Raw genomic sequence first — 143,453 nt, 5'->3', positions numbered from 1 at the left:
TATGGAGGGAATGCCTACGGGTGGCATGCCTACAGATTTTCCTCCTCTAAAAACTACGTGCGTATTATGGTCAGGTGCGTGTTATAGATCGAAAAATACGGTATTTCCAGATTACCTGTTTATTGAGCATCTATTCTGACTGTTTGAAGGAAATTCATAAGATGCCGCATTAAGCAATTGTTATCCCCACATTTTATAGTTCATGTCCTTACTGCAGAAAGCCTGCTGGTGGTGGTTGTGATTACTATGAAAACGGGGATCAAATCCACTTGAATTGGGCAACCTGATATGCCGATATGTTACTGAAACCTACTCACAAAACAGCAACAGTCTGGAAGTGGCCCAGGTGATGCAAAACATCTCTAAGTTCACACAAATCCTTTTAGATTTGTAAACAGCAGCCACAGCTACCCAAATCAGTGTTGAGAATGCGTCCGTGTGTGTGTGTGTGTGTGTGTGTGTGTGTACACATTCCCTCCTTCCATGGTCCTGCCAAAAGTCATTGCTGTTTCCCTTTGAAAATACAAATGACGGGTGTTGTTTATGTCTGCTTCCAGCATTAAGCAGAGGAGAACTTAATTCCTCTGAAGGCAAAGGGGATCCAAATACAATCTGGCTTTTATACGGTGAAAGCATGCACAGTCATAGCATTCCTTTGTCCTAGCAGCCATCACTGCAACCTGAAATCTATTTTGTACCCAGGACAATCTAACATAATTAAGGCTGCAATCCTTAATTAGCACTGTTGAATACAGTGGGACTTCTGAGTCAACCATGCATAGAAATTTGCTGCAAAACATATCCTGCCTTTTACCTTAAGACTGCCGGCTTTGGAGCTTTTCCATTATGCCCAGCTCCTTCCAACTCCCACCTCCCCATTTTGCATTTGTTTAACACTCGGCCTGAAGAATAGTTCCAAACAACTTAATAGCTTGTTTGCTACTGTGCTACATTTTATTTGCCTCTCTGTGCAGGAACTAAAGCTTCAGCCAGCCTTTCAAGGATTCTGTTACATACATGGGTGAAGATAAAGTGACTGTCTCAAAATTTCAGGGGCAACCTGTGGTCATCCTAAAATTCACCTTGCTCTCAGGATGTGGCTGCTTCAGGTACACAGATGCCTTCACCTCAAAAGAACAAAAACTTATAGGACAACATTTTGACAAACCCTTTCTACCATAAGTAACAATAATGGGAGGAGGAAATGCATGAAAAACAATCAGCATTTTTCCCAAGGAAGAAAGCAATACAGAAAATTCAAAGCATAAAAGATTTGCTACCTACTTGTCATACTCAGAGGTTTTCATCATTATGATATATTCAATCCCCTGCAGATGCTCAAACTCAGAAAAAATATTGCCTTTCAGCTCTGAATGTCTACATCAGTTAAAATGCTATTGTTTTAGCACCAAAAAGTCTAAATAATTCCCCCCTCCATTTTGCTTTTAATAGCCTGTGTTAATATAATGCATGTCTACAGAGGGTGAAATGTTTTTAATGCCTACTCAGGGAATCATTAAAAACGATGTGAAAGCATGTGTGTACAAAATTGTATTTATCTCAAAGTTGCATTATTAGTCTCTATTTTCATATGGTAGTTTAATAAATTTAGTACTCGACATAACATTGCGTAAAGTGACAGACAACTGCAAACATACTGCCCCAGCTATTATATCTTACATATAATAAAAACGTAAGAGTGTCGTCATGCATTCCCTATTGGGGGATTTGTGGTGCCGCATCACAATCCTGGATTTGCATGACATCAGTGAGCAGCCCCTATTGGAGGATCTGTAGCGCTGTGGCACAATCCTGCATTTGCACGAAGTCAGAGCAGGCTAGGAGAGCAAAACAGACAGCAGGTTACACAAGAGCAGTGGCCATGAAATGGGAGTGAGAAGGGAGGGACACAGAGAGAGAAGAAAGTGGTGGTTTAAAACAATGGGAGGCATCTCAATAGTTTGGGAAGGAAGGAACACTGAGAGGTTTTGTTTTTTAAAAACGGTTTTAACAAAGAGAAAGTGCAAAGATGGGTACAGCATAGAAATGTAACACAACAAAACCTTTCCCAACAACATTCTCACTGTACTCAAACTTGGTTTAAAACATCTACTCCCACCACAGCCTCACTCTACTCAAACTTCTGCCATTTTAAAAAATGACCTTTTTATCCTTTTCACTGTTTCAATATCCCTGCTTTACTCAAACTTCTGCTATTGTTTTAAATAGCCATCCCCCCCTTTCAGTGTCTCTTCCTTCTTCTTATACTCAAATGTCCCCCTCTTCCATTCCTCAGCTGCCTCGTGTGAGACGTGTAATAGACATGAAAGTCCAAAATTATTTTCCCCCCTCCAAGTTGTCAAACTGTCAAATGGAGATTAGACAATCATCCCATTGACCAGGTAAAATCTTTCAAATGCCTAGGGATATTTTACCAGTCAAATTTAAACTGGACAACACACAGACGTCGAATGCACCACATCAGCGATTCTCTATTTTTTCTTACTCAAAGGCAACCAGATAGTCCTGGCTGCAATAAAAAAAATTAATGCCAAGGTCCTTTCTCAGTTATTGTACAGTATTCTAATTTGGATACAAGCATTTAGTAGAGAATTTGAACAAATTCAAGCGCCCTTTCTTCATAAGATCCTTGGTGCCCCTAAATGCATAAGTTATTTGACCTTATGTGCTGAATCCGGTCAACATCTGACAGAAACCAAAGCATGGCTCTCCACAATCAAGGCCTGGCTGAAAGTCCATTTTAGAACAACATCTAACTCCTTATTAACCTCTATGCTTGAAGACCGTATTTTATCCAGATGGTACAGAGCAATTCAAGACAAAAACCGTAGTTTGGGCATTGCCCTCGAGAGCCTCAAAGTATGTGACAAAAACCACACATTCCAATTAAACAAGCAGCAGCTCTACGACCACGAAAGACAGCGCCTGTTACCTCATACTCCAAGATCTTGTTCCCCGGAGGTCTTAGGTATCACAGCATCCTACGGAACCTGTGCCAAATATCTAAAGGATCTACTACTCCCTTCCCATTAAAGAGTTTTTATGCTTGCAAGACTAAATGCTTCCCCCTCCGCAGTGACCAAAGGCAGATTCTCACACATTCCATTTCAAGCCCGTTTGTGTTCCTTCAATCAAGAAGTACCTGATTCAATGGACCACATTCTCTTAAATTGCCCTTTAAACAGCAGACCTCGCCAACTGATGCTGAGCTAAATCTTGGACATCTGGCCATAGCTGTCAACTTTTCCCTTTTCTCGCGAGGAATCCTATTCGGAATAAGGGAATTTCCCTTAAAAAAAGGTAAACATTGACAGCTATGTATCTGGCCCACAAGTCCAAGAAGAAACCAAGTAAGATTTCTCCTGGCAGAGCGGGACAAATATATTACTGCTTTAGTAGCTTCCTTTTTAGCCACAATTGTACCAGAAAGGGGTCCCAACAAACTATCCTTTCGGGAAATAGACAGAGTGTAGCAGAATATCCAAATGCACACAACCATAGGGTGACCTTATTGTTGTGCAGCGGTAAATTACCGTATTTTTCACTCTATAAGACACACTTTTCCCCTCCGAAAAAGTAAGGAGAAATGTGTGTGCATCTTATGGAGCGAATGCAAGTGGGAGGCTCTGCTCAGCGCTCCCTTTAAAGAGCCGTGTGGAGTGTGTGTGCGGCTCTTGGGGGCTTTTCCCCGAGGAAGGAGAAGGGCTGCCCCCAAGAGCCGCGCACACACTCCATGCGCTCTTTAAAGGGAGTGAGGCTGTCCATAAGCCAGGACAGCTAGCAGAATTGCTGCGCTGTGATCCCGCTGGCTGTCCTGGCTTCTGGCTTAGCCGCGCAGCCTCTCCAGGGCAGGGGATGAAGGCTATCTCTCGTTTGTATGCAAGGGAGGGTTGAAAAAAAGCAAAAAAGGGAGCAAAGTTGAGAATGTTATATTTATTCCATCAGGTGAAATGGAGTGGCAGCCATTTTGTTCCCCCCTCAAAGGTCTATTTTAGGTGTTTTTGAATAGGGGGAATTCAAAATGGCTGCCTCCTCTGCCACTCCCTGGGGCTGTCATCGTAATGGACAGCAGTAGAATATGTACAGAAAACAGCACTCTTTGACAGGGTGGGAAGATTGTATAGTATTCAGTGCTAGTCCTGCTCTAAGGAGACCCACTGATGTTAATAAGCATGGGTAGTGTAGATTCATTAATTTCAGTGGGACTTAGCTGAAGGATGCCCGTTGTTCTTTCAGGAGCTCATTTTATTTGAGAGGCACGGTGTTAAATATAACTACCCCTGCAAAGGAAATGCAGTGATTGAAACAGGCTTATTATAAATATAAAATCATTATGTGCAATTCCATCCAACCCTATTTTTAAACCAGAAGCAGTAGAACAAACATTTTTATATTTGGGTTTATTTCTTACCCAAACCTGAAGATGCTTTATTCTAGGGTTGCCATATGTCTGGAATTTCCTGGACATAACTGGAATATGGCAGTCGGAAGTAGTGTCCTGGCAGAAATCACTGGAATGTCCGGGGAAATCCGGACATACAGTAACTGTTACGGAAAAATCTAGGTGTGAGGCTGTTCAGTCACCCAGCTCGTCGGGCAGAGCCCACGGGTCCCTGTGGAATAAATTAAGGATTCCAGCCAACCAGAGCAAATAGCTGTAGACCAAAGTTTATTGCGCAATAGGTTCAAAGAGCAAATTTGAACCCTGATGATGGAGTGACAAGGACTTTTAAAACTTTCCTACCATATCCCAGAATACAGTTCGTACAGCATCATTGCTACATCATTGCTACATCACTGACATGTCACAAAAGAGGAGGGGTTAACTTTGGGAAACATGTCCAGACAAGTCCTTGATACAAGATTAGCATAAACAGACATGGCAGGGCAAGACTCAGCTATAAGATTAGCATAGACAAATATATCTTAAGTGCCCACCAACCAAAAGTACAATAGAACTTCCTTTGCATGTCTGGAGCCTGAGGCAAGTCAGGTGATGAGATTTGGCTTCCCTTGGCTAACAATGAGCCCAGCAATTGTCACCTCTGGGAACTTCCTGGAGTCCTTTTTCAAGGGGAAAATAGCTTTGGAATGGAGGAAATTGGCAAAGGAGTTGATTTTATTTTATTTTTAAAGCTAGGTAACTGCCCTGAGCTGTCAAGTTGAAAGGATACATTCAGGCACAATATTTGTATCATTTAACAGCTTTAAAGATGTGCCCCCGCCCCGGTTATTTCCGTAACAGTAACCCATGTCAGAAGTCCAGGAGAGGGGGAGCTCAACAACTTTGTGTCCAGATTTTCACCTTTAGAAATATGGCAACCCTACTTTATTCAAAAACAAACCTAAATATTTAAAAGGCATCCCACTGGGGTGTGGGATTGGCATTGCAGTCTTCCTGATGTCAAATCTTGGATGTGAGTTCTGGGGGTACCTGCTCCGTGCCTCGCAGGCCTTTTCCCACCTGGCCTGGGAGGGCGGGGCCTGGACTGACTCCAGCTCCAAAAGCTGAGGCTGCTGAAGAGGTCATCTTGGCCGTCTCTCAGTACAGACCCAGGTCATTGAGCCTGAGCTTCCATAGCCGCCAGCCACCATGATCCACCATAGACAGGATTTGCTGCAACAGCAGTAGATATGCTCTATGTGAGAAATGAGGATGTTCCTTTTTACCTAAACCACAAATGCAACAGTTAAACTAATGTCAGCAGTCCAGACCACTGGTGGAGGAAGGGGGTGCGGTTGTGACGTTAACATATGAGAGTGCTGGAGGTGAAATAGTTAAACAAGTCACCCAATCAGAACCCGGGGGGTGGAGTCAGAGGGACTATAAAACCAGCTCTGGGAGGGGCGAAGAGAGGAGTTTGTTGGAAGTTGGGTGGTTGGTTGGAGTGGGAGTGAATTGGGATAGAGTCTGTGGGTAGGTTGAGTTAGTGTAGTGAAATAAGCTGAGTCAGGAATAGTTAGGGGCTAGGAAGACAAGTGGGACGCAGGTGGCACTGTGGGTTAAACCACAGAGCCTAGGGCTTGCCGATCAGGTTGGCGGTTCAAATCCCCGCGACAGGGTGAGCTCCTGTTGCTCGGTCCCTGCTCCTGGCAACCTAGCAGTTCGAAAGCACGTCAAAGTGCAGGTAGATAAATAGGTACCGCTCCGGCGGGAAGGTAAACGGCGTTTCCATGTGCTGCTCTGGTTTGCCAGAAGTGGCTTAGTCATGCTGGCCACATGACCTAGAAGCTGTACGCCGCCTCCCTCGGCCAATAAAGTGAGATGAGCGCAGCAATCCCAGAGTTGGTCATGACTGGACCTAATAGTCAGGGGTCCCTTTACCTTTACTTTAGGAAGACAAGTAAATATCTGAGAGGTGGTTTATTGAGTGAGAGCAGGTAGCGGAAGTTATAGGTCTGGATAGGCACCCCATGTTTGTAATTGACCGATACCGTTTATGAAACCACACGCTTGTTAAACTGCAATAAATAAACAAAAGTTTATGTTCCAATTTAACCCTGACTGGACTTGTACCAGGTACTGGTATTGTACCAGGTAGGGCCTGGGTGGTGGCAGCGAGGAACAAAGCGGTGGCACAGGGATCAATAGACGGTGAAACGTACGGGGACCCTGTGTGATCGCCACAGCGGTCCACCCCAGGTGTCATCCCTGAGGGGGGGATGACATCGCCGCCCCCACCCCGGGACGCTCACCCCACCCCTGGGTACATAGTATGTGCACCGTTCCAGGTGCGGGAGCACCTAGCTCTGCCTCTGGTCCAGACAGCTGGAGATATTTAGAGCTTGTGGTCAGGATGTGGGGTTTTTTTGCTTGGCTTAGTAACTGCCTAGGAACATAGACCAAATAAGGGAGATAATAAATAAGGGTAAGGGGGGGCGACTGCAATAAGGGTAATGGGAGATGTAAACATAGGCGGGTAAGTTAGTAGGGAAATTAGGTGGTTGTGATAGGCTGCAAAGCTCATAGTGTCCAGCCAATGGGGAGGCAAGGGAAGGAACTGTGCTTTGAGTATAGGGAATATAAGCTCATGTTTTTCCAAAGCTGGGGTCTGCCTACTTTAGACACCTGCTCCTGCAATAACGTATTATGCTAAATAAACTTTGCTGCTTCACCAATTTTGTTCAGATTGTATTTTAAGGGCCTTAGGACCCACTTCTTGCACATATGCTTTTGATAATATTTTATTCTCTTGCTAGTTGTGCTGTTTTAAATGTGCATTTTATATTTGACTTCCATTAGTAATGTTTTCTTTTGAAATGTAAATATTTTCCCCCTTAACTTTGCTGTGGTAAATGTGCATCCTATAGCTGACCTCCTCTGTAATGTTTTATTTTGAAATCATTAAGATTTTAGTTTCCTGTTAATTAGTTACTTTGAATGCATACTTTATATTTGACTTTCTTCAGTAATGTTTTATCCTGGATAGTTTTATTTGATGTTTTAATGTGCTGTAAACCGCTTTGACCGGTAAAGAAATGAAATTTATTATTATGCGCCCTGCCCAGGCCTGCGGCCTGCCCAACATGAACTATGTATGCTCCTCCAGTTGTGGGTTTTGGCCCTGAAAGATCAAGAAGTCTGATCTGGGATCAAGAAAACCAGATATAAAAGACCAATTGAAGTAAATTTATTGAATATTTAAAGGAGAACTGTAAAAATTTAAAGACACTAGCTGAACTGGAATAATACCTTCAATGTAAAACAGTAGTGATACAAGAATAATGTACGCGATAAGATGTGATTAATATACCAATTGCAGGGAGGGAGGGAAGTCAAGACTCGGCAGAGTCAATGGGAACATATGGTAATAGTAAGGATTGTTAGAAAAAGAATATCTAAAGAAAATAATAAAAATTTACCTTAAAAAAAAGAGAAAGATCAAGAAGTCTGGGTGCGTGGAGGGCAGCTTGTGAGAACATCATTTGCGACATTTTCCAACATCCCTGTTTGCTGTGGGGTGTGTAAAGAAACCAGCTTTTCTTCCAGTTTCTTGGCTTTGTGAAGCTTGAGCCAAAATGAATGAATATGAATTGGTTAAAACAACAACAACAACAACAACTCACAGTTATGAGTTTGTGGGGCGCCTGGGTTCCCTTTATAATTCCTGGGTGCCAGGCACTTGATTTAGCATGTTAAAAGGGAAGCCAGGAACCACCATGTTAATATGCGGCTAAAGATGGGCCATTAGCAGAGATAAGCTATCAGCGGAGCAAAGATTCTGTGCCAACCAGCAAATGGGTGGAGCCCCACCCAGAACTCTTGAGTATTTAGCAGGAAAAGATGCCAGAGTTTTGAGGAGGGAGTTTCAGAATTGCAGTTGGGTGTGTGTGTGATGCAAGCTGGAGAAAATTAGTTTGTTAAACATGGCAAGAGAGGGTTCAGAGCGCAATGAGGGCTGACAGTTTGGATTCGATTGCTTGAGCAATGGAATACACAGAATCCGCTTGGAGTTTGATGCTTTGAACTCCTCCATCGTAGGCTCAGGTTGTATATATGTGTAAATAAAGACACCACCTTCTCTGCTGTGACTCATTTCCCAAGGAAACGTGAACCCTGGGTAAGTGCCTGGAACCCTGGTGTGATGGCCTGGGAATCGGATTCAGAGGCTGAACCTGAGGAATCCCAGCCTGCACAGGAGTCCCCGCCTCCAGAACCAGCTGAGCCGGGGCTGGGGCTTGAACCTGAAGGGCCCTCACCTGTGCCGGATCCTCAGGAGCAGACACCAGCTGAATCCGCTCTGACTCCTGAGGTGATGGAGGACCCATTGCCTGCAGGTGTGCCTCTCTCAGCCCTGTCAGGGGAAGCTGAGATTGCCTCTGGGTCCAGTAACCCTCCAGCCTCTCCGGAGCTGCAGAGGCTCAGGGCAGAGAGGTGGAGGGAACTAAGTTCTCGCAGGAGGAGTGCTCGCCTTCAGAGGAGATAAAGGCCAGCCAGCCCAATCCCAGGTTGCAGGAGCAACATCGTTGATAACCTGGTTCTGCCGGCACCCTGACCTGCTCTCCTGCCAGAGTTCCTGACCATGCCCAACTCCTCGCTTTGGACCTCGCTTCACCCCTGACGGACAGCTTCCATACCCTCGACCTAGGACCAGACTCAGACCACGCCGCACGGTAAACCCCCCCCCCCCCGCCCCCAGGACCAGCACACCTGGAATTTCACAAAACTCAGAGACTGGGGTGGCATGTAACAATACAAATTAGCATTTTTTTGCTTATTTGCACTTGTTAGATAATTCAAAAGAAAAGCAAGCCAGAGTGTTCTCCAGTCATGTGAACAACAAGGTTCTGACTCTTTCAAAACTACTGCATTTGACAATCTGTCCCTTATAGTTCCTTCCCCTACTCAAGCATGTATGTTCTGTTCTTTCTTGTTGAGTTCTGGCTACATAACTACATCAAGTCATACTGTTCAGAAGCGTACATGAGAATTAAGCAGGGGGTTGAACAATGCGAGCCGTAAGTGGCCTCAGTTGCCCAGCTACCTTCCCAGCAAGGGCTAAAAAAACATGCATTAACTGATCGCTGCAAGGAAACCACTTGGAAATCATTTTGTGACAGGGAAATGATTGTGTGAATCAGCCACTGCTAATCATCCTTTTTAACATATTCAGATGTTGTGAACCTCAAGGACCCCCTGCAGTGAGGGGAAAATCTCACACAGCTGAAGCAGTATTGTGCTGCGCTGTTTTCATTTTGATGTGCAAACTTTGATAGTCCTGATGCTTGACTCAGACAAAGCCATTTGCAAAATGAATATCAAAGGCCTCTCGCAAAACCCAGGGCCCCTCTCCTTGCCTTGGAGAAACTATCTTCCAGCCAGCGCTGTCCTGATAGCTCAACCTTTGTCTTCCATTAGTTAAAGCTCTCTCACCATGGCAGGTCAGAATTTCAGCACCATTTACAGTGGTACCCCAGGTTACATACGCTTCAGGTTACATACGCTTCAGGTTACAGACTCAGCTAACCCAGAAATAGTACCTTGGGTTAAGAACTTTGCTTCAGGATGAGAAGAGAAATCGTGTTCCGGCAGCGCGGCAGCAGCAGGAGGCCCCATTAGCTAAAGTGCTGCTTCAGGTTAAGAACAGACCTCCAGAACGAATTAAGTACTTAACCCAAGGTACCACTGTACTTTGACTTTGTGGCCAAGGCTTCCAGAGAAAAAAATCTCTTCCACTCCCCTGTCTCTCTCTCTCACACACACTTTTGTCTGTTGGAGAACCCTCCTCTGATACAGCGCAACCACAGCAAACTATCTTCTACCAAAGTAGATCACTGGCCATCTAGCTCAGTATTGTCTCCTTGCAGAAGGTCTCCAGATCCATGTGGCCTTGTGACTTCTCTATTTGTTCACCTTCCTGGCAATACTGAACACTGCTTAAGCCAGTCATCTTTTGTGTGCCAAGACCTGCAGTCCCCTTTGGAGTAAATGACCAATAGATGGAACATCTATTGTTATTTGGTCATACAAACGCCAATTAAGGGATTGGTGCCACTGGACAGAATCACTATGTGATCTGCAAGCGATCAAATAATGCTCTCCTTGGTTCCCCCTTCTAAAAATAATCCTTTTTGGAGCCAGTTCCCTGCCGAATTTCTGGCCAGCCTCAATAAGATTTGCTTTTACTGAGCTGCATTTCCAAGCTATGCCCTCTGCCGTCCTAGACGGATGATATAACAAGGTACCGTACGGAGACACTCTGTATATGTGGGCAACCACAGGTGGAAGACATCTTGCACTGTTTACTGTATTGCCCACTATACATTGGACCCAGGAGGCAACTTCTCACCTTACCATCCACACAGGAGAGGTGTCTCTCCCCGGCAGAGAAGGTCCTATGGCTTCTTAGTAAACACTTCAGTGACTCATAAAGTCGCCCTTTTTGCTTTGGTGGCCAAAAAGATCAGAAAGAAGTGTTAAGTTGTGGGTGAATATATCAGACGACACAGCGATTCTTCAAACAGCTCTTGTTTATTCACAGGCCAGAACAGAACTGAACTGAAGGGTTCAGCCAGCTTGCTTATATAAAGCTCCACTACAACGCAACAGTAACCACTTTCTGTAACTATCCAATCACTGAATGTCACTTTCAATCCCTTATTTGCATATGTGGACCTGAGTGAAAACTATCTACAGTATCCCCCTGCTGGCCCAGGGTGAGAACTTCAGTACATAACAAGAAGACTCTGGACAATATAGCAGTGAACTGTGAGGGAGACGCAGAGATCTAAATAGAGACTATTATTTGTGGCACGACACCCCTTTTGCTTGTATCTCTTTTTCAGTTTTGACATGGCCAATGGCTAGTACAATAAAGTTTTTTGGATTTGGTTTGGTCATAGTGGTATGGGAGCCAATGCAGGGCATCTACTTCCTTCACCACATCAACAATGCAGCAACCTTGCTACATTCTGCCTAAAGAAGTGGGCCTACTCCAAAGCAGCAGATGTGGCAGTTGAAAGGCTTTGTTCTTTCAGGAACTAGTTATATGCATTTATTTCATTTGTATTTAATTAATTAATTTCATTTTTTTTAAAAAAAATGCAACAATCTCACTAATAACAGTTTCACCCCCCACACACTGCTCCCAGTAAAAAAACAAAACAAAAACCTATCCTAAAAAAATGTCAGCACATGAGGGGGATGGGTGGTAGAAAGGGAGAGAACAAAAATTGTGAGAGAAATTGCAATGAGGGAGGAAGGAGCTTTTTCTGCTAGAGTCAAAAGAGAGTTTGCTTTTCCTGTAAAACAACTTTGCACATGAAGAGGATAATGATCTTTTCTTTGAAGGAAAAGTCAAATGCATTCGTTTTGGAAAGCGTAAAAATGCTTCTCACTCATATTTAATGTACACAGTGCTTTACAATTATTTAAAAATACGTATTGTATGGCTCTCTTATTTTTATGTACAGACTTGGTGCATGAACCTCCTGGAAGTTCTGAGCAGTTAAAAAGAGCAGTTGCAGCAGCAAGCAGGGCTGTTGGCTCCTCATAAGTTCTGGTCTGGCAGATTTATTATCTGACCACTTTCCTCCCCTTATTTGGTAGTCTGGGTATTTATTATCAGGGCTAAATTTGAGCCCGCTTATGACTCAAGTAGTAAATCTTGGATACAGATGTGAATGCAAAGGATGAGGCTTTGAGCACAGTTATACTTCATATTTGCATAACGCTTCCTGAGTGTCGAAAGAGATTTGCATAGGATATTTTAGGAATCTTTACAACATCCCTGCAAGGTAGGTCAGTCTGTTACTCTCATGTTGCAGACTGGAGGAAGCTGAGAGAAGATGGCTCATTTGAAATCACCCTCTTCAGTTCAGTTCACACTGAGAGCCAGTGTGGTGTAGTGGTTAAGAGCGGTAGACTCGTAATCTGGGGAACCGGGTTCGCTTCCCCGCTCCCCCACATGCAGCTGCTGGGGGACCTTGGGCCAGTCACACTTCTCTGAAGTCTCTCAGCCCCACTCACCTCACAGAGTGTTTGTTGTGGGAAAGGAGAATGTTAGCTGCTTTGAGACTCCTTCGGGTAGTGATAAAGCGGGTTATCAAATCCAAACTCTTCTTCTTCTTCTTGGCAGAGGAAATATTTTAACTTCCTGGCTCACAAGCTTCTCTTGGGTCCAGCACAATCCTTTTCACCTTTGCTTGGAAGTTTAAATGTGCCAGAGTTTTTTTGAACCAGAAGTTTGGGCCAATTTAGATGCTATATCACAGTTGTTTGCTAGTGAAACTTGAGTAGTCTCACATACTACATGGTTCCACTTTCTCAACCCTATTCCCCCCCCTCTAAAATTCCTTGAGGCTGTGTTGATTTCCCCCCCCCCCATTGAGTTTTATTGTATTTGTACCCATTACTTTAAATTGTACACCATCCCAGGACTTTTATATTGGAGGGAGGTTTATAAATTCACTAACCTTTGATGAAATTGAGCAGACTCTGACAGGCTATCAGATGCTAAAAACTTTTTGTTTTTGCTTTTACAGGCTTTCTCAGTAGGATGAGTTAACTCAGAAGCCGTATCTCATTTCTTTTATCTCTTTTTAACTGTGGTGTTTTGATTGTTTTATCATTGCATGTCACTATGGCATTTTGTCATGTCAAAGTCCCCCCCGCCCATTTTTCTCACTCTCTTTCCCCCCTCACTCTAGTTTTTTATAAATGAAATTCTCTTAATAAAATATCAACAACAACAACAACAACAACAACAACAACAACAACAACAACAATAATAATGTTTAACAATTTATAAATATTCCAAATAAACAAACAAACCATTCAATCCTATGCAGGCCTATTCTGAAGTAAGTCCCATTTAATTCAATGGAACCTACTCCCAACTGAGTGCATGGTTGGAGGGGGGCATTTTCTGCTTCAACTCAGGCAGCAAAACGCCCAAACAACATTTTATAATCATGTTTTTCCTATTAGCTCAGATCAGAGGAGGAGAATGTTCAGATAAATAGCTATGTTTACAAAACAAAATGCCCTTCAAGGAGCTATGTTTATGCTGCATAAATTTCCATTTTTACAAGTGATCTAGATTCAAGTTGCTGCAAATTACTGAATTGTGGCATTTTAAGGAAATAAACCTTGGAGACATTATTATTTTTCATTTTAAGCATTTCAATCTGTTCTCTATACAGTGGTACCTCTGGTTACGAACTTAATTCGTTCTGAGGTCCGTTCTTAACTTGAAACCATTCTTAACCTGAGGTACCACTTTAGCTAATGGGACCTCCCGTGGCCACGTGATTTCTGTTCTCAACCTGAGGTAAAGTTCTTAACCCGAGATACTACTTCTGGGTTAGCGGAATCTGTAACCCAAAGTGTTTGTAACCCGAGGTACCACTATATTGTTACATGCCACTCCAATCTCCATGAGCAGTGAGGGATTGCAGGAACTTTTACCAGGGTCTGTGTTCCCTGTGGGGTCAAGGAGACACAACAGACACTGCAGTGTCTTTATGATACATGGTTTTATTCCCACATATATACAACCTGCACCTAGAAGAAGGGATAGCAGAGCATTCACAACCTATGAGGGTCTGGATTCCCCCTTAAGGGCAGCAGTGGATTCACAGAACAGCAAAAAGCCGTCTCTTCGTTCCATTCTGTCACCCCCAGTTCATGGGGAGTTCTGTCTCTCCTTCTCACTGCTTCCCAACTACATGGACGTCCCCCCAGCCTATGCTATTCAAAGTTGAAAGCCTAAGCTAGAGGTTTTCAACCTTTTTGAGTCCATGGCTCCCTTGACCAGCTCCATTCTTTCTGCGGAACCCCCGTGGGGCTCAGGAGCCCAGTTATGTCACCCCTTGCTTGGAGAGCCTCTCACCCCTTTTCAAACACCCTCCCTTGGGGAGTGTTCCCTCAGCCTCTTCTCCCCGCACCTTGGAAGTCCTCTTGGCAGCCACTGCTGCTGCCCCCGATCTCTGAGCAGCCCCCCCACTGCACCAAAGAGAGGCGTCTCCTCACACTGCCCCACAAGGGGGCTGGGAAGCACCCCCTGGCCAGCCCCAGAGGCATCATTCGCCTAGTGAGTTTGTAGCCAGGGCTTCTGCAACAAACAGCTGCACAAGCCTTTGGGAGAGAGAGGGCATCAGAGGAGGGAGAGAAAGAAAGAGGGACAGAGGCCAGTGGCACCCTGTGACACCCTGAATACCATTCAAGGCACACCAGGGTGCCATGGCACACTGGTTGAAAATCACTGCCTTAAGCCTGTCCTTTGCCTCTGCCCATTGTTGTTGTTGTTTAGTCATTCAATCATGTCCAACTCTTCGTGACCCTATGGATCAGAGCACGCCAGGCCCTTCTGTCTTCCACTGCCTCCCACAGTTCGGTCAAACTCATGCTGGTAGCTTCGAGAACACTATCCAGCCATCTCGTCCTCTGTTGTCCCCTTCTCCTTGTGCCCTCCATCTTTCTCAACATCAGGGTTTTTTCCAGGGAGTCTTCTCTTCTCATGAGGTGGCCAAAGTATTGGAGCCTCAGCTTCAGGATCTGTCCTTCCAGTGAGCACTCAGGGCTGATTTTCTTCAGAATGGATAGGTTTGATCTTCTTGCAGTTCATGGGACTCTCAAGAGTCTCCTCCTTTTGGAGTTGTCTGCTTATTTTGGAGTTGTTTGCTGTAAAGAATATATATTATGTGAATAAAATAATAAAGGATTTGGAAGAGGGGGGGAAGGTTTCCTCCAGCACCATAATTCAAAAGCATCAATTCTTCGGTGATCAGACTTCTTTATAGTCTAGCTCTCCCTTCCATACATCACTACTGGGAAAACCATAGCTTTAACTATATGGACCTTTGTTGGCAAGGTGATGTCTTAAAAAAAGCAGAGACATCACCTCTGCCCATTAGCACCCAGCAAAGAAGGGGGCGCACTCCCACTTGCTTGTCAGTCTTGCCTTCTGACGGTTTCCTTGATTGACCATCGCTGGTCTTTGTCCCCTGCTAATGGCCCATCCATAAGGGAAGTGGGTGGCTCTGTGGTCTAAACCACTGAGCCTTTTGGGCTTGCCAATTGGAAGGTCAGCGGTTTGAATCCGCTTGACAGGGTGAGCTTCCATTGCTCTGTCCCAGCTCCTGCCAACCTAGAAGTTCGAAAGCATACCAATGCAAGTAGATAAATAGGTACTGCTGCAGCGGGAAAGTAAACAGCGTTTCAGACAGATTCTCTAGTACATCATGCAGTTTTACACTTTCCCAGATGTGGGAGTCTGGATCAGCAGGCTTGGTTGGTAGATGCTCAACTCCTCAAGGCCCCAAGTATACTCCAAAATAAGGAAATGGCTTATTCAGGTTTTATCCTTCTTGGCCTTGACAGACATCCAACATTACTTTCCTATGGGAAGAACACATTCTACCGCGCTTTGTGGAAAAAAAGGAATTTCCCAGGAAGGCTACAGCAGCTGAACAGATTCATGGAGTTTCCCAAAGGACAAAAACAAACAAACAAACAACCACTTGATAGACATTTATTAAATCCAGAATACATTGGTCATTTCCCCACCCCAACCAAAAAAGGATAATTCAAATTGCTGAGGAAACACAGAGGGCTAGAGAAAGGAACAAGACATGTCTTGTTTAGTCTTCATTACTTTTTTTGCAGGTTTGTGGTACATTGTTCTCCTGATACATAAAAGTACTTAAAAAGCCTGCTGTTGCTTCAATATATATAAGAGCTTATTGGACAGACATAATAAAACAAATTGAGACTGGGGCTCTACATTTAAAGCACATCTATATAGTTAAAGCACATGGCTTTCCCTCACAGAGCTACAGTTCCTAGAAATTGAAATAAACAAACATGACTAAGTCTATTAATTTTAATGGGTGGGTCTACTCGGAGTAAAACTTAGTTGAATATGACCTAGCACCTGTCCATAGAGTTTTTGCACTGTAGGTTCTGACAGGACAAGCATTCAGCATTAGAACTGCTATGCAATAAAGGCCCTGCTAGGGCCAAAGAAGTAACTGGAGAATTCTTTGAAATGGTAATGAAAGTTCTATCCTTAACTCTATCTACATATTCCTACAAAAGTATTGTTGGGTGCCACCCCAGTTTCTGAGTGGTGCCAGATTCCAGGCGCTTCACCCAGCGTTCATGTTTCCTTTTGGAAAGCAAGTTGCAGTAGAGGCTCTGAAGTCTTTATGATGTATGGTTTATTTACACATATAGGGTTGCGGGTGGCACTGTGGTCTAAGCCACTGAGCCTCTTGAATCCCCGCGACGGGGTGAGCTCCCATCGCTCTGTCCCAGCTCCTGCCAACCTAGCAGTTCGAAAGCCAGTGTGAGTAGATAAATCGGTACCACTGCGGCGGGAAGATAAACAGCGTTTCTGTGGACTCTGGTTTCCGTCAAGGTGTTCTATTGTGCCAGAAGTGGTTTAGGTCATGCTGGCCCCATTACCAGGGCTGGATTTAGGTTTGATGAGGCCCTAAGCTACTGAAGGTAATGCGGCCCTTTATATGTCCAGCTGTCCTGCTCCGGTGGCGCGGCGGCAGCAGGAGGCCCCATTAGCTAAAGTGGTGCTTCAGGTTAAGAACAGTTTCAGGTTAAGAACGGACCTCCGGAACGAATTAGATACTTAACCCAAGGTACCACTGTAGTGAAATACAATTAAGAAGAACATTGGGTGGGGCAAAAGAGCGGGACCCTAAGCTATAGCTTGTTTAGCAAAAACATCTGGCACTGCCCATGACCCGGAAAGCTGTCTTTGGACAGACACCGGTTCCCTTGGCCTGAAAGCGAGATGAGCATTGCACCCCATAGTCTCCTTTGACTGGACGTAACTGTCCAGGGGTCCTTTACCTTTTAAAATTTTTATTTACACATATATACACCCTGAGCCTACAATGGAGGGGTTCAGTGGCGTAGCGTGGGTTGTCAGCACCCGGGGCAAGGCAAGTAATTTGCGCCCCCTAACCCGTGGATTTGCGCCCCCTAACCCGTGGATTTGCGCCCCCTAACCCGTGGATTTGCCCTAACCCCAGATGTTGCGCCCGGTGCGGCCGGCCCCCCCCCTGCACCCCCCACACTACGCCACTGGAGGGGTTAGTAGCATCAGCACGCCAAGAGGGTCTTGCTTCCTCTGGAAATGCAGCCTACGATTCAGGCAGAGATCCAACATCTTGCTCTGCCTGCTGCTGCTTTGTGTCTCCCAACCATAGAGCTCCAATTCTAATCTCTCTGCTCTAACCTCTGGCTTGATCTTCTAGCTAACTCTGAGTTGAGGGAAGGCCCCAACCCTTTGCCACCTTACACCCTTTGATGCTTTATCCTCTTAACCGCTCATCCCCCAATCACCTCAAGAGGGAGTTAGCCTGACTCAAGCACACCAACTCCTAGGGGCAGAGGTGAAGACACACACATGACATAACATACATATGATGTGCACTGTTCCCCCCAATCTTGGGCGCAAGACAGTGCCTCTGGGCTTAATGAAATGATTAGAAGTGTCTAGCACACATCCTAGAGGGGACGCGGGTGGTGCTGTGGGTTAAACCACAGAGCCTAGGACTTGCCGAGCAGAAGGTCGGCGGTTCGAATCCCCGCGATGGGGTGAGCTCCTGTTGCTTGGTCCCAGCTCCTGCCAACCTAGCAGTTCGAAAGCACGTCCAAGTGCAAGTAGATAAATAGGTACCGCTACGGCGGGAAGGTAAATGGTGCTTCCCTGCACTGCTCTGGTTCGCCAGAAGTGGCTTAGTCATGCTGGCCACATGACCCGGAAGCTGTACGCCGGCTCCCTCGGCCAATAAAGCAAGATGAGTGCCGCAACCCCAGAGTCAGCCACGACTGGACCTAATGGTCCGAGATCCCCTTTACCTTTACCTTTAGCACACATCCTAAGACACACAGCTTAATTCACAGAGGCCTGATTATTCTCCAGTTTTAACACCCCGAGCCTTAATTAAATTCTAACACCTACCTGACGCAGGAATTTAGGGTGTTTGGCACCCACAAGCTCATTAACAGTATGAAACTAACAGAAGTGCCAAACGGCTTCTTTCCTCTTTTCTCCCCTGGGCAATTGGCCTACAAGTGATGTGCTATAAACCACAGCGGAAGCATATTTTGATCTTCCTAATAGTACTAACTAGAGGAAATGCAATTTGTCAGGAAAGCTGTGTTTTATTGGATTACATATTGGATTAAAGGAGTGAGGTCCCTTTCAACAATTCCCAGCACCTTTCCCAAAGCATACTGTGCTCTTTTTGCACTATAAACACTGTGTAGCAGCGGCTGCTTCAGAAATGCCCGATTTCTGCTAGCTGCTACTTCTAATGGTTTGTAGCTGCTTCTTGTGATCCCTGTGGCTGCCTTTGCATTTTGCCCCTGTGATGAAAGGGGAGCAGTAACTGAGCCCAGTACAAAGGCAGAGAGTCCTTCTAACAGCAAACCTTTGTTTCCTGTGAACTGGAAATGTAACGGAATAGAAAAATATATATAAGAACCCAGCGAGTGCCAGCTGTGGGTATATTGCTCTCAGCACTTCACAAGTGATCCAAGAGAATGCTAAGTCAAAGGCAATTCAGATAAATACATGCTCTGAAAAGACGGGAGCATCTTCATGGCATGCTGCATAATACGTTGCAAAATAGCTTTCCTTTAGAACTCTTCATGGAATTCAGCACTCCAACTAGTTGCACAAACACAGCCCCTAAATTATTCTCTGCTCCTGTTCAATTTGTACTGCCTTGTTTCACTCCTCAGCCTTTTCCATGGCCCTGAACCAGAATGTTGTTCAATGCAGGAGTCCTGGTCAACCTCTACAGGGATATTGTGCAATTCCAGAAGCCCAAAGCTGATAGGACCTAAAGCAACTGGCTATTAGATGGTGCAATTTACTTGGGGGTGATTACAGATACCCATTTTGGGGGGGGGTAGTTCTAAAGGTGGACCTAGGGGAACACAGACTCACCCACCACCTTTCGTAGATTGAAATGGCATGTAAGAATAACAATTCTCTCTCTCTCTCTCTCTCTCTCTCTCTCTCAATAATAATATTTTTATTAGTTTTCAATTATAATCTAATAACAGCCTCTTTATAACAATACCAATTTATAATACAATTATTAACACCAATAGTTCAAATACCGAATTATATAAAGAAGAAGAAGAAGGTGGTTATGTACTGAAGTTCCCACCCTGAGCCAGCAGGGGGATACTGTAGATAGTTTTCACTCAGGTCCACATATGCAAATAAGGGATTGAAGTGACGTTCAGTGATTGGATAGTTACAGAAAGTGGTTACAGTTACGTTGTAGTGGAGCTCTATATAAGCAGGCTGGCTGAACCCTTCAGTTCGGTTCTGTTCTGGCCTGTGAATAAACAAGAGCTGTTTGAAGAATCGCTGTGTCGTCTGATATGTTCACCCACAACTTAACAAAGAAGAAGAAGATTTTATTTATATCCCTCCCTCCCCAGCCAAAGCCGGGCTCAGAGCAGCTAACAACAATAAAAATAGCGCAGTTTACATTCTAAATACATTCTAAAATCAATTCAGAGTCAAATTAATGGCAACCATTGGGCTAGAGTTCTGTTGAGGATTACAGAAGGAGAGAGGGGGTCAGACTGTGCCTTGGCCAAAGGCCTGGTGGAACAGCTCTGTCTTGCAGGCCCTGCGGAAAGATGTCAAGTCCCGCAGGGCCCTGGTCTCTTGTGACAGAGCATTCCACCAGGTCGGGGCCATGGCCGAAAAAGCCCTGGCTCTGGTTGAGGCCAGTCTAACCTCCCTGTGGCCCGGGATCTCCAAGGTGTTTTTGTCTGAAGACCATAAGGTCCTCCGTAGGACATACCAGGAGAGGCAGTCCCGTAGGTACAAAGGTCCTAGACCGTATAGGGCTTTAAAGGTTAAAACCAGCACCTTAAACCTTGCAGAACCTTAAACTCCACCGGTGGCCCCCCCACGTGCTAGAATTGATGGCTTGATTATTTGCTCTATTTCTGCGTTCCAAAATCTTATTAATTTCTATTACATTCTGGTCATAATAATCCCTTATACAACAACTGCAATATTAATAACACCTATTCATGTTGCCACATTAAATGATTTATAAAACTACAAGTGAGGAACTCAAACTCTATCCTTGTTCTTCCTGTGTGTGGCAATTATTCTGTCCATGGTGTTTCTTCCTGTCCTTGTAAGATGTTATGTCTTTCTTTCCCCCAGTTGTTGCTGTTCTCCATCATGTCTTGGGTGGAGCTGATAGCCCATTGTTGTTTCAGAAATTTCTCCATCGCTCCGTCCTGTGCTTCATTGTTTTGCAACTTTAACAACAGCTGCAAAAACCACTCTGTCCCAATAAATAACCTGTTCTCACCATTTCTCTTCTCAGCCTGGGAAGAAGAGTGGTCTGTCGAACTGCAAATGTCTCAATAAAGGACCTTATCAGTTCCCTGGCAAGCCCATAGACTCCTTTCATCCTTCCATCCAACTGAAGATAAGTGAGGAATTATACTTCCAGTTAAACTAAAGAATTCTCAAAACAAACTCCTTCCATGACAGCCACAGAATTGTACCTCTTGATACAGTTTCTGATTCAGGCCCTACTTTAAGAAATATATGTACAATACTGTTGTTGTTGTTTTTTGAGAATGCAGAATCCTACTTGTGGCACATTCTATGTTAGCTTGAGAAGAAAAGCAAAATTGACATGAGTGGGTATAACTATATCAGATATGCAGAAGTGAGGGAGAAGGGAGGGCGAAGGTTTTGTTCTCCGGTCATCTGGTTTCGCAAACCACAGATTCAAATTTTAAAGCTGGAGCATTTTAACCTGCTCACATGTAACCCTCAGACATCAAAGGAGAAAAATACATTTTGCCATTGGTAGCTGGGCTGTCTTTTCAGCTTTGTGCTGAAATATGTGATTATTATTAACATTATTATTTTTTACAAAGTCTTTCTGTAGCCACTTCAGAGCCCCGGAGGCTGAAAATTCAATGGAACTCAACTTCTCGGAGCTGTGATACCGTCGCAGCCCTACCGTTTACCTTACAAAGGGGCTTTTCTTGTCGGAATTATATTTTTGAAGCCCAGAAGAAAAGGATAGTAAAGTGGATCAGTTCGTTTTGAATGGTGTGAAAAGAAATCAGGCGTTTTCAAATGCCAAGTTCTGAATGACATACACTGCTGGTACATTTGGTAATGCACCCTAATTTCTTTACAGCAATGTTATTTTGATTCCAGAGAATAAGCTACTGTTCTTTAGAGTCAGGTGCAGAGAACCTTGGGCCCTCCATGGGGTAGCTCAGTTGGTTTAGAGAGTGGTGCTAATAACACCAAGGTTGCAGGTTCGATCCCCATATAGGACAGGGACATATTCCTGTACAGAGGTACCTCGGGTTAAGAACTTAATTCGTTCTGGAGGTCCGTTCTTTTTATTATTATTATTAAAGATTTTCTTGTTTTACAGAAGTATGTGTAATGTCTCTTGTATTTTTTCCGTGTAACATTTTTACAAATCAGTTTCATTTGTTGAGACATGGGAGGGGGGAGAGATGGGGTCGGGTGGCGATGTTTCTATTTTGCTTAACGTATGTAGGGTTTGGTGTCAGCGTTGCTTGTGCAGGTTCTCTGCTTTGGGGTCTTTGGGGTTGGCCTAGGGTGTGGTTGTTTGTTTGTGATTGGCTGTGGTGGTCTTTGTTTTCATGTGTGAGTGAGGTGGGTGGGTGTTTTGGATCAGGTTAGCCATATTGATTTGTATGCTGTTGGTGGATTATTGTCATTGTCTTGTTGGGCTGTGTATGTGATAAAGGGGAGCCATACCGGGGTAAAGGCGTCTTCTTCTGTTTGTCCCCGTGTCAGTTTCAGTTTATTGGTTAATTTTTCTATTAGGGCTGTTTCCCATACTATTTGGTATCATTGGTCCGTGCTTACTCCTGTTGGAGGTCCGTTCTTAACCTGAAACTGTTCTTAACCTGAGGTACCACGTTAGCTAATGGGGCCTCCCGCTACCGCCGTGCCACCGCCGCACAATTTCTGTTCTCATCCTGAAGCAAAGTTCTTAACCTGAGGTGCTATTTCTGGGTTAGCGAAGTCTGCAACCTGAAACGTCTGTAACCTGAAGCGTCTGTAACCTGAGGTACCACTGTATTGCAAATGGCTGGACTATAGATGATCCTCATGGTCTCTTCCAACTTCACAATTCTATGATTCCAGAAGTTCCTGAACTACAACTCCCATCAGCTCCAGCAAGCATAGCTAATGAGCAGGGATGAGAGTTGTAGTTCAAGAACATGTGGGGGGCCAGAGGTTATCCACACCTGCTTTAGAGGATTTGAGCATGAATCACCTGTGCCGTAGGTGAGCTCTCAGAAACCCTCTTACAGATGGGTGCAGTTTCTTCCTGCATGTTAGCAGGAGACAAAATCCATCACTGGCATTAGAAGAGGAAGAGAACAAGCCTATATGACTTGTGTACCTGCCAGCATTTGAAAATCCAACCTGTCCCAACTGGTAATATTCCCCGCCACCATAGGGACACGGGTGGCACTGTGGTCTAAACCACTGAGCCTCTTGGGCTTGCTGATCAGAAGGTTGGCGGTTTGATCCCCACGACAGGGTGAGCTCCCGTTGCTCGGTCCCAGCTCCTGCCAACCTAGCAGTTCGAAAGCACACCAGTGCAAGTAGATAAATAGGTACCACTCCGGCAGGAAGGTAAACGGTGTTTCCATGCACTCTGGTTTCCATTATGGTGTTCCATTGTGCCAGAAGTGGTTTAGTCATGCTGGCCACATGTCTGTGGGCTAACACCGACTCCCTCGGCCTGAAAACGACCTCATGGTCGCCTTTGACTGGGCTTAATCTGTCCAGGGGTCCTTTACCTTCACCTTTACCTATTCTCCGCTGACGCCCCCCCATCCCAACAACAATAAGGTATCACCTTACATAAACCATAATCGCTGTCTTATCTGGGACATAATCTGCTTTGTGAAGAAAAGGCTTCAGGAACTTATTTTGTCTGCTGGTTGGCCCAGAGGATTATGCAGAAAATGCTATTGTACCTTACACAACTTTTGGAGCTGCGTCTTATTGAATGCCTCGTTCGAAAATACTATGTTCCAAGATTCTCAACAATGCAAAACACTTAAATGCACACAAGTTTAATCCAGTAAGTTTTCTACTATGGGTGGCAAAATAGTTGAGGAGTGATTTAATCAGAAAAAATGAATTGCTAGGAAATGAAATGATTAAACACCCTTCCCTTGCAGCCTGCCTTGTTATTAATGTTTTTACGAAATTAAGAGACACTTTATGTGCCTCGCATGTCACTGCTAGTTTAGCCTGTTGCAAATTATTGTTTCTCCCCCTCCCATCGCCCAACCAAAGGCATGGAAAATCTATTGCTTTAGCTTCTATTTATTGACTTCCCAACACACAAAGGCTATGTAATTAAATAGAGCAGAATTTTAGTTTTTATTTTTGTTCTTTAACATAATGAAGCCTCCATTATGTGGATGCAGAATTAAATGTTAGCTTCAGATGTATGGAATTAGCATCCTCATGCAATCATTGTTTTCTCTCCAGGCTGCCCATACAAATGATTCAGCACTGTGCATTGCTCTCTTATTCTCCAATGCCTGTGGAAAGTTAATTTTGTCTAATTTTAAAAGTTTATATAAAATCTATTTATTTCCCTCAAGGTATATATCCAATGCATGTGATGAAAGTGAGCAGATACAGTCGTGTAATAATAGAATACCTCAACATGAATTTCTTCTGTGGAAATTCCATAAGCTTGCTATATAGCTTCAAAATTGTGACAAGCTTCGACATTTGGTGGCTGTCGGTCCAATCCGATCCTGCAGATCTGCTGGGAGAGGGCAGAAATTATCTTTGGCTGGAGTAAGTGAGCTCTGCCATGTGTGCGTGTGTGTGCATCCACAATGGAAAATACAGGTATGGCTTCATATAGTACTGTGGCTGCAGATCAACAAACAGTGCTAGGGACTCAGCTGTTGTTGTTGTTGTTGTTGTTGTTGTTGTTGTTGTTGTTTAGTCATTTAGTCGTGTCCGACTCTTCATGACCCCCTGGACCAGAGCACGCCAGGCACTCCTGTCTTCCACTGCCTCCCGCAGTTTGGTCAAACTCATGTTAGTAGCTTCGAGAACACTGTCCAACCATCTCGTCCTCTGTCGTCCCCTTCTCCTTGTGCCCTCCATCTTCCCCAACATAAGGGTCTTTTCCAGGGAGTCTTCTCTTCTCATGAGGTGGCCAAAGTATTGGAGCCTCAGCTTCACAATCTATCCTTCCAGTGAGCACTCAGGGCTGATTAGCTTCAGAATGGATAGGTTTGATCTTCTTGCAGTTCATGGGACTCTTAAGAGTCTCCTCCTTTTGGAGTTGTCTGCTTATTTTGGAGTTGTTTGCTGTAAAGAATGTATATTATGTGAATAAAATAATAAAGGATTTGAGGGGGGGGGGAGTCTCCTCCAGCACCATAATTCAAAAGCATCAATTCGTCCGCCATCTGTTTTCTTTATGGTCCAGCTCTCACTTCCATAAATCACTACTGGGAAAACCATAGCTTTAACTATACGGACCTTTGTCGGCAGGGTGATGTCTCTGCTTTTTAAGATGCTGTCTAGGTTTGTCATTGCTTTCCTCCCAAGAAGCAGGCGTCTTTTAATTTCGTGACTGCTGTCACCATCTGCAGTGATCATGGAGCCCAAGAAAGTAAAATCTCTCACTGCCTCCATTTCTTCCCCTTTTATTTGCCGGGAGGTGATGGGAGCTGCAAATAAAACGTTTTAAATGTGTTGTAAAGTACAATATACAAATGTGATGCTAGATGGCGAAAGTGAGCTATGCCAAATGCAATGTGTTTTTCAAAACTTTTTTTTTAAAAAAAGCATTTTCACAGCGTTTTTTTTTTTTTTTGTATGTGTGCAGATTCCACCAAAGTCTTGAAGCAGAGCATTTTAGGGGCAGATCTGTGATGACTTTGGATCTACTGGGTACCCAATGTTTGACCCATAAAGTGTGCCATGTTGAAGTTGGTGATGATTTCCCCTCTACATGCTTTCAATTGGTGTGAGGGGAACAACGGGGGAGGTCTACTGTTTGTTTCCAGGAAAACAGACTCGCCTACACTTTCTGCCCTGCCGGTGCAAGACAACAGGACCTTGTCTGCTACTTCAGTTCAATCCCCACTGCCCTCATTCCTTTGCTCCTTCCCAGTGTTGTTAACAATCATTATTTTCAATTTTAATACATTTTTACACACAGATATAATTAGTTTTAATTATCTGGTTTTTATTTTTTCCAATTTTAATATATCATTATCAACAAATAAAATTAAATACCTGCTTTATATTTGTTCAGCATTAGCAAATAACATTAGTTTAAAGTACCTTATATCACAAGTATTTATTTTAATATTCTGTTGGGAGCTGCCCAGAGTGGCTGGGAAAACCCAGCCAGATGTGCAGAGTATAAATAAATTATTATTATTATTATTATTATTATTATTATTATTATTATTATTACTATTAGTGCCTTAACCTCTCTGAATTATCCTGGGCCCCTGCACTCGCAATGCCTAGGTTCATTTCACCTAGCCCATTTAAATTTTTCATTGATTGTATTATCCTCATCCCAGGGGGAGATTTGTTCCAAACTGGACCCTCAATCAGTTTAAAAGCTGCTCTGCCACCTTTTTGGTCTTAAGCGCCAACAGTCTGGTTCCATCCTGTTTTGTACAGGTCTACCTTGTCCCAGAATGTTCCCCTCCTCCCAAAACCATCATCTCATTAGGACTGCAGAGCGTCGCCCATCTAGATGGGCCTGGACCATGGAGATAACTGGAGCCCAACACATTTGTGCTGGCCCTAAGGAATTATGCTCGGGCAAGGATGGGAGGGCTTCCATCTGTAGCCATTTAAATGTTTGCAAAAAGCTGTTGCCATGGAAACTTTCAAAAGCTTAGAGGGTCACAGGGAATAAATTCCAGGCAATCGAGGGAAAACGCGTATATAGCCTTTGCAGCCTTTTTTTCTGGTGAAAGGACATAATTAAGTCTAATGCAAGTTGGCCACTTCAAGGAAATGTGACAATTAGTGTGCTCTAATTTGCATTTGCACTAATTTGTTTTTATGATCCTTATAAAATTTGAGGACTATTGGAACTTGACCACACTGCTGCTGCTGAATTTATTTGATATTAAAGATTTGAGAAAGATTCAAATCAACGGAGCCTCATAAACTGGGGGAACAATGAACGACGCTCCTGCAGATGATCTCAGTGATCAAGATGGGATATAAGGGTTCAGGAGATCCCTACGGTACCTTGGACCTAAATGGTTCAGGGCTTCGCAAATTAATACAGGGACCTCGAATCTGGCTCTCTAGCAGATGAGCAGCCAGTGCAGCTGTTTCAACAATGGTGCCACATGTTCCAGGCCAGATGCCCTCCTCAGCAGTCTGGCCGCTGCATCCTGCACCAGCTGCTGTTTCTGGACTAATCTGAAGGGCAGACACATAGAACTCATTGCAGCAATCCAGCCTGCAAGTTACCAGCCCATGGACTGCAGTGGTCAGGGCTAGTACTGTCCAGGAACAGCCATGGCTGTTGAACCCAATGAAGCTGGCAAAAGGCACTTTGGTCGCAGAGGGCATTTGGGCTTGACAAAGAATTATCATGTGATGCGTAACTTGTCATGATATTGTTGTAAACAAAAATTGCCCTTTTCCCTTATGGGGTATCCAAGAGCCCGTATAGAGTCCTTACGTAGGGTCCCTATTGGTAGGAGAAGATAACAGAGGCCAACCAGAGAATATTGAGAAGCAAAGCAGCTAGTAAGCTTGATCTTTATTGATCTGTTGCAACAGGGTGCTCCCCTCACCCGCAGGAGGAGGAACCCAGAAAAATGGCGCACAAGGCCTTATAAAGACTTTTGAAATTGCTACCCTGTAGATCAAGACCACCCCCAGAAACATCATACCTACATCACAGAAGGGGTGTAACCTAAGACCACCCCTCAGATACATCATACCTACATCACAGAAAAGGCGGTCTAAAACAGAAATTTGAATGTTGTTTTTCTCCTGTCATTGTTTATCTCCTGTCTGGCAGGTTACTTGATTGGATTTCCTGGGGAGCCTGGCTAGTCTTTTGTAATGATAAATACTTAGTTCCTGGGCCAGGTCACAGGCTCACACCCTATTCATATCTTAAATGTGCCCTTAAGGCTGGATTTGTGAGGAAAGAGACAATGGGAGGTTTCCCACTTTGACCTTGCAGAGAAAACATTTGCTCAGTTTAGGAATCAAAATGGTTCCAGGTCGGTCTTCCTGTGCTGATCTATGTACGTGCTTGGTTGGTACGCTTATGAACATTACCATATATCTAAGACCTCAAAATTCCTATCACAATATACAGAAGCCCCACGTGAAGCACTCAGGAGTGAAGTTGTATTTTAAGCAGGACTTCATTCCAGTGGCAGTCTTGCATCATCGTAAATCAGCCTTCTTCCATCCAGGAATCAGCTATAGACCTTTTAAGCAACTCCCCGTGTCTTGTGATGCTGACTCATCACATGCTACTGAATCAGCATTTCCACTTAGCACAGAGGGTTAACTCCTTGAGACTCACAACACTTCAACATAACTGGGTACCATAATCACAATTCCCAAGTTTCTAGCTTCTGCCTGCAAAGACTCAGAGATTGACCCAGAAACGGGCTCTTAGGAAATTTGTAATCCTTTACATGCTACCTTTCTGCTAGCTGGGAAATCCAAGCTGTGCAGGAATTATCCACAAGTGAGTTCCTTTTAAAAAAACCAAAAATCACCCCCCCCCCCGATTTATAGCAGGAGACAAATTTCTCAAAGTTGTAAAAAGGGAATTACAGGCTGGGAGCAAAGGTTATACTGACCCTACATATTACAGAATACAATCAAGCTGCAAAAACACTAATTAAGAGTTGGTAAATAGTAAGATTTATTGTTTAACAGAAAATAATACCATGAGCCATCTGTTTTAGCCATCTATTTTGGAATGGAGGGGAAAAGGGGCAAAAGGTGATCTGGTAATTAAGGTGCCTTGTCGAGGCAAATGTAAGATATATGGCTACTTGTTTGCCATTTATGGATAGAAGGAAATATAGCTCTTTGTCTCCCATAAAAGGTAATAGGAAATGGGTGTATCTTTTATGATTGGTTGTAGCAAACAGCCAATAGGAATTTCAACCAGGCTGATTGGACAGAGGCAGCCAAAGGAGGAGCAAGGGGGCTGGGTTGAGGAAATATAAGTGCTGGCCATCAGGGCTGGAGGGCAGGCAGAGCTTTGGTAACCATATACCACTGTGCCTATCATTTATTTGTCTGACAAATAAATTATTATTTTAATTTCTCTATTGCTGCATTGAATATTTCATTCCAGCTAAGCGTTAACCACAAGCAGGGTGCTACATTTTAATATACAGGACAGGAAATCCACATGATAACCCCTCCTAATACTAATGAAATATTTTTGCAGAAGACTCATTGAAAAATGAACAGGATCTGTTCAAAAGCATATTTCCCTTCAATGATTAATCACTCGCATTTTGACCAGGGCAACGGTCAAGAATGGAGACCTGCTTTAAAGGCAGTAGTACTGGTGTGATTGCCAGAAATCTGTGCCACTGGTGACGTCTGTCTCTGGCACCCACAAATTATATTACAGCTTTTGTGCTTTTATACCAATCCTACATCTAAAACTGGTAGTTGGTGGATTGTTACCAAATACCACTGCGTTAGAGCCACCTAGAGTTGTACAAAGTAAAGCAAAATAAAAATATTCTCTCTAAGTAAAATATTAAACATTTTAAATATATTTTTGTTAAATCCAAAATACAGCATATGAAAAACAAGAATGCTGATGACTAACTCCCAAATCAGACTATTACATAAGTATGAGGGTTGTTGGCAATAGTGAAATTCCAAACACATTTGGGTTGTGGGTGGGGCAAATCATACTATGAACTGGATCGTGCAATAGTAGATACAGCTCCGAAGCCTGCTTGCTAAGCCGTCGCCATCTTGGACCCGATCAAGTAGATACAGAAAGCTCTCAAACTGGCTGGGGGTCAGCCATCTTACCCAGCACTCTCCGGGCAAACCTAAGTCTCAGCACACCGTAAGAGATCCCAGCTGAGCTGCCATGCACACATCAAATTTCAAATGGGTCTCCAGCAAAGGATGTTGAGTCTGCCCTGCTGCTTACGCAAGACATGTGCCCCCATCACACACTATAGAATCATAGAGTTTGAAGGGGTCCTGAGGATCATCTAGTCCAGCCCCCTGCAATGCAGGAATACGCAGCTGTCCCATACGGGGATCAAACCTGCAACCTTGGCATTAACAACACCATGCTCTAACCAACTGAGCTATCCAGGCTGACTTGATGCCTAGTTAGCTTTGCTCCTAGTCACCTGGAAGGGATTTGACACTGCTATTGCTTCTTGTTGTTCTTCTGAGTTCCTACTGCCTTAATTATTTTATCAGGTTTTGTCCCGGCGCCCTTCGAGGAGTGGGTGGAGGTATGGGTGGGAAATACCCTTTAAAACTTTCCAGACCAGTCTGGAAAGTTAGCCTTGGTGAAGACTTGACATTTTCATCCCCTCCAAAAAGTTTTTGATTTGAGTTTCCATTGAAATGAGGCTGTATTTTAATGTTTTAATATTGTATTTTAATCTTGTTTTTAAGTTGTATTTCAGTCAATTTGTTTTTATATCGGGTGTTAGCTGCCCTGAGCCCAGTCTTGGCTGGGGAGGGTGCGGTATAAATAAAATTATTTATTGTTGTTGTTGTTATTATTATTAAAAACAAATTTTCATAACTGTGAGGTTGCATAAATGAGAGAGGTTGTCCCGAGAGCACCCAGTGACCTTGATGGCTGCTCAAGGATTTTAACGCAAGCGTCTCGGTTCCATGTGTCTGTCACCTGACACAGTCACCTGACACTTTTGCCTAGCCCTTGGCCAACTGAGTAGGTCTAAGTAAGTGAGTGGCAGTGACTAGAAGCCTTGGGCATTCTGTATAAGTCTTGCTCTGTGTGTAAAGAGGATGCGGTCAAAACAATGTTGGGTGCTTTCAGCTCCACTCCACTTTCAGACTCAGTGCTTCTGGGGTCTTGTCTACAGTCCCCTTCAGGCAGCGGCGGAGCAAGCCGATTGGGCGCCTGGGGTGATGCGTGTGCCCTGCGCCCAGGGGCGGGGCCAGCCGGGGCAGGACGCTCCACAGGGCCTCTGAGGCAGTGTTCCCCAACCTTGGGCCTCCAGCTGTTTTGGGACTACAACTCCCATCATCCCTCGCTAGCAAGACCAGTGGTCAAGGATGATGGGAATTGTAGTCCAAAAACAGCTGGAGGCCCAAGGTTGGGGAACACTGCTCTGAGGGATCTGCCTCGGTCCAGTATACCTGAAGGAGCGTCTCCACCTCTATCGTTCTGCCCGGACACTGAGGTCCAGCTCTGAGGGCCTTCTGGCGGTTCCCTCGCTGCGAGAAGCCAAGTTACAGGGAACCAGGCAGAGGGCCTTCTCGGTAGTGGCACCCACCCTGTGGAACCCCCTCCCACCAGATGTCAAAGAGAAAAATAACTACCAAACTTTTAGAAGACATCTGAAGGCAGCCCTGTTTAGGGAAGCTTTAAATGTTTAATAGGTTATTGTATTTTAGTGTTTTGTTGGAAGCCGCCCAGAGTGGCTGGGGAAACCCAGCCAGATGGGCGGGGTATAAATAATAAATAATAAATGATGATGATGATGATGATGATGCCTGCCTCCTCCCCCTCAGCTGCCCTACAGCTGAGGGGGAGGTGGCAGGCAGACCATTTGGGGCAACGCAGAGCCTGCAGGTGCCCAAGCCACCACGTTACTCCCAGGAAAGACGCGTGGCTCGGGCGCGTTGCAGGCCCATGTGGTGAGTGCCACCTGGCATTTTGTCACCCGGGGCGGTGGTGGCACCTGGGGCTACCTGCCCCCACCGCACCCCCCTTCCTCCGCCCCTGCCTTCAGGCTGTACCTGCTGCTAGTTAATGCCAGGTCACTATTATGCTCTCCAACATTTCTCCGATGAAAAAGTAAGGGTAAAGGGACCCTGACCATTAGGTCCAGTCATGACCGACTCTGGGGTTGCGGCGCTCATCTCGCTTTATTGGCCGAGGGAGCCGGTGTACAGCTTCCAGGTCATGTGACTAGCATGACTAAGCCGCTTCTGGCGAACCAGAGCAGCGCACGGAAACACCGTTTACCTTCCCACCAGAGTGGTACCTATTTATCTACTTGCACGTTGACGTGCTTTCAAGCTGCTAGGTTGGCAGGAGCTGGTACAGAGCAAGTCCTAGGCTCTGTGATTTAACCCACAGCGCCACCCACATCCCTGCAATGAAAATAGGGATGTCCTATTTCACAATGTTGGGCGTCTTCCAGCATATATAAAAACATAATAAAACATCATTTATCAAAAACCTTCCCTAAACAGGGCTACACTCAGACACCTTCTAATGGTTACATAGTTAACTTATCTCCTTGGATTGGGGGGGGGGTGTCACATAACTCCATACCCTCCAACATTTCTCCAATGAAAATAGGGACGTCCTAAGGACAAGCGGGACATTCTGAGATTAAATCAGAAACCAGAATGGCTTCTGTAACTCCAAGACTGTACCTGAAAAATAGGGACACTTGGAAGGTCTGCAGTAAGCAGAGAGAGATTTCTGCTCTTCCTACACCAGCTCTGTATTAATTAACACAGCTAATGTTAAGAGAGGCATCTCTCTGTGGTATGTGTTTGGTTTTTATTTTACCCAACATCAAGGACAATTCAAATTTCCCTCATGACGAAACCTGAAGGTTAGTGAGCGGAGCTTAAAAGGCAGAAATTCTGTATGTACTATGGAACTTTGACCTGTGAGTGCCCTCTGCTGCACATATTGGGTGAGATTCATCTAAGGGTCTTCTCAATGGAAGGACTTCTGCTTGTGCAACAGGGATGCTCTCCTCCTCCTCCTGTGCACCCCTCCATGCCATGAAATTGGTTTGGGGTGTCGGGAGAACCCCCAGAACACTGACAGAAAAAAAAACATTAAATTACTTTCATGATAGGAATGGCATTGCCCCCAAAAGATGTTAGACTAATTTTGTATGCCACTACAGTGGCAAGCAGCAAAGGTCCGTATAGTTAAAGCTATGGTTTTCCCAGTAGTGATGTATGGAAGTGAGAGCTGGACCATAAAGAAGCCTGATCGCAGAAGAATTGATGCTTTTGAATTATGGTGCTGGAGGAGACTCTTGAGAGTCCCATGGACTGCAAGAAGATCAAACCTATCCATTCTGAAGGAAATCAGCCCTGAGTGCTCACTGGAAGGACAGATCGTGAAGCTGAGGCTCCAATACTTTGGTCACCTCATGAGAAGAGAAGACTCCCTGGAAAAGACCCTGATGTTGGGAAAGATTGGGGGCACAAGGAGAAGGGGACGACAGAGGACGAGATGGTTGGACAGTGTTCTCAAAGCTACCAACATGAGTCTGACCAAACTGCAGGAGGCAGTGGAAGACAGGAGTGCCTGGCGTGCTCTGGTTCATGGGGTCACGAAGAGTCGGACACGACTAAACGACTAAACAACAACAACAGCGGCAAGACTGCTGTTAGCTAAAAATTGGAAATCACAAGAAATTGCAACGGTGGAAGAATGGCAGATGAAGATATTGGACTTTGTGGAGCTAGCCGACCTGACTGGAAGAATCCACAACCAGAAGGAAGAGGAATATCAAGAAGACTGGAAGAACTTTAAAGACTATTTAACTAAATATTGTAATATAAATAATTATAAGATACTTGAAAGCACCAAACAGGCCTAGGATTAAAATAAGACTTAATTGTAAGTAAGTTGGATTTAGAATATTAAGAAAAGAGAAGAAGATAGTTAATTGCTAGGAAAAATGTTAGTAGAAGAATGATATTGGAGAGCTGTTATATGCAGATATAATGAAATTCAGAAGGGAGGGATTTGAGGAAGTCAATTAGCAATGTAAGATAAATTGGGCTTTACAAGAGATATGTGTTAAATTTTTTGTTTTACTTTTAGTCTCTGTGTTATCTTGTTTGTTTTTTCTTTTCTCTATGTAGTATTTGTTATAATTGTGAAAATCTAATATTTTTTTTGGAATAAATAAATAAATAAATAAATTAATAAAAATTACTTTCACGGTATAGTAAGAATATCCCTGCATGGATGTTCAAAAGCGGGCAGGCTGTGAAAGGAATGAAGGAATTAGGCACATCAAATATATAGGTGATTCACCACACAAATGATTGATTCTCTTGCCACGTTGTGAATAATGGTAAGGACAAGCCTGTAACATACCATGTGTACACTATTTTAAATTTTGGTCCAAAATTATGAACACAGACCCTCCAAGGGTCCCTATTTTCCAGGGACGTCGCTGATTTAGAGAAGCCATCCTGGTTTCTGATTTGATCCTGGAATGTCCCACTTTTCCTTAGGATGTCCCTATTTGCATTGGAGAACTGTTGGAGGGTATGGAGTTATCCGAGACCTCTGAAGTTTTAAAAAATGTTTAATGTTTTTATATATGTTGGAAGCTGCCCAGAGTGGATGGGGCAACCCAGTCAGATGTGGGGGGGGGTATAAATAGTAAAATTATCATTACGGAATGGAACGTCCCTAATTTCATCTGAGAAATGTTGGAGGGTAGATGAAAACATCATCCCTGTGTTCAGCCAATTCTTCCATCTGAAGCTGAGGCTATCTCTAGTTACAATTGATTTTATCAGCAATTTCTTGAGACTTGACTGTGCCCTAAAAAGCCAGCCTCATTCCTCCGTGTACATTTGACTCTGAAATTGCTAACATTTTCTACCATACCTCTGAATTTAGAGGCTTTATAGGTATGGTTTTGATTCAGAGAGGAATTTAATGAGAGAGTATGACTGTACATATACCAGAAATATCTACTGATTTCTTAACATTACTTGCTGCAATCTAAAATAGGCCTTTCTTATCATGCTCCTGTGATCACAGAAATAAAATGTGCGATGCATCCTTTATTCATCTATTACTGGGTCTCTTAATACTGCAAAATAAGTAAGCAATTGAGAAAAAATTGCTAAAGGTTTTAAAAATAGTTTTTTAAAAAAATACACAAAAGCTGCATCATTTGGATTTTATATGACATCTAGCTTATATGGCATCTAGCTCCAATCTCTTTCCTACTAATTCTTTTAAAACCCTCTTGCTTCCTGTATGCTTACACTGCATCTTGTATGTCAGGATTTACTTAACTAATGAACAAATCAGATGTAGTTCTTGCCTATTAAGCCAAGACCAGAGAGCAAGGAAAACTGGTAGAAATCGTTAGAACAGATAAACATGTTAAATGTTAATAGTTCAAGAGCTCTTTGTAACAAAGAGAATACTGCTGAGGTGAAAGTTAAAAAAAAAATCACAAGAAATGCCTGAGTGAGGTAAAACTCTGGCGCAAAAGTCTCAACGCAGTTTTGTTTATAAGTCTAAGTAAGATTTCAATCTCCAACTCAAGTGAGAACGTACCCATGTTTGAATAAGCATGATATTGTAAATATATTCTTCTCTGTTATATGTTTATGAAAGTAAAGATATTTGGAAGATAAAGAGTCATCTTTACAAAGCAGCTATCAATCATCTAGAAGAGTTATTTAGCTTCCTAGCTGTAAGCTACTCGGTTACTTCACACATAATCAAAATTTATGTTATATATACTTAACAGGCAGCTAGTACAACATGTAAACGTTGAGAACAGACCAGCAAATACTGGCTGAAATTGGCTATCTGCAAGGGCAGCAGACTTACAAGGTGTACAAAAATATACAAAAGGCTTCAGGGTAAAGGAACTGAACTAGAGACAGTTGAAGTGGGTAACAGCACATCACAATTAGCTGACGTAAATAGACATTACTATGAATTACTAGCAAAAATTTGCACAGGGCATCTGTTGTGTAGGGGGAAGCAAGCAAGATTGGGGAACAGAGCTTTATATAGAAAAAAAACCCAGAGAAGGGGGCTAGGTGCGCCCGACCTCAATCACTTTGGGGAGGCTTGTCAGCTGCTGCCAATAATTGAAAATGGCCACAAAGCTTTGCCTTTTTGCTTACTTTCCTCTCTGTAGCTGCAGAATATTCACATTCATGTCATCTGATCCTGGATAGCTCAGTTGGTTAGAGCTTGGTGCTGATCATGCTGAGGTTGCAGGTTTGAGCCCCATGGGACAGCTGCATATTCCTGCATTGCAGGGGGTTGGACTAGATGATCCTCAGGGTCCCTTCCAACTCTGCAAAATCTGCAGTAATTATCTGGAGAAGGTTGTACAGACCCACAACCTTCCCCTCTCTGCCTGCCTGAGAATTTTAAGCTTTGGGAAGAAAATGTGATCATGAGAGCCAATCACTTGTTTGAAGGCGGGTAAGATAACTGAGGGGGATGTGGGTAGCACTGTGGGTTAAACCACAGAGCCTAGGACTTGCCGATCAGAAGGTTGGTGGTTCAAATCCCAGTGACGGGGTGAGCTCCCATTGCTCAGTCCCTGCTCCTGCCAACCTAGCAGTTCGAAAGCACGTCAAAGTGCAAGTAGATAAATAGGTACCGCTCCGGCGGGAAGGTAAACGGTGTTTCCATGCGCTGCTCTGGTTTGCCAGAAGCAGCTTAGTCATGCTGGCCACATGACCCGGAAGCTGTCTGTGGACAAACGCCGGCTACCTCGGTCTACAGAGCAAGATGAGCGCCTCAACCCCAGAGTTGGTCACGACTGGACCTAATGGTCAGGGCTTCCCTTTACCCTTTAAGGTAACTGAGGGGGACACAGGTGGCACTGTGGTCTAAACAACTGAGCCTCTTGGCTTGCCGATCAGAAGATCAGGGGTTCAAATCCCCGCGACGGGTTGAGCTCCCGTTGCTCTGCCCCAGCTCCTGCCAACCTAGCAGTTCGAAAGCATGACAGTGCAAGTAGATAAATAGGTACCGCTCCAGCGGGAAGGTAAACAGCATTTCTGTGTGCTGCTCTGGTTTTGCCAGAAGCGGCTTAATCATACTGGCCACATGACCCGGAAAAACTCTCTGCGGACAAACATCGGCTCCCTTGGCCAGTAAAGCGAGATGAGAGCAGCAATCCCAGAGTCATTCACAACTGGACTTAACTGTCAGGGGTCGTTTACCTTTACCTTTAAAGTAGCTAAGCACACATAGATCATTGATCCTTTTTGAGAATAAATATTTACAGCAGGCAGACTGCAGAAAAGGGCTGGTCTCAGCAATTTGTGATATGTTCACCGATGTCCTTTACTGGTCTAAATCCAGAATAGGAAGTAGATCTTGTGGCATCAGTTCAAATCTGTTGGCATTGTCCCTATGTGATCACCATTTGGGGTTTGTTTTTTTTCATTATATAGCAAAACTTGCTGAGCAGGAGGTTTCCAAAGCCCCTTTACTATTTTGTTGTTTATATTTTGTTATTAAAGGGCTTTCCCCAAAATAGCAGGGTTAGGGTAAAATGTTATTGGCACTACTCCCTGTACAGACTGGTCCCAAATGATCTTACCTGCTCTTCCAGCTGCTGCCGTGCTGTTAGTGGCTGCAGGTTGGAAAACTTCATTGGGCTTTACTCTTACCGTTTCATATAATTGTATTTGGCAAATTGCCCTTTCCAGAAAACTGATACATAAGGCAAGCTTTCAAAAGGGCAAACTAAAGTCAGAGAACTTTGAGGCCACTTGGTTTCCCTGCATATCTTTCATTAACTCTTCCATGGGAGATTTTAGTCTATCGGGGTCTCAAAACTCATGCTGGAATGACTCGGCTGTAATTTCCTTAAAATCATATTTATTGTTGTTGTTGTTTAGTTGTTTAGTCATGTCTGACTCTTCGTGACCCCCTGGACCAGAGCACGCCAGGCACTCTTGTTTTCCACTGCCTCCCAAAGTTTGGTCAAACTCATGCTGGTGGCTTCGAGAACACTGTCCAACCATCTCGTCCTCTGTCGTCCCCTTCTCCTTGTGCCCTCCATCTTTCCCAACATCAGGGTCTTTTCCAGGGAGTCTTCTCTTATGAGGTGGCCAAAGTCTTGGAGCCTCAGCTTCAGGATCTGTCCTTCCAGTGAGCACTCAGGGCTGATTTCCTTCAGAATGGATAGGTTTGATCTTCTTGCAGTTCATGGGACTCTCAAGAGTCTCCTCCAGCACCGTAATTCAAAAACATCAATTTTTCGGCGATCCACCTTCTTCATGGTCCAGCTCTCACTTCTATACATCACTACTGGGAAAACCATAGCTTTAACTATATGGACCGTTGTTGGCAAGGTGATGCCTCTGCTTTTTAAGATACTGTCTAGGTTTGTTTATTATTTATTATTAAAAATAAGAATCCCATACATGGCAGCATTTAACAAGAGAAGAACTAACAGGGGAGAAAACGGGGGCAGCTTTTTCTTAGCATCTCTCTCATATCAAGTTTATGCATCCATCGTAGGAGGGACACCTTGCTTCAAAGCAAAGTCTTATGTCGTTTGAGGAAAGGTTCTTTTGTCTTTGGATTACGTAATGCATTTAGTTAATTTTTCCATCAAAGTGCTGTTTCAAATTTGCTTGTACAAGTATTCCTGTAATTTGCCATCAACTGACTTTGGTGACATTTTTATGCGAGAGCAATAAATCTTTGTCAGAGAAGCTTTGTAATGTGTTCTGTTTCCTTGCATTCCCAACCATATGGATATTAAAGAAGTTACAGTATATCATTCACTCAGAATATTGACAGCTGACACCTGAATCTGTAGGGGACAAATTATTCTCCTCAGTATGAAGGTACAGTATACACAAACTCAGAAGCACTTTGCTCCAGGCCTTGCACCCAGAGCAGTTTTAAAACTGAGGTGCAATTCAGATTGAACCCAGATTAATCATAGGAATCAATGACAGTTGTAACTGAGAGTGACGGTTTTTCCGCTAAGATCTATTTTCCTAAGCAGCTCACCAAACAATATATAATCAGCGTTCGTTGCTATTATGCAACTTTAAATTTATTCTTCACATTTTGAATAGCAATAATGCAATCACACCAGGATGAAATTACTTAATTTGTAGTGATTGTGGTAAAATGTTATGGTAGGCCTGCATTGGCAGAGTAGGAGACTCAAAAACGGTCATGTCAATTTCAGTCCTATTATGCTATTAGTGGCAAAATCAGATGCATCTGTAGGCATAATCTGGATTCATACAAACTTCCTTACACCTTTGTATTTAAGATTTGCATCAGTGTATCCCTCTAATTGGCAAGCAATTCCAACAAAGCCAGTTTTGCCCCTGATGTTGCACTGGCAAAGTTACATAACATCCTAAGTACTACAAAAGGGGGGGGGAGGGAGGATACCCAAGGGTTAAAATTGCTGTACCTTTATTTTTATGGAAATTTTGACATTGAACTTTCCTATACTGCTCTATCAATGACACTTTACATAATTCCACAACCAAAAAGATTGCTATCTGCCTCAAGCGATATCTGTTGCAGGGGAACATTGAATAAAGAATATTTTTATTGCAAAGTTATTTTGCAACTTGGAAGTTACGGATTTCTCCTCTTCTAAATACCTTGTTGCTGTTTGATATAAGGTTACCAGATTTTTTTTTCAATGAATCCGGGGACACTTTTCAACTTCAATGGATTTTGTCAGGGGACTGATTTGTAAATCCCGGGACTGTCCCTGGGAAATGGGGATGTCTGGTAACCTTAGTTTGATAGCTAAGATGTCCAATTTTTACAAATCCTAGAAGTAGAACTTACCGTATTTTTTGCTCTATAAGACTCACTTTTCCCCTCCTAAAAAGTAAGGGGAAATGTGTGTGCTTCTTATGGAGTGAATGCAGGCTGTGCAGCTATCCCAGAAGCCAGAACAGCAAGAGGGGTTGCTGCTTTCATTGCGCAGCGATGCCTCTTGCTGTTCTGGCTTCTGAGATTCAGAATATTCTTTTTCTTGTTTTCCTCCTCCAAAAACTAGGTGCGTCTTGTGGTCTGGTGCATCTTATAGAGCGAAAAATACGGTACTTCAGCCCCTCTTGCTAACCATTGCCTGTAGGAATAACGGAGACTACAGGTTGAACGCAGGCAAGCTGTGCAGAAGCGCCCTGGCAAGTATGCTCCAAGCAAGCTGCCGGCTAGCTTTGCTGAGGCTCGTTTTATTAGCAGAAGTCAACAATTGGAAACAGTAGTGAAACCACCCTGAACTTAACGTATTTCCATCTAACCACATTTCCATCATTAGCAAATATACACGTCAGCAGGTGTTTCCCTCAAAGTTTTCCCCGATATTTGATTACGTCTGCATCCCCAGTCATGCTCCAGCCAAGCGTTATGTCTAGCAAACAATTTGTGAAAGGACAAAAGGTCAGGGGGGAAACCCTGTTTTCTAGCCAAGAAGGTCAGAGAAAGCAAGCGTAACGCTCCTGGACATACTGTTGCATGTCTGGTGCGAGGTTTGCCTTCGCAAAACGGAGCGTCACCTCCACAGTTGCCATAATACGTCCGGAATTTCCCAGACATACCCGGAATGCTGCAGTCGGAAGCAGTGTCCGGACGGAAACCTGGTGAGCCTTGAAAGTAGGAGAGCAAAGAGCTCAAAGATAGAGGGCACGTAGCAGCACCCGTAGAGGAGACGATGAGAATGACGAATGAGGAAGTGGGAGAGACGGGGGGTGGAGATTCACGCGGGACAATGCCATCATCCAAGAGGCTGGATTCTATAGCCTCTCTCTGTAAATACTGAATAAAAAATACAGTAAGAAGAAATTTAAAGAATATTTAGCTAAATATTGTGATATAAGATAATTAGAAAATTCTTGGAAGTGACAAATAGGCTTAGGGGTAGAATAAGAATATGTGTTAGTAAATATTAAGGATTAAAATATTAATAAAGGAGAAGAGGTTAGTAAATAAAAGGAGTTAATATTATTAGAAATATGAATTTGGAGAACTGTTATACAGGTGATATAATGAAATTCAGTTAGAGGGGATTTGAGGAAGTCAGCTAATAATGTAATGAGAACTAGATATCGAAAGAAACCATTTTTCTTTGTGTTTAGTGTATTGCAATGTGTTTTTCTTTGTTGTGTGTTTTGTTATGTTATTGTTGTGATAAATGTGAAAATCAATAACATTTTTGAAAGAAAAAAGAAGAAACCACCCCTTGTCTTTTTACTTTTCTGGGCAACCAGCCAGGAGCTGCTGGCAGCATCCTGACAAACGGAGAACCAAACAGTAGGAGAAAGTTAAGGCTATGCAGTGCGTCACCAAATGGCCCTTAACACAGCTGTCAACTTACAGAGTTGAAAATAAGGGACCAGCAGCCTCGAAAATAAGGGACCAGCAGCCAAAATAAGGGATTTTCCCAGCACAGGTATGTTCAACTTCTGAGCCCCTCCAAGCCAAAGGCAGAAAGCCCAGCCAGCAGCCAAATGAAGCCTCAAGCGGTGGTTCCCACAGCGCAGCAACCTGGCAAAGGGGATGCAGCAAGGAAAACCACTGTCACCTCTCTGCTGGGAAGCGCTGAGCAAAGGCGAGTCCCCAGGCAACGTGGCCGATTTGATCGGCACAAGTCATGCAAGCTCCACCCCCCAGTCATTCTTAGACTCCTTATTGGGTGAGCAACACAGCCAAGCAACCCAGTTGGAGCCTCCCTCCTCCCTGGCCGGCAGGGAGGGAGGGAGAGGAGCTGCTTCCTTTGAAACCCGGGAAATTTAAGGGACATCATCAATAAGGGACAGCAGCGGGACACGGCACTGGGATAAGGGAGTTTCCCACCAAATAAGGGACGGTTGACAGCTATGGCCCTTAACCAAATCAACTATGTAGTCACTGCACCCCATCACCAATCATGCGCTGGAATGGAATGAAGTCATCCTTATGAGTCGTACTTAGCGCAAACCATTGCATGGCTGATAGCAGGGCAAGATAATGATGCTGATCGCCGAAACCCATTGTTCGGCAGAGTCGGAAATGAAATTTAGTTGGAGAGTAGCTGCAATCTAATGATGCACTCAAAATATATCAGGGGAGGGAGAAGCAAGAGGAACGCGTGTGCTTTCCATATTTCTTCTCAAATGCAAGTACAGGGCACACCAACTGGTATGGAAACGTAGAGGGCCTACAATTGGGGAAAAAACTGATTTGGAAAATGTGGATTTTGAATGGTGGTGCAGAAGAGTCCTGCGTTTAGAACTTTGTTATTCTCAGACTATAGCAATATTGCCACCTTGTGGGGATTTCAGGACAATGCTAGTACGAAGGAATGGATTGAAATTTACGACCTATAAGACTTTTGTCCTGTCTATCGTATATTAAACTGAGAAGTGAGAAAGTGAACAGGTTCCGGATTAAAATATTTGAGATAACTAAACAAACAATCATCCCAGAATTGACTTTGCCACTCCTCTCCATTTTCTGCGAAGGAACAGCAATTCCCAGATGTTACAGGAGGCCAGCTCCAGTTTCCATCTAAGTTTGTATTAAAAAAACAGGGTCATGTAAATTGGCCTTTGGCTCCAACAGCTGATTTTCCTTTTTTGCTGTTGTGTCCTCCCCCATGCCTGCTTGTGCCTCCATTTCTCAGTAATCTGTAACTTCTGGTGTTCCTAATAGCGAATACTTGGTCAACCCTTTTTCATCCTTGAGTGTTAAGGTTATTGAAAATGGAATAAATATTTTTTAAAAAACAAAAACCTATTTAGAATGAAAAGAAGATGGAGGGAGAGACTCCCAAAGGCTTTTAACAGTATGAGCCGCCCCCTGCTTCCTTTGATTTTGCAGCGAGAAAAAGCTTTTTAAAAAGCTGGGTGAGAAGTCTCTTGCCTTCGCTTTGAAGTCCAATCCCTCTGTGATTTTTGTGTGTTTCTAATACATTTCAATGCAGGGAAACTATAAACAAATAAAACAAAAAGAAAAGTATCTCTGAAATAGTAAATAAAATGAAGGTTTAGAAAGAACAGAAAAACAGAAATCCAGCATTCCTTGACCAACTTCCCTTCCTCTCCTTACATGGTTCCTTTAATCTCCTATTTTTCTTGGTTCGCCCCTTCAATAATAATAATAATAACAATAATAATAATAATAATAATACCCCGTCCATCGGGCTGGCTTTCGCCTGCCACTCTGGGTGGCTTCCAACAAAATATAAAAATACAATACTCCTTCAGATATTAAAAGCTTCCCTAAACATCTATCACAACCCTTCATGTTAACTCTAGTTATTTCTTACACTCCTGAGAACATTACCATCCTAACAGGTTAATTATCTGCTTACAATACTTTTTCATATACACAATAAAAATATCCAATTCTCCTTATATCTTTTCTCATTTTGATTTCTTGTTCCCCATGATTTTAAAGTGGAAGGAGACTACCAAATTCAAAAAATTCCTTGGCGAGCTGATTTCTGTTTATCAGTTGATTAGCAGAGATTAAATCATGCTGCCCAGGCTGTGTGGTGCTGTTCTCTGCTGGGAACAGGGCTGTACAGCCAGTGCAGGATTAAACCTTGTCCTCCCGCCCATCAGCTGACACCACCAGTCATGTCAGCTGATCGGTATGTCATAAGAATTCTAAGGTGTCATAAATAAAACGCATGTTCGCAAGTGCACAAGTTAACACAGCTACATAAGTACATAAACCACATGTCTAAAATAGCACAGAGAGCAATTCAGCAGCTATGTTTAGCCCCTAGTCAACCTCAGAGACCCCCTCAGGTCACATAGCAGGAAATTCCTGATACCTGAACGGCTTTGACAAGTATCTGTTAAATGGCCAAGCTGACCTGTCAAAAGGGCAGATATCCATGTATGCATGAAACAATGGATTCAGGAATCCACAGTGGATTCTGAATCCACAATGGATTCAGGAGTCAAGCTATCCACCATTTCAAAAGGCAGTCTCAGACAGGCCAAGAGAGTTCACCACCTCTGAGGGAGTCCATTCCACTGTTGAACATCTCATATTGTCAGAAAGTCCTTCCTGATGTTTAGTCAGAATCTCCTTTTGTTTAACGTGGATCCACTAGTTCGGGTCTTAACCTCTAGAGCAGCAGTAAACAAGCTGGCTTCGTGTGACAGCCCTTTAAATATTTGAAGATGGCCATCATTTCTCCTCTGTCTCCTCTTTTCCAGGCTAAACATACCCAGCTACTTCAACCATTCTTCATAAGGCTTGGTTTCCAGACCCTTGATCATCTTGGTTGCCATCCTCTTCACACGTCCCAGCTTGTCAACATCCTTCTCAAACTGTGGCACCCAGAACTGGACAGTACTCCAGGTGTGTTCTGACCAAGGTGGAATAAAGCAGTACTATTAGTTCCCTTGATCTGGACCAGGGGTCAGCAAACATTTTCAGCAGGGGGTTGGTCCACTGTCCCTCAGACCTTGTCAGGGGCTGGACTATATTTTGAAAAAGAAAAAAAAGAATGAATTCCTATGCCTCACAAATAACCCAGAGATGCATTTTAAATAAAAGGACACATTCTACTCATGTAAAAACACGCTGATTCCCGGACCGTCCGTGGGCTGAATTTAGAAGGCAATTGGGCCGGATGCGGCCCCCAGGCCTTAGTTTGCCTACCCATGATCTGAACACTATACAGTGGTACCTCAGGTTAAGAACTTAATTTGTTCCAGAGGTCCGTTCTTAACCTGAAACTGTTCTTAACCTGAAGCACCAATTTAGCTAATGGGGCCTCCCGCAGCCGCCGCTGCGCGATTTCTGTTCTCATCCTAAAGCAAAGTTCTTAACCTGAGGTACTATTTCTGGGTTAGCAGAGTCTGTAACCTGAAGCGTCTGTAACCCGAGGTACCACTGTACTTCTGCTGATGCAATCTAGACTAGCGTTAGCTTTTTTCCTGCTGCATCATTCTGTTAACTCATGTTAAGCTTGAGGTCTACAAAGGCCCCTAGATTTTTTTCACATGCACTACTGGCAAGCCAGATGTCCTCCATCTTATATTTGTGCAGCTGGTTATTCCTGCCTAAGTTTACAGCCCTACATTGAACCCTATTGAAATTCATTTTGTAGTTTAGGCCCAGTTCTCCAATATATTAAGGTCATATTGAATCTCAATTCTGCCTTCTGTGTGTTATCTGCAAATTTGATGAGCATCCCCTCAATTTCTTCATCCAAGTCATTTATAAAGATGTTGAACAACAACGGGCCCAGGACAGAACCCTGTGGCATCCCTCAAGTCACTTTTCCCCAGGATGATGAGGAACAATTACGAGCACTCTTTGGAGCAGATATTCGTGAAGCCATCCCAGATCAGAATGCGGACTTAACCGGATCCTATACTATCTAGGATATGCACGACATATCGCATGGATTGCCAGAACTGACACTGCTGACATGGGTTGCCATACGTATGATTTTCCCAGACATTTTAGCGATTTCCATCCGGACACTGCTTCTGATTGCAGTATTCCAGATGTGTCCTGTAAATTCCAGACGTATGGCAACCGTACTTCTAATCAATGTATATTTATGTATACACTGATTAAAAGTACGGTTGCCATACATCCGGAATTTACAGGACACATCTGGAATACTGCAGTCGGAAGCAGTGTGTATGCATATGTATTTCAATTGAAGTGCAATGTCTGAGGACCGGGACATTCTCAGGGAAACCAAAATGCTTGTTTACAAAGCTATTGTACTATCAACCTTACTGTATGCTTGTGAAACATGGACCACTTATAAACGCCATCTCCAACTCCTCGAAAGATGCCATCAACAGTGTCTCCAAAAAATTGTACACATCACTTGGGAAGACAGGCAACCTAATACCAGTGTACTGGAAGAAGTAAAGATCACCAATGTTGAAGCAATGATTCTTCAACATCAGCTTCGTTGCGACTGGTCATGTTGTGGGAAAGCCTGATTATCATCTTTCAAAGCAACTACTCTATCCTGAACTTAAAAATGGAAAGCGTAATGCTGGTAGTCAACAAAAGAGGTTTAAAGACTCTCTCAAGGCAAACCTTAAAAAATGTAGTATAAACACCAACAATTGGGAAACAGTTGCCTGCGAGTGCTCCAATTGGAGAACAGTCTTTACCAAAGGTGTCATGGGCTTTGAAGACACTCAAACTCAGGATAAAAGGGAGAAACGTGCTAAGAGGAAGGCACGCTTAGCAAATCCACACCGTGATCAACTCCCGCCTGGAAACCTGTGTCCCCACTGTGGAAGGACGTGTGGGTCCAGAATTGTCCTCCAGAGTCACTTACGGACTCATTGTTAAAAACGTGTTTATGGAAGACAATCTTACTTGGCTATGAGTCATTGTCAAAGAAGAAGAAAATATATTTATTTCAAGTGTTTTTATTATCTCTGGTGTCCTGAGAATATACTATCGGTGAGAACGATGTGTTTTTGCATTAAAAACTGGCACTTTAGTAAAAATTGCCAAAGATTTCTAATGCTATCAGTTTACCTGTTGGTTTCCCAGTTCTTCTGAAAATGCCACTGTGGTGTAGAGGGTGGTCTTCATCCATGGAGACCTAAGTTCGAATCCTTACTTGGCCATGAAGCTCACTCTTTTGTGATCCTGAACATGCTGCATTCTCCCTTAGCCTAACCTACCTTCCAGGATTGCTGCAAGGATAAAATGAAGCAATACCACTGGCACGCCTTTGAAAGGATCAGATACAAATAAAAATGCAGTACTCCAGTATTTAAGAATGTATGACGAACCTTTTCCATCAGACCAGTGGCTCAACTAGTCAAGCATCCTGGTATCCAGTGGCCAAGCATATGCCTTTAGAACACCTGCAAGTGAGATCTGAGTGCAGAAGCACTCTCCTCTCCTGCTGCTTCCAGCAACTGATATCCAGAAGCACACTGCCTCAAAAACAAGGGTAGAATATCTGTTGCCCATATTCTCAGTGCTCCCAAATACAGTCATACCTCATGTTACGTTCGCTTCATGTGACGTTTTTTCTGGTTACGTCCCGCAGCGACCCAGAAGTACCGGAAATGGTTAATTCCGGGTTTCGCCACCCGCGCATGTGCAGATGCGCAAAAATACATCACACACATGCGCAGAAGCGGCGAATCGCCACTCGCGCAGACGGTTGCACTCTTTTCATGTTGCGAACGGGCCTCCGGAACAGATCCCGTTCGCAACCAGAGGTACCACTGTACAGCAGCCATAGATGAACACAAACATGAGCTGAAACTGGAATGATTCAAAGTTCTTTGGCAAGCTGTTAACACTTAAATAAGAGCTCCCGGCCTAAGTCAAATGCATAACAAAATTACCATTCCACTCTGGTTCTCAGATCTTTAAATGTGTGTTTATTGATTTGAGCCGATGTGACATGGATTTCATCTTACAGGAATCTGAAGCTGGTTGGAGTTAATGACAAAAGTATAATCAACACTGCGTTTTACATACTGGAGAAAAGCGAAAATGAAAAGTAAACGCCACAATCCGTTTTAAATAAAAAACCTTCAAACATAATCCTTCATATGTAAGAAATGGGTATGTTGAGAGCCCATGAACGTCGGTTAAAGACCAGCAGCAGCATTGGGGGAAGGGGGTAGATCATAGTCTCTTTCAACATCCATTATATTTCCCCAAGCAGAGATGAGGGAGGGAATACACTGGTGCACACAATCGCACACGCAGGCATGCCCTGACTCACACCAGACTTGCCTAACCTGTAAGAATTCGGAATGTGGCTCTTGAAGACATCCTGAAAGACAGGAAGGCTGAGGAAACGGAAGTGGAGTCAACTGAAATTTGTACTGGAAAGAACTTGGCATACTAAGCCGAACCAGTCTTGCCACAAGGAGTGCATCCAGACAAGACACACCGAAACTAACAGGTATCCCTCCAGCTATTTGTGTCACTTCCGCTCCCCAGCTGTGCAATTTCAATTTCAATTCTTCACCAACCCTTCAAATCCTTGGCCCCTGCCTAAGAGAGTTCTGGCCCACTAGGCCCATCTGGTGATACTCTTGTAGGAATGACGCTATAAAGGTATGAGCAGGGGGAGGAGTTAAACAGAGAAGCAGAGGCAGGCATGTCACCAGTTTCCATAAACTCAGACACTTCTCAAGAATAGGTGTCACCTAAAGAGTTCAGGATTCCAGAGGCAATCATTTTTCTTCTCCAGTCTGAGATTATGTAGCTGCCACCCTTCGTTCATCCTTCGCCTCTCTTCTAAATATGCTCACAACTACAAAATCTAACCATCAGGAGCAATGAAAAAGATAAGCCACAACACAAAACGTCCTACATTTCACCATGATTTCTCAACAGGGAGCAACCAGTGTAAAGAGAGAGAGAGAGACCAATACTACTGTCACAAAGAAACTGCTGTGGCCCCTGCAGCATAAATACCTACTTTGGGCGAACTCTTTTTCAATATTGATGGCTATTGTCAGGGACGTGGGAGAGTGGAGCTGCTCTCCTTAGCAAAAAAAAACACAACTGTTTTCACAAAAGGACTGCAGAATATATGCTTAGAGACAAGGCTGTGGGTGCAGGTTAATCCCAATATTTTTTTCCCTTTCCATATTGAATTGATAGCAGCAAAAGAAACACAAGACAGGTATAAGGATGGTGACCTAGCAGAGAACAGCCTTTCACTGGCAAGCAAGGACACGTAACATCACAAAACACGCGTGCAGAATGCAATATAGGATAGACGCCCAAGGTCCAATTCATTGGTAACACCGTGAAAGAAAGGGACGTGCTGTCATTGTTTTAAGTTAGCCAAACTGCTTAGGAAGCTGGTTTTCTCCATAATGCATGGCATCTGTATGGTTCTGCTTATAGGAGGCTGACATGCTGCTAGAGTGATGGATGAACTCAAATCAGAGATGTTACGCATGAGGAAGACGGGAGAGGGGTGAACACGTGCCACTGGGATCAGGGCCAAGGAAAGGAAGGCAAAGGGTGGGCAGAAAAGGCTCACAAATTAACAGAAATTAATATCTCCTTCATGCACAGGAGACAGGGCTGCCGTCTTTAAAAAATAGGCAAATTAAAGATTAGTTGCTACGGGGAGAGCCACAGTTCCCTTTGGCAGTTCCGACAAGATCACTAGGTAGCATCCTCTCCTCTCACTGGGCATTGATGGAAGAGCCAGGTAGTGTAATGGAAGGTGGGAACTTGGCAAACAGATCTCTCCATCCCAAAGCCCTGACTGCCGCAAAACACCAACGATTCTTTCCCCCAACGGATTAAATAAAACAACAGTAATAATTAATTTAAAATAAAGGTGCAAGGAATGATGGCATGAGATTATGTGGCTTGTTGTCCAGTTCTTCCTCCCTCTTCTTGCTTCTGTCTGACGCAGAAACGCCCTCCCAGAACAGTCATTTCAGGCCATCGCAACTGTGAGGACAGCGGCCGAGGGGTTCATTTGCCGTACACGCTTTCGTCACTGTAAGCCACATACAGAAAATAATCCTCCTCGTGATTATCCTGGGGAAATAAAAATGTGGGGTGGGAGGAAAGAGAGGAGCAGAAGTCAACATCATTGTAATCTTAATAATAATAATAATAATAATAATAATAATAATAATAATAATAATAATGTGGAACCTTGGGTTGCGGATGTAATCCATGACGGAGGCACATCTGCAACCTGCAGTGTTCGCATCCTTAAGTGCCACGTCTGCGCCGGTGTGATTTGGTGCTTCTGCGCATGCGCAAGCAGCGAAACCCAGAAGTAACCCATTCCGGTACTTCCAGGTTTCCCGCGGTACGCAATCCGAAAACACGTAACCTGAAGCGTCCGTAACACTGTATGACTATACAGTGGTACCTCGGGTTACATACACTTCAGGTTACATACGCTTCAGGTTACGGACTCCATTAACCCAGAAATAGGACCTCGGGTTAAGAACTTTGCTTCAGGGTGAGAACAGAAATTGTGCTCCGGCAGCATGGCAGCAGCAGGAGGCCCCATTAGCTAAAGTGGTGCATCAGGTTAAGAACAGTTTCAGTTTAAGAACGGACCTCCAGAACAATTAAGTACTTAACCCAAGGTACCACTGTAATGATAATTTATTTATACCCCGCCCAACGGAATATTAAAAACAAAACAAAAATCGAACATTAAAAACTTCCCTAAACAGGGATGCCTTCAGATGTCTTCTAAAGAAAAGTCAGATAGTTGATTATTTCCTTGACATCTGATGGTGTCAGATCATGTCTGATCAGCCCTCTGCCTGATTCCCTGTAACCTCATTTCTCGTAGCGAGGGAACCACCAGAATGCCCTCAGAGCTGGACGTCAGTGTCTGGGCTGAATGTTGGGGGTGGAGACACTCCTTCAGGTATACTGGGCCAAGGCTGTTTAGGGCTTTAAAGGTCAGCACCAACACTTTGAATTAGGCTCAAGCATGCTGGTCAAATGAGGCTGGTTATCCCACATTCTGAACCAAAGTAACATGCTTTTCCATTAAGCTAGGTGCAAACTATTTGTAAAACAGCAATGCTTAAATGTCTGAAATATCTTTGCAAGGGTGGATGATAGGGAGAAAACCCTAACCGGTCCATGCCCCTGTGAGCTCTCATTGGCCACATCCCTATGACTTCTTGGTAGCCCTATTGGGTCTAGTGGGCACCAGCTGCCACCAGTTCTCCCCCTGCTGTCAACACTTTGAATTGTGCTTGGAAACGTGCTGGGAGCCAATGTTATTCCTTGATGTGGAGGAGGAGATAGGCTGTATGTTGAGATCCTTCTAACCTTTGGATCCAGCAACTGTTTAAAGATAAGGCAGGCTAGCTTCCTCTGTTGGGGGAGATAGGCTCTGTGATGGGCCATTAATGGAAACCAAGGAAAGGGGCTCTGTATGAGCCACTAAATGGATGACACACACACACCCAAGCTCATGGTCAGTTAGAAGACAAAGCCAGAGTTTGGAGTGCAGTTTGGCAGCGATGTGACTCAGAAGTAAAGGAGCAAGCTGGAGAGAGAAAGAGTCAGAGCAACGCTTGAGAGCAATGTTTGATTTCTGTTTGAATCCAAGTCTGCGGCTCTGGGAGAAACAAGACCCTCATGGGGTGCTGACGCTGTAAGGTAAAGGTAAAGGGACCCCTGACCATTAGGTCCAGTCGTGGATGACTCTGGGGTTACGGCGCTCATCTCACTTTATTGGCCGAGGGAGCCGGCGTACAGCTTCTGGGTCATGTGGCCAGAATGACTATGCCGCTTCTGGTGAACCTGAGCAGCGCACAGAAACGCCGTTTACCTTCCCACCGGAGCAGTACCTATTTATCTACTTGCACTTTGACGTGCTTTTGAACTGCTAGGTTGGCAGGAGCAGGGACCGAGCAACGGGAGCTCACCCCGTTGAGGGGATTCGAACCGCCGACCTTCTGATCGGCAAGTCCTAGGCTCTGTGGTTTAACCCACAGCACCACCCACGTCCCACGGATACTGTAGATATGTGTAAATAAGCCATCTATCATAAAGACACCACAGTCTCTGCTGTGCTTCATTCCCCAAAGGAAAACACAAACCCTGGGTTTTTTTTAAAGGTAGGCCTTCAGGTAAGTTGAGTTGTGCACAAAGGCTCGCATGCTTTCCACACCTTTGCATATTTTTGGTGACCTCCCCAATCTCCAAGCGGTGTGAGATTCCAGAGGCTCCAGGCACTCTGACCCAGGGTTTGTGGTTTCCTTTGAGGAATGAAGCAGTTTGGAAAGCTTCATTCATACCAGGGTTTCCCAAACTTGGGTCTCCAGCTGTTATTAGGCTACAACTCCCATTATCCCTAGCTAGCAGGACCAGTGGTCAGGGGATGATGGGAACTGTAGTCCAAAAACAGCTGGAGACCCAAGTTTGGGAAACCCTGGTATAAATGAAGCTTTCCAAACTGCTTCATTCCCCAAAGGAAACCACAAACCCTGGGTCAGAGTGCCAAGTGTGGGAAACTGATTTATACTGAGCTGGTTCACATGCAATGCTAAACCATAGTTAAAAATAAACCATGGTTTAAAGCCAATTTTCAGTGTGTTGATGAATGCTACTCTAATATTGTGGCTGCTTTGCTCCTCACCCCGCTCATCCTTTTCAGCAGCCAGAAGAAAACAAGTCACAGCATTTGTCAAGAATGTATAACTTGCTGTTGAAATGGAATACACAGGATGAGACGGTTAAATCAGCTATGATTAAATGGGCACAAGACATTGGTCATGACATTATGTTTGCTGACTGGGAACAGTTATGGACTACCGGTATAAAGTTTACGGCATGTAATGCCTTAAGAGAGAACATTATGAAAATGATTTATAGGTGGTACATGACCCCAGTCAAGCTTGCAAAAATCTATCACACACCCAATAATAAATGCTGGAAATGTAAGGAAACTGAAGGTACTTTCTACCACCTTTGGTGGACGTGCCCAAGGATCAAGGCCTTCTGGGAAATGATCTATAATGAAATTAAGAAGGTACTTAAGTGTACTTTTCATAAGAAACCAGAGGCCTTCCTCCTGGGCATGGTAGGCCAATTGGTGTCAAGGAAAGATAGGACGTTCTTTATGTATGCTACAACAGCAGCAAGAGTTCTCTTAGCAAAGTATTGGAAGACACAAGAACTACCCACGCTGGAAGAGTGGCAGACGAAGGTGATTGACTATATGGGACTGGCTGAGATGACTGGCAGAATCCGTGACCAAGGGAAAGAGACGGTGGAAGAAGATTGGAAGAAATTTAAAGTTTATCTTAAGAACTGTTGTAAAATTAATGAGTGCTAAAATGTCATGGGTAATGTAAAACAGAATTGCAGTGATAAGTAATTGGATAAGAGGAAAAAGATCAGAAATTGTATTACAAGTATTGAAATTAGGGGTTGCTGGGAAAATTTAAAACAGGGATGCAGAAAAGGGAGGTATGGGGAAGTCGTTGAAACAGGGTTTAAGAAAGAGAGGTTAAGAAATTATATGTGTTTACATGTTTGTTTGTTAATGTGTTATGTTGTGAATTGTTAGTTGTCTTGTGTGTTAATATATGTTGTAAAACCAATAAAAATTTATTACAAATTGAAAACAAGTCACAGCACTGACCAGTGTCTGATTTGTTTCTTTCCAAACAAACCATGAAAGGAAGCCAAGATTTGTTCCTGGCTTACTGTTTGTGGTTTGCACATGACGCTAAACCAGAAAGCTTGTTTGTTTCCTCCCATGTACTTAAAAGGATAAGTGGTGGAACAGCACCATGGCATTTTAAGACAGCACGCACCAGCACATTGCCCATTTGCGGTAAACCATTATTTATTTTTAACTTTGGTTTCAGATTACATGAGAACCAGCATATCGTGCTTGAAACTTGAGGCAAAATGACAAAACTACAGCTATGCTGGTTCTTCCAAAAATGTTGGTCAGTTGTTTATAAAACCCAATAAAATGAATAAATAATGTTGATCAATTAAAGATCAATTAAATTGATTAGCTCCTGACCCAGGTAAGATGAAGTTGCAGCACTCCTGCTAGAACGGTTTCATTATCATTTAACAAGGATTGTAAGACGCCCACACAAAAGCAGTGTAGTGTATGCAGCTAGAGAAAAGGCCATACTGTACTGACAGAAGAGATGGCCGTCCAGAGCTGGGTTGTTTTTCTGAAGGAGGTGCTTAAATCTACAGCAGTAGGAAGGAATTCAAAATACTGCAATCCACAGTTAGTATTATTTCTTTTACCAGTGAGAGAGCTCAGGATATGGGCACTAGAAGAATGAGTTTTTAAAACAGATGATGCGCTCAAGGAGGAAAGTTGATAGCTGCCAAACTATATGATAGCTAAAAATACAGGTGAAACTCGGAAAATTAGAATATTGTGGAAAAGTTCATTTATTTCAGTAATTCAACTTAAAAGGTGAAACTAATATATGAGATAGACTCATGACATGCAAAGTGAGATATGTTATAATTGTGATGTTTATGGCATACAGCTGATGAAAACCCCAAATTAACAATCTCAGAAAATTAGAATATTAAATGAAATCAGCAAAAAAGGGGCCCAAACCAAGTACTGAGTACAAGTGCATGCTTCTACTTCTCAGAGGTCTAATATTGCTCTATTTGCAGTCCTTGTTTTGCTGATTTCCTTTAATATTCTAATTTTCTGAGATTCTTAATTTTCATCAGCTGTACGCCATAAACATCACAATTATAACAAATAAAGGCTTGACATATCTCGCTTTGCATGTCATGAGTTTCTCTCATATATTAGTTTCACCTCTTAAGTTGAATTACTGAAATAAATGAACTTTTCCACAATATTCTAATTTTCTGAGTTTCACCTGTATTTCCTCCATTTCCAGAGTATCTATCCTTATCCAACAGAGGAAGAAAACTACCAGGAACCATAAATCTCCCTATCTGTCTAGTATGAGAATTCTAATGACAGCACCTTCCCAGTGTGGTCTTCATCCAAATGCTCACATAAAACAACTGAACTGCACAAGAAAAATCTAAGATTCTTCTCAATAATTTGCAGGGCATGGAAGTGATATAAATCATTTTCCACAAAGGAGACTTGCACTTCTTTTCTGCTTGCTCCTTTGCTTATGAAACAATGCAATGTACAACAGAGAAATGGGCATGTGGATGTAGGACAACTCTCTCCCTCCCTGCCTCTTATTCTAGATTTACAAAATATGAGTTCTATTAAAGCAAAGTACGCCACCCAAACTTACTGTATCTATGCAGAGTTGTGCCCTTCTGCTCTAGAACATCGCTTCTCCATAAATGACCTATGTGGTAACTTGATTTCTAACTTGAAATACTTCCATACAGCTTCCACCAAACAGGTAACACGATAATATAGTACTCAGAGTTTGTTTTTTAAATTAAATGTTCATCTGGGAACACTAATGGGCACCAGACTGCCTGGGGCAACCCAGTCAGATGAGCAGGGTACAAATCATCATCATCATCATCTTTATTTCTCTGACACTGACAAAGTTTCTCCTCCTCTTGATGTTGAAATATCTTTTAATTACTTATAGACGGGCCAGCATCACTCTAGATATCAGATGGTACTGCGTTCCAAGGAAAGCTCTGAGCAACACAAGCTATTCAGCTGAATTTGGCTACTGATCAGCCCAGGAATTAATTCAGAAGTTTAGTCGAAGCATCTCCAGGATATGACCTTAATAGCTTGCCCTGGAGGATGAGACCTCCCTGTTTGGTTAATAATAGAAAATGTCCTCTAGGCAGGCAAGATAATTAATTAGTAACTAGGTTTCCTAATTCGCCTTCCTCAGAGGGAATATTTTCTTTCTCGTTTTTTTGGGTGGTTTTTTTTTGGGGGGGGAGTTTGCAGATTAATGGAGAGTTTGTTGCATTATTTAATTATTTTACTGCATTTTCTTACATTTGTTTCCTGCCACATCTCCTGTCCTGGAAGAAAGTGTGGTACGTGTGTTTTCCAGCCATGAACTGACCAGACCTGTTGAGTTTTACCCAGGTGGTGGCTTCATGTACCTTCATACCATATCCTTGGGACAATCTTCTGAACTAAGACAGTTCGGAGGAGTCTGCAGCCTCTTGCAAGTTTGCAAGTTCTCGGCCTTTCGTTCCATACTGACCACGGAACCAGAATATGTCATGCAACAAGCTATTATTAAGCTCCAGGAAGTCCACTATTAGGATGGAATGACAGCCTCTTACTTACTTCGTACAGCTGGCCCATCGTAGCGCTGGTGGGAGGAATGGTGTTGTTGACAAAGAAGAACAGGGCGTCCTCTGGCCTCAGGTGGATTCGCTTTCGGATCAAGAAGTAGAACTGGCCAACTACAGTTGGTGGGGAGAGGAAGAGTAAAAAAAAAGCCATATTGGCAATCACTCAAATTTCAAAACCCTGTACAGCATGGGTAGGCAAACTAAGGCCCAGGGGCTGGATCCGGCCCAATCGCCTTCTAAATCCGGCCTGAGGATGGTCCGGGAATCAGCGTAGTTTTTATGTGAGTAGAATGTGTCCTTTTATTTAAAATGCAACTCTGGGTTATTTGTGGGGTCTGCCTGGTGTTTTTACATGAGTAGAATGTGTGCTTTTACAGTGGGACTTCGGGTTACATACGCTTCAGGTTACAGGCTCCACTAACCCAGAAATAGTACCTCGGGTTAAGAACTTTGCTTCAGGATGAGAACAGTGGTGCGGCAGCAGTGGGAGGCCCCATTAGCTAAAATGCTGCTTTAGGTTAAGAACAGTTTCAGGTTAAGAACGGACCTCCGGAACGAATTATGTTCTTAACCCAAGGTACCACTGTATTTAAAACGCAACTCTGGGTTATTTGTGGGGCATAGGAATTTGTTCATTTCCCCCCCCCCCCTCAAAATATAGTCTGGTCCCCCCACAAGGTCTGAGGGACAGTGGACCGGCCCCCTGCTGAAAAAGTTTGCTGACCCCTGATGTACAGTTTCAGAGACAGATAGCTGAGGGACCACATTTTCCCACATATACGTGTCCACATGCTGAGATCTTTCTTGGAGGCCCTATTCTGGTTACCCCTGACTTCTCAAGTGAGGTGGAGGGTGACAAGAGGGGTCCTTCTCAGTTGTGGCCCCCCAGTTCTGGAACACTCTCCTCACGGAAGATTAATCTGGCATCTACTCCCATGCTTTGTGATAACAAGACTTGATTTGCCCAGTGCTTCTTAAACATTAATTCACTTTTTTTTAAAAAAACAACAACCATTGTTCTATCCTCCTGCTACATTGCTCTAGTTTTGTGTTACCCAACTCCTGTTTTATTATATATACTTTTAGTTTTTTACTGAAATTCTTATTGCTAGCTGCCCTGAGATCATCGCTGAGGGGAAAGATACAAAAGTACTAAATGAGACTCTTAATCTCAAGGTTCAAGACCCATGTTGGGCAAAAGATTCCACAACGTACACATAACTGGCTGTAAAGTAACATAACATTATATATAATAAAACTGTAATTTAATCGTCATATCAAAAAATTGCAAAGCATGGTTCCTGATGGCAATAACATATCACATTACTATTAACCTTCTATATGTTTTTGTTGTCGTAAAGTCCAAGGATAGCCAGGTCTCTGACTGGGAACTTCTGCGTTCCTGTGGAATATTTCGGCTGAAAAAACCTACTGAAAAATCTCCTGGAAACCTTGTTGCTGAAGAAGCCCAATGGGTGAAACAAGGGAATATATCCTGAGAACTGGTCTATCATCAGCTGCCTTATTGTTACTAAGTAGCTCTGTTTGTTACACTCTCAAGACATAGGATTATGCAGAAGGCAAGTTCGTTTGTTACACTTTTAAGACATAGGACGATGAAGAAGGAAGATACTGTATCAGTATGAAATGGCATTGCCAACAGGAACTATACATTGTAATCGTTGGACTTGGCAATCTTTGGACCTGACTATTCTTTGACTTTATGACAAGTCTTTATGACAAGTTCACGCGCTAGTGTGTCTCCTTTTAACTTCACCCACACAATGTAAATTGCTAGGTTTTTTTAAAAAAATATGTTTCCCATATAATACAACCTAGGGAAGTTATAAGTGCCATCATGGTGAAATTTAAATCCAGAACTGCAATTTCCCCACTGATCAATCTTATTTAGATTTGTTTTATAGAACCATAAAAGAATAAAGGTATGCAAGAGGATAAATGGCCAGGGTACAATTCTCTGCTTGGGGGGGGGGGGGCAAAGTAACCACAGGGTTAGCTTTGTTTTGTTATTTTGGTCCTAATTGGGGGATGACAACTAGCAGATGGATGGCCTGTAATCTCTATTCTGGATGCTTAGCAGCTGAGAAATCTGAACGCTGGCAACTGTTGTAAACAAAAATTGCCCTTTTCCCTTATGGGGTATCCAAGAGCCCATATAGAGTCCTTACATAGGTTCCCTATTGGTAGGAGAAAATAACAGAGGCCAACCAGAGAATACTGACAAGCAAAGCAGCTAGTAAGCCTGATCTTTATTGATCTGTTGCAGCAGGGTGCTCCCCTCACCCGCAGGAGAGAGAAGGGACCCAGAAAAATGGCGCACAAGGCCTTATAAAGACTTTTGAAATTGCCACCCTGTAGATCAAGACCACCCCAGATACATCATACCAACATCAGAGAAAAGGGGGTCTAAAACAGAAATTTGAATTTTTTTCCCTCCTATTGTTGTTTATCTCCTGTATGGCAGGTTACTTGATTGGATTGCCTGGGGAGCCTGGCCATTCTTTCGTAGTGATAAATACTTAGTTCCTGGGCCAGGTCACAGGTTCACACCCTATTCATATCTTAAATGTGCCCTTAAGACAGGATTTGTGAGGAAAGAGACAATGGGAGGTTTCCCGCTTTGACCTTGCAGAGAAAACATTTGGTCAGTTTAGGAATCAAAATGGTTCCAGCTTGGCCTTCCTGTGCTGATCTATGTATGTGCATAGTTGGTACACTTATGAACATTACCATATATCTAAGACCATAAAATTCCTATCACACAACCTGTTAAGGTTGTTTTCAAGAAAAACTGGATACGTTCACCCAAGGTGCCGAGAACCACTGAATTAAACTTCCATGAAACTGCATTCACCAGAGTTTCTCACGCTGTGCTATGAACAAAACGTTTTCCTGAAGGCAATGAGACCGAGGGAAAGAGGAGGCCACCAACTCAATCACTTGTTGAAAAACCTTCCTTAAATACCAATGCAAAAATAGATTACGAAATGTGACTTGTTTACCTGTGAGGTCAGATGGGACAAGGTACTTCCTCTTGTCCAGATCAGGTACTCTGGCTTTGGGTGCCTTCTCCACAATAACCTGGACAAAAAAAGGAGCAGGAAGAAAAATAAGAACAAAGAGAACAAGAAAAGCTATGCTACCTTTCCCTGTGCCTGCAAATTCTCCCTGTAGAGCTTAATAAGGAAAGGATGCATGTCAGAATTCAAGCCATGTAAAACACAGCAATGTGAGGGTCCTCAGTTGGATTAGAAAGAAAATATCCCATGAACTTTCCACTGTAGGAACACAAGTCGCATAACAAGAAAAATAGCAACAAGCGATGATTGTTTACATCCACAAACTTTTGACTCCTCTTCATAGTTTCTAAGGCTACCTGATACTTATACATATAAATAAATCTGAGTTATTCATACGCAACTTCATTCAGTCTGTTAAAGCTGCTGTTTTGAACGTGCATTATATATATATACACACACACGCACAGCACTGCTAGTGGGTCTAGACCTCAAAATCAGTTTTGAACTTTAATTATTATACATATATTTTTCTCAGAAATGTTTCTAGTTTTGTGTTAGTACAGAGTGACTCTGAATATATTGCAAAAGAAATTACTTAAACAACTTTCCATTTGCCTGTAAAACTTCAAAACAACTGCTTTCAGATACACTGGTGGCAAAATGTGTTGTCCTTCACCCAAAATGTGCTGTCCTTGACCCAATATATCTCTATCTAGACACCATTAAAAAAAAAAAAAACTTTCCTTGGGCTGCCTCTAAGGGAAAGCTTGTTGAAATTACTGTGTGGTGCAGACCCACTGCATCTTTCGCCTAGCAAATTTTCTCACTTGAACCTACTTTTATCCTTCACCTTTTATATCAAAACAAGTCTCAAATCTTTGTCTCAGTAACATGGCCATGGAATATTTATTTACCTCCACTGAACAAGTTTAAAATGCCCCCGACTCCATGAATTTAAAAACAACAACAACCCAACAACCGTTGAATTGTTAATTTCCTAATTTTCCACAGCAGGCATTCCATGGGGTCAGGTTGGTCACTGCATGAAAACCTGTCCATTTCATTAGTTTCCCCTAGTTCATATAACAAGACATATATATTGAAGTTTATAGACCTTACTGGTGCAGAGAGAGGGAGAGAGAAAGTGTGTGTGTGTGTGTGTATGCTACAGGGGGTAGGAAACCAATGAGTTAAGAGACAAAGGAATTGGGGGGGGGCAGGGGAGCAGGGCTGGATCCATTGGGAGCTAAGGCCCTGCACATGTATTTTTCACATTGCAAAGAGCACCAAAGAAGGTGCTTTGAGGCACAATGAGATAATCCTGTTCGTTTGTGTTATTTCTTCTGAAATTAAGGGGGACCATTGAAGGTATCTTGCACAGGGACCCTGCAAAATCCTGGAAGAACACCAGTCCAAGAGGACATGCACTATGGAGTACAAAAACAAACAAGGTGGTTAGCGATGCAGCCTTCTTGCGTTAGTAAAACATAAGAAGATCACAAAGACATTTGAGCTGAAAGGTATCATCTCAGCTATCGCCACCTCTTTCTCATCCCTTGTCTCTCTTATCCCTAATTTAAAATTCTGCAATGTTTTATTTTGTTTTTTAAAAAAATATAGCTGCAGAAAGCAAAGATCTCATAAACATAATAGCAAACTCAGTTCACTCTGGGGGGATCATTATGTAGCCATGCACAGGACGGAGACTTGGGGGAACCCCAAAAGACTCAGTGCAGTGAGAACTGAGCATGTGCAAAGGGCACAGAATGATGACCAAGGATGCAGAATAGGAAACAGGAGAGGAAGAGGAATGGAAAAGAATGTTTAGGAAGCATGGCTAGCTGGCTGGCTGGCTCCTCCTGAACAGGAACCTTCCACGAGACAATCATTTTGTTGCAGGCCCTACTTGTTTTGTAGAAAACAAAGATAACGCAGGCTCTTGGCAGATATGTCTGTCATTAGGTAGCATCTGCTGTGGCCACGGATCTGTTATAGAAAGGAAAAGGGTGCATGCTGGGTGCACTGCAGTGGAAAAGCCGGTGGAACTGAAACCAGCCTTCAGAAGAGAGGAAACGCAAGGATGCTCTGGCCCACCCTTGCCAGGCGTTTCAAAGGATCTTCCCACACAGACAATTGTAGCTTTTGGTACATGAAGCCTGTGCTTTGCCACTGTGGATTTTATTTCCGGTACAGGCCAGAGGGAGCCTCGCCAGACACCTCCTGCATGAAGCTGAAAAACGCCCTGCACAGTCTCACAACAACAAAAACAAAGGCCTCAGACGGATCAACAACCGTCTTCCATTCTTCCTGCAAATGAAGCGCCAGACTAGGCCAAAAGCTCTTGCCACAAACTCGGCTGCCATATGCTTTTCTCACACAGCCCTGTTCCAGCCTTGGCCTAATCCCGTACTTTTCCAACCCTCAGTTACACAGTCTGTTCTTCTAGTTCTGAGCTTGTTTACAGGTTTATCATCACCATCATCATGCCAGACATTCCTCCCCAGGAATTCCCCTTGGGCTGATGTACTGCAAGTGCCACCGAAATTGCTGCACTGATCTGATCCTGTGTCATCTCCCTTCAATGTGGGAACACCCCCACTCCCCAGGCTAAGTGGTTGCCAAGAACATCTGACAGGTTGGGAATATTTCGACACAAGTATCCAACCGCTCCTATAAGGCAACCTCAGTCTGCCCATCTGCCAACCGGGGGGGCGGGGGGGGGGACAACATTAATGAAATGAAACTATCTTGGCGGCAAGGGGCACATGACGAAGGAGGAAAATAATACAGTAATAGCTGCGCTTTGATATTCTGAATTGAAGCTCATTTCCTTCCGGCTTATACAAATATCCCGAGTCATGGCAAAATTGTGAAGCAAGGTGCGCACTACTGCAATCACGGATTGCTTTGAAGGGCCAGAAAAAGATGGGGCAAATATGAAGCGCTTGTGAGACCATGACTTTGCTTTTTCTGTGTCCTCCCTGCTCCAGTCGCCTGCTTATTACTCTGGCACTGAAGGACCAGGAGATGGAGAGGCTCCAAAAGCAGGCCAGAATCTAGGGGAGGGGGAGAGATGCATCTCAACATTTGGGATGGTGGAGGGGGGAGAGCTCCCGAATCTCCTTCTGAAGGTGACATCATTAACACATCCATTGTCCTTCTACCTCCATGTTGCTTGGCGGCGCGTGGGGGGGGGGTGACGAGGGAGGTGGCACAGGGGATTTAACTCCTTCCTCTCCACCAGACCTCAAGTCCAGGAAAGCGCAGGCGCCTTTGCATTCCGGCCCTCTAATATTGGGAACCTGGCAGGCCAAAGGCACCCGTCTCCTCCCTCCCTTAAATCTTTAAGCCTGCTTCCCCCGCCTCCAAATAAACCCCCAGCCAAGATCATGCACGCACACAAAAAGCACGATTATTGCACCACTCACAGGCACCCGATCTGGATATTTCTTCCGGATTTTCTCCCCTTCTTTTTTCCTGTACTCGAAAGGGTGGTCTTCCTTGTACTGGAACTTCATGGCTTGTCCCAAGACGCCAAGTTTCTTCTTTTCTTTCCCACTCCCTCTTTTCCTCCCTTTCTCTCCTCTTCCCTCCGAACCGGCAGCTCGAAATGCCTGCAAGGATCTGGCGGACGAAAAGCGATCCCGACGCTGCAGCCCCGCGCGCGATCCTCTAGCTCGCTTGTTTCTCCAAGCAGCTGATCAAAGGCGACTCAGTGCGCACGCGCGCGCCTTCCGAGCCCGGGCATTGTGACGTCGCCGGCGCCGAATCTGCATCGGCCTCCCGCCGGCCCGCCTCTTAGATTGCACCATCGCAAGGGCTGGGAGGGCCGTCCGCCTGCAAAAACGCACGCCGAGTCTCTCGGCTGAAGCCCCGGCTGCACCGTCCTCGAGAAGATCGCCGTCCTGGTGCCACAACCAAGTGCCTTGCAGTTCTGCTGGCTGTTAACGGAGAAGGGTGGCAAAAGCGTCACATTTCCTGGGCCAGCAACCCTCGGGGTGGTCAGTGGAGCGCTCCCACTGGTCCCATTAAGGGAGCTGCGAAGTCCCGTCTTAGCTGGTGGGGAAATTATACCATAGGATGTAAAACAGTAAATTGATGGTGATAAGTATACACACTCACAGGTGTTTTGCATGCTATAGTATAGATACAAATCTGGGCATGTGGATATAAATAGATATCAACCTTGTTTTTGAAAAAATTATTGACATGTTTATAATATAGGTAAAGGTAAAGGGACCCCTGACCATTAGGTCCAGTCGTGGCCGACTCTGGGGTTGCGGCGCTCATCTCGCTTTATTGGCCGAGGGAGCCGGCGTACAGCTTCCGGGTCATGTGGCCCGCAGGACTAAGCCGCTTCTGGCGAACCAGAGCAGCGCACGGAAACGCTGTTTACCTTCCCGCACTTTGACATGCTTTTGAACTGCTAGGTTGGCAGGAGCAGGGACCGAGCAACGGAAGCTCACTCCGTCGCGGGGATTTGAACCACAAACCTTGTGATCGGCAAGTCCTAGGCTCTGTGGTTTAACCCAGAGCTCCACCCGTGTCCCTTAATTATAGGGATAGAACTACCTAAATTGTATAGAAATTTATTCATGTATACGACTACAGCGGCAAGAACGCTACTTGCCCCCAAATGGATAGAAGCAGAAGTCCCAGCAAAGGAAGAATGGATACAAAGACATACGGAATATGCAGGAATGGTGAAACTTATCGAAAAAATAAGAAATTAAGATAACAAACTTTTTATAAAAGAATGGAAATGGTTTATTGAATATTTGCAGATAATTGTAAACAGATAGACAGTGGCAGGATTATTGTAATAACCTGCAGTTACATAAGTGTGTGTGTGTGTGTGTGTGTGATAAATAAAAGAATAAGTTACCGGTAAGTTAATTTGGATAGGCATGTATTCGACAAGTGCCAGAGTGCATGGAAATGCTGTTTACCTTCCCGCCACAGTGGTACCTATTTATCTGCTTGCACAGGGATGCTTTCAGACAGCTAGGTTGGCAGGAGCTTGGACAGAGCAACGGGAATTCCCTCCACCGCGGTGATCCGACCTGCCGACCTGCCGGCTGTTCTTTCCAAAAGGGAGAGGGCAGGTGGGCAAGCCGTGCAGGTAGCTGCTCCTAGTCGCTGTCATTTGTATACAAGCAAGCATGTACATACCCAGTTTAAAAATTGTGACCTATGAGAACAGCAGGATAGTTTTAAACTGGGGATATTTCCTTCCGTGTTTTTGTAGCCAGAAAGAGAAATCTAGCTACAGCCTCTGTTAATCATTTGCTCGGATTGGGCAAAAGGTAGGCCATGCAAGCCTAGCAGGTTTTCCAAATGCTTCTCATGCCTATGGGGGCAATCCTATGGCGAGATGGCCACCTGTCATGGATGCTTTAGTTGAGATTCCTACATTGCACGGGGTTGGACTAGATGACCCTCAGGTTCCCTTCCAACTCTACAATTCTATGATTCTGTGGTTCTGTTATTCTAAGTGGGCATGGCGGTCAGAAGTAGCCATCCTTGCTGCTCAGGGTAGCCCATCCATGAGGCAAACTGAGACAGCCACCTTAGGCAGAGGAATCCACGAGGTGCCTCCATTGGTGTGCCCTCCTCACCGCTGCCCTCTCCGCCAGAGAAGCAGCTACGGTGGCTTCCAGGTTCCAATGATACCTTGTTAACCCCTTATTCAAGGAAACAAGGGCGGCTCAAGGAGGCCAGGCCCAGTGAGCACAGGAACTTGCCCTGGTCAATCTTGCCCCATGAGACTAAAGGCCTTTCCACAGTTACCGAATTCTCCTCCTCTCCCAGATCTTTCCCAAGCAATCTGAGACCGTCGTCATGCCTGTCTTTGCTCCTCTCTCTTCATACCTCTTCTGGTTCTGGGAGAACAGTAGGCAAGGGAGCTGGTCGCTGCAGGAGGAGGAGGCACACTACCTTCTTCACCAGCCTGAGTCATCCCTGCCTTTTGAACACCCTCCACTCCAGCTTCCGCTTCTGCCTCTTCTCTCAGACTTCTCTCTGTCGCAGACTCTCTCTGCTCACTAAGCCCTGTTACCTCTTCAGCTTCAGACACTTCCTCCCAGTCTGCTCCCTCTTCTCCCTCTGACCACTCATTGTAGTCCCACCACCAATCCCCAGGCTCTGAGTCTTCTTCCATTGGGGGTTCCCCAGCTGGTGCCTCCTTCCATACCTCTGCACCCAACCAAGTCCATGACAGGGGCCTTGCTTAGAGTGTTGGACTAGTACACAGGAGGCCAGGGTTCACGCAGCCATCAAGCTCAGTGGGTGGCCTTGGGCCAGTCACAGTATCTCAGCCTAACCTACCTCTTGGCATTGTTTGGGGGGAGGAGAACCATAAACATCAGCCTTGGAGGAAAGGTGGGATAGAAATGGAACATTCACATAAACGATGCAAGGATTCTTAACCAGAGTTTCCTTGCCTTAAAGCATGGGTTCCCAGTTTTTGGTCCATGCACCAGCTTCATTCAGTTGGTCCACAGCACATATGCATTAAAAATTAACATTGATTTTTTAATTGTATTTTTGCTGCTATTCCTTATATTGTGTTTTCTTTTATTGCCATTTGAATTCTACGGAATGCAAATGATAATACAATCAAATATGGTATAAGAAATAAAACAGGCATTAAAAATACAGCTACAAAGAAAAAACTATCTAGCACAGGGCAACACAATTGCTACAGCAGGGAGGAAAAATGCTTAAGTGATCCACCAATACCATTAGCAATTTTCAGGTGATCCATGTGGGTGGTGTGGGGGGGGGAGAGAGTTTGGGAACCACCAGATTACAGAAGCACATGTGGTTTTCAGTTGGACACCATCACCTAACACCAGCTGAAATTGTCTAAGATCTTTGTTATTTCCTCTCCCCCCCCCAATAATTTTTATTAATTTTTTCAAAATATCTTAAACACAATACAGCTTAACAATATTATTCTCCTTTCAATCTACGTATATCTTATCCAAATTAACTTCCCTCCACCCCTCTTCTGGCTTCTCCACATTGATATTGCTTAAGCGTGATTACTATATATACAGTCTATAAATGTCTATAATTCCTTAATAAATTTTTGTATTATACTTTAGACATACCTTCCTTATTATATTACAGCATTACATCTTGTGGTCTAACCAAATGTTTACAATAAATGTTATGAGTTTAATTTCAGTCCTGTGAGCGTCTTTATTTATGTACAGTTTTCTCTAAGTATACCATAAATTTGGACCATTCTTTTTGGAATTTCTCATTGCCCTGCTATCGGATTCTTCCAGTTAGCCTTGCTATTTCCGCAAAAAAAATAATAAAAATAAAAAAATAAAAAGAAATCTTTGTTATTTCCATGCCACAGCACTGCAGATAAACACCTCCAGCTTTGCTTATAATTTGCAGCGCTGATCTAACTATCACATGCAGCACAGAACTGTCTCTTCCGTACCCAGCTGGGAATTAGCTACAGTCACACTGATGTGGCTGGTGGGGGTGAATCGGTGCAGTGTCCCTTTTGCAGGGCACATGGCGTTTTGCACAGCCCTGCTGCGACTCAGGAGCTTGTGGAATGAATGCTGCTGCGCTGTGTGAAGAGAAATCCTAGCAACTCTGCAAGAGGAAGGGAGGAGGAGGAGGAATAGACAACAGCAGCATGACTCAGGAAAGTGCCCTCTTCTCCTGCTGGATGTTCCTGTTTCGTAACTTTCTGCTGCTGCCGTCGCTGCCACCACCCCCTTCTCTCCTCCTGTCCTGGACATGAGCTGGCCCAGCTAATTCTTAGCATTTCCAGGTCTTGTGATCACCTGCCTGAGGCTGAGTCCCAGTGTAAACAACTGCGTCAGATGACCTCCAAAGCAAAGTCAGAATTGTGAGCAGAAGGTACAGCAGGGAGAGAACCAGTGGCAGCTGGTGCCCACTAGACCGGATGGGGTTACCAAGAAGTCATGGGGATGTGGCCAATGAGAGCCCACAGGGACATGGTTTTCTCCCCATCATCCAGCCATGCAAAGATATTGCAGACATTTAAGCATTGCTGTTTTGCAAATAGTTTGCACCTCACTAAATGGAAAAACATCTTACTTTGGTTCAGAAGGTGGGATAACCAGCCTCATTTGACCAGTATGTTTGAGCCTACAGTGGTACCTCAGGTTACAGACTCCGCTAACCCAGAAATAGTGCTTCAGGTTAAGAACTTTGCTTCAGGATGAGAACAGAAGTCGGGCTCCGGCGGCTCAGCGGCAGCAGGAGGCCCCATTAGCTAAAGTGGTGCTTCAGGTTAAGAACAGTTTCAGGTTAAGAACGGACCTCCAGAACGAATTAAGTACTTAACCTGAGGTACCACTGTAATTAACATTAACATTAAGAGTAAGCTGTTCTTTGTGGAATTATAGGGTCAGAACTACCTAAAATGTATAGAAACGTATTAATGTATGCTGCTACAGCGGCAAGAATGCTACTTGCCCCAAAATGGAAAGAAGCAGTGTGATAGGAATTTTGAGGTATTAGATATATGTTAAATGTTCATAAGTGTAGCAACCAAGCACCTACATAGATCAGCACAGGAAGACCGACCCGGAACCATTTTTGATTCCCAAACTGACCAAATGTTTTCTCTGCAAGGTCAAAGGAAAATGGAAAAGCCTCCCCGTTGTCTTTTCCTTCACAAATCCTGTCTTAAGGGTATGTCTGTGTTTGAATAGGGTGTGAGCCTGTGACATGGCCCAGGAACTAAGTATTTATCATTACAAAAGACTGGACAGGCTCCCCAGGGTATCCAATCAAGTAAGCAAGCAATCCAATCAAGTGACCATTAAACAGGTAACCTGTCAGACAAGATAAACAAGTCATTCAGATTTCTGTTTTAGACCACCTTTTCTATGATGTATGTATGATGTATGGAGGGGTGGTCTTGAGCTCCAGGGCAGTGAATTTAAAATGCCTATATAAGGTCTTGAGCACCATTGTTCTGGGTTCCTCCTCCTCTCCTGCGGGTGAGGGGAGCACCCTGTTGCAACAGATCAATAAAGATCAGGCTTACTAGCTGCTTTGCTTCTCAATATTCTCTGGTTGGCCTCTGTTATTTTCTCCTACCAATAGGGAACCTACGTAAGGACTCTATATGGGCTCTTGGATACCCCATAAGGGAAAAAGGGCAGATTTTGTTTACAACAGCAGAAGTCCCAGCAAAGGAAGAATGGATACGAAAACTTATGGGATATGCAGAAATGGCGAAACTTCCCGGAAGAATAAGAAATCAAGATAACAATTTTTAAAAATAAAAGAATGGAAATGGTTTATTGGAATATTTACAGATAAATTGTAAACAGATAAAAACATTGGCAGGATTATTGTAGTAACCTGCAGTTTCATAGGAGCATATATTTAAGTAGATGAATAAAATAATAAATTAAATTAATCTAAAATATGCAGGAAATGTACAAAAAATAATAATTAAGGAACCACAGAAAGAGGAGGAAGGAAGACGAGTTTTGAAATGTTAGAATGACGGTAAAACTATTGAAATATATATAACTAAAAATCATATATATATATATGAAAGCTTAGCGACAGTACTGTTCTTGTTGCTTTGCTAAAATTGTACTGTGATCTACTTTACAGGGTTGCTGTGAGGATAAAAGACTATGAAACGCTTTGGCAAATTTAAAATGCAGTTACGAAAAGTAAAAAGCTACAGGGGGTGATTCAGACAAGAATGCAGTTTGCACAGCCTGTAGGAGCATGGATTACACCCTGCATGCTTGCTCTTATACAAACATACAAATATGGGGATGCCTGTTCCAGCACACAACCACACATCAGATTTCCTGATGACCTACATACAATGTCCATTGTTCTTAGATCTGAATATCCTGGTTGTGTCCCAGATTCTTTTTCCTTGCTTTTTAGGTCAAGTCTTCATGAATCCAAATCTGCCTCCCGCAACCTTCCGCTGATTCAAAATCTGGGTCCACGCCTTTCCTCCAGTGGGCTCAAGGTGGTTTTTGTGGGTCTCCTTTTCTCTGTGTCTATGTTATCCTCACAGCAACCCTGTGATGTAGGATAGGCTGAGAGAAAGTGACTGGAAAAGACCACATGTTTGATAAGCTAAAAATTTGTTTATGTACTTACAAACTCTTCAAGGATCAGGTTCATGTGCTTTTCCATAAATCAGCCAGAACAGTTGCACAGGCAGTAAAACTTGGTTAAGTTATAGTGGTGAAAGTCCCTAAATTACTGGTATAGGAACTCAAGAATGGCTTTTAAGAACCATGAGGCTCTTCACATGCTGAGCTTCTCAAGTAAGCTGGGGGAACAAAGGTTTGATTACTTAGTCCCTCCCAAGGTGAGCTAAGCCCGGCAGGACAGCTTACTCTTTAAAAAAAAAAGTATTTATACTTTTCAAGTTATACATTTCACTAATTTTACAATCATTTTGACATTTCAAAACTCGTCTTCCTTCCCCTTTTTTCTACGGTTTCTTAAATTTAATTTTAATATTTTCTGCATATCCAAATTAACTTAATTTGCTCATTTATTCATCTTATGAAACTGCAGGTTATTACAATAATCTTGGTAATGTTTTAATCTGTTTACAATTTATCTGTAAATATTCAATAAACTTGATTTCTTATTCTTTCGGTAAGTTACGCCATTTCTGCATATTTCCTAAGTTTTTGTATCAATTCTTCTTTCGTCGGGATTTCTTCTTTCCATTTTGGGGAGAATAACATTCTTGCTGCTGCAGTCGCACATGAATAAATTTCTGTACTGTTTAGGTAGTTCTAGCCCTATCATTCCCAAAAGGAAAGCTTCTGGGTTGTTGTTTTTAAACAAATGTTATTTTAAACATATTTTTCAATTCATTATATATCATTGCCCAGTAAGCTTTAACCTTACTACAAGACCACCACATATGATAAAAAAACACCTTCTTTCTCTATGTATCAAACCTATCCATTCTGAAGGAAATCAGCCCTGAGTGCTCACTGGAAGGACAGATCCTGAAGCTGAGGCTCCAATACTTTGGCTACTCATGAGAAGAGAAGACTCCCTGGAAAAGACCCTGATGTTGGGAAAGATTGGGGGCACAAGGAGAAGGGGACGACAGAGGACAAGATGGTTGGACAGTGTTCTCGAAGCTACCAGCATGAGTTTGACCAAACTACGGGAGGCAGTGGAAGACAGGAGTGCCTGGCGTGCTCTGGTCCAGGGGGTCACGAAGAGTCGGACACGACTAAACAACAACAACAATACTGTTATAGATTTGGGAGTAGGACAAACCCCCACCCCTGCCAAATGGTAGTATTTTGATGAGTGGGATGTGAAGGGAGAATGCAAGCTATAGAGGAATTCTTGAGCTATCCAAAACGACCTGGCCAAGCTAGGACCATTAAGAAACAATAGAGAGCAACTGACAGCCATTGGCAATGCCTGTGAACATAGTCTGGGGGTTTGGAAGGTTGCCGGAGTAACTGTGTGTTTTGAGATGACAGGAAAAGAGAGTCTGGTAGCAAAGGGTTCCGTGAAGGAGAAGGAAGGAGGTTTGTCTGGGATTCATTTTTGGGCAGACTCGCAGCAGGCAGTCTGGGGGAGATGCCTGGGTTCCAGCAGTGTAGCGAGCCACTCGGGTGCCTGTTGTGGGGGCATGTCCTGCAGCCGGGGGCGGGGCGATCCACCCGTGGGGGCGGGGCGAGCCTCTCTGATGCTTAGAGCCTCTCTGCAGCCTCCCCCACAGCTGTAGGGAGGTTGAGGGAGAGGCAGTAGGCAGACACAAGTCCCACGCTGCTGCTTCAGGCAGCGCAGAACCTGCAGGTGCCTAAGTCACCATATCACTCCTAAAAAGTTTCGTGAGCTCAATTTTTAAAAAAACTCATTTTGCCACCCCCCCCCTCAGTGATGACACATGAGGCAGACTGTACCCCCGCACCCGCCTTACTCCGCCACTGCCTGGGACTCCTGGAATGTTCTGCTGTGGTGGACAAGCCCCTCTTGAAATTACCATGCTGTTAGATCTGGACTCCCTTCATGCAGAGTGAAGGTGTAAATAGGTGAATAAACTATGTTTCTTAAAGCTACAAGAGTCTCCTCCATGTCTCCATTCTTGCTTCTCCATAGGAGAAGGTGAAAAAGGAATAGGTAAAAGGTAAAGGACCACTGGACAGTTAAGTTCAGTCAAAGGCGACTACAGTGGTACCTCGGGTTACAGACGCTTCAGGTTACAGACTCCGTTAACCCAGAAATAGTACCTCAGGTTAAGAATTTGCTTCAGGATGAGAACAGAAATCGTGCGGCGGCAGCGGAAGGCCCCATTAGCTAAAGTGGTACCTCAGGTTAAGAACAGTTCCAGGTTAAGAACAGACCTCCAGGATGAATTAAGTTATTAACCCAAGGTACCACTGTATGGGTTGCGGCGCTCATCTCACTTTAAGGCCGAGGGATCAGGTGTTTGTCCACAGACAGCTTCCCAGGTCATGTGACCAGCATGACTAAACAGCTTCTGGTGCAACAGGACACTGTGACGGAAACCAGAGCACACAGAAATGCCGTTTGCCTTCCTGCCGCAGTGGTGCCTATTTATCTACTTGCACTGGCATGCTTTTGAACTGCTAGGTTGGCAGGAGCTGGGACAGAGCAATGAGAACTCACCCCGTCGCGCAGATTCACTCAAAAGGAATAAACCTATGGGGGAGGAGAACATTTCTGTACTTCCTGGTTACCAAATAGCAAAGAAGCAAGCCAGAGGAGCTGCTTCATCCCTGAGCAGATCACACCCTTTCTTCTGTTGCAATATGCACAAACTATCCACAGTGAACCATTTGTCCACCCAGTCATCCAACAGTACAGTATAGTCTGGCCAAGTTCCAAAAATAAATGCAGATATTTCAGGAAGTAGAAATAGAGAAATGCATAAACAAAACTATAGGAAGAGATTTGCAATGTCCACTGTTGCTCTCTCTCCTCTCTCTCTCTGTTAAAGATAAAGGTAAAGGACCCCTGACAGTTAAGTCCAGTTGCAGACGACTCTGGGGTTGCAGCGCTTATCTTGCTTTACAGGCTGAGGGAGACGGCATTTGCCCGCAGATAGTTTTTCCAGGTCATGTGGCCAGCATGACTAAACTGTTTCTGGTGCAACGGAACCCCGAAACCAGAGCAGCACACGGAAACACCTTTTACCTTCCCACCAGAGCGGTACCTATTTATCTACTTGCACTTTTTGGCATGCTTTCGAACTGCTAGGTTGGCAGGAGCAGGGAGCGAGCAACAGGAGCTCACCCTGTCGCAGGGATTCGAACCGCCGACTTTCTGATCGGCAAGCCCAAGAGGCTCAGTGGTTTAGACCACAGCGCCACCCAGGTCCCTCTCTCTCTCTCTGTTAGGAAATATTAATTAAATAACCAAGCTGCCAAACTAACAACCATTCCCTTCTTTACATCTGCCCTGTAGAGTGTGCTTCTGAGCATGCTCAGAACAGCTCCCACATCTACCCAAAAGCTAACCCAATTGACCTTACATTAGCTGGGTTGCAATAACAAAAGAGGAGGGTGTGGGGAATGGGAGGTTGGCTCACCTGAAAGGTGGATTTCCTGGGAGTCTGTCCATCAAGTGGGTTATACTGCCACCTATTGTCTGAAATCAGAAAATGCACTGGAAATTTAGCTTAACTATGGTGCTTGGAGTTCTGACCAGTTCATTTCATGATGAGACAAACCCACGATACCTGTGATCAGTACAAGTGCGGTACAGACAAACAGAGAGGGGGAGAAAGGCAGAGAAAAATCAGTGCAACCAAATAAGAAAACACACTGGTGCTTGATAATAAAAGAATACAGTGGTACCTCGGGATGCGAACGGGATCCGTTCCAGAGCCCAGTTCGCAACCTGAATAGAACGTAAGACGCAACAGTGCATTTGCACGTGTGTGGGTCGCATTTTGCTGCTTCCGCGCATGCATGTGACGTCATTTTGAGCATCTGCGCAGGTGCGAGCGGCAAAACCCAGAAGTAACGCGCTCCGTTACTTCCGGGTTGCCGCGGACCACAACCCGAAAGTGCTCAATCTGAAGCACATTCAACCCAAGGTATGACTGTAATAACTTTTATGATTGTTACAGCACCCTAAAGACACCCACTCAGAACACTCAGGATTAATGAATGGGTGCATTTTTGCCTAGATCAGCAGAATGTGGAGAAGGACTGCAAGCCTGTTCCTAGGAACATCAGAAGCATATCCTCCAACATTCCTCAGATGAAAAGAAAGACATTTTCTTGACCCTCCATGACCCTTCCATTTTGTGTGTGTGTGTGTGTGTGTGTGTGTGCCCCTGTGCAGAGCATTTGCTATCTGAAGACAGATGAGTGCCCCCACCACGACACCAAAGGGACACAGCACACATACCCTCCACTGTCATGAGATAAACCTTTAATCCCTATGTTATTTTATTTTATTCTTTGGTGCATTTGCAAAAAGAAAAACACACACCCAAAAATAAATTTTAGAAAGAGGCAGGATTAGACACAGATGCACAAAGCATTTTTTAAAAAAGCAATCAAGACTCCTTGCGCTCGGCTCCCCCTTTCTTCCAGCCCTGCCCTCTGCCTGCATCTCAGAGAAGGTGCATCACACGGGGCTGCGTCCAGTGGCAACAGCCTCTCCTCCTCCTTCCCTGCTCTCCAACAGCCACTATGAGCTGCCCAAGGGAGGATGCTAGCAGTGGTGGCCATGGAGAAGCCAGGGAGAGGCAACGGGATGTTTGCTTCCAGTTGCCACTGCTGCCACCACTCTGGACAAATGCAAACTCCTCCTCCTCCCTGAGCTCAGCGTTGGTGCTGGTGGGGGAAATAGGGCATCTCAGGATCAAATCAGAAGCCGGGGTGGCCTCCATAATTCTGGGACCCTGATGTTGGGGAAGATGGAGGGCACAAGGAGAAGGGGACAACAGAGGACGAGATGGTTGGACAGTGTTCTTGAAGCTACCAGCATGAGTTTGACCAAACTGCGGGAGGCAGTGGAAGACAGGAGTGCCTGGCGTACTCTGGTCCATGGGGTCACGAAGAGTCGGACACAACTAAATGACTAAACAACAACAACAAGCTGCAAGAAAGAAAAGCTGCCAGTACCACCGGCTCAGATGTATGCGGCTATTCAGCTCCCTTTTCTAATCTGCCATCAGGCCACACTGAATTTGATGGCTGAATCAAGGAATAGAAAGACCTCAGACTTGTTTACTTCTTGCAGCGTTAACAGTTTGCAATTCAGCCGTCACGCTTCACCCAGGTCCTCAGGCATGGAAAAAGAGACCCAAAGAATTAATCGCACACCACATCTTAACTCACAACATTTTTAAAAAGCAAAACAAAACAGTATTTCCTCGACTCAAATATTTTAATGGCCTCCTTCAATTAATCACCATTCTCATTAATCATGTAATGATAACTAGTGATAGTTTAAGGATTAAGGACTCAAAGGCAGGCAACCTATTATGTACATCATTAAGAAGAAAACACCACACAAAAACTCAAGGCAGCAACGGATGGTCAGTGATTAAACAGAGATCATGAACTGAAATTCACTGCAAACATTTGTGTTGTGCTTCCAGGTTATCTTTTACAAAGCTGGTGATCGATTTAAGAGTCCAAGAGAAATACAAACTTTGGAAACGCGTGTAAAATCTCTGCTCTTGCATACAATGTATTGCCACATTGCTACAGGTTGTATGCAATTTATTTAATGCATCGTGCCAATAATAATAATAATAATAATAATAATAATAATAATAATAATAATAATAAATTTATACCCTGCCCATCTGGCTGGGTTTCCCAAGCCTCTCTGGGGAATTTGAGAATTGTAGCATTAGAAAACACTACAGCTACCAAAGGAACATAATTTGAAGTAGTCTTGGCAGTCCTTGATGATGATCTGGTTCAGGAGCCTTGGCTTGATGGTTGATCTGCTTGTTGTCCTTTCTCGGCGTCCACTGACTGTTTCTCCTCCAGCTGTGACTCTGGGGCTGGTTCTCCACTTCTAGCCACTCTGAATCTACTCATGTGCACAGCCTCCTCATATATGGGGGGTGTCTCGATCCCAGCAGGGTAATGTATGGCTGGGAGAACGCTGTGGGAATGAGCTACTGCAAGCATTCTTCTAGCAGCTGGACCAAACACCGAATGGAAGGCTGAAAAGGAGAAGAACACACAACTCTTACTTCCAGGACCTTAAATATCAGGAATGAGGGAGGATAAGAATGACCCTAATGCTGTGACTGATCGATGGTCGAGGGGGTTTCTGCCAAAGGAATGCACACTGCAGAATGCACACAAAATTTATTGTCCAAGATAACACAGAAGAGACGTAGTGGGAGGGGGCAGGGGGGCCATGGCCCTGGGCGCTCATTTTTGAGGGGTTGCAATCAGGTGCCCCCACAGCGGGCAAGGAGTCCTGGCAGCTGAGGGTTGTTTTTTTATTTTTATTGACAATTTCAACATAACAAATTATCAAAACACATCATCTTCATTATTTCCCCCCATTCCCCCCCACCTCCCCAACCACTGTACTCCAAACCTTTTACCTCTTCCATTATGTCCAGAATCAACCTTCAACAACAAGTGATATTCCAATTCTACTAACGATTGGTCTTTAACATAAGTTGTAAATTCTCCCCATTCCTTATTAAAATTTCGGTCTTCCTGATTTCTGACCTTTCCGGTCATTTTAGCCAATTCAGCATACAGTGGTACCTTGGGTTAAGAACTTAATTTGTTGTGGAGGTCTGGTCTTAATCTGAAACTGTTCTTCACCTGAGGTACCACTTTAGCCAATGGGGCCTTCCGCTGCCGCCGGAGCACGATTTCTGTTCTCATCCTGAAGCAAAGTTCTTAACCTGAGGTACTATTTCTGGCTTAGCGGAGTCTGTAACCTGAAGTGTCTGTAACCCGAGGTACCACTGTAGTCCTTTAACTCGATCTGCCATTTTTCTCTAGTAGGAACCTTTTATAGATTTTAAGCAGCTATCATGGGACTAGTATGGTTGCTCAACTCACAAGTGATGGTGCTTTGAAGAGTGCTGTCATGATCAAATGCGATGACTGTGACTTCATAGGGCTGGGAGTTGTCGTCTTCCCCGGCTGGGTGGCAGTGAAGGCAGCAGTACCTCACACAGACAGAGACAAGGCCGCAGAGGAGGAGCAGCCCAACCATCACAACCACAAGCCCAGAAGTGGGGGGGGGGGGGAGAAGGGGAGAGTCAGAACCACTGCCATTTATTGCTCATACTAAGTAGGAACATGGGCATAGCCTATGGTTACCAGACATCCCTGTTTCCCGGGGACAGTCCCAGGATTGACAAGTCTGTCCCTGGACAAAATCCGTCCCCAGAATGTCCCCGGATTTCATTTAATGTCCCCAGATTTATATTTTAAGTGTTGTAGATTTAGTCGTAGGGGATGAATGTTGCATGATTGGTTCAACAGCACAAGGCACATCATATGGGGACTTCCAGCGACACAAAATGGCGGGCGCCACGGCAGCGAGCAGCTCCTGAAGCCAGCCAGAGCCAACTGCGCTACCAGGCTGGCTCCGGGCTGCTGAGACTGCCGCTGCCGCCACCGCTGCTCAGGGGGACCCCGGGAAGCCCGCGTGTCAACTGGGGGAACCGCTCACATACACACACACACACACGACCCAAATTGAGCCAGGTGCAAGAGCGCCTGGCCAACTGCCCAGCAGCACTCTGGGGAAAACCCTGGAGCCGACTCAGGGAGAAGGAGGAGAGGAGAAGGAGAAGGAAAAGAGAGAAAGAGGAAGGAGAAAAAAGAGGGGAGCCCTGACCTTGCCACACCACTGCTGCCACTCAGGAGAAGAGGTAGGAGAGCACCGGGAGGGCAAGGACACGTGGCTGAGCCCAGGCCCAACCCGAGCCTACTCCACGGTGGCTAGCGCTCCAAGAGAGCAGGCCGGGGCCCAGAGGAAGGCCACATGACAGGACCACAGAAGAGAAGATATTACTTCTTAATTTTTTAAAATAACTTAAAAATATCTTTTCCCCCTCTTTTTTTTATAAAAAAGAAGTGTCCCCAGATTCTTTGAAAAATATCTGGTAACCTTAGCATAGCCAGGCTTCATGCTAGGGGGGGGGCAGAACCTCAGTTAGTTAAGTATTTTCATTGATTTACTTGATTTAGGGGGGAAGTTGCCCCCTGTCCCCCCCCCCCGGTTAAGCCCATGTGTAGGAACCCAAACATCATGAGTCAAGTGATGAGCAGATTTCCCAGCACTCCATCCTTTTGTTCCAAAATAAGTCCGTTTGCCCCTTCTCAGGCTGGCAGCTTTGTCGGCAGCCCCCGGGGCCTCCTCTGTGAATCGGCCTATCGTCCTCCTGCCGCCAAATTGGCCAATGGTGGGAAGAATTAGAGGGCGTTCCCCTGGGCGCGGGAACAACTAGCCAATAGCGACGCTTGGCCCCATGCCCAGAGCAAGGATAAATTCCTGGCCTGCTGGGCATTTTGGCGTCTCTCTCGCTGCGGTGGTACACACACACCATTTGAATGGCAATGCCCATCAACTTTTGAGGGGCTTGGCCCCCTCAAATACTTTGGAGTACGTAGGAGTTGGTTCCTATGTCTGCAGTTTGTTCCAGAAGCAGAGCAATTCAATTTGTTCCTTCAGTCTACAGTTGTACCTTGGAAGTCAAACGGAATCCGTTCCGGATGTCCGCTCAACTTCCAGAACATTTGGAAACTAAAGCACAGCTTCTGATTGGCTGCAGGAAGCCCCTGCAGCCAATCAGAAACCACAGAAGCCCCATCAAACGTTCGGCTTCCTAAAGAACGTTTGAAAACTGGAACACTCACTTCTGGGTTTTGATCATTTGGGAGCCGATTTGTTTGGAAGCCAGGGCATTTGAGATCCAAGGTACGACTGTATTTGCCTTCCCTGTCCCACTCCCCCCAACCCACATCTAGAATGACAAAACACTACCCAAAGGCACTCTTGAACTTTGTTTCTGTGTGGTGTTTTATCAATGCACACGTGCAGATCTGGTAACTGAGAAGAAAAAATATATGAACTACTGTTGGAACCTACTGTAAACCACATGTGCACGTTGGTATTGAGAAATTTAGAAGCAGGACATCAAACAGTGAAGAATTTCTAATTTACCAATACAGTGGTATTTTGGTAGTCAAATGCCTTAGTTGTCGAACAAATCAACTCCCGAATGTCGCAAACCCGGAAGTGAGTGTTCCAGTTTGTGAACGTTTTTGGAAGCCAAACATCTGACGGTGCTTCTGCAGCTTCCGATTGGCTGCAGGAAGCTCCTGCAGCCAATCAGAATCTGCACCTTGATTTTTGAACCATTTGGGGGGTCAAACGGACTCCCGGAACGGATTAAATCCAAGAACCAAGGTACGACTGTATCATTTTGGAAGGACACTGGATGCGAGGGGACACTTCCTCCTCATCTAGTCCCTGAATCCAGAGGGATATAATATTAGGGCTGCTGGCTGAGGTAGTAGACTTCAATGTGCACCATAGCATTTTAATCTGCAGGCTTTACAGGACTCACACGTCCTCTGCATTAACAATCCATCTATGCAGAAAACCAGTACAACGATAATATTATGGCTAGTCCTCTCTCTGTAATGGTAGTTTTCTATGCTGGGGTATGTTAATATTTTAAACAGAGGTGTTCTAGCCCTATTCAAAGTGGATCTTTTTGAAATTAATGGTCATTTAGGCACATTAATTTCAATGGCTCTCCTCTGAGCAGAATCAGTTGGATACAGCCTACAGATTGATGTGGCACAGACCTAGCACAGGTTTGGGTCTTCAGTGAAAATTAGACTTCAGTGGAAACAGAACTCAGTACTGCATAGAAACCTTAGGCTGTCACAATGCACATTCCAGGACCGCGTGCAGCTGGTGGCATCATTCATCAGCACAAACATCACACAACTGACACAGTTACAACATGTTTTTTTCCAAAAAGAAACTTACCAGATGTACCAGAGATGGACCCAGTTTTGGCTTGAGCAGCTTTGGGGAGAACTGGCAATTCAAGAAAATGTTACTATCATAGAAATAAAAGCCAGGTTTGCACATCCATGAATGCCCCTATTTCCCTTTGCTTGGTTACTCAATATTTGTTAAGTAGCATCTGTGCATTTAAAGTGATCAGAGGAGACAAGACTGTTTGATCAATGCTTAACATTCATCTGTTTCATGGTACTAATTGAGGCAGTAATTGATGCAAAAGGGGCCCAAACCAACTTCTGAGTACATATGCATGCTTCTACTTCTCAGAGGTCCAATATTGCTCTATTTGCAATCCTTGTTTTGCTCATTTCATTTAATATTCTAATTTTCTGAGATTGCTAATTTGGGGTTTTCATCAGCTGTATGCCATGATAATCACAATTGTAACAAATAAAGGCTTGACATATCTCGCTTTGCAGGTCATGAGTCCATCTCATATATTAGTTTCACCTTTTAAGTTGAATTACTGAAATAAACGAACTTTTCCACGATATTCTAATTTTCTGAGTTTCACCTGTACTTAGCTGAAGACCACCTTGGGAGAAAGGCAGGATATGAATATATTAGATTAAATCAATAAATGATTTGGTTTTGTAATCTGCACAGTTACTTCAAACATCTTAAGCCCCAGCTATCTCTAATACTTCTTTTCTTTGAACATCCCAAGTGCAGATAAACACAGGAAATTTACTGGGTGATAACGGAGGGCTGACAATGAGATGCTTGTTTGAAAAAAGGCGGGCAATATAAGCTTTTAAAGTGAGACTGTTTCTTTCACGACTACGTTCATCTGGTTCCAAGTAGCTCAGAACTCCTCTTCTGCACGCGCAATTTCCACAGCGCTCACTGACATTATTTAAGGATGTCTCTAAACCTGGCCCTAAGAGGCAAAGAAGTCTAGTGGCCTTCAAAAGTTGAGACTCTGTGCATCAAGCATGGATTCACGTTTAAAGCATGTGGTCTAGGACTCACCTTAAGACTAATTCTGGAAAGCTTGCTTTGCTGGAGAGGATGTGACACCCCCCCCCATAATCCCACACCTATGGTGAGACTGTGAGAAAGTGCAGGGGTTCTGGCTTAAAATATTTGCAAACTGGGCAAGTAACCAAGCCCAAGATCACCCCAGAGCCAGCATTGGCATACATCTCCATTTTCTGGGGAAGAATGACAATGCGAGACATTACAAATCCACAATGACAAAACTCTTAGTGGCAGAGTGGATAAGATTTTCCAAAAATTGGGGAACATCTGAACACATTACCATGAAAAATTGTTAAACTAGGCTATGGCAACTGGCCCTTTAGGAGAAATTGACACAAGAACACAGGGAAACCCACACCAACAAGTTCAAAGTGACCCAATACAATATCCGTTTCCCTGCCTTGTTCATAGGTGTCAACATTTTCCTTTTTTTAAGGGAAATTCCCTTATTCCGAATAGGATTCCTCGCAAGAAAAGGGAAAAGTTGACAGCTATAGCCTTGTTACTGAAGGGGATTCAGATAGGTGGCCCCCAAGTCCCCCTCTTATTTTGGATGTTGGAAGTTGGATGCCAAGTTCCCCAAAATTTCTTGCGAGTCTATAACTTCTGGTCAGACTCTTTAAAATGGCTGTTGCAGCCCCCTGTACAATGAAACCAGTTAGGAAATGATAGCGTTTGTATCACCACTAAATACACTTTCTCGAGGACCCAAGCTTTCCTTACAGGGGTCAGCAAACTTTTCCAACAGGGGGCCGGTCCACTGTCCCTCAGACCTTGTGGGGGGCCGGACTATATTGGGGGGGGTGATAAACAAATTCCTATGCCCCACAAATAACCCAGAGCTGCATTTTAAATAAAAGGAAACATTCTACTCATGTAAAAACACTCTGATTCCCAGACCGTCCGCAGGCCAGATTGAGAAGGCGATTGGGCTGGATCCGGCCCCCGGACCTTAGTTTGCCTACCCATGATGGAGACCATTGCCAAAGAGTGTGTGTCTCCCCCTCCCTCAATCTTCCACCTGAAAATTGAGGCAAAATTTCACTTAATTTCGCTCAAAATTTCAATCAACTGCAACAAGCAGTTAATTCCATGAACATACTCACTGGTCAGTGCCTGAACAGCTCTCCTGCAGCGTCACCTGAGGAATCTTCAAGACATGAAAAAGTCAAAGTGGCTTTTATTCTTTCATCTTCATCCATTCCATTTTTAAATCATAGAATTGGAAGGGACCCTGAGGCTCATCTAATCCAACCTGAATATGCAGCCGGGCCATACAGGGATCAAACCTGCAACTGTGGCGTTATCAGCACCACATTCTAACCAACTGAGCTATCTTTGCCCTCTTCCTCAAGGGATATAATATTAATTTTTGTTCTACACCCCAGCCAGATATTTCATTCTCCTCTCTCTCTCCACTGCATGACTGAGAGATGCTTTCTACATTTTACAATACAGATCCCTATTTGAATTCTAATTCCCTGCTGGCTTTCCTTTCTGGCCAAACCGAAATCCAAGGTGCCTTACCTGAGACAGACATGTCAGAGCAGAGATGGTCACAACTCGGCTCGTCTTCCCCATCAGTGAATCTTCTGTTGTTCAGTCTTCTGTCGTCCAAAGCAGGGACCTCCTTGCAACCCAACGTTCATCATGCGCCATCTTCAAGCCGGCATAAGAGACATTGAAATTGCCTGGGGGCGCCACATCTCACAGCTTTTATTCTTTATACTTTTGCCCCCCTCACGTAGCCTTTCTTAGAAATTCACACTTCCTCTCTTTTAGCTCGGATCGATCTTCTATAAGGACACACACAGAAATATAGGCAAATTGTACATGCATAATCTCAGTAGCATATACCGTATTTTTCGCCCTATAAGACGCACCAGACCACAAGACACACCTAGTTTTTGGAGGAGGAAAACAAGAAAAAAAATATTCTGAATCCCAGAAGCCAGAACAGCAAGAGGGATCGCTGTGCAGCAAACACAGTAATCCCTCTTGCTGTTCTGGCTTCTGGGATAGATGCGCAGCCTGCATTCGCTCCATAAGACGCACACACATTTCCCCTTACTTTTTAGGAGGGAAAAAGTGAGTCTTATAGAGCAAAAAATACGGTACCTCAGAAAGTCAAAGAAAGCTGAGGAGTGTCTTGTTCTGGTGCCCTGTGAAAAAGTGCTCCTGTATCACTCCGTAGTGTTACCTGTCCCCTTGCCTACACCACCCCAACCCTCAGAACCTAGTTCAGGATGAAGCAACTGACCTTCTGCTTTACCTAGGTTGAGAGGTCTGTTCCTCTGCCTCCTGCATCTATGTCCTTATCGCTTTGCAATGAACAAGAGGGGATACTTGAAAAACGACGGAAAAAGCATTTCCCAGTATTCCACCCATGCGTTCCACTAATCCCCCATGGCCTCCCTTGCTCCAAAGTTTCAATAAAGCACCAAAGGTATAAACATTAATCTGTAGCAAATGATTGCCACTTCCCTGTTTAGACCCACATGCTTTCCACGCTTTTTACTTTAGTGCCGTTTGGCTTTCTTCTCTCAATTCTCCCTCAAGCGGTTACATTAAACAGTCTCTTAACGGCCTGTTTCCCCCTTGTATAATAACCACTATTACATTCCTGCATGTTCCGCATATAAATACATGAGCTGAGCATGCAGATTTGTATATAGCAGTAGGGGAGAAATGGTAAACATTTCCGAAGAATCCATAATTCAAATTTCAGTCGGTCATAACACAATCGGTTTTTGCGCTTAATAATCCTTCTGCTCTGGGGCTGTATTGCATCTGAAAAAGTCTGGCAGGTGTTTTACCCTCTGCTACAACCGTGACAACAATTAAGCTGGTGAATCATTACTCTGGCATAATTTTCCGAGGCAGTGAGCAGAACCGATGGATTATTTTTTTTAAAAAAAATAGCAGTCACGCAACTAGAATTTAAACAGGTATCTCAGGTGTATATGCTCCAAGGAGAGCAGCATGCATATAAAAGTGCAGAAATACAGACAGCAGCATGTTGACACGGATGCTGGATCCAGAAACTGACTCTGTTTGGTGCTGGTTCAGAAACACCGGACCCCCAAACAGAACTGAATATTTTCCCCTGAATATTTTGCCCTTCAAGGTCAAGGTCCTGAGTGGAATACTGAGAAATACTTTTCCATTCATTTTTTTATTATTATTTTTTTATAAATTTTTTATTGGTTTTTCAACACATATTAAAAGACAAAACAACACAATACATAAACAAACAAACAAACAAACAAACATATAAACACGTATAATTTCTTAACCTTTCTTTCCTTAAACCTTCTTTCAGCGACTTCCCCATACCTCCCCTTTCTGCATCCCTGTTTTAAATCAATCCAGCAACCCCTAATTTCAATTTCTTATAGCACTTTCTTTAAATCTTTTTTCTCATATCCAATTGTTTGTCACTGCAATTCTGTTTTGCTTTACCCATGACATTTTAGCACTCATTAATTTTACAACAGTTCTTAAGATAAACTTTAAATTTCTTCCAATCTTCTTCCACCGTCTCTTTCCCTTGGTCACGGATTCTGCCAGTCATCTCCGCCAGTCCCATGTAGTCAATCACCTTGGTCTGCCATTCTTCCAGTGTAGGTAGTTCTTGTGTCTTCCAATACTTTGCTAAGAGTACTCTTGCTGCTGTTGTAGCATACATAAAAAACATCCTATCTTTCCTTGACACCAATTGACCTACCATGCCCAGGAGAAAAGCTTCTGGTTTCTTCATGAAAGTGCATTTAAGCACCTTTTTCATTTCATTATAAATCATTTCCCAGAAGACCTTAATCCTAGGGCATGTCCACCAAAGGTGGTAGAAAGTACCTTCAATTTCCTTACATTTCCAACATTTGTTATTGGGCGTATGGTAAATTTTTGCCAGCTTGACTGGGGTCATGTACCACCTATATATCATTTTCATAATGTTCTCTCTTAAGGCATTACATGCCGTGAACTTTATACCGGTGGTCCATAACTGTTCCCAGTCTGCAAACATAATGTTATGACCAATGTCTTGTGCCCATTTAATCATAGCTGATTTAACCGTCTCATCCTCATTTCAACAGCAAGTTATACATTCTTGACAGATTCTTAGTATTGGGTTCCAATAGCTCTGTTTCTAATTTCGATCTCTCCACCTGGAAGCCAATTTTCCTGTCCAGTTTGAAAACTTCATTTATCTGATAGTAATGAAGCCAATCTCTTACTTTTGACTTCAATTTCTCATAGCTCTGCAATTTCACTTTTCCCTCCTCATGTTCTATAATTTCCCAATATTTTGGCCATTTGGGTTCCATATTAAGTTTTTTCACTTCCTTAGCTTCCATTGGTGACAACCACCTGGGGGTTTTGTTTTCCAACAAATCTTTGTACCGAATCCAAACATTATATAATGCTTTCCTAACAATATGGTTTTTGAAACCTTGATGAGTTTTAACCTTGTCATACCATATATATGCATGCCAGCCAAATCTGTTATTGAACCCTTCCAAATCCAAAATGTCTGTGTTTTCAAGAAGCAGCCAACTTTTCAGCCAGCAGAAAGCCGCTGATTCATAATACAACTTTAAGTCCGGCAGGGCAAACCCCCCTCTTTCTTTTGCATCAGTTAGTATCTTAAATTTTATTCTGGGCTTTTTGCCCTGCCAGACAAATCTAGATATATCTTTTTGCCACCTCTTGAAACAATCCATTTTGTCCAAAATCTGCAATGTTTGAAACAAAAACAACATTCTCGGCAAGACATTCATCTTAATAACAGCAATTCGGCCTAACAAGGAAAGTCTCAAATTTGACCATACTTCTAAATCTTTCTTAACTTCTGACCAACATTTCTCATAGTTATCTTTAAATAAATTCACATTCTTAGATGTCAAATTAATCCCCAGGTATTTCACCTTCTTTGCTACCGTTAAACCAGTTTCACTCTGAAACCTCTCTCTTTCAACCACTGTTAGATTTTTATCCAATACTTTCGTTTTCTGTTTGTTCAGCTTAAATCCTGCTACTTGACCAAATACTTGTATTAGTTCTAAAACTCTTTTCGTACTAGTGTCTGGCTCTTGTAATGTTAAAACTAGATCATCTGCAAATGCTCTCAGTTTATACTGTTTAGCTCCGACCTGAATCCCTTTAACCAGCTGGTCCTCTCTAATCATGTTTAATAAGACCTCCAGGACCGATATAAAAAGTAGTGGGGATATTGGGCATCCCTGTCGTGTCCCTTTCTCAATAGCAAATTCTTCTGTGACCACATTATTTACAATCAATTTTGCTTTTTGTTCAGAATAAATTGCACTTATACCATTTTCAAAACCTTGGCCTACCCCCATCCCTTGGAGATTCTTTTTCATAAAATTCCAAGAAATATTGTCAAAGGCTTTCTCCGCATCCACAAATATTAAAACTGCCTTGGTATTGATATTAACTTCCAGTAACTCCATAATGTCTATTATGTTTCTCACATTGTCTGACAAGTGTCTTCCTGGAAGAAAGCCCGCTTGGTCTTTATGAATCTCCCCCACCAAAACACTTTTCAGTCTTTTTGCCAAAATGTCTGCAAAAATTTTGTAATCCACATTGAGTAATGATATAGGGCGGTAGTTCTTAACCTGGTTCTTCTCAGTCTCTGACTTTGGTATAAGTGTAATATATGCTTCTTTCCACGATTCAGGTGCCTTCTTCCCCTCTAAGATTTCGTTACAGACCTCCTTCAACGGTTGTATAAGCCATTCTTTCAAAGCTTTATAGTATCTGGAGGTCAGTCCATCAGGTCCTGGAGATTTTCCCAATTGCATATTTTGAATGGCTCCCTCAATTTCTTGATCAGTTATCTTCTGATTCAAAGTCACTTTACTTTGTTCAGAAATTTTTTGTAATCCATATTTTTTAAGAAATTCTTCTATTTCTTTTTCATTCACCGGCCCTTGTGCATAAAGTCTCCTGAAATAACTCTGAAAACAGTTTCTGATCTCATTTGGTTTATAAATGTTTTTTCCTTCCACTTCTAAATTTGTAACCGTATTCTGTTTTTGTCTCTTCTTCAGTTGCCATGCCAAAAGTTTCCCACATTTGTCTGCCGATTCAAATGTCTTTTGTCTCATTTGTTTTATTTTCCATGCTATCTCTTGATTCATCAGTTCCATATATTGTCTCTGGTAGAACTTGATTTCTCTCAAGATTTCATGTGACTTTGGTTTAGATCTCAATCTTTTTTCTCCTTCTTTTATCTTTTCCAGGATCTTATCCTTCTTCTCATTCTGTCTCTTTCTTTTTATGGCATTCTGTTGTATTAAAAATCCTCGCATGACAGCTTTACTTGCGTCCCAAATTACTCTTTTTTCCACTTCTGTTCTCAGATTTATCTCAAAGTAGTCCTTTACCACTTTCTGGGCCTTTTTATAGACCTCTTCGTCTCTAAATAGGGAGTCATTCATCCTCCATCTAAAGGAGCCAGCTGTTGTTGGGTTCATCTCCATCTTTACAGCATTATGGTCGGAGCAAGTCTTTGGGCAGATTTCCACTTTCTTAATCTTTGATGCCATCCCACTAGTTATCCATATTTGGTCGATTCTAGTCCATGTCATTTTTGCTTCAGAGAAGAAAGTTCCCTCTCTTTCAAGAGGGTTCCTTGTTCTCCAGATGTCAATCAGATTCATATTGTCAGTCATTTCAAAAAAGGTCTTAGGTAATCTCCCATCCTTGGAGATCACCTGTTTTTGTGCTTTGTCCATATTTGTAGAAACCACTCCATTCATGTCTCCCATTAAAATTACATTATAATCCAAAAAGTCTATTAATGTCTCATGCAATTTCTTAAAAAATTCTGACTTCCCTTCATTTGGTGCATAAACTCCTATTATCAATAATTTTTCTCCTTGAACTTGAATTTCAATTGCCAAATACCTTCCTTGTTCATCTTTAAATATTAATTTAGGGGCCAACTTTTCCTTTGCATAAATCACCACTCCTCTTTTCTTCACTTTGTCCGATGAAATGAATTCTTGTCCTAATCTTTTGTTAATAAGTAATTTTCGATGTACTCTAGTCACATGGGTTTCTTGTAAACAAATCAAGTCCAATTGTTCTTTTTTTAAGATATAAAAAACCTCTCGTCTCTTTCTAGGAAGATTGAGGCCATTACAATTCCAACTTAGAAATTGCAGAGACATCTTGTTCTTTATTTGGTTACCCCTCCAACAGCTCCAAGAAGATCTTCTTCTGTTGATTTTTTAGCTCCAAAAGATAAATTGGAAATATCTGGTAAATCCTCTAGGTCCGTAGGTTCCGCCGTTCCCTTCAGAAGATCCTCCTCGTTCCTTGTCAGAAACTGTTCTTTGTCTTGCACTGTTTTAATCTTAATTTTCTTTCCTTTGTAGTTAAAAGACAGGCCTTGTGGGAACTCCCATCTGAATAGTATGTTGTTCTTTCTCAATAGAGTGACCAAATCCTTGTAATAGGTCCTCGCTTCCAAAATATATTTAGGGATATCTTTAAAGATCTGCACACGAGAATCTTCAATCTCAAGGGCTGTTTGAAAATGTAAATTCAATATCTTGTCTCTCTCCTCCTGAGATCTCAAAGTTATCAGGCAATCTCTTGGGCTCTTTCTGTTCTGTCTCCTTCCCAGTCTGAAAGCAGTTGTTATCTTAAATTCCTCCTCTTTTAAGCTGTCCTGCCAAAAGTCCAGAAATTCTTTTGTAAGATAGTCTATCAAATTGTCCTTTTCATTTTCTGGAATCAATCTCAATCTCAAATTTTTACTTTTCCTCTGTAGTTCCATTAAAGACAGGGCAGCATCATGTTCTTCCAGCTTTTTACAGACTGGTACTATCTTTTCCTGTGTGTTTCCTGCAGAAATTTTTGCCTCCTCTGCCGAAGTTTTTGCCTCCTCTGCGATCTTTCTAGTTATCTCATTTTCTTGAACTAATTTATTTATAGTCTCTGTATTCAGGTCCAATTTTGTTGATAATTCATTCAACTGTTTGGAGTTTTCAGTGCTCTGCTTTGTTAAGACTTCCAGAGTTTCATTTATTTTAACCAATGCCTTTGCTATTGTTACTGTATCCATGGAGGGAGTTGAAGCAGGTGCAGTTGGGTTTACGATTGAGCCTCTTCTCTTTTGTTCAACTTTGCTCTTAGCCCTTGTTAATCTCTCCTCTGTTGGGCCACTCATATCCCAAGGTCTTTCCCACGAGAATCACTTTCAGCTGGGAAATTCCACAAGCCTGTTCCTTACAGTAAAAAATAGTGGCTATATTCCTACAGCCTCTAGATGGAGCAACTCAAAGTTCCAAATACAAAGAAACAAAAGTTCCCTTCAGAGGTAAACAAAAGTAGCAACCAATTGTCCAATAATTTCCAAAATATCAAATTGTATCTTTCCAAAGTGCCAAACTTGTAACAAATAGTGTCTTTAGTTTATCCAAGGCAAAGCGTCTACTTTGTAGCAAATCGAATGACAGTTCTCAGTCCCGGTGGCTCACTTTCCAAGCAGTCCTCCCCAGGGGTTTAAAACGGCAGAACTTTCCCCTTCTAAGCTTCTTTCATGCAGGTAAAACAAATCACAAATCTTCCCCCCCTGCCCCTGCCTGCTAAGGGGGGGATTTAAGTCCAATGTCAGAGTCCGTCAATTTTAAGGCTGCTGTCAGAGACTGCCTCTAGGTCCCGGCTCACAAAGGACCAACGCTAGCCGGTAGAACGGAATAAAGTCTTTATTGAAGTATAGTTTCCATTTCCACATCTTAGCGTGCGTCTCTACGTCTATTCCCTAGATCGGCGAAGTCCCATCTGAATCTCCGCCTCCTGTACACCAGTTCAAGACCCTAGCCTTGCTCCACCTTTTGCGTCTCTCCTTTCGCCTCTGGGTCCTACCACCCCCCGGGGTTCCTTCCTTCCTGGATGCCTCGGATGCGGACCCTTCGGATTCCTCCCCCTCCCTTCGGCGGGCTTTAGGACCTGGCTCCCTTTCCGGGCTGCTCATTGCGCCTCCCTCTGGTACATTTGAACTAGGCGCGCGCGCGCTGTCTCCGACCCTCCTCTCTACCGTTTCCTCGCTCTCTGACGCAGGCGTGGCTGCTGCCGGAGAGCTGCCTGTCGCTGGTGCCTGGAACTCCTCCCCCCTGCTGCTCTCTGGTGGAGTAGCTGGTCCGGATTTCCAGCTGCTGCTCTCTGAATCCCCTCTGGTCCCTTCTTCCTGGGGTGCCCCTCTTGGTAACCCCCCAGCTCTGCCCACGGGAGCCCCTTTCTGTGAATCCTCCGATTCGCTGGACAGACTTAGAGATCTCGGACGGCTATCATCGCTAACCTCTCCTTCCGATTCCTCGCCATCCGTTCCCTCTGCTCCTGAACCCCTGACATCCATCCCCCCCTCGAAGCCCCCCCTTCCCCCCTCCCCTCCTTCCGGTGTGGGTTCTGGGTGCTCCGTCGTGGCAGGGGTGAGTGCCGGATACAGTTCTTCCCTCGTGTCGTACATTACATCGGGCAGGTCTGGCTCGTCCTCCGTGCGCTCGTCGACGTCGATCTCCTCTGCTTCCATCTCCCTGCCTTCGTGTTCAAATCCCACGTCCTCCCCCAACACGTCCATGTCCATCTCTCCCCCGTTCCCCTCTGAGGGTGATGCCTGCCAGGGACCCCCCAGCCACTTCCTGCGCCACTGCTCCTCTGGTTGATTATCCCACCAATAGGAGCGGTCTGAGGCAGAACCCGAGGGTGAACCTTCCGGAGAGCGTATGTGTGGTGCCGTCTCCTCGTCCGAGTCGAACCCCTGGAACGTGCTGCCTGAAAGTGTGGGTGTGAAGAGCCAGTCGTCGAAATACTCGGCTGGCATGGGCCTGTGTGGGAAAATGGCATGGAACTCTTCCTTGAGAAGAGGCTCGTCCAAGGCATAGCCCGGCACCCAACTGTTGGCGCTGGCCGGGGTATCCTCTCTGGCAAGAAGGTATTCTACTCCCTCTTCCCCCCATCTCGAGTCTAAAATCTCTGTGGCTTCGTTGATGCGCTCCCCTCTTGGCGACCCCCTTTCCCTGGGTCCTTCTCTGGGCGGATCTGGTGCTGTGCCTGGCTCGTGAAATCTATGCGGTGCTTTGTAGGGCGTGAGCACCGATCTATGGAACACCGGATGCATTCTGGAACCCTCCGGAAGCGCTAACCGGAAGGCCACTGGATTGACCTGTGCCTGGACTTGGTAAGGCCCTAGCTGCTTATGCCCTAGCTTCTTCTTGGCCAACGATTTGGTCGGCACTGCTTGCGCTGCTAACCAGACCCAGTCTCCCACCTGTATGTCTTCCCCTACTCTCCTGTGTCTGTCAGCCTGCAGTTTGTATGCGTGCTTGGCCAGTTCCAACTGCCTCCTAAGCTGTTCGTGGACTTCCTGCAACTCTGACGCTAAGTCTTCCGCTGCCTGCGGCTCCCCCTCCCCCACTCTCTCTAAACCTGGGAAGGTTCTGGGATGCCTCCCGTTGTTGGCGAAGAACGGCGTCACCCCCGTCGACACGTGCTTCGTATTGTTGTAAGCGAACTCTGCGAGGGGCAGGTAGTCCACCCACGTGTTAGGCTGCTGATTGGCGTAGCATCTCAGGTACTGCTGCATGATGGCGTTGACCCTCTCCGCTTGTCCGTTGGTCTGCGGGTGTCTCGCCGACGCTAGATTGATCTTGACGTTCAGGATGCCCATCAACTTTTGCCAGAAGTTCGAGATGAACTGCCGCCCCCGGTCGGATAGAATAGATCGTGGCAGACCGTGGACCTTAAACACGTGGTCTATGAACAGCCTGGCGGTCTGTTCTGCCGTGGGCACCTTCGCACACGGGATGAAGTGTGCCATCTTGGTAAACATGTCCACCACCACAAGCACTGCCGTCTTTCCCCTCGAACTGGGCAGATCCGTGACAAAGTCCAGGGCCACCCGTTCCCACGGCTCAGACGGCGTCTGCAACGGTTCCAGCAATCCCGCCGGCGGTTTGTGCACTGACTTGGCTCTTTGGCAGGTGTCGCATCTCGAGACGTAATCCGCTACTTCCCCCCGCATCTTGGGCCACCAAAAGTCTCTGGTCACTAGTTCTACAGTCTTTTCTCTGCCAAAGTGCCCGGCAGTGGGGGCGTCGTGTAGCTGCTGCAGCACCCTCGCGCGGAGGTCATTCCCCGGCACGTAGAGTGCTCCCTTGCGGATGAGCAACCCGTCTCTGATCTGGAACTCATCGTCCTTCACCGTGCCCTTGTGCACCTCCTCCATCTTGGCTTGCGCGAAGGGGTCCTCCTGCAACGCTCGACGTACGGCGTCCAGATCCACGGTCGCCGAAGCGCAAGCCCACGCTTCCGGTGCGAAAATGTGCTTGGCTGCCGACGGTGCCTCCTCCTCGAGGTATTGCGGCTTTCTGGACAAGGCATCCGCCATGATGTTGTTGTCACCCGGGATGTACTCTATCTTGAAGTCGAAGTCCGCGAAGAACTCTGCCCATCTAATGTGCCTCTGATTCAGGAACCTCGCCGTGCGCCAGTACTCTAGATTCTTGTGGTCCGTGCGGACCTGCACTGTGTGTCTGGCTCCGATAAGGAAGTGCCGCCACGCCTTGAACGCTGCATGGATGGCTAGCAACTCCCTGTCCCAGATGGTGTAATTCTGCTCCGACTTGCTGAGCTTCCTTGAGTAGAAGGCGCACGGCCTCCAGTCCCCCTGCTGGTCTTGTTGCAACAGTACAGCTCCCACGGCTCTGTCTGAGGCGTCTGTCTCCACCCTCATTGGTCTGCTGGGATTCACATGCAGCAGCTGCTCCTCGGACGCGAAGAGACGCTTGAGTTTCTGAAAGGACTGCTCCGCTTCCTCCGTCCAGAGAAACTTCTTCTTCTTGGAGCTGAGCGTGTCGGTGATGGCCGCCGTTTGCATAGCGAACCCCTTGATGAACTTGCGATAAAAGTTGGCAAAGCCGACAAACCGCTGGACTTCCTTCCGATTGCGCGGGCTTTTCCAGTCCAATACTGAGCGAACCTTGGCGCTGTCCATGGCGAGCCCCTTGTCCGACAGTTTATAGCCCAGGAAATCCACCTCCGTCACGTCGAACTGGCACTTCTCCAGCTTGGCGTACAGCCTGTGCTCCTTTAGTCTCTGCAGAACTTCCCTGACATCCCTCTCGTGCGCCTCTCGCGACTCAGAAAATATCAGGATGTCGTCCAGGAAGCATACGCACTTCTTGTAAAGGAGTCCCGCCAACACGTGATGCATAAAGGCTTGAAAACAGTGAGAGCCATTTTGTAATCCGAAGGGCATAACTCTGTATTCGTAGGTGCCCAGTGGTGTGAACATGGCCGTCTTCCACTCGTCGCCCTCCCGCACACGAATCAGGTTGTACGCGCCTCGCAGATCCAACTTGGTGAAAACGCGTCCTTTCCTTACCGTCGCGAGCAGGTCGTCTATTTTGGGCATGGGGAAGGACGAGGGCTTGGTTTTCGAGTTCAAAATTCGAAAGTCCACTACAAGCCTCTTCTGGGGCGTGTCTCGCTTCTTCACAAAGAATACTGGGCTGCCCCCTACAGCTTTCGACTCCCGGATGAACCCGCGCTTCAAATTGTGGTCTATGAACTCCCTAAGTTCCTGCAGTTCATCCTCAGACATGGAATACAGTTTCCCTGTTGGCAGCGTCGCCCCCGGCAGGAGATCAATCTTGCAGTCATAGGGTCTGTGGGGGGGTAGCTTGTCCGCTTCCTTCTCGCAGAACACCTCCAAAAATTCAGAATACTTGAGAGGTACTGCTTGCAGCGTGCCCAAATGTAACTGTGGGTCATCCTCCTCCCCTTCTGGTCTAGGCAGAATGCAGTGTTCCGCACAGTAGGAGGAGCCAAAAGTCAGTTGGCGTTGGTACCATGCCAATGCTGGGCTGTGCCTGTGTAGCCAACTCATTCCCAGAACTACTGGCGTGTCCGACAATTGGGTGACGTTGAAGCTGATTATTTCTCGGTGATTCCCAATTTGCATCACCATAGGTGGTGTCTGCTGTACCACCTGCCCCCCTAGCAGTTCCCTGCCATCCACTGTGACAACGTTCAGGGGCAGTGTGGCTGGCAGTAGCGCTATGTTGTGTTGTTGAAGGAATTCCAGTGCGATAAAGTCCGCATTACTGCCAGAGTCAATCGTAATCGGCACTTCTAAAGTGAGACCACTGGGCAGCTGGAGCGATGCGGTGAGCTGCACCACTGGTTTGGGCGGGAGGGGATCCGTGGGCTTCAAAATCTCTGGGGACTTCTTTACTGACTCGCCTGGCTGGCCCCCAGTGCTTCCGTTTCCCTGCCGTGGTTCACTTTGCTGAGTTGCTCCCATTACTGTCATTGAAGCTGCAGTGTGCTTGTGGAGCCTCTGGGGACACTCTTTCGCCATGTGCTTCGAACTGTCACAGATGTAACACTTCCTGTTCCCTCTAGGCTGCTTTGTTTTGACTGCTCCCGGTGTTAAGGCTCTGGTGGCTGAATGAGCTCTAGCACCGCCGATCTCCATCGGCTCCTCCCCCCCTGCTTGCGGAGGCGTTGATTGCGCACGCGCGACATCCCTGGGCAAGAGGGAGGGCACTCTGGCTGGTGTGCGTCCCCAACGCCCTTCTCCTCTGTCCCAAGGGCGGTCCTCCAGCCTCACCCCCACTGCAAGCGATCTGTCCACCACTTCCTGGGTGCTTTTGGGTCTCTCCCCCCGCGCTATCTCATCCTTGATTTGGGGGTTCAATCCTTCCCAATAAAGATCTCTAACGGGGGGGGAATCCTTGTCCCACCCCAAGGCATTGACCAATGCAAAAAAGCGGGAGTGATACTGCCTCACGCTGGCTTTCCCTTGTCTCAGCTCAAATATGTCCTTACGGGCAATGTCAATGTCTATTTTCGATAGAAAGCAAGAATCCATCGCTTTAATGAATGCAGCTGAACTCTGGAGCGCTGGGTCCATATCTCTCCACAGATTGCGCAGACATGCTTTCGCCTCTCCATGCAAATGAGACAAGATAAACCCCACTTTTTCTTGCTCATCTCTAAACTCTTTCTCCAGCAGTTTCAGCGCAAACTGCACGTCTGCTCGGAAATTGGGGTACTGCTGCAAATTCCCATCAAAGTGAGATACAATGCTGCCTCCAGTCCTTCCCAACCCGATTCCCTCGGATCTGGAACCCGTTTGTGCCTGCTTAGTAAGCACTTCCAACCTGGCTTGGAGATCTCGGCATGCAGCAGCCGCTTCATCCTCTCTTTTCCTGGAGGCGATTATCTCTGCGCTGAGCTGCGTTACCGCTTCTCGCAGGGAAGCAATTTGCTCTTCAGTAGACATGTCGCTTGACTTTTGTGAGCTCCAAAGGCACCAGTCCTCTTTCCTCCCTGCTTCGCTCCCCACACGCCGCTTGAGTCAAAGAGAACTGATGAAAACTTCTGGGAGATGGGACTTACTGTCAGAGACTGCCTCTAGGTCCCGGCTCACAAAGGACCAACGCTAGCCGGTAGAACGGAATAAAGTCTTTATTGAAGTATAGTTTCCATTTCCACATCTTAGCGTGCGTCTCTACGTCTATTCCCTAGATCGGCGAAGTCCCATCTGAATCTCCGCCTCCTGTACACCAGTTCAAGACCCTAGCCTTGCTCCACCTTTTGCGTCTCTCCTTTCGCCTCTGGGTCCTACCACCCCCCGGGGTTCCTTCCTTCCTGGATGCCTCGGATGCGGACCCTTCGGATTCCTCCCCCTCCCTTCGGCGGGCTTTAGGACCTGGCTCCCTTTCCGGGCTGCTCATTGCGCCTCCCTCTGGTACATTTGAACTAGGCGCGCGCGCGCTGTCTCCGACCCTCCTCTCTACCGTTTCCTCGCTCTCTGACGCAGGCGTGGCTGCTGCCGGAGAGCTGCCTGTCGCTGGTGCCTGGAACTCCTCCCCCCTGCTGCTCTCTGGTGGAGTAGCTGGTCCGGATTTCCAGCTGCTGCTCTCTGAATCCCCTCTGGTCCCTTCTTCCTGGGGTGCCCCTCTTGGTAACCCCCCAGCTCTGCCCACGGGAGCCCCTTTCTGTGAATCCTCCGATTCGCTGGACAGACTTAGAGATCTCGGACGGCTATCATCGCTAACCTCTCCTTCCGATTCCTCGCCATCCGTTCCCTCTGCTCCTGAACCCCTGACAGCTGCTTTCTGTCAAATTGCAGCTTCCTGTCCATTGCTTTATTTACATGCAGTCCGAGGAAGGCAGACTTCCTTATTTTTTGCCTTCTCCGTTTTCAGCCAATTTCAAATTGTTTCCTTTTAAATTTGTTGTTCAATCTTACTCACGGTAGTCCAATTTAAGTTCCAAATGTCAGGAAGGAATCGGCGCTCTCCGTCAATGGCGACGCGGCTTCACTCCACGGGCTGGGTAGCGGCTCTCAGCACCGCGCTCCCCGATGCCACTCCGGAGCCTTTAAAAAGGCTCCTTTGCAGTAAGGGGGGGCGCTTAAGGTGCCCACCGAGCCTCCTTGCTCTCAGGCTTCTGCGCCTGAGATTTTAGGGGTCCCCGCTTCGCCGTAGCGGTCAGACCCGAACTCGTGAAGTAGCCTCCCTGAGCGGAGCTCAGCAGGAGGCGGCCATTAGCGCTGGCGCCGACCGGAAGTCCTTTTCCATTCATTTTTCAAGCACCACCACTTCTTCGCTGCAAAGCAATAAGCACATAAATGCAGAAGGGAATCTTGGCAAAAACCCCATCTGGAAGGTGAAAACTTGTATTTCCCTCTCGATTCTCAGATTTGTTGGGTGCAGCAGGAGCTTTTGTCAAGCAATTTCTTAAGCCCTATTTGAACATCAGGCTTCAGGGATAGCCGGCTGAAGCCTCCAGAGTGCAGCGGGGGCTCCCACTGCGCTCTGGAGGCTTCAGGTTCCTTTTGCTGAAGCCGGGAAAGCAAGACTTTCCTGGCTTCAGCGAAAGGAACCTGAAGCCTCCGGAGCACAGCGGGAACTTGCGCTGCACTGCGAAGGCTTCATTCAGGGATAGCTGCCTGAAGTGTCCGGAGCACAGCAGGAGGTCCCGCTGTGCTCCGGAGGCTTAGGGTTCCTTTTGCTGAAGCCAGGAGAGCAAGACTCTCCTGGCTTCAGCAGAGAGGGAGAGCTGCTCAGCGCCCCTTCAGCGAAGCAGGAGGAGAAATGGAAGGGGCTCCGTTTCTCCTGCTGCTTCGCTGAAGGGGCGCTGAGCAGAGAGGGGGAGAATTCTTTTTTCTTGTTCTGCCCCTGTAAAACAAGATGCGTCCTATGGTCGGGTGCGTCCTATAGAGCGAAAAATACGGTACATTATTCTGGAATACTAACTGAAGGACAACAACCTCATGAGGACAATCCCCTGCAGCCCCCCTGGGGAAACAGATGCTCTCTTGATCCTGTAACAAATGCGTCGGGGAGGCTGATGGCCCAATTGGCCATGGAAAACGATCTTTGCATCGCGAATGGTAACATCACTCCCTTGTCCTCGCAGCAATTAACGTGCATCACCTCCCGGGGAACCAGTGTTGTCGACTACATTTTATTGACGTCGGAGCTATTCTCAATTTCTACAAAAATGGAAGTGGCTGAATATTTTGGTGGTGACCACCTTCCATTGACTCTATTGTTAAACCTAGTAGAGCCATTTTCAGCCCCCTCAAACTATAGTTCCACGGCACAAAGTCACCCAGTATACAAAACAAAGAAATGGACAAGCCTCAGTTCCTCTCTTGCCCTGGACATACAAAAATCATTTGATATGTCTGCTGTCCCTTCTGACCCAATTTTGCCCGCTGACCAATATCGGAAATTAATTGACGCTTTCTCAACAACTTACATAACCACCACCTCGCCTATCCACCAACGCCTCTTCTCTGAATCACCTTGGTTTGACAAGGAATGTAAAGCCCTAAGAAGGCGAATTAGGAAAATGGTCAGAATCATCAAATTTTCCAACGACCCCCAAACTCGTGCAAAGCTCATAGATATTAAAAGGACATACAGAAACATGATTCATTGCAAGAAACAGCAGCACATCCTAGAGGCTTGGTCCACTCTTCGTTCGGCTGTAGAGAGGCATGACTCCTGCTCCTTTTGGCGCTTAGTTAGACCTTCGGCACCACTCAATTCAGCTACCCAGATTTCCGCTGATGAATGGATTGCCTATTATTCAACCAGTTTCGCTTCTCCAAATCATCTTACAGATCTCCTTCACCCCCCGTCGGACTTCTGTTCCTGTTCTCTTAGTCCCACTTCTTCAATAAACTTTACCTCAACTCGCATCTTCAACATCATAATGTCCATGCGAAGGAATAAGGCCCCCAGCCCAGACATGGTCCTGTTGGACCTTTTCCTGACTGATCCTATTTGGTGGAGCGAACAGCTGACTCCTGTATTCACCGCTATCTCCTCCGCCTTAGACATCCCCGACTCCTGGAGAGAAGCTATAATAGTTCCAATTTTCAAAGGCGGCCAGCCAAACATCCCTAGGAACTATCGCCCCATTAGTTTATTATCTATTCCGGGGAAAATATTTGCTGCTGTTTTACTGGAAGAACTTCTTTCATGGGTCCAGGAGAGGAACATTCTACCGTTAGAACAGATTGGCTTCCGAAAGTCAGCATCAACCATGGACCACTGTCTAACTCTTTATCACCTTGCCAGTAAATACACTGCACCAAGGCAAGGCCACCTATTTGCCGCTTTCATGGACCTGGAGGCCACCTTTGATTCCATCCCTAGGCAGAGATTATGGTCCAAACTTGCCCATCTGGGAATTGATCCGCACCTTCTCTCCCTAATTATTTCCCTTTATTCAAACACCACAGCTTGCATCCGAAGTGGTCCCAACGGCTCCCTTACCACCCCATTTCCAACGGCCAAGGGTGTCCGACAAGGTTGTCTCTTGGCCCCTTTACTGTTTAATCTCTATCTTCATGATGCTATTTCCCCTTTGAAGCTATCAACTAAGTATCCTCCTCACTTAGCAGGTCACCCCGTTGCTTCCCTTTTCTATGCAGATGATGCCGTCATCTTATCCAGAACAGCTGCGGACCTAGCAAATGCAGTTAATGCATTTATCGCCTATTGCAAGGCGGAAGCTCTTAATATTAATTATAAAAAATCGAAAGTCCTTCACTTCACTCGTTCCCACAAACTCAAGCTGGAGCCGCTTAAGATTACAGGTGGCTACTTAGAAAAGGTAAAAGCCTTTAAATATCTAGGCTTAATATTCACTTATAATCTCTCCTGGACCACCCATCTACAATCTGCCTTTTTCGCCGCAACCACGACCTCCAATGCCATTGTCCGATTTTACCACCAGAAGGGCGGCAAACACCTTCCAGCAGCAATTCAAATATTTAATGCCAAAGTTGTTCCTAAACTATTATATGGCTGTGAAGTATGGACTACAGCAATATCAGGTAACTTGGATCGCCCACTTCATATGTTTCTGAGATCTCTTTCCGGTGTTCCGAGATGCGTCTCAGGTGCAGCCCTACGACTTGAGTTCGCCCAGCCCTCAATTGTAAAACGAGCATGGTGTCGAGCCATCTCCTATAGCTCCCACCTACTAGCATCGGATGCTCGAATTAGAGGTGGTTTTTCCAATTTGATTCTAAGAGATATTCATAATTCCCCTTGGAAAACTACAATTAACCTCAAACTCCGCTCTCTTTTTAATCTGAATTGCAAAACTGTTCTTAAATTAGAGTGTATTAGTCCGGCGGCCCTACCTTCAATTAAAAAGAAGCTACAGCAACTTGACTTCTCTAACACAGCTGCCGATGCAAGAGGGCCGTGTTCAGGCCTAGCCCTAGCTATTCCTCCCCCTGAAGGAATCTCTCTATACTGCTTCACAATTTCTTCAGAGGCTAAGCGAAGGGCCTTTACTTGTGCCCGTCTCAACTGTTTTCCTACAGCAGTTCTGTCGGGTCGTTATTCCAGAGTCCCCATCGCAAACAGAACATGCACCTGTAATGACACGGCTCTGGAGACTATGGAACACGTAATGCTCTTCTGTCCTAACTGGTCAGATGAAAGATCTCGGTTTTTAACTCCTCTCATGAACAAGCTTCATCTCCCAATCCAGCCCTGGATAGTGTCCCTTTTTTTGCAGGATTCTGATTGTTGGATTACCAAGATGACAGCTAACTTCCTGCTCAGTGTGATGAAGAGGAAAGCGGCACTAACTTCTTTTTTAACACCACAGCTGCAGTCGATACGGTGCACAATTGAACGAAGTTCCAAGTAGCTTTATTGTACAAGGACAATGGAGCTAGGACAAATCTGAGGAGCTGAAGGACCCCATTAACGATCCTCCTCCAGCCTCAGCAGTTTTTTGTCTTTTTGTTTCTGTACTATTCGGTCACTCGATGTTTTAAATCCTCTGTTGCTTCTGTTATCTCTTTTTTTTTTCTCCCTTTAAGCATTTGCCCAGGACGATATCTACCTTTACCTCCCCACCCCCATTTTATGTTGTTATTTCTATGTATATCATGCTATGGCCACACGGCTAATGCAATAAAATCTATTGATTGAACCTCATGAGGTCCAATGCAGGAAAATCAGGGGGTGAGGGGACCACTCAGACATGGTAGCATTGCAAATTACATATCAGATTACACATCTAATTACGTAATGGTCAAAAAAAATGTTATATAGCCTTACTTTGGACATGGTTCTGAATGCTAAAATAAATGCACACTGAAAAATTGCAATGCTCTATTTTGTGTACAGTATATTGTTATGCCTTTGCCAACACTTTACAGAAAGCAAATGTCAACGACAGACCACATGAAAGCAAAAGAACAGAAATTAAGTGTATTTGGTTAGATGAATCCCAATCTTTGAAAAAGAAACAGATATGCTTTTACATGGTTTCCTCTTTAAAAATAGCAATTAATGGGGACAAGGAAGGGCAGCAAAAGCCACCTCCACAAAGATCAACAGAAACGTACCCCAAACCGACTCCAACTGAAATAAACAGGTATCAGCTATTCACAAGAGCAATTTTGACACTTCAGTCTCAGCATGATATGAGCTTGAAATAGTTATGCGTGAATGTTTGGTAGTGAAAATGGGGCTAGGATTTCAGAGAAAACAACAGTAATCTTTAGAAAAGTATCCTTTGTTGCGGGGCTGAATGATTACATGTTCATTTTTGAGAAAATCCCCACAAACCAATTTATTTTCCAGCATTTTCCTAAACAGAAAATCAAAGTTGTAACTACTAAATCAAGACAACCATTTTCCCAATGAATATTCTATATCCAGAGGAGTAGAAAGATAAGGAACAGCTGCAGAACTATCAGAGATATTCTTCATCCAGAGAGTTATACAAAATTTGTTGTGTTTCATGATTCCAAGGTGACAACTATTTCCCTCTGGATTTTCAGATTCTTTGGGTGCAGGAACTTTTGCCAAGCGATTTCTTAAGCGCTATTTGAACATCTTTGTTTCTCAGGCTGTACACCAAGGGGTTCAACAAGGGAGTTACCATTGTGTAAGAGACAGAAATAAAAGTGTCCTCATCTAGTGTGTATCTGGATTTGGGCCTTAAATAGATAATGGAAGCACAACCAAAGTGCACTACGACCACGATAAGATGGGAGGCACAAGTAGAAAAGGCTTTGCGCTTCCCAGCCATTGTGGGGATTTTCAAGACAGTGTTAACAATTAAAAAGTATGAGAGAAGGATGAACAGGAATGAGCAAAATACAACCAAAACACAAATAACGAAAATGACAATTTCTCCTATGTAGTTTCGGCCACAGGCTAATTCAAGCAAAGGTGCTAAATCGCAAAAAAAGTGCTTAAGTTTATTTGGTCCACAGAAAGGCAAGGTAAATATGATTATAGTCTCTGAGGTGGAAAAAAGAAATCCAGTTGTTGCTGAACAAGCCACCAGTTTGGTGCAGAGACTTTGATTCATCAAAATCTGATAACGTAACGGTTTGCATATGGAGACATATCGGTCATACCCCATCACTGCTAGAAGCATACAATTTGTGCACCCAAAGCCCAGGAAAATGCACATCTGAGTAGCACAGCCAGTGAAGGAAATGGTCTTCTTTTCTCTTAGAAGATTTGCAAGCATATTGGGGATAATGACCAGTGAGTAGCAGATTTCTGAGAAGGAGAGGATGGAGAGGAAGAAGTACATGGGGATGTGGAGACTGCGGTCAAGCCGTATCGCAGTGATGATGATTATATTTGCCATCAAAGTAACCAGGTAAATTAGAGAGAACACCAGAAACAAGGGAATCTGCAGGTCTGGGAAATTGGAAAATCCAGCAAGGATAAATTCTGTGACCACTGTTTGATTTTTTCTTCCCATTGATGCAGCATCTGAAAATAAACATTAAAAGCGTTACTGATTGCAACAGTGCTCGTCAGCTGATGTTTTATACAAAAATACCGGGGGGAAATGCTTGTTCATAAAATTATTTATTATTTTTTGTTATTTATTAAATTTACGTACTACCCTTCAACTGAATATCACAAGCCAGTTTACAACATAAAAACACAAAATGCATAACGTGACTGTAAAAATGCAATAACAATAATAACTTACAAGGAAGCGGGTGTGATGTTGAGCTCTTCCAAGTGACAGCAGTTAGCCACAATATCCTTTTTATGATGTTTTTATTTAGCATGGAACGATGTAAACACTTAGAAATCCCACCTGATATTATCTCCACGGTGTTTCAAAACGTAAAATAATCAACCATCTTATTATCAGTGGGAGTTGTTAAAATCTACAAGTAATGTAAAAATACACATAATTTTATTGGGTGTATTTTTTTTCTAAAACTGTTGACTTCATCTATATTGATACATTTTAGTATGTCTACTTGATTTTCAATTTTTATTTTATCATGATGAATATTACAGTTAGTTTCGGTCTTTCTGATTAAGTGGTTTGTGAATATTGTTTAATAAATAAAACAGCTGGGTTAGCTGCACCAAAGTGACCTCCTCGGGATACAAGTGTGGGCAGTGTATATGGAGGTACATGTCATGTGACAAAGACACGTGAGAGCAGAAGCAGCAAAGCAGGCTGGGAAGTGCTGGGACTGCACAGTCATTTGGGCCTACTAAAGTTATTCAGGCCTAACTGCCAACTGTTGAGTCACCCTGACATGTGACTTAGTAGCCAGTTTCTCTTTTGTGCTCTCTGTAAAATGTGAGAGTCTGTCTGCTTCAGCTATGAACAGTGTTGAATAGTGGGTAGACATAGCAGACGACGCAGCGATTTCTCCAAAGCAGCTCTTTATTTGTAAGCTGGAACAGAACTGAACTGAAGGGTTCAACCAGCCTGCTTATATAAAGCTCCACAGTAACCATTTTCTGTAATTATCCAATCACTGAATGTCACTTTCGATCCCTTATTTGCATATGTGGACCTGAACGATCTACAGTATCCCCCTGCTGGCCCAGGATGAGAACTTCAGTACATAACAAACAGAGTCTGTATGTAATCTCAGTCAAACTGTTTGGAACCATGTTGTTTATGAAGACGTTTATTCTAACTCAGTAAAGCTTTTATTCAATTAAAAACTCTGCATTATTAATTTACGCAGCGCGTCAGTACAAGGAGGGCCCAGACAAGAGACTCCACTGACCACTTGCTGATGTGGTCTAAAGGGAAGCAGGGCAATATGCTGGGTAGCACCTTAGCTGCAGGAGTTGTTGGAAGGAGGGATACAAAGCCCCATTCAACCATCTTAGGGACTCCACTCCTTAAGGCTTTACTCCTTAGCCTTTTCTTTTTCCCAAGATATCCTGCAAAGTAGCAGAGGTTTATGATCAGAGTTTTCTTTCTCGTAGATGGGCTACCTTCCCAGGTTGATGAGCCCCATCTGCCCTCACAATTTATACCCTGCCCATCTGACTGGGTTTCTCCAGCCACTCTGGATGGCTCCCAACAGAGTATTAAAAACACGATAAAACATCAAACATTAAAAACTTCCCTAAACAGGGCTGCCTTCAGATGTCTTTTAAAAGTCAGGTAGTTGTTTATTTCCTTGACATCTGGAGGGAGGGAGGGCGCCACTACCGACTAGGCCCTTTCCCTGGTTCCCTGTAACCTCACTTCTCTCAGTGAGGGAACTGCCAGAAGGCCCTCGGAGACGAACCTCAGTGTCCAGGCTGAACGAAGGGGGTGGAGACGCTCCTTCAGGTATACTGGGCTGAGGCCGTTTAGGGCTTTAAAGGTCAGCACCAACACTATGAATTGTGCTCGGAACCCAATGGTATCTCCAAGCAGGGCTGGGAATTAGCCCAGCCTGAATCCCTCTAAAGAGCTGCTTCTGACAGCCAGTGTAAACCATACTAAGCTAGATGAGCCAATGTGGTTTGAGTCAGTAGAAGACAGCATCCTGTGTTCTCATTTAAATCAACCCTTTGGGACTGTGAGGACTAAAATCTTATTTTATGTTTAGGCAAGGGAGAAACTAGGCTTTATTTCCCATGGGTCAAAGACCCAGTTTGGCACCCCGCACATGCACATTCGCTCTCGCACATACACATAGGTTGGGAGTCTCAATGGCCCCCCTCGGGAGGCTTCACTTGGGAGGAAAACCTGGGTAGCCCTCACCCCCAAACAGTGGCGTAGCGTGGGTTGTCAGCACCCGGGGCAAGGCAAGTAATTTGCGCCCCCTAACCCGTGGATTTGCGCCCCCTAACCCTAACCCTCAGATGTTGCGCCCGGTGCGGCCAGCCCCCCTGCACCCCCCATGCTACGCCACTGCCCCCATAGCTCTGAAGGGGGAGGGTCATAACTCTTTGGTGGAGCACATGCCCCTATGGCATCTTTAGGTGGTGTGGAGAAGGAAAGACTCCTGACTGGAACGACTGAGACGCCTTCAAATGTGTAGTGTGATTTGTTGACTGAGTTTTCAGAAGTAGGCACACCTTAGAAAAGGAGGCCTTCACCTCGGTATAATAATAATAATAATAATAATAATAATAATAATAATAATAATAATTTATTTATACCCCACCCTCCCCAGCCAGAGCCGGGCTCAGGGCAGCTAACAACAGTAAAATTACAATAAAAAAATAATAGGGGAAAAAATTAAAATACAGGTTAAAATGCAATTTAAAATGCAGTATGGCTTCCCTGTATCACATACGCGGCACAACAAGACAACAAGAACCCACTGAAGGCACACAGATCAATATGACCCAGCAATTCCCACACACAGATGCAAACAAATCTCACTGCAGCCAACTAAAGACAACCAGCCACGCCCTGCCCCTCCCAACCTCTCTCACTATTACCAAGGAAAAATATAATAAAATGAATAGAAAGAGAATCTGCCCAAGTAACACAGGCATAAAACCCCACAGACACACTTAAGTATTATCACCCCAACTCCCTCTCCCCCCTTCTTCTTCCCCAACCTTATTCTGTATACAACAAAAATGTTCTATACATGATGTTTTTATATCAAATGTAAAAAAAGACTCTGCAGCTTGGAAAAAAAGAGAGAATTCACGTTCTTTTGCAAAACAAGGAAATATTTAAATATATACCGGTATATATATATATATATATGTGTGTGTATATATAGATAGGCACACCTATGCTTATGCAGCAGAACCAACAGAAACGTTTTGAGTGATAATATTATGTGTTTTATTTTAATTATCTCATATTTATCCGCATTTGATAACTTTTTTACAGCGGGGGTGGAGCAATAATGGGAAGTTGAGGGACCTGCACAGTTCCTTGGGGCTGTCGTTTTCATTTCCCGTGAAGGATCTCAGAGGCTCCTCTGAAATTTAATTGATTGGTTTCCCCCTCATCTGAAAATCTCAGGGCATAAAAATACAAGATAGAAACACAAAATACAGAACAAAAACATAAACAAACAAAAAACACCCCCCTCTCCCACAAACACATTTAAAAGAATATAAGATGTTACTTCAGCCCAAGGCCTCAGTTGACAAGGAACGTTTTTGCTTGGTACCTAGAGGTAGTATAATGAATGCACCAGGCGAGGCTCACTTGGGAGAATAAAGCCCCTTTTATAAAAATTCCTCCTCCTTCTTGGTGCCCGCTTGTGGACCCAGAAATGTGGCCCCTCTTCCTTCAGCCCTTTTCTTGGAAATGCATGCAGGGCACTGCAAGAAAGAGGGAGAGAGGGCAATGTCTTCTGCTCCGAATGTCTCTCACTGTGTATATGTGGTGGGGGGCAGGCAGGGGGCAGAGAGAGTTAAAGGCCAAAGGCCTGGTTATAGAAGAAACTCTATTGCCTGGTGCCTAAAAATATATGATGGTAGTCCCAGTGCAACTATACAGCTGTGAAGCCTATTCTATGTGTGGTAAATTTGTCTGTGAAAGAGTTCGGCATCTTGCCAGGGAGATTGAGAATCTTAAGTTCCTCTTATGCTTTTATCCATTTTTTGTTTTAGATCACTTTTTTCAGATTCATTGCTTTTTTAACATTTCAGTTTAATATTAGTTAAATAAGGGGCTATATTTCCTTTTCAAGGGGGATTCATCATCATAAGTTGGTTTGTGGTGTAGTTTATCTGGGTCTGAGGTAACTTCTGTTTCTGCTTGTCCTACTTTTGTATTGTTAAACTTTAGCCGTATCGATGCTACACATTTAAAGTTCTGTGGTACCATTTTGAATGGTGGGGTTGGGGCTCCCTCAGGGTGAACCCCCCACCCTCCAGCTCTCATTCCCCAGCCCCCAACCCAGGGTGTGGGGGACATCCTTCAAAACCACCATAGCCTCATACTCCTTCCAGTATTGGAGGCAGCCTAGCTTACCTCAGAGGGTTATTGCGAGGATAATTTGGACAGGGATAGCACACCATGTATACCACCTTGAGTTCCTTGGAGGAAAGGTGGGGTGTTCAAGTGAAAATAAGAACAATTTTGACACTTCAGTCTCAGCACTATATGAATTTGAAATAGTTCTGCATGAATGTTTGGTAGTGAAAACGAGGGCTAGGATTTGGGAGAAAACAACAGCAATCTTTAGAAATGTTTCCTTTGTTGCAGGGCTGAATGATTACAGGTTTATTTATGAGAAAATTCCCACAACCCAATTTATTTTCCAGTGATTTACTACAGAGAAAATCAAAGTTGTTTGTAAATGCTAAAGCAAGGCCACATTTTCCCAAATGAATATTCCACATACAAATGTCCATTAAACAGATACAGTATTTGTTGGGTTTCATAATTCATCTTCAATTTTTAAAAAGATGAGAAAAAGCTACAATATTATTTGAGGCGTTCTTTGACCATTATACTATACATATTTGTTGGATTTCATAATTCCTTTTTTCTTTTTTGAGAAATATTTATTAAGATTTTGCAAAAACAAATATACAAAAACACATAATAAAAGAAACAAAAAAATAAGAATAAACACACAGAAAAAATAAGAAAAAAATTAAAAACAATTCTTTTTCATAACTTAAAACTCATTTGCTTGTTTCTTTGACTTCCTCACACCTCCCCTTCTTGTATTCCCATTTAAATAATAAAATCAGCAAATCCTTACCCTCTTTCATTTATCTTATCTCTATAACTTAACATTTTATAACTCAGTATTTTCATCCATTATCAATTCATTTTTGCAAATCCAACATCATTTTAATTATGTTTTTACCTATTTACAGTATACCCTTTTTCCATATTCTTAAAGCATTACAGCTGGAAACCACTTAATTTCTATCCAACATCATTCTAACATTCATTAATTTTACAGTATTTCTGTAGATAGTCTTTAAATTTCTTCCAATCTTCTTCCACCGACTCCTCTCCCTGGTCTCGGATTCTGCCAGTCATTTCTGCCAATCCCATATAGTCCATCACCTTCATCTGCCATTCTTCCAGGGTAGGTAAATCTTGTGTCTTCCAATACTTTGCAATAAGTATCCTTGCTGCTGTTGTAGCGTACATAAAAAAAGTTCTATCCTTCTTTGGCACCAATTGGCCAACAATGCCCAGAAGGAAGGCCCCTGGTTTCTTCAGGAAGGTATATTTAAATACCTTTTTCATTTCATTATATATCGTCTCCCAGAAAGCCTTGATTCTTGGGCACGTCCACCAAAGGTGAAAGAATGTACCTTCAGTTTCTTTACATTTCCAACATTTATTATCGGGCAAATGATATATTTTTGCAAGCTTGACTGGGGTCATGTACCACCTGTATATCATTTTCATAATATTCTCTCTCAAGGCATTACATGCCGTAAATTTCATACCTGTGGTCCACAACTGTTCCCAGTCAGCAAACATAATGTTATGTCCAACATCTTGTGCCCATTTAATCATAGCAGATTTCACCATTTCATCCTGTGTATTCCATTTCAACAGCAAGTTATACATCCTTGACAAAATCTTGGTTTTGGGTTCTAACAGTTCTGTTTCTAATTTTGATTTTTCCACCTGGAAGCCAATTTTCTTGTCCAAATTATATGCCTCCATTATCAATAATGAAGCCAATCTCGCACTTTGTTTTTTAGTTTCTCAAAACTCTGCAGTTTTAATCTATCTCTCTCTTGTTCCAAAATTTCCCAATATTTCGGCCATTTGGCCTCCATATTGAGCTTTTTCTGGGCTTTTGCTTCCATTGGTGACAGCCACCTTGGGGTTTTATTTTCCAATAAATCCTTATATCTTGTCCAAACATTGAACAAAGCTTTCCTGACAATATGGTTCTTAAATGCTTTATGTGCTTTAACCTTGTTGTACCAAAAATATGCATGCCACCCGAAAACATTGTTATACCTTCTAAATCCAAAATGTCTGTGTTCTCAAGAAGTAGCCAGTCTTTCAGCCAGCAAAATGCTGCTGATTCATAGTAAAGTTTAAAGTCTGGCAGGGCAAATCCACCCATTTCCTTTGCATCAGTTAATATCTTAAATTTTATTCTGGGCTTCTTGCCCTGCCAGACAAATCTAGATATATCTTTCTGCCACTTCTTGAAACAATCCATCTTGTCCACAATTTGCAGTGTTTGAAACAAAAACAGCATTCTAGGCAATACATTCATCTTTATAGCTGCAATTCGACCCAACAAGGAAAGCTTCAAATGTGACCAAATTTCTAAATCTTTTTTCACTTCCGTCCAACATTTTTCATAATTATCTTTAAATAAGTTCCCATTTTTTGCTGTCATGTTAATCCCCAAGTATTTCACTTTCTTGACCACATTCAGACCTGTTTCATTCTGAAACCTCTCTCTTTCAATCGGTGTTAAATTTTTCTCTAAAAGGATTTCATAATCCCTCTTCAAAGTGGCTAACACTTAATTGTCACATTCTTTGGGTGCAGGAGCTTTTGCCAAGTGATTTCTTAAGCGCTATTTGAACATCTTTGTTTCTCAGGCTGTACACCAAGGGGTTCAACAAGGGAGTCACCATTGTGTAAGAGACAGAAATAAAAGTAGTCTCATCTAGTGTGTAACTGGATTTGGGCCTTAAGTAGATAATGGAAGCACAACCAAAGTGCACTACGACCACGATAAGATGGGAGGCACAAGTGGAAAAGGCTTTACGCTTCCCAGCCGTTGTGGGTATTTTCAAGACAGTGTTTGCAATTAAAATGTACGAGAGAAGGATGAACAGGAATGAACAAATTACAACCAAAAAAGAAATAATGGTAATGACAATTTCCCCGATGTAGTTTCGGCCACAGGCTAATTCAAGCAAAGGTGATAAATCACAAAAGAAGTGCTTAAGTTTATTTGGTCCACAGAAAGGCAAGGTAAATATGATTATAGTCTCTGAGGTGGAAAAAAGAAATCCAGTTGTTGCTGAACAAGCCACCAGTTTGGTGCAGAGTCTTTGATTCATCAGAATCTGATAACGTAAAGGTTTGCATATGGAGACATATCGGTCATACCCCATCACTGCTAGAAGCATACAATTTGTACACCCAAAGCCCAGGAAAAGGAACATCTGAGTAACACAGCCAATGAAGGAAATGGTCTTCATTTCTCTTAGAAGATTTGCAAGCATATTGGGGATAATGACCAGTGAGTAGCAGATTTCTGAGAAGGAGAGGATGGAGAGGAAGAAGTACATGGGGATGTGGAGGCTGCGGTTAAGCCGTATCGTAGTGATGATGATTATATTTCCCATCAAAGTTACCAGGTACATAAGAGAGAACACCAGAAACAACATAACCTGCAGGTCTGGGAAATTGGAAAACCCAACAAGGATAAATTCTGTCACTATTGTTTGATTTTTTCTTCCCATTGATGTAGAATCTGAAAATGAACTTTAAAGATGTTACAGATTTCAACAGTGCTCGTCCGCTGATGCTTTATACAAAAATACTTTGGGACAGGCTTGTTCATAAAATGATTATTTATTTTTTGCTCTTTATTAAATTTATGTACTGCCCTTCAGCTGACTATCACAGGCCACTTTACAACACAAAATGCATAATGTGACAGTAAAAATGCAATAGCAATAACAAACCATTTGATGTGCCTTAAACAGCACGCTATGCAGCTGCCTGAGAAAAGGCCGCCTCCATTTGCCCAATGGTAGAACCGGCCTCAGTAGACCGAACCTAGCACAACAGTTGTGCAACCAGCAAAATAATTGTGTCACCCCTTAGACCTTTTATGACATTCACTTTACCAACACGTCTACACTGCAGAGTTGAATGTCTGATATCTCCCTTTCGAGGAATCCTGGGAATGTCTGCTCCCAACTTAGTGAGGCAATAGAGCCAGTTTACAAAACTGTATTTTCCATCAAACTAAAATTTTAGCAATCAAACAACATCTTGGCATAGCTCATCACCATAGATTACAATTCTGTATTCTTATAATTGATGTAATTCCACTGTGAATGAATGTCTGGCTACAGCCCACAAACTGATGAAGGAGCACAGAGGCAAGTGAGCTGAAGAGTTTGAGGCTTCACAATATTCCTGTCAATGGAAAAATTAACAGCATCACAAGGCATAACTCTGAACACCACTAGAATATTTTATTGAGGAGCATGCCTATCTTACCCTGCCTTGTAAATAGTCATGCAGTCAGTGTCTATTCCAAATTGTAGCACCTCTGCAGCGTCTCAGGTTGCAGTCTTCACTAGTCCTGCTAAGCTACCTCATACCCCTTCAGGAAAATATTGGATCTGGAGCGTTGTGCATGAAAAACAGTAACTCTGCCATTGAGTATGAATCTTGTGGCCAAGATAAAAAAGAGTCAGGTGCTTTGAAATTGTTCTTATTTACCTTTAAAGTGGCATAGACAAGAGCATGGGTAGGCAGACTAAGGCCCAGGGGCCAGATCCAGCCCAATCGCCTTCTAAATCCGGCCCTTGGACAGTCTGGGAATCAGCATGTTTTTACAGGAGCAGAATGTGTGCTTTTATTTAAAATGCATCTCTGGATTATATGTGCGGCATAGGAATTCGTTCATTCCCCCCACCCAAAAAATATAGTCCGGCCCACCACAAGGTCTGATGGACAGTGGACTGGCCCCCTGCTGAAAATGATTGCTGATCCCTGGACAAGAGCATCTGAAGGGCTGAATGAATGAATTCAAAACAAAGCTTCAGTACCTCAAACAACAATAGACTTACAAGGAAGCACGATGGATGTTGAGCTCTTCCAAATGACAGCAATTTGCCACAATATCCTTTTTATGATGTTTCTACTGAGCATGGAACAATGTAAACATGATTATAAATCCCACCAGATATTATCTCCACGGTATTTCAAAACATAAAATAAACCAACCATCTTATTATCAATGGGAGTTGTTAAAATCTACAAGAAATAATTAACAATACATGTAATTTTATTAGGTGCATTTTTTCCTAAAACTCTTTACTTCATCTCTATATCAATACATTTTAGTATGTCTACTTGATTTCCATTTTTTCTTTTATCATGATGAATATTACAGATTGTTTCGGTCTTTCTGATTAAGTGGTTTGTGAATATTGTTTAATAGATGAAAATAGCGTACAGGACAAATAGCTCTGGGGTAAGCCACACCCATCGTCAAAAAGGCAGGGAAAGTTCCATCTCATGAAACCTAACATCTCACAAGGGTACTGAAGACTTCAGGGTTCAAGGAGATGAGCGTAAACTGACTATTTTCACAGACTATATATTACTGATGCTCCACAATCCAAGCTAAGTCCCTTTTCCTTTGCAGAGGGTACTAAATAATTTCATGGCAGTATCTGCATTCTCAGTGACTTCTGGACCCAGGTGTTCAATCTAATTCCAATTATTGTGGGTCAACCCTTGGCAATGGATCCAGATTTGGCATTACTTTCTTTAGAAAGCAATACAACCCAACCATTGACCACTATCCTCTTGTATTTATGTTCTAAGCGGCAGCTAAAATCTCCATTGCTAGTCACTGGAAATCCAGTTCCCCATCCCGTGATCATTGGTTAAGGAAGGTTATGGGACATTGCGCTTTCTGAACATCTAACATGTCAGAGAGGGCTTAGCGGCAGGGAGACGAAAACAGACTGTTTCTATTCCATTTGGTAGCTCTTTCTATCCTTTGGCAATGCTGAGCCAAACAAGCATCAACCGTCCCATAGCCCAAATAAACATATGGAGAAGTTTTGTCACTCACAGTTGATATTATGTGGTAAACAACTGTCTTGGGCATCTATGTTTTGAGCAGCATTGCATGAATGGTTCTTTTTTCCCATTGTTGTTGTTGGAACCATAGAATCTTAGAGTTGAAAAGGACCCAACTTCACCGTCGGCTGTGGTGAGGAGTGCAAGGCCTGCTCCCTTACAAAGCCTTAGCTGGCCTAGGGGGCAAGGCCCAGGCCCTCACACTTCCAGCTATAGACTCCTCTGGCAGAAACTGCCTTCTTGGCTATTGAAGCCACTATTGGTCTCATCAGCTCAATCCACCAGAACCTGTCTTCGCGTACAGGGGAAGTCCTCCTTGACACACAAAGACACAAACACACACACCAATTAATCCAGTAACTTCTTTCAATACTGCCTGCCATTCCCATTCTCCCCAGATAACAACATGCTTGCTCTGCTCAGACTGAAGTGAGGAAAAGTTGCTGAAAAATGGACACCATTCAGACCATTCCCTCCCAACCACACCACACAGTAGAGTTGCAGCCAACCCTCTTCCACACTACTGAATCAGGTTGGACCTTTCTTCAGATATTTCATATTTTTGAGAGAAGGAAAATCAGCCTGGCAGCTACATTGTTCTGGAATACTAACTGAAGGACAAAGCCACTTCCGACCTCAGGAGGAGGTGGTGGTGTGTGCTTCACGCCCCCAACACGCGTGCGGAGGCTGGCTTCCAGCACCGCGCGATCAGGGGAATCCTTGGGCGGCGTCATCCCCTGGCCAGCCAATCGGCTGGCTCAGGGGGTGTGGCTTGCCTCATTGAAGGCAAGCACGGCCCGGGATCTCCCTCTCGTCACAACGTCTTTGGTTTTGGAGGTTAGGCATTGGTAGCGGTATTGTTATGTAGATGTGCTGGGGGGGAGGAGCGCCATCACCTCCTCCAAAATATCGAAGGGTAGTCCGGTGAAGGATTCCAGGGGGCGTGGCCTTGTCTGAAGCCTGTGGAGGTCAGGGCCTAAAGCGCCCCCCCGAGCGGTGACCCCGGGGGAGTCCCTTGTTGATGTGCCTTGTTGAGGCGGGAGCTCACCACGCAACAACCTCATGTGGTCCAGTGCAAGAAAATCAGGGGGTGAGGGGACCACTCAGACATGATAGCACTGCAAATTACTTATCCAATTGCATATCTAATTATGTAATGGACATATAATATGATATAGCCTTTCTTTGGGCATGGTTTTGAAAGTAATTAAAGTGTCAGGTTTAAATTTTATATATATATATATATATATATATATATATATATATATATAAATAGCAATACTCCATTTTGTGTACAATGTATTATTACATTCTTGCCAACACTTTACAGAAAGCAAATGTCAGAACAAATAACATGAAAGCAAAAGAGCAGAAATTAAGTGTGTTTGGTTACAAGAATTCCAACATTGAAAAAGCAGACTCCAAATGTTTTGTGTCACTTGGAAGGCAGGAATTCTGTATTGATTAGCTATGAATATTTGTATGTGATGCCAGTAAAAGGTTTGATGATGATGAAAAAGCAGATTCCCTCCTTAAAAAATACCATCACTAGGGACAAGGAAGGGCAGAAAAAGCCACATCCACAAAGATAAACAGATACGTACCTCAAACTGACCCCAAAAGAAATATACAGGTACCAGCCAGGTACCTGGGCAGGGGGAGAATTCATGCCGCTGCCTGGGAGAGGCTGCGCGCTGCGATCCCATAAGCCAGGACAACAAGCTGCGATCCCTCTTGCTGTCCTGGCTTCTGGGATTCAGAATAATTTTTTTCTTGTTTTCCTTCTCCAAAAACTAGGTGCGTCTTATGGTCTGGTGTGTCTTATAGAGCGAAAAATACGGTACTTAATTCGTTCCGGAGGTCGGTTCTTAACCTGAAACTGTTCTTCTTTTTTTAATAATTTTTTTATTCAAAGTTATAACAAAACATATTTTCCAAAAACATATCCTTATTTTCCCCCCATTTTTCCTCCCCCTCCTCCCCCCCATAAAACCCATCCCCCCACCCCACCCCCCGACTTCCCTCAGTTCCAGTCTTTGGTTTCTCCAATAATGCTATTTTCTGCATGTTACAGAGTTGTATAGATCCTCCAACTGTTTAGCCAATTATAATCAGTAAAAAAATTGTGAATGTTTATTCAAAACCTGCCAAGGAGTCTAGTTCGCTTTGTTGCATCTTCAAATACTTTGTGAAAGGTTCCCATTCATCCTTAAAGTCACAGTTATCCTTATTTCGTAGTTTATATGTCAATTTTGCCAGTTCTGCATAGTCCATCAATTTTTCTTGCCATGATTCTTTAGTTGGGATTTCTTCAGTCTTCCATCCTTGTGCTACCAAAACTCTCACAGCCGTTGTCACATACATTAAGATGTTTTTCAACTTTTTTGGCAGGTCTTTCCCTACAATCCCCAACAAAAATGCCTCGGGTTTTTTAATAAATGTTAAATGGAACATTAACCTGAAACTGTTCTTAACCTGAAGCACCACTTTAGCTAATGGGGCCTCCTGCTGCTGCTGCGCCGCCGGAGCATGATTTCACTTCTCATCCTGAAGCAAAGTTCTTAACCCAGGGTACTATTTCTGGGTCAGCGGAGTCTGTAACCTGAAGCGTCTGTAACCTGAAGCATATGTAACCTGAGGTACCACTGCATACGGGTACCAGCCATTCAACAAGAACAATTTTGACACTTCAGTCTCAGCACTATATGAACTTGAAATAGTTCTGCCTGAATGTTTGGTAGTGAAAATGAGGGCTAGAATTTGGGAGAAAACAAGAGTAATCTTTAGAAAAGTTTCCTTTGTTGCAGGGCTGAATGATTACAGGTTCATTTATGAGAAAATTCCCACAACCCAATTTATTTTCCAGTGATTTACTAAAGAGAAAATCAAAGTTGTTTGTAAATGCTAAAGCAAGGCCACATTTTTCCAAATGAATATTCCACATACAAATGAATTTTTAAAAAGATGAGAAAAAGCTACAATACTATTTGAGGCGTTCTTTGTCCATTAAACTACAGATACAGTATTTGTTGGGTTTAATAATTCCTCTTCAAAGTGGATTACGCTTAATTTTCACGTTCTTTGGATGCAGGAGCTTTTGCCAAGCGATTTCTTAAGCGCTGTTTGAACATCTTTGTTTCTCAGGCTGTACACCAAGGGGTTCAACAAGGGAGTCACCATTGTGTAAGAGACAGAAATAAATGTCGTCTCATCTAGTGTGTAACTGGATTTGGGCCCTAAATAGATAATGCCAGCACACCCAAAATGCACCACGACCACGATAAGATGGGAGGCACAAGTGGAAAAGGCTTTTCGTTTCCCAGCCGTTGTGGGGATTTTCAAGACGGTGTTTGCAATTAAAATGTACGAGAGAAGGATGAAGAAGAATGAAGAAATCACAACCAAAACACAAATAATGAAAATGACAATTTCACCTATGTAGTTTCGGCCGCAGGCTAATTCAAGCAAAGGTGCTAAATCGCAAAAGAAGTGCTTAACTTTATTTGGTCCACAGAAAGGCAAGGTAAATATGATAATGGTCTCTGATATAGAAAAAATAAATGCAAGTGATATTGAACAAGCCACCAGCTTGGTGCAGAGTCTTTGATTCATCAAAATCTGATAACGTAACGGTTTGCATATAGAGACATATCGGTCATACCCCATTACTGCTAGAAGCATACAATTTGTGCCTGCCAAGCCCAGGAAAATGCACATCTGAGTAGCACAGCCAATGAAGGAAATTTTCTTCTTCTCTCTTAGAAGATTTGCAAGCATATTGGGGATAATGACCAGTGAGTAGCAGATTTCTGAGAAGGAGAGGATGGAGAGGAAGAAGTACATGGGGATGTGGAGACTGCGGTTAAGCCGTATCGTAGTGATGATGATTATATTTGCCATCAAAGTAACCAGGTAAATTAGAGAGAACACCAGAAACAATGGAATCTTCAGGTCTGGGAAATTGGAAAACCCAGCAAGGATAAATTCTGTCAGCACTGTTTGATTTTCTCTTCCCATTGTTGCTGCATCTGAAAATAAACTTTAGAGGTGTTACAGATTGCAACAGTGCTCATCAGCTGATGTTTTATACAAAAATACTTGGGGAGAGGCTTGTTCATAAAATGATTATTTTTTTTGTTCTTTATTAAATTCAGCTGACTATCACAGGCCACTTTACAACATAAAAACACAAAATGCATAATGTGACCGTAAAAATGCAATAGCAATAAAAACCATTTGATGTGCCTTAAACATCACTTAAACAGGTTTAAGGATTTAGATTTGGTGGACAGAGTGCCTGAAGAACTATGGATGGAGGCTCGCAACATTATACAGGTGGCAGCAACGAAAACCATCCCAATGAAAAGGAAATGCAAGAAAGCAAAGTGGCTGTCCAATGAGGCCTTACAAATAGCGGGGGGGAGAAGGCAAGCAAAATGCGAGGGAGATAGTGAAAGATACTGGAAATTGAATGCAGATTTCCAAAAAATAGCAAGGAGAGACAAGAAGGCCTTCTTAAATGAGCAATGCAAAGAAATAAAGGAAAACAACAGAATGGGAAGAACCAGAAATCTGTTCAAGAAAATTGGAGATATTTCGTACAAAGATTACCATAATAAAGGACAAAAGTGGAAAGGACCTAACAGAAGCAGAAGACATCAAGAAGAGGTGGCAAATACACGGAGGAATTATACCAGAAAGATATGGATGGTTCGTACACCCCAGGTAGTGTGGTTGCTGACCTTGAGTCAGACATCCTGGAGAGTGAAGCCAAATGGGCCTTAGAAAGCACTGCTAATAACAAGGCCAGTGGAAGTGATGGTATTCCAGCTGAACTATTTAAAATTTTAAAAGATGATGCTGTTAAAGTGCTACACTCAATATGCCAGCAAGTTTGGAAAACTCAGCAGTGGCCAGAGGATTGGAGAAGATCAGTCTACATCCCAATCCCAAAGAAGGGCAGTGCCAAAGAATGCTCCAACTACCGCACAATTGCACTCATTTCACATGCTAGCAAGGTTACGCTTAAAATTCTACAAGGAAGACTCAAGCAGTATGTGGACCGAGAACTTCCAGAAGTGCAAGGTGGATTTAGAAGAGGCAGAGGAACCAGAGACCAAATTGCAAACATGCACTGGATTATGGAGAAAGCTAGAGAGTTCCAGAAAGACACCTACTTCTGTTTCATTGACTATGCAAAAGCCTTTGACTGTGTCAACCACAGCAAACTATGGCAAGTTCTTAAAGAAATGGGAGTGCCTGATCACCTCATCTGTCTCCTGAGAAATCTCTATGTGGGACAAGAAGCTACAGTTAGAACTGGATATGGAACAACTGGTTGGTTCAAAATTGGGAAAGGAGTACGACAAGGCTGTATATTGTCTCCCTGCTTATTTAACTTATATGCAGAATTCATCATGCAAAAGGCTGGGCTGGATGAATCCCTAGCCGGAATTAAGATTGCCGGAAGAAATATCAACAACCTCAGATATGCACATGACACAACCTTGGTGGCAGAAAGTGAGGAGGAATTAAAGAACCTTTTAATGAGGGTGAAAGAGGAGAGCGCAAAATATGGTCTGAAGCTCAACATCAAAAAAACGAAGATCATGGCCACTGGTCCCATCACCTCCTGGCAAATCGAAGGGAAAGAAATGCAGTGAGAGATTTTACTTTCTTGGGCTCCATAATCACTGCAGATGGTGACAGCAGCCACAAAATTAAAAGACGCCTGCTTCTTGGGAGAAAAGCAATGACAAACCTAGACAGCATCTTAAAAAACAGAGGCATCACCTTGCCAACAAAGGTCCGTATTGCAAAAGCTATGGTTTTCCCAGTAGTGATGTATGGAAGTGAGAGCTGGACCATAAAGAAGGCTGATCGCCGAAGAATTGATGCTTTTGAATTATGGTGCTGGAGGAGACTCTTGAGAGTCCCATGGACTGCAAGAAGATCACACCTATGCATTCTGAAGGAAATCAGCCCTGAGTGCTCACTGGAAGGACAGATCCTGAAGCTGAGGCTCCAATACTTTGGCCACCTCATGAGAAGAGAAGACTCCCTGGAAAAGACCCTGATGTTGAGAAAGATGGAGGGCACAAGGAGAAGGGGACGACAGAGGACGAGATGGTTGGACAGTGTTCTCGAAGCTACCAGGATGAGTTTGACTAAACTGCAGGAGGCAGTGGAAGACAGGAGTGTCTGGCATGCTCTGGTCCATGGGGTCACGAAGAGTCGGACACGACTAAACGACTAAACAACAACAACAACAAACATCACTCCATGCAGCTGCCTGAGAAAAAGCCGCCTCTATTTGCCCAACGGTAGAACCGGCCTCAGTAGACAGAGCCTAGCACAACAGTTGTGCAACCAAGAAAATAATCGTGTCACCCTACAGACATATTATTAAATTCACTTGACCAATAAGTCTACACTGCAGAGTTGAATGTCTGATATCTCACTTTCGAGGAATCCTGGGAATGTCTGCTCCCAAGTTAGTGAGTCACTAGTGCCAGTTTACAAAACTGCATTTTCCATAGAACTAAAATGTTAGCAATCAGACAACATCTTGGCATGGTTCATCACCATAGATTAAAATTCTGTATTCTTTTAATTGATGTAATTCCACTGTGAATGAATGTCTGGCTACAGCCCACAAACTGATGAAGGAGCACAGAGGCAAGTGAGCTGAAGAGTTTGAGGCTTCACAATGTTCCTGTCAGTTGAAAAATTAACAGCATCAGAAGGCATAACTCTGAACACCACTAGAATATTTTATTGAGGAGCATGCCTATCTTACCCTGCCTTTTAAAGAGTCATACAATTGGTGTCTATTCCAAATTGTAGCAGCTCTCCAGGGTCTCAGGTTGATGTCTTCACTAGTCCTGCTAAGCTACCTCATACCCTTTTGGAAAAATAGTGGATCTGGGGCCTTCTGCATGAAAAGTAGTAAATCTGCCATTGAGTATGAATCTTGTTCCCAAGATAAAAAAGAGTCAGGGGCTTTGAAATTGTTATTTCTCTTTATAGTAGCAAAGACAAGAGCATCTGAAGGGCTGAATGAATGAATTCAAACCAAAGCTGCAGAACCTCAAACCACAATAGACTTACAAGGAAGCACGATGGATGTTGAGCTCTTCCAAATGACAGCAATTTGCCACAATATCCTTTTTATGATGTTTCTACTGAGCATGGAACGATGTAAACAAGTTTGTAAATCCCAGTAGATATTATCTCCACGGTGTTTCAAAACGTAAAATAAATCAACCATCTTATTATCAATGGGAGTTGTTAGAATCTACAAGTAATAATTAACAATACATGTAATTTTATAGGGTGTATTTTTTTTCTTAAAACTGTTGACTTCATCTCTATATCGATACATTTTATTATGTCTATTTGATTTTCAATTTTTATTTTATCATGATAAATATTACATATTGTTTCGGTGCAAAGTACAGTAAGGTCTTTCTGATTAAGTGGTGTGAATATTGTTTAATAAATAAAAATAGCGTACAGGACAAATGGCTCTGGGAAAAGCCACACCCATTGTCAAAAAGGCATGGAAAGTTCCATCTCACAAAACCTAACATCTCACAAAGGTACTGAAGACTTCAGGGTTCAAGGAGATGATCATAAACTGAATATTTTCACAGATTATATATTACTGATGCTCCACAATCCAAGCTAAACCCCTTTTCCTTTGCAGAGGATACTAAATAATTTCATGGCAGTATCTGCATTCTCAGTGACTTCTGGACCCAGGTGTTCGATCTAATTTCTATTATCGTGGATCAAACCTTGGCAATGGATCCAGATTTGACATTACTTTCTCTAGAAAACAATACAACCCAACCATTGACCACAATCCTCTTGTATTTAATTTCTTAGCAGCAGCTAAAATCTCCATTGCTAGTCACTGGAAATCCAGATTTCCATCCCGGGATTGATGGTTTGGAAGGTTATGGGAAATTGCTCTCTCTGAACATCTAACATGCCAGAGAGGGCTTAGTGGCAGGGAGATTAAAAACAGACTGTTTCTATTCCATTTGGTAGCTCTTTCTATCCTTTGGCAATGCTGAGCCAAACAAGCATCAACTGTCCCATAGCCCAAATAAACCTATGGAGAAGTTCTCCGTATGTTTAGTTGATATTATATAGTATTATATAGTTGATATTATATGGTAAAAATGTCTTGGGCATTTTCGTTTTTAGCAGCATTGCATGAATGGTTCTTTTTTCCATTGTTGTTGTTGAAATAATAGAATCTTAGAGTTGGAAGGGACATGTCATGAATGAGCCAGCTCCCAGTGAAGGAATCAGTTACGAAGAGACAGGGTTAAATGACAGACAAAAGAAGCCTCGGCCAGGCTCAACTCCTCTGCCCATTGGAATGACAACTGATAGTGTTGCATGCGGGCAGGAACCTAGCCAAAGCTGTCAGGACTTTCAAACAGGAGCGAACAGAAACATGGGTAGTTCATCAGAAAAGGAAGAGACTGAGCTAAACCAATAAGTGTGGAGAGTAGGTGAAGGGACGGGTTGTTAAGAAAGAAAAAACAACAACAGGGTTAGTAAGTTCAATATCTTCCGTCATCACAGAAAGGAGTCGGAAGGGTCATCATGATTAGTGGAGAATGGCGACACTGTAGAGTCATCTGGAGAACACTGTTATTGCTATAAATCTTCTTTTTTAATTAACCACGCTGGCTGCGTTATCAAGTCGGAAACTGGGACTCCTGACAGGACCCAAGGGCCACCATCGGCTGTGGTGAGGACTGCAGGGCCTGCTCCCTTAAAGGCCTTTCCAGCTGACCTAGGGAGCAAGGACCAGGCCCTCACACTTCCAGCTATAAAGGGACTCCTGTGGCAGAAACTGCCTTCTTGGCTGCTGAACCCACTATTGGTCTCATCAGCTCAATCCACCAGAGCCTGTCTTCGCATACGGGAGAATTCCTCCTTGACACACAGACACACACAGGCACTATAGCTAATCCAGTAACTTCTTTCAGTACTGCCTGCCATTCCCATTCTCCCCAGGTAACAGCTTGCTTGCTCTGCTGAGACTCTGTGCGGAAAAGGTGCTGAAGAACGGACACCATTCAGACCATTCTATCCCAACCACACCATACAGTAGAACTGCACCCAACCCCTTCCACACTACTGAATTATGCTGGACCTTTCTTGATATATTGTGTGTTTTATGGTAGAAGGAAAATCAGCCTGGCAGCTACCTTATTCTAGAATGCCAACTGAAGGACAAAAACATTATGTGGTCCAATGCATGAAAATCGGAGGGTGAGGGGGGTCCACTCAGACATTATAGCACTGCAAATTAACGATCCAATTGCATATCTGATTATGTAATGGGAATATAATATGATATAGCCTTTCTTTGGGCATGGCTTTGAAAGTAATTAAAGTGTCAGGTTTAAATTATATATATATATATATATATATATATATATATATATATATATATATATATGAATGCTAAAATAAATGCATATTGAAAAATAGCAATACTCCATTTTGTGTACAATCTATTATTACATTCTTGCGAACACTTTATAAAAAGCAAATGTCAGAACATACTACATGAAAGCAAAAGAGCAGAAATTAAGTGTGTTTGGTTACAAGAATTCCAACTTTGAAAAAAGATTCCCTCCTTAAAAATAGCTATTACTGGGGACAAGGAGGGGCAGAAAAAGCTACCTCCACAAAGATAAACAGAAATGTACCCCAAACTGAACCCAACCAAAATATACGGGTGGCAGCTATTCAACAAGAACAATTTTGACACTTCAGTCTCAGCACTATATGAGCTTGAAATAGTTCTGCGTGAATGATTGGTAGAGAAAATGTAAGCTAGGATTTGGGAGAAAACAACAGTAATCTTTAGAAAAGTTTCCTTTGTTGCAGGGCTGAATGATTACAGGTTCATTTATGAGAAAATTCCCACAACCCAATTTATTTTCCAGTGATGTACTAAAGAGAAAATCAAAGTTGCCTGTAAATGCTAAAGCAAGGCCACATTTTTTCCAAGTGAATATTTCATATACAACTGAATTTTTTAAAAGATGAGAAAAAGCTACAATACTATTTGAGGCGTTCTTTGTACATTAAACAACAGATACAGTATTTGTTGGGTTTCATAATTCCTCTTCAAACTGGATTACGCTTAATTTTCACATTCTTTGGGTGCAGGAGCTTTTGCCAAGCGATTTCTTAAGCGCTATCTGGACATCTTTGTTTCTCAGGCTGTAGACTAAAGGGTTCAACAATGGAGTCACCATTGTGTAAGAGACAGTAATAAAAGTAGTCTGATCTAGCGTGTAACTAGATTTGGGCCCTAAATAGATAATACCAGCACACCCAAAGTGCACTACGACCACAATAAGATGGGAGGCACAAGTGGAAAAGGCTTTACGCTTCCCAGCCGTTGTGGGAATTTTCAAGACAGTGTTTGCAATTAAAATGTATGAGAGAAGGATGAACAGGAATGCACAAATTACAACCAAAACACAAATAATGAAAATGACAATTTCTCCTATGTAGTTTCGGCCACATGCTAATTCAAGCAAAGGTGCTAAATCACACAAAAAGTGCTTAAGTTCATTTGGCCCACAGAAAGGCAATGTAAATATGATTATAGTCTCTGAGGTGGAAAAAAGAAATCCAGTTGTTGCTGAACAAGCCACCAGCTTGGTGCAGAGACTTTGATTCATCAAAATGTGATAACGTAAAGGTTTGCATATGGAGACATATCGGTCATACCCCATCACTGCTAGAAGCATACAATTTGTGCATGCAAAGCCCAGGAAAATGCACATCTGAGTGGCACAGCCAATGAAGGAAATGGTCTTCTTCTCTCTCAGAAAATTTGCAAGCATATTGGGAATAATGACAAGTGAATAGCAGATTTCTGAGAAGGAGAGGATGGAGAGGAAGAAGTACATGGGGATGTGGAGGCTGCGATCAAGCCGTATCGTAGTGATGATGATTATATTTGCGATCAAAGTTACCAGGTAGATTAGAGAGAACACCAGAAACAACATAACCTGCAGGTCTGGGAAATTGGAAAATCCAACGAAGATAAATTCTGTCACCGCTGTTTGATTTTCTCTTCCCATTAATGCAGCATCTGAAAATAAACTTTAAAGATGTTACCGATTTCAACAGTGCTCGTCCGCTGATGCTTTATACAAAAATACTGGGGGAGAGGCTTGTTCATAAAATGATTATTTATTTTTTGTTCTTTATTAGATTTATGTACCGCCCTTCAGCTGACTATCACAGGCCACTTTACAACATAAAAACACAAAATGCATAACATGACTGTAAAAATGCAATAATAACAAATTAAAGAACAAGCCATTTGATGTGCCTTAAACATCACTCTATACAGCTGCCTGAGAAAAGGCCATCTCCATTTGCCCAATGGTAGAGCCGGCCTCAGTAGACAGAGCTAGCACAACAGTTGTGCAACCAAGAAAATAATTGTGTCACCCCTTAGACCAATTATTACATTCACTTGACCAATAAGTCTACACTGCAGAGTTGAATGTCTGGTATCTCCCTTTCAAGGAATCCTGGGAATGTCTGCTCCCAAGTTAGTGAGTCACTAGTGCCAGTTTACAAAACTGCATTTTTCATAGAACTAAAATTTTAGCAATCAGACAACATTTTGGCATAGTTCATCACCATAGATTAAAATTCTGTATTCTTCTAATTGATGTATTTCCAATGTGAATGAATGTCTGGCTACAGCCCACAAACTGATGAAGGAGCACAGAGGCAAGTGAGCTGAAGAGTTTGAGGCTTCAAAATATTCCTGTCAATTGCAAAATGAACAGCATCACAAGGCATAACTCTGAACACCACTAGAAAACTGAGGAGCATGCCTATCTTAAGCTGCCTTTTAAAGAGTCATACAGTCAGTGTCTATTCCAAATTGTAGCAGCTCTCCAGGGTCTCAGGTTGATGTCTTCACTAGTCCTGCTAAGCTACCTCATACCCTTTTGGAAAAATATTGGATCTGGAGCGTTGTGCATGAAAAACAGTAACTCTGCCATTGAGTATGAATCTTGTGCCCAAGACAAAAAGGAGTCAGGGGCTTTAAATTGTTCTTATTTCCCTTTAAATTGGCAAAAACAAGAGCATCAGAAGGGCTGAATGAATGAATTCAAATCAAAGCTGCAGAACCTCAAACCACAATAGACTTACAAGGAAGCACGATGGATGTTGAGCTCTTCCAAATGACAGAAATTTGCCACAATATCCTTTTTATGATGTTACTACTGAGCATGGAACGATGTATGCATGTTTATAAATCCCACCAGATATTATCTCCACGGTATTTCAAAACGTAAAATAAATCAACCATCTTATTATCAAAGGGAGTTGTTAAAAGCTACAAGTAATAATTAACAATACATGTAATTTTATTGGGTGTATTTTTTCCTAAAACCATTGACTTCATCTCTATATCGATACATTTTGTTACATCTACTTATTTTCCATTTTTTTATTTTATCATGATGAATATTACAGATTATTTCTGTGTAAAGTGCCGTGTGGTCTTTCTGATTAAGTGGTGTGTGAATAATGTTTAATAAATAAAAATAATGTAAAGGACAAATGACTCAGGGGTAAGCCACACAAAAAGACAGGGAAGGTTCCATCCATGAAACCTAAGATCTCACAAGGGTACTGAAGACATCAGGGTTCAAGGATATGATCATAAACTGAATATTTTCACAGATTATATATTACTGATGCTCCACAATCCAAGCTCAGCCCCTTTTCCTTTGCAGAGGATACTAAATAATTTCATGGCAGTATCTGCATTTTCAATGACTTCTGGACCCAGGTGTTCAATCTAATTTATATTATCGTGGATTAAACCTCGGCAATGGATCCAGATTTGGCATTACTTTGTCTAGAAAGCAATACAACCCAACCATTGACCTCTAACCTCTTGTATTTAATTTCTTAGCAGCAGCTAAAATCTCCATTGCTAGCCACTGGAAATCCAGATCCCCATCCCGGGATTGTTGGTTTGGAAGGTTATGGGAAATTGCTCTCTCTGAATATCTAACATGCCAGAGAGGATTTAGCCACAGGGAGACAAAAACAAAGTGTTTCTATTCCATTTGGTAGCTCTTTCTATCTTTTGGCAATGCTGAGCCTAACAAGCATCAACCGTCCCATAGCCCAAATAAACATATGTAGACGTTATGCCACTTCTCCATATGTTTAGTTGATATTATATGGTATTATAATCAATCAAATCCATTTATTGAGAGGACCATGCCTGTGCACAAACATCAACACTACAATAGTTAAAAATATTAAAATTCATTACATACTATGCCAACAAAACCTTCTTCCCACAGAATAGAAAAGGAGGGAAAACGAGCAACGAGTTAAACAGACGATGAAGGAGTCTTTACATTGTCGTCCATAAATCTTTCCCTAGCTTTCATGGCCTTCATCACAAAAACCGCTACCACATGGGTAATGCGTGGGTTTGCATCAACTAACAAAAATTTTACTCTATCATCAGGACTGGTTATAGAATTGGGTATAATTTGCAGCAGTGCGTCTCTAAAGCCCGAGTAAATGGGGCAATAGAGGAGGTAATGTGTAAGATCCTCTTTAATTTTCATGAGGCAAGGACATAAACGGTGTTCTACTGGGGTTTTTGTGTATCTACCGGTCAAATAAGCAGTTGGCAATGTTTGGAACCGTGCCATAGTAAAAGCTCTCCGAAGGGTGGGATCAGTGATCTCCACCAAGTAGTTGGCACAGATTTTGACTGCTTTTACTCGAGGGAACCAGTAGGAAAACCCAGAGTTTTTTATCTTAGTGGAGTCCAAAAAGGCGTCTTTTTCAAAGATCCATTCCCGAATTTTATCAGGGCTCCACAATTTGAGAGTATTAAACTCAGGTAGGTTGTATCTAGATAAAATGTCTAGTAGATTTTTATGCCAAGTGGTATTATTTTGTAATGATACAAAGGCTTGTTTAGCCAATAAGGTGTTCGGGGCATCTATGAGGTTGGTGAAAAAACGCAGGAATCTTAAGTGGGCCCTGGCAAACACAGAGGGTAATCCTACTTCCACTCTTAGGAAAGCTGCCGGAGTGCTCTGAGGGAGGCCTAGAATTCTTCTGAGATAAAAATTTTGGAAGATTTCAAGCCGTTCTAACAGCTTCTGATTCCATCCCCAGAGTTCTACTCTGTATAACATCTGGGGAATCACTTTTCCAACAAAAGTTTTTAGTGCCGGGGTCACCAGTTGCCCTCCCCTCGAATAAAAAAAGCTGAGCAGAGCACCAATTGTCCTACGTGCTAGAAGGGCTACAGTCTTGAAGTGGGCAAGCCAGCTAGATGTAGCTTGGAAAGTGATACCAAGATATTTAAAGAGAAGACATTGTTCAATTTTGTGTTCATCTAAAGACCATCTGAATGTGTGGCGAGCTCTAGTAAATACCACAATTTTTGTTTTATCATAATTTATCTTTAGAGAGTTTTGGGAACAATAAGCTACGGGCCCTCCAGCATGCTATGTAGGCCCCTTCGAGTGAGTGCCATGACCACCATGTCATCAGCATATAGCAGTATATTCAGGTGTTTTCCTTCCAGGGCAGGAGCTGATGACTTATACTTTGCCTATATGGTATTATATAGTTGATATTATATGGTAAAAATGTCTTGGGCATTTTCGTTTTTAGCAGCATTGCATGAATGGTTCTTTTTTCCATTGTTGTTGTTGAAATAATAGAATCTTAGAGTTGGAAGGGACATGTCATGAATGAGCCAGCTCCCAGCGAAGGAATCAGTTACGAAGAGAGAGGGTTAAATGACAGACAAAAGAAGCCTCGGCCAGGCTCAACTCCTCTGCCCATTGGAATGACAACTGATAGTGTTGCATGCGGGCAGGAACCTAGCCAAAGCTGTCAGGACTTTCAAACAGGAGCGAACAGAAACATGGGTAGTTCATCAGAAAAGGAAGAGACTGAGCTAAACCAATAAGTGTGGAGAGTAGGTGAAGGGACGGGTTGTTAAGAAAGAAAAAACAACAACAGGGTTAGTAAGTTCAATATCTTCCGTCATCACAGAAAGGAGTCGGAAGGGTCATCATGATTAGTGGAGAATGGCGAAACTGTAGAGTCATCTGGAGAACACTGTTATTGCTATAGATCTTTTTTAATTAACCACGCTGGCTGCGTTATCAAGTCGGAAACTGGGACTCCTGACAGGACCCAAGGGCCACCATCGGCTGTGTTGAGGACTGCAGGGCCTGCTCCCTTAAAGGCCTTTCCAGCTGACCTAGGGAGCAAGGACCAGGCCCTCACACTTCCAGCTATAAAGGGACTCCTGTGGCAGAAACTGCCTTCTTGGCTGCTGAACCCACTATTGGTCTCATCAGCTCAATCCACCAGAGCCTGTCTTCGCATACGGGAGAATTCCTCCTTGACACACAGACACACACAGGCACTATAGCTAATCCAGTAACTTCTTTCAGTACTGCCTGCCATTCCCATTCTCCCCAGGTAACAGCTTGCTTGCTCTGCTGAGACTCTGTGCGGAAAAGGTGCTGAAGAATGGACACCATTCAGACCATTCTATCCCAACCACACCATACAGTAGAACTGCACCCAACCCCTTCCACACTACTGAATTATGCTGGACCTTTCTTGATATATTGTGTGTTTTATGGTAGAAGGAAAATCAGCCTGGCAGCTACCTTATTCTAGAATGCCAACTGAAGGACAAAAACATTATGTGGTCCAATGCATGAAAATCGGGGGGTGAGGGGTCCACTCAGACATTATAGCACTGCAAATTAACGATCCAATTGCATATCTGATTATGTAATGGGAATATAATATGATATAGCCTTTCTTTGGGCATGGCTTTGAAAGTAATTAAAGTGTCAGGTTTAAATTTTATATATATATATATGAATGCTAAAATAAATGCATATTGAAAAATAGCAATACTCCATTTTGTGTACAATATATTATTACATTCTTGCGAACACTTTATAAAAAGCAAATGTCAGAACATACTACATGAAAGCAAAAGAGCAGAAATTAAGTGTGTTTGGTTACAAGAATTCCAACTTTGAAAAAAGATTCCCTCCTTAAAAATAGCTATTACTGGGGACAAGGAGGGGCAGAAAAAGCTACCTCCACAAAGATAAACAGAAATGTACCCCAAACTGAACCCAACCAAAATATACGGGTGGCAGCTATTCAACAAGAACAATTTTGACACTTCAGTCTCAGCACTATATGAGCTTGAAATAGTTCTGCGTGAAGGATTGGTAGAGAAAATGTGAGCTAGGATTTGGGAGAAAACAACAGTAATCTTTAGAAAAGTTTCCTTTGTTGCAGGGCTGAATGATTACAGGTTCATTTATGAGAAAATTCCCACAACCCAATTTATTTTCCAGTGATGTACTAAAGAGAAAATCAAAGTTGCCTGTAAATGCTAAAGCAAGGCCACATTTTTCCAAGTGAATATTTCATATACAACTGAATTTTTTAAAAGATGAGAAAAAGCTACAATACTATTTGAGGTGTTCTTTGTACATTAAACAACAGAATTTGTTGGGTTTCATAATTCCTCTTCAAAGTGGATAACGCTTAATTTTCACATTCTTTGGGTGCAGGAGCTTTTGCCAAGCGATTTCTTAAGCGCTATTTGAACATCTTTGTTTCTCAGGCTGTACACCAAGGGGTTCAACAAAGGAGTCACCATTGTGTAAGAGACAGAAATAAAAGTCGTCTCATCTAGCGTGTAACTAGATTTGGGCCCTAAATAGATAATGCCAGCACACCCAAAGTGCACTACGACCACAATAAGATGGGAGGCACAAGTGGAAAAGGCTTTACGCTTCCCAGCCGTTGTGGGAATTTTCAAGACAGTGTTTGCAATTAAAATGTATGAGAGAAGGATGAACAAGAATGAACCAATTACAACCAAAACACAAATAATGAAAATGACAATTTCACCTATGTAGTTACGACCACAGGCTAATTCAAGCAATGGTGCTAAATCACACAAGAAGTGCTTAAGTTCATTTGGCCCACAGAAAGGCAAGGTAAATATGATTATAGTCTCTGATATAGAAAAAATAAATGCAAGTGATACTGAGCAAGCCACCAGCTTGGTGCAGAGTCTTTGATTCATCAAAATCTGATAACGTAAAGGTTTGCATATGGATACATATCGGTCATACCCCATCACTGCTAGAAGCATACAATCTGTGCACCCAAAGCCCAGGAAAATGCACATCTGAGTAGCACAGCCAATGAAGGAAATGGTCTTCTTCTCTCTTAGAAGATTTGCAAGCATATTGGGAATAATGACGAGTGTGTAGCAGATTTCTGAGAAGGAGAGGATGGAGAGGAAGAAGTACATGGGGATGTGGAGGCTGCGGTTAAGCCGTATCGCAGTGATGATGATTATATTTCCCATCAAAGTTATCAGGTACATGAGAGAGAACACCAGAAACAATGGAATCTTCAGGTCTGGGAAATTAGAAAATTCAGCAAGGATAAATTCTGTCACTATTGTTTGATTTTCTCTTCCCATTGATGCAGCATCTGAAAATAAACTTTAAAGGTGTTACAGATTGCAACAGTGCTCAACAGCTGACTTTTCATATAAAAATACGGGGGGAATTACTTGTTCATAAAATTATTTTTTATTTTTCTTATTTATTAAATTTATGTCCTTCAACTGAATATCACAGGCCAGTTTACAATATAAAAACAGAAAATGCGTAACAGGACCGTAAAAATGCATAATGTGACGGTAGCAAATTAAAGAACAAATGATTTTATGACCTTTAAACATCACTCCATACAGCTGCCTGAGAAAAGGCCGCCTCCATTTGCCCAATGGTAGAGCCGGCCTCAGTAGATAGAGCCGGGCACAACAATTGTGCAACCAGCAAAATAGTTTTGTCACCCCATAGCCATATTATTACATTCACTTGACCAACACATCTACACTGCAGAGACAGATATCTCCCTTTCAAGGAATCCTGGGAATGTCTGCTCCCAAGTTAGCGAGGCGTGAGAGCCAGTTTACAAAACTGCATTTTCCACAGAACTAAAATTTTAGCAATCAGACATCTTGGCATAGTTCATCACTGTAGATTAAAATTCTGTATTCTTTTAATTGATGTAATTCCACTGTGCTTGAATGTCTGGCTACAGCCCACAAACTGATGAAGGAGCACAGAGGCAAGTGAGCTGAAGAGTTTGAGGCTTCACAATATTCCTATCAATTGAAAAATTAGCAGCATCACAAACCATAACTCTGAACACCACTAGAATATTTTATTGAGGAGCATGCCTATCTTACCCTGCCTTTTAAAGAGTCATACAATTGGTGTCTATTCCAAATTGCAGCAGCTCTCCAGGGTCTCAGGTTGGTGTCTTCACTAGACCTGCTAAGCTACCTCATACCCTTTTGGAAAAATATTGGATCTGGAGCCTTCAGCATGAAAAACAGTAACTCTGCTATTGAGTATGAATCTTGTGGCCAAGATAAAAAAGAGTCAGGTGCTTTGAAATTGTTCTTACATCCCTTCAAAGTGGCAAAAACAAGAGCATCTGAAGGGCTGAATGAATGAATTCAAATCAAAGCTGCAGAACCTTAAACCACAATAGACTTACAAGGAACCACGATGGATGTTGAGCTCTTCCAAATGACAGCAATTTGCCACAATATCCTTTTTATGATGTTTTTATTGAGCATGGAATGATGTAAACAAGTTTATGAATCCCACCAGATATTATCTCCACGGTGTTTCAAAACGTAAAATAAATCAACCATCTTACTATCAAAGGGAGTTGTTAAAAGCTACAATTAATAATTAATAATACATGTAATTTTATTGGATGTTTTTTTACCTAAAACTGTTGACTTCATCTCTATATCGATACATTTTGTTACATCTACTTGTTTTCCATTTTTTTTATTTTATCATAATGAATATTACAGATTGTTTTTGTGTAAAGCGCAGTTAGGTCTTTATGATTAAGTGGTGTGTGAATATTGTTTAATAAATAAAATTAGCGTACAGGACAAATGGCTCTGGGGTAAGTCACACCCATCGTCATATAGGCAGGGAAAGTTCCATCTACAAGTACAATGCTAGCACAACACCTAACATCTCACAAGGGTACTGAAGACATCATATAGCCTTATTAGACTTTACCGATTGGTTGGGTGAGCGTTGCTCCCGGAGAGGGAGGAAAGAGTCAAAAGACATCGAGGTTGGTTCGGAGGAAGAGTTCTTTATTTCTGCTCTCCGGAGCAGCAGAAAGGCACTTGCATGGTCAGTTCACAGCAAGAGCACTTAAGGAACGGTTACACACAGCTTATATACCCTTTCTGGTCCCCTTGACCCCTCCCCAGGAATCCAGCCACGTCAGCTTATACACGTAAGTTGACATCCCAGAAATCCAGCCACGTCAGCTTATACACGTAAGTTGACATCCATGACCATAAACAGTTGTTCCTGTTCCTGTACTCTTGACCATAAAAGGATGTTCCTGTTCCTGTATTCCTTATCTTGGGGTAAGAAGGTCACTAACTCAAAGAGCACTCCTGGCACCATCCCCGAGCGCGGGGGTGTCTTGCAAGGTCTGTGCGTCAGTGTGTCAGGATATTTACAACCCACAAGATAAGCCCCAGCTCTGCCCGTCCCGTCTCCACTTCGGAACTGACAAGGCCATCCATTAAGCGTCACGTACTGATAAAGGAGAGGGCTTTGTTTATACAGCTGGGTTCCTGTTATACATGAGCTCAACTCCTCAAGTTAATGGATTTTAGCTAATGGACCCTTGGGGAAGGAAAAATGGGGATTTTGGGGCCTGTTGCAGACTGACTGCACAATCAAGTTTAGGTTTGGGAAACCCATTCCTTCAATCAGGGTTCAAGGAGATGAACATAAACTGAATATTTTCACAGATTATATATTACTGATGCTCCACAATCCAAGCTAAACCCCTTTTCCTTTGCAGAGGATACTAAATGATTTCATGGCAGTGTCTGCATTCTCAATGACCTGTGGACCCAAGTGTCCAATCTAATTCCTATTATTGTGGGTCAACCCTTGGCAATGGATCCAGATTTGGCATTACTTTCTCTAGAAAGCAATACAACCCAACCATTGACCACTAACCTCTTATATTTATGTTCTTAGCAGCAGCTAAAATCTCCATTGCTAGTCACTGGAAATCCAGATCCCCATCCCGTGATCATTGGTTAAGGAAGGTTATGGGACATTGCGCTCTCTGAACATCTAACATGCCAGAGAGGGCTTAGCGGCAGGGAGACAAAGACAGACTGTTTCTATTCCATAGCTCCTTCTATCTTTTGCCAATGCTGAGCCTAACAAGCATCAGCCGTCCCATAGCCCAAATAAACATATGGAGAAGTTTTGTCACTCACAGTTGATATTATGTGGTAAACAACTGTCTTGGGCATCTACGTTTTGAGCAGCATTGCATGAATGGTTCTTTTCTCCCATTGTTGTTGTTGGAACCATAGAATCTTAGAGTTGAAAAGGACCCAACTTCACCGTCGGCTGTGGTGAGGAGTGCAAGGCCTGCTCCCTTACAAAGCCTTTACCAGCTGGCCTAGGGGGCAAGGCCCAGGCCCTCACACTTCCAGCTATAAAGAGACTCCTCTGGTAGAAACTGCTTTCTTCGCTGTTGGACCCACTATTGATCTCATTAGCTCAATCTAATTCATGTCTGGTTACTGTTGAATGGTCACTTTAAAATGTGAAGGTTCATTATTGCTTCACAAGTTGTGTATGTCTTTAAGGGTCAGGGCCAGGGCAAATAACGAGGCCCAGTCTTACAGCTGTGAAACATAGCTGCTGAGTTGTGTTAATCAAGCTGTGTCAGCAATTGGGTATACTATCTAAGGAGCAGCACCTAGCTCTCCCATTACCCTGGGGGATGGGTCAGTGGTTGGGTCATGTTTGTTGTTATCTTTAGTGTAAAAGGAGTTTTTCTTTTTGTTATTAAAACCTTGTTTAAGTTATTTTTTGAGTCCCTTTTTAATGCATGGTCTCTGCAGCAAGCACTCTGCAGCGCTACTAAACTGCAAATAGCCAGCAGTTACATGAATTCCAACCATTGAAAACGCAACATATATGATCCCCTGTTTAAAAATAGCCATTACTGGGACAAGGAAGGGCAGAAATAATTATGTACCAAAGAAAAGCAGAAATGGACACCAAACTGACCCCAACAAGAACATTTTTGACACTTCAGTCTCAGCATTTTATGAGCTTGAAATAGTTCTGCGTGAATGTTTGGTAGTGAAAATGAGGGCTAGGATTTAGGAGAAAACAACAGTAATCTTTAGAAAAGTTTCCTTTGTTGCGGGGCTGAATGATTACAGGTTCATATACGGGATAATTCCGACAACCCAATTTATTTTCCAGTGATGCACTAAAGAGAAAATCAAAGTTGTTTGTAAATGCTAAAGCAAGGCCACATTTTTCCAAGTGAATATTCCATATACAGATGAATTTTTCAAAAGATGAGGAAAAGCTTCAATACTACTTGAGGCATTCTTTGTCCATTAAACAACAGAATTTGTTGGGTTTCATAATTCCTCTTCAAAGTGGATAACGCTTAATTTTCACATTCTTTGGGTGCAGGAGCTTTTGCCAAGCGATTTCTTAAGCGCTATTTGAACATCTTTGTTTCTCAGGCTGTACACCAAGGGATTCAACAAAGGAGTCACCATTGTGTAAGAGACAGAAATAAAAGTCGTCTCATCTAGCGTGTAACTAGATTTGGGCCCTAAATAGATAATGCCAGCACACCCAAAGTGCACTACGACCACAATAAGATGGGAGGCACAAGTGGAAAAGGCTTTACGCTTCCCAGCCGTTGTGGGAATTTTCAAGACAGTGTTTGCAATTAAAATGTATGAGAGAAGGATGAACAAGAATGAACCAATTACAACCAAAAAAGAAATAATGAAAATGACAATTTCTCCTATGTAGTTTCGGCCACAGGCTAATTCAAGCAAAGGTGATAAATCACACAAGAAGTGCTTAAGTTCATTTGGCCCACAGAAAGGCAAGGTAAATATGATTATAGTCTCTGATGTAGAAAAAATAAATGCAAGTGATACTGAGCAAGCCACCAGCTTGGTGCAGAGTCTTTGATTCATCAGAATCTGATAACGTAAAGGTTTGCATATGGATACATATCGGTCATACCCCATCACTGCTAGAAGCATACAATCTGTGCACCCAAAGCCCAGGAAAATGCACATCTGAGTAGCACAGCCTATGAAGGAAATGGTCTTCTTCTCTCTTAGAAGATTTGCAAGCATATTGGGAATAATGACGAGTGTGTAGCAGATTTCTGAGAAGGAGAGGATGGAGAGGAAGAAGTACATGGGGATGTGGAGGCTGCGGTTAAGCCGTATCGTAGTGATGATGATTATATTTCCCATCAAAGTTACCAGGTACATGAGAGAGAACACCAGAAACAATGGAATCTTCAGGTCTGGGAAATTAGAAAATCCAGCAAGGATAAATTCTGTCACTATTGTTTGATTTTCTCTTCCCATTGATGCAGCATCTGAAAATAAACTTTAAAGGTGTTACAGATTCCAACAGTGGTCATACCTGATGTTTTATAATAAAAAAAAATACTTGGGGGAAATGCACTCATAAAATGTCTGCTTCCAAGTTTGTGAGGTATTAGATCCAATTTACAAAACTGCATTTCCTTGAGAAATAAAATTTTAGCAATCAGAAAACATCTTGGCATAGTTTATCACCGTAAATTATAATTCTGTATTCTTTTAATTGATGTAATTCCACTGTGCTTGAATGTCAGGCTACAGCCCACAAACTGATGAAGGAGCACAGAGGCAAGTGAGCTGAAGAGTTTGAGACTTCACCATATTCCTGTCAATTGCAAAATTAACAGCATCACAAAACATAACTCTCAACACCACTAGAATCTTTTCCTGAGGATCATGCCTATCCTAACCTGCCTTTTCATGCAGTCAGTGTCTATTCCAAATTGTAGCAGCTCTCCAGGGTCTCAGGTTGATGTCTTCACTAGTCCTGCTAAGCTACCTCATACCCTTTTGGAAAAATATTGGATCTGGAGCCTTCTGCATGCAAAGCAGTAACCCTACCTTTGAGAATGAAGCTTGTGCCCAAGATAAAAAGAGTCAGGTGCTTTGAAACTCTTCGTATCTCCCTTTAAAGTGACATTTGAATGACTAAACCATTCTGCAGTTCAAATAAAACCTGCAGAACCTCAAAACACAATAAACCTCTTCAGTTATCAATCCGAAAATATATATATATATATATATATATATACCAAATAATTCTTACAAGGAAGAAGGTTTGGAGTTCCAAATGACAGCAGTTTGCCACACTATCCTTTTTACAATGTTTTACTGAGCATGGAATAATGTAAACAAGTTTCTAAATCCCATCAGAAAAACTTAAGTCAACCATCATATTATCAATAGGATTTCTTAAAATGCACAGGTAATGTGAATATTGTTTAATAAATAAAAAATCCAAAGTCTAAAAGGTGAGGAAAGTTCAGTCCATAAGTACAATGCCTAGCACTTTCTAATATCCTCAGAAGCATTGTGAAGATTTGGGGCTGGTTCATTAATGAGAGATTTCAGAATGATTTCCATGAAGTATGGGAAAACTGAAAATCTACTAAAGAACCAAAATCATCTAAAGAAACGGATTTGGCTGCACAGGGTGCTTACAGATGAGCCCAGGTGTAAGAAGAGCATACGTAAGAAATGGAAGGAAGGAGAAATCATGAATAAAAAGTGTACATGAACAGCCAACAGTTGCAGGGAGAAGATCAGGTAGCCCAAGCTCTGGATTAACTCCTACTTGCAAGAGATTAAATATAAAAATCATAAAGGTTTCTTTGACTATGTTCAAAGCATGAGGAAGAACAAGCAAGTAGGACGTCCTCTGTATGGAGATGGTGGAGAAATGCTATTGAGTGACAGAGAAAAGGTGGAACACCTAATTCAAAATTACAGAGCCTGATGAGCTGCACCCAAAGGTACTAAAGGATTTAATCTCAGAGCCTCTGTCTATAATATTTGAGAATTATTGAAGAACAGATGAGGTCCCTGTGCACTGGAGGCAGGCAAATGTTGTCCCGATCTTCAAAACGTGGTGGGGGAGAAGACCCAGGTAACTACTGACCTGTGAGCTTGACATCGATACCAGGAAAGGTCTTAGAACAGATAATAAAACCATTTGTCTGTGAGCACATAGAAAAGATTCTGTGATTACTAAGACCCAGCATGGGTTTCATGCCAGACGAATCCCATTTAATTTTTTGATAGAGTTAGAAGCATGGTGGATCAGGAGAATGCTATGAATGTAGTGTATCTTGATTTCAGTAAGGCTTCTGTCCCCCATTTATATTCTTGTGGAGAAGCAGGTAGAATGTGGGTGGATGAGGTATCTGTCAGGTGGATTTGTAGCTGGTTGAGTATGAGGACCTCACACATCAGACCGCCCTAGGGACATAGTCATCTGATTCTAGAGATATCAAGCTAAAGAAGCTATCTTCAAAGCATCGCTCCATTTCCATGAACTGAAATGTGGGTTGGATTTAATAGAAATATTCAAGGTTCTCTGTCCAGGGATCCTTTCCTGCCACAAAGCTTTCAGTCAATACACTCTGGCTTTCAAAACCATGGAGATCCTTTATCAGTGGATCCTTCAAATTGCTAGTGCAAGATAATGGCAAATTCTGGGTAATTAGTGATGACCAACAGGCAGAAAACCTCCTCTGGTACCTCAAAATTATGCTTAATGAATCTAAACTTGGTCTTACTGTCCTACCCTCTGCTTCCTCTTACTTAACCAGTTGCTAATCCACAAAAGGACCACTCCTCTTATTTCTTATTTCTGCTATGAAACTGGTATATTTTTTAAAAAGAATCAAATAGCAACAAGCTCTCTAACTGTCCCTTCATATTAGTTCATATTAGTTCATATTATAGTTCATATTATAGCAGAAGAAAATAACCACCCCCCAAGTGTCTTGTTTGTCTAAGAGAACAACAGAAGGGAATTAAAACTGATAAATGCAATTATAAGTTCAGGTGTCCCTCAGAAATCACTTATTTGAAAAGTGCCAATTTCCTAATGATGCCCTCGGTGACTTATCTCTTCTCTGCTGTGCTGGGGAATTGGAAGGATGATTTGAGATGGGGAAATGATGCAATATTCAGCTTTGTTTCTCTTGGTATCTAACAAAACCAGAGTTCAGTGTCTGCACTTTTGGCCCTGCTTCTGGCATGGGGCACAGTGCTTGGACCCCTTTCATGTTCTCTTAGAATTACACTGCTTTGTTGCTGTTCCCTTGAGTATCCGCTAGGGGGAGAACCTTCTCTCCCGGACCTGACTGAACTTTGCTTTAAATCGTTCCCTTTAACCTTTTCCCTTCCTCTTATTGGTGGTTCTTCCTCCTTATTTAAGCATAAGAATTATTACCACCAGAAGAATAGTAGGTTTTATTGTGGTGTCTATGATTTTTTAAAAAAATAGTTGTCATTTGATTTTTACAAATTCCTTCACACAAATAGTATTATCACAAATATCAAACTTTACTCAATATTCTTTTGAATCTCAAGACTCCCCTCCTCCCCTCCGTGGATTCTTTAACTAACTTTTTAAACTGCATATTATAAATCTGTCTAGTTTATCATCCTCCATTGTATCTGAAGCGTATGTGTCATTGCAAGAGTTATTTAAAGCCTGCCAAAGATTTTGAGTGTTTACAGTGGTCTTTCAAGTACATTGTATATTTGTCCCATTCCTTGTTGAAGTTTTGATCCTCCTGATTTCTGACTTTCACGGTTAATCTTGCCATCTCTGCATAGACTAATAATTTCTTCTGCCAGTCTGCCCTAGTAGGTATCTTGTTGTCTTTCCATCTCTGGGCAAGGAGCATCCTTGCAGCTGTTGTAGCATGGTGTCTATGATTTTGGAGGAGGGCCCTAGGAGCTGCAGCTCAGGAACTGAAATGCACCACCCTACAAAAACTGCATTTGTGTGGACAGGCGGAGTCCCCCAGACCCTGGGCGCCCCCCTGTCATGTGGAATAACAACTCAAGACAATGTGCTATGGGATTAAATTGGCCACAACTTTATTATATTTCAGATGTGGGTAGACCGTGGCTCAGGCATTGGGCGTTTATCCCTCCCCAGTCCCCAGCCGGGGATCTAGGGAACATCAGGGTTATCCAGTGTGGGGGGGGATGGGCCGGCTCTGGAGAACATATGTTCAAGCAGAGATAGCCACCCCCATTACGCCGCCGTCGCAGGGGAGAGCAATGATGACCTCTCAGCGTACGGTGAAAGCCTCCCCTCAGAAACCCCTTTAACGGGGAACCCTGGTATCACCGCTGCAAAGAGGAAGATAGACTAAAGGATTCCGCCCAAGGCCTGATATCTCCAAAGTTGTGACGTTTTGCTACGGGAAAGGCAAAACCTGACAATGCAGGGGAATTCCTTTCCGGCCCTTTAACAGCGACCTTAACGTAGCAGCGCCCGCATACCTGTGAAGAAAAGTTAACCTGCAAAATAAGTCCTAACTAAGGGTGGGTAGGGTGGGAGAAGCTCTGGAGCCGACTGAGGATTCCCAGGTAAGATCCTCCCTCTATTGTGTGGGCAGGTAGTCCCTCCCCTACCTGGCCTGGTCTCCTTGGCAACACCGCCCCCAGGCGGGATTGGCCAACTGACTGAGGTAGGCAGAGACCTCCAGGTATCCCACCTGGGGGAAGGCGAAGCCAAGCCTGTGCTGATGGAGCACTCCAGATCCAGGGGCTGTGCGCGTCCACGCAAAGGGCACCTCCCGTTTATGCGGGGAGCAGTCATTACTGAACAATCTGATGCACCGATTATGCTGGGGGAGGAGCAGATACATCACCACTATTTTGGTGGACTTCCTGCCATAGCCAAAGAGTGCTTAGCCTGGAAGTTGAGACGGAGACCACACCAGTAGAAAGCACAAAAAATGGCATACACATGACACTCCCACAATGTCCCTCAAAACACAGCTCCCTGGCCCCACAAGTGCGGGGCTGTGCTGGTGACAACATTCACATGCCATGTGGACATGGTGCTTCTAGCACCTCCTAGCTCATCTCTTCCCCAGGCTGCTCACCCGTGTCCCACCATGATCTGGGGTCTAAGTCTTCTTCTATGTACTCTCTGGGGAACCCACACATGCATACACCAGCGATCCAAGCAGAGTTAAGTCTAGTGGCCATTTAAACTTTAAATCCTCTCGCGCAACAGCATCCCCTAAGGGCGCTATGTGTGTAACTGCAGGTACTGGCCCCAACTTGGTGGAACGCTCTGTCACAAGAGACCAGGGCCCTGCGGGACTTGACATCTTTCTGCAGGGCCTGCAAGACAGCTGTTCCGCCTGGCCTTCAGTTTGGACTCAGTCTGACCGTTATGTTTCCCTCCCCTTATGGTTTTGATCTATGAGCTACTATTAAAATTAGGCTGGATTTTAAATTGTATTTTACCATATTTTAATTTGGGTTTTTTCCCCTCCCCCCCATTATGTTTTTATTGTAATTTTACTGGTGTTAGCCATCCTGACCCCGGCTCTTACTGGGGAGAGCGGGGTATAAATAAATTATTATTATTATTATTATTATTATTATTATTATTATTATTATTATTATTATTGAAAGCAATGGAGAACTACAGAGACCCAGTGGCGGAGCTTCATGCTCTGGCACCGGGGGCGGAGAGCAGGCGGGGGCGTGGCTGGCGCGCATCCCAGGGGGCATGGCATGTGTCCCGGGGGCGTGGCGCGTCACCTGTGGGGGCATGGCACCCAGAGCAGGGGGGCAGCCATGATGGCACCCCACCAGGATTGTGGTGCCCCCTCTTCCTCCGCCAGTGCAGAGACCTGCCTGTCAAACCGTGTGTGTGAAATAAGTTTAGCACTAGCGGAAGTTATTAATCTTGGCCAATTTTATGAATGAAAGCTCAGGGAAAACATGAAGGAACTCCAGAAACTGTATGAACATGGGTTTAATTGTAAATAAAAGTCAAGCCGAAGATCACTACCTAAACCAAAGGGGTTCCAGGGATCAGACCAAACCATGAACTGCCACGATCTCCAAGGCGCAGGATAACGTGGGCAGAATCCGGTCTTGGGAAATTGCCAAGCGGGCTATCAGAACCGGTGTTAGGAGAAAAGGGCAGCTATCAATGCACAAATAAAGAAATGTTTGACACAGATAAGGTGAATAGCGTATGGCAATGACTGTGACTGAATGTGAAAGCAAATGTTAATGTATGCCGGAAAGGTGAAAGACGAGTGGAGACTCGCCATTCAAATATCTTGATGGACAGCTGACCTATCAAGTTTCAGATATCTTGATTGACAGGTGATCTATCAATGGCGAAACTTACCAGAAAAATAAGAAATCAAGATAACAAACTTTTTAAAAAAGAATGGAAATGGTTTATTGAATATTTACAAACAAATTGTAAACAGATAAGAACATTGGCAGGATTATTGTAATACAGTGATACCTCGGGTTAAGTACTTAATTCGTTCCAGAGGTCCGTTCTTAACCTGAAACTGTTCTTAACCTGAAGCACCACTTTAGCTAATGGGGCCTCCTGCTGCTGCCGCGCTGCCGGAGCACGATTTCTGTTCTCATCCTGAAGCAAAGTTCTTAACCCGAGGTACTATTTCTGGGTTAGCGGAGTCTGTAACCTGAAGCGTATGTAACCTGAAGTGTATGTAACTTGAGGTACCACTGTAACCTGCAGTTTCATAACAGTATATATTTAGATTAATAAATGAACAAATTGAGTTAATTTGGATATGCCGAAAATATTGAAAATAAATTTAAGGAACCGCAGAAAGAGGGGGAAGGAAGTCAGGTTTTGAAATGTTAAAATGACTTTAAAATTATTGAAATGTATAAACCAGATATAGATATAGATATAGATAAACACACACACACACACACACACACACACACATATATCAGGTGACCTGTCAAGGACTCATATTTCCATAAAAACCACCTCTTTCTGTGACATGTTGTGATGTTTGTATTACACTTTTAGAGGTGGGATCGGGGAGTGGTGGACAGCTTTTAAAGAAGTTGCATCCTTTCTTTGGGGCTTCTTCTTCTGATGTTATTTTAGTTGTAGAAACCTTGTTGCAGCAAACTAAAGATCAGGCTTACGAGCTGCATTGCTTTTTATACACCTGGTTGCAGTTTCTTGCTTTACTCTAACCAACAAGCGGACCCCACAGGATCGTGAGTTCCTTGAGCTATAGCAGTGGTCCTTTAACAAAATTCAGAGTTCAACCTCCAACACCAGAAAAGATTTGAACCAGTCAGGAAGAGTACCAGTAGCATGACATCTGCATGGGCAGGTCAGCAATTTAGGGCAGTCTCCTCCAACTGGCAGCTCAATTCTCTCCCACCCTCCACAACACTCTTTGGTCCTACCCCTGTTTGCCCACCCCCAACTGACTATTGTATTTTTTGCTCTATAAGACTCGCTTTTTCCCTCCTAAAAAGTAAGGAGAAATGTGTGTGCGTCTTATGGAGCGAATGCAGGCTGTGCAACTGTCCCAGAAGCCAGAACAGCAAGAGGGATTGCTGCTTTCACCTCTTGCTGTTCTGGTTTCTGAGATTCAGAATATATTTTTTTCTTGTTTTCCACCTCCGAAAACTAGGTGCGTCTTGTGGTCTGGTGCGTCTTATAGAGCGAAAAATACGGTACCTCATACACCCTTGGCAGCAGTATCCTTTATATTTGTGCACTCTGAGATGGAGGCCTTCCTGTTTACTGAGCGGAAAGAGAGGACAAAGGCTGCTGGCTCATCAACTTCCCTGCTAGCTTCATCTCACGGTTCTATCCTGAGGCCTTCTGAAGCCAGATCATTCTAGGGCGTGGGAAAGGGATGCCTGCCTGCCTGCCCCTCCCTAGCAACAAAGGAACAACACTGTGCCAAAACCATTGCACAATGTTTGGGATGGAAAAGATCCAAAAAGGAAAAGGCACTAGGGTGTGGTTGAGACCCAGTCATTCCTGCAGGGGTTTTGTGCCTTGGACAGCAGGGTAGACATTCACAGGGAAACCAAAATGCTTGCTTACAAAGCTGTTGTATTACCAACCTTACAGTATGCTTGTGAAACATGGACCACTTATAAACGCCATCTCCAACTCCTCAAAAGATTCCATCAACAGTGTCTCCGAATCTTTTTACACAACACTTGGGAAGACAGGCAAACTAATGCCAGTGTACTGGAAGAAGCAAAGATCACCAGTGTCAAAGCAATGATTCTTCAACATCAACTTCGTTGGACTGGTCGTGTTGTTCGGATGCCCAATTATCGTCTTCAAAAGCAACTATTCTATTCCATAGCTGTCAACTTTTCCCTTTTCTTGTGAGGAATCCTATTCGGAATAAGGGAATTACCCTTAAAAAAAAGGAAAATGTTGGCAGCTATGCTCTATTCCAAACTTAAAAATGGAAAGTGTAATGCTGGTGGTCAACAAAAGAAGTTTAAAGACTCTCTCAAGGCAAATCTTTAAAAATGTGGTATAAACACCGACAACTGGGAAAAACTGGCCTGTGAGTGCTCCAGCTGGAGAATAGCCTTTACCAAAGGGTGTCATGGAATTTGAAGACCCTCAAACTCAGGACAAAAGGCAGAAATGTGCTAAGAGGAAAGCATGTTTGGCAAACCCTCACCATGATGAACTCCTGCCCAGAAACCCATGTCCCCAATGTGGAAGGACGTGTGGATCCAGAATTGGCCTCTACAGTTGCTTACTGACTCAATGTTAAGACCGTGTTCATGTAAGACAATCTTACTCAGCTACGAGTGATCGCCAAAGAAGAATAAGACAGTGATGTATCACTAGATTCCTCATGGCACAAACTCCATGTTCTGAACACCTTTACTTTCTTTGTTATGGAACTTGCAAGACTGCATAATCAAGGGACAGAACAACTTGACTGCGTTGCTAATTTTTTTTTGAGGGGAATGCATTCCAACGTGGATTCAGCATCATGCCAGCTGAAGGATGGGAGATGGTGTCCATTACAACATGTGCAGAAATCATGACTTCTTCGTTTAGGTTCATGGGCAAAAAGAAGCAAGTATGGATAAGACACAAAAAGAGCCAAATTGATTTTGAAGCATCATGTTCAGACCAACGGTACTTAGCAGGCTGACAGCCCCACAAAACACATTTGAGATGCACCCTTTAGTCTCACCACCCCACACCTAAAAGAAATTGGAAATGTATCTAAATGTCAAAGCTGTTTTCTCTACAGAATACAAAGGAATTAAATTTGGAAGGTTTTCATAAGTGTTTGCCTTGTGGGCTGCCATAGGCCTGCCCATATTCAGCAATATCAAATTACAGTATAGGAAAACTGGTGCTATCAACAGTAGTCCTTCTAGTTGGTTCATTGGTTCGGCAACTTCCTTGCACATGACGTGTGATGCTAATTATTTCCTGTGAGTGTTAAATGATAACCAATCAGAGGCCGCTTTGTCAATCCCAGCAGGTATATAAGAGCCAGTGTGGTATAGTGGTTAAGAGCGGTAGTCACGTAATCTGGGGAACCGGGTTCGCGTCTCCACTCCTCCACATGCAGCTGCTGGGTGGCCTTGGGCCAGTCACACTTCTTTGAAGTCTCTCAGCCCCACTCACCTCACAGAGTGTTTGTTGTGGGGGAGGAAGGGAAAAGGAGAATGTTAGCCGCTTTGAGACTCCTGAAGGGGAGTGAAAGGCGAAGTATCAAATCCAAACTCCTCTTCTTCTTCTAAAGCATGTCTAGGAGGTGGGGCCCATTCATCCATCCATCCATCCATCCATCCATCCACTTACCTTCATCCAAAGATCTCAGGGCAGTTCACAGCATAAAAATACAAAATAAAAACACAAAATACATAAAAAGAGCAAAAGCAAAACAAACCAATAACCCCCGCCTCCCACAAATACATTTAAAAGGGCATGTCAAAGAACACCACCGGAATCTTTTCTTGAGGATCATGTCTTAACCTGCCTTTAAAAAAGTCATAAGGTCAGTGTTTATTCAAACTTGTAGCTGCTTTCAAAGCAGTGTCTACCACTGAGTCTGAAATGTGTATCCATGACAAAAGGAGTCAGGTACTGTACTTTGAAACTCTCAAAAGTTGCAAAGACAAGAGCACCTAAAACCTGCAGAACCTCAAGCCAAAATAAAGTTTTCCAGTTCTCTACCAAGAAGAAATATACATCAATTCCTACATGGAAGCAGGTTGGTTTCTGAACTGTTCTAAAAATGACAGCAACTTGCCACAATATCCTTTTTATGGTGTTTTTATTGAAGAGGAAATGGCCGCTTACCCGGTACAAGGGTGGGCAGTGGTTGTGACCCGGCATGGCGCTCCCCCATCCTGGAGCCCCGCCATTTTGACCCAGCCATTGGCTGGGTTCCTGCCAATCCATG

The 143,453-nt window shown here is 43.5% G+C and overlaps 8 protein-coding genes across 10 annotated transcripts; all 8 read right to left on the bottom strand.

Moving 5' to 3' along the window:
- Positions 1 to 46,854: 46,854 nt before the first annotated feature.
- GABARAPL1 (GABA type A receptor associated protein like 1) lies at positions 46,855 to 65,447 on the bottom strand. Its single transcript, XM_083594199.1, has 4 exons — positions 61,697 to 65,447; positions 58,251 to 58,329; positions 55,220 to 55,338; positions 46,855 to 49,017 (listed from the first exon to the last, which is right to left on the bottom strand). Exons 1-4 carry the CDS (start codon positions 61,784 to 61,786, stop codon positions 48,952 to 48,954), a joined length of 354 nt encoding a protein of 117 aa, XP_083450325.1. The 5' UTR covers positions 61,787 to 65,447; the 3' UTR covers positions 46,855 to 48,951.
- A 7,767-nt stretch (positions 65,448 to 73,214) lies between these two features.
- On the bottom strand, positions 73,215 to 111,727 carry TMEM52B (transmembrane protein 52B). 3 transcript variants are annotated; one of them, XM_083594122.1, is made up of 6 exons: positions 109,847 to 111,727; positions 80,820 to 81,088; positions 80,399 to 80,442; positions 78,274 to 78,323; positions 75,320 to 75,490; positions 73,215 to 74,454 (listed from the first exon to the last, which is right to left on the bottom strand). In XM_083594122.1, the coding sequence occupies exons 2-6, from the start codon at positions 80,871 to 80,873 to the stop codon at positions 74,204 to 74,206; spliced, it is 570 nt and encodes a 189-aa protein (XP_083450248.1). In that variant the 5' UTR covers positions 80,874 to 81,088; positions 109,847 to 111,727; the 3' UTR covers positions 73,215 to 74,203. The 3 variants fall into 3 exon arrangements, with proteins under 3 accessions (XP_083450248.1, XP_083450247.1, XP_083450249.1); XM_083594121.1 differs by lacking the exon at positions 109,847 to 111,727 and adding an exon at positions 81,553 to 82,164 and having other exon boundaries at positions 80,820 to 80,951; XM_083594123.1 differs by lacking the exon at positions 109,847 to 111,727 and adding an exon at positions 81,565 to 82,164 and having other exon boundaries at positions 80,820 to 80,951.
- On the bottom strand, positions 99,478 to 105,388 carry LOC310752805 (olfactory receptor 10T2-like). Its single transcript, XM_083593860.1, has 3 exons — positions 105,060 to 105,388; positions 100,848 to 101,031; positions 99,478 to 100,621 (listed from the first exon to the last, which is right to left on the bottom strand). Exons 2-3 carry the CDS (start codon positions 100,927 to 100,929, stop codon positions 99,666 to 99,668), a joined length of 1,038 nt encoding a protein of 345 aa, XP_083449986.1. The 5' UTR covers positions 100,930 to 101,031; positions 105,060 to 105,388; the 3' UTR covers positions 99,478 to 99,665.
- On the bottom strand, positions 107,539 to 109,856 carry LOC310752838 (olfactory receptor 10T2-like). Its single transcript, XM_083593930.1, has one exon. The coding sequence runs from the start codon at positions 108,500 to 108,502 to the stop codon at positions 107,558 to 107,560; it is 945 nt and encodes a 314-aa protein (XP_083450056.1). The 5' UTR covers positions 108,503 to 109,856; the 3' UTR covers positions 107,539 to 107,557.
- Positions 111,728 to 113,430: 1,703 nt separating the features above from the next.
- On the bottom strand, positions 113,431 to 114,967 carry LOC310752366 (olfactory receptor 10T2-like). Its single transcript, XM_083592477.1, has one exon. It carries the CDS (start codon positions 114,885 to 114,887, stop codon positions 113,943 to 113,945), a length of 945 nt encoding a protein of 314 aa, XP_083448603.1. The 5' UTR covers positions 114,888 to 114,967; the 3' UTR covers positions 113,431 to 113,942.
- Positions 114,968 to 120,441: 5,474 nt separating this feature from the next.
- Positions 120,442 to 123,128, bottom strand: LOC310753194 (olfactory receptor 10T2-like). The gene has a single exon (XM_083594254.1). The coding sequence runs from the start codon at positions 122,000 to 122,002 to the stop codon at positions 121,058 to 121,060; it is 945 nt and encodes a 314-aa protein (XP_083450380.1). The 5' UTR covers positions 122,003 to 123,128; the 3' UTR covers positions 120,442 to 121,057.
- Positions 123,129 to 127,486: 4,358 nt separating this feature from the next.
- On the bottom strand, positions 127,487 to 128,556 carry LOC310752375 (olfactory receptor 10T2-like). Its single transcript, XM_083592480.1, has one exon. It carries the CDS (start codon positions 128,476 to 128,478, stop codon positions 127,534 to 127,536), a length of 945 nt encoding a protein of 314 aa, XP_083448606.1. The 5' UTR covers positions 128,479 to 128,556; the 3' UTR covers positions 127,487 to 127,533.
- A 3,545-nt stretch (positions 128,557 to 132,101) lies between these two features.
- On the bottom strand, positions 132,102 to 133,548 carry LOC310753199 (olfactory receptor 10T2-like). Its single transcript, XM_083594257.1, has one exon. It carries the CDS (start codon positions 133,501 to 133,503, stop codon positions 132,559 to 132,561), a length of 945 nt encoding a protein of 314 aa, XP_083450383.1. The 5' UTR covers positions 133,504 to 133,548; the 3' UTR covers positions 132,102 to 132,558.
- Between the last annotated feature and the right edge of the window lie 9,905 nt (positions 133,549 to 143,453).

Source organism: Podarcis filfolensis (genome assembly GCF_964270895.1).
Source record: "Podarcis filfolensis genome assembly, chromosome: 17".
Lineage (NCBI taxonomy): Eukaryota > Metazoa > Chordata > Lepidosauria > Squamata > Lacertidae > Podarcis > Podarcis filfolensis.
Note: the sequence above shows the minus strand (reverse complement) of the source record. Positions and strands in the feature narration are given on the sequence as shown.

What these genes read in the sequence shown, in the direction of transcription:
- LOC310753194 (XM_083594254.1), bottom strand. Translation starts at nt 122,002, where the DNA reads ATGGGAAGAGAAAATCAAACAGCGGTGACAGAATTTATCTTCGTTGGA.
- LOC310753199 (XM_083594257.1), bottom strand. Translation starts at nt 133,503, where the DNA reads ATGGGAAGAGAAAATCAAACAATAGTGACAGAATTTATCCTTGCTGGA.
- LOC310752805 (XM_083593860.1), bottom strand. Translation starts at nt 100,929, where the DNA reads ATGCTAAATAAAAACATCATAAAAAGGATATTGTGGCTAACTGCTGTC. An exon ending in AACATCACACCCGCTTCCTT is followed by an intron (nt 100,622 to 100,847) that starts GTAAGTTATTAT and finishes GTTTATTTTCAG; the next exon opens with ATGCTGCATCAATGGGAAGA.
- LOC310752366 (XM_083592477.1), bottom strand. Translation starts at nt 114,887, where the DNA reads ATGGGAAGAGAAAATCAAACAGTGCTGACAGAATTTATCCTTGCTGGG.
- LOC310752838 (XM_083593930.1), bottom strand. Translation starts at nt 108,502, where the DNA reads ATGGGAAGAAAAAATCAAACAATAGTGACAGAATTTATCCTTGTTGGG.
- TMEM52B (XM_083594122.1), bottom strand. Translation starts at nt 80,873, where the DNA reads ATGGGGAAGACGAGCCGAGTTGTGACCATCTCTGCTCTGACATGTCTG. An exon ending in AGCTGTTCAGGCACTGACCA is followed by an intron (nt 78,324 to 80,398) that starts GTGAGTATGTTC and finishes TTGAATTGCCAG; the next exon opens with TTCTCCCCAAAGCTGCTCAA. An exon ending in TCTTCAAAGCACCATCACTT is followed by an intron (nt 74,455 to 75,319) that starts GTGAGTTGAGCA and finishes TCTCCTTTTCAG; the next exon opens with CCTTCCATTCGGTGTTTGGT.
- LOC310752375 (XM_083592480.1), bottom strand. Translation starts at nt 128,478, where the DNA reads ATGGGAAGAGAAAATCAAACAATAGTGACAGAATTTATCCTTGCTGAA.
- GABARAPL1 (XM_083594199.1), bottom strand. Translation starts at nt 61,786, where the DNA reads ATGAAGTTCCAGTACAAGGAAGACCACCCTTTCGAGTACAGGAAAAAA. An exon ending in TGTCCCATCTGACCTCACAG is followed by an intron (nt 55,339 to 58,250) that starts GTAAACAAGTCA and finishes CACCAACTGTAG; the next exon opens with TTGGCCAGTTCTACTTCTTG. An exon ending in CGATGGGCCAGCTGTACGAA is followed by an intron (nt 49,018 to 55,219) that starts GTAAGTAAGAGG and finishes TTATTTCCCCAG; the next exon opens with GATAATCACGAGGAGGATTA.